The following is a 144179-nucleotide window of genomic DNA, read 5'->3' on the forward strand; positions in this document are numbered from 1 at the left end:
GTCGCTGGGGAGTTCTCTGTGCTTTCCAACCCTGCCCTCTGGCTCTATGCATCTAGAAAAATCTCTCTGCCCCACTTTTGACAACTGCCCTGTCCCCAGTCTTTATTGGGCAGCTGCAGTGCAGTAGGTGAACCCTGCCTGCAGCCTTCCTTGCATTCCCCGAAGACTCATTGCACCTACAAGGGATGTCTCTTGCTCTGCTCTGTGATTTTGGTGTGTACCTTTGTGCCCTCAGAGAAGGACTTTGAGGAAGTTTGGCAAATGGGTGCAGAATTATTCCATTACTGGGGCCCCTCAGGATTTTAATCTATAACCCTGGCTCATGTGTGCCCATTAAAAGTTTGTAGAAAGTTCATCTGGTTTCTCTTTATCTCCATCTATTGCCAACTCTCCCCCCCCGCACCCGCCACACACACACTCTCATTGCTCTAACAGGGGTGAAAGCAACTGTGGTGTCTTTTCTCTGAGGAAGGACTTTCCACTTTGTGAAATTTAGTTCATTTAGGTTTCTTGGAATCTTCAGCTCTTAGAATTTTTTAAAACACTATTTTGTATGTAGCTTATTTTGCCCCTTTTTGTTGCTTAGAGTGGGCATCATACTCTCTTGCAACTTTCTACACCCTAACAAGAAGCAGTAGTCTTTTCAATGAATTTTCTGTATGAGAATCACTACCATGAATTACCTGGGTATTCCCAAGCTCCCCAGCCTGTTTGGTTAACACAGCCCTTTTCCATTAAGTTAAATTATTCGGGATCCCAATAGCCCAGATGATGGGAGACTCACATTGCCTCCTAATAACCCAACATAATCTTGGGAAACACCAGTTTTCCACTCACCTCTTGCTCTCATTTCATGTTTCTGCTGAATTCTCTCTAGCCTTTGAATCTCACTTCTTGCTGCTGTTCCCTTTGCTTGCACTTAACATCAATCTCACATGAATGAAAGCAGGAAAATTCATAGGAGAGGAAGAGCTAAAAGGGTAGTTGGAACAGGATAAGGGAAAAGGAAATATGGGGTTGGGGAGGGGTCTGCACTGGCTGGTATAGCGAATGACCAAGAGGGGACATTCTGAAACACAGGTATGAGAGCCTGCGTTTCCTGTCTTTTTAATCATGTAAAAGAGATGAATTTCAGTTTCTACTGCTGTCTCTCTCTATTCATAGAATTACGTTTTATTATTGAGTAAAGAGCTGCTTGAACTCTCTGTGTGGTCATTCCTCGGGGGTAATGATCAAGATGGTAATTGATGAAAAGAATGGCGTGATCCACAGCCAACACCCCTACAAGTCCATCTTCCACCTACAGGTGGGTGAGTGGACCCACTTGGGGAGAATATCTGGTTGGAAAAACAGCATGGTTCATTCCCTCTCCTCCCCTCCTTGCATCCTGGATAAGTCTACCGCAAGAGTCTATTCCCCCAACTGCACCATCCATAACTGGTTCTTGTAACAAAAAACTTAGAGAAAATTTTGCAAGAGAATAACCTTCTGAAGTGATTCAGAAAAAAATCTTCATCTTAGGGAATAACTGTACTGTCATTGAAATACAAACTCACTGTGGGTTTGAAAACATTCAATATGACTAGAAGGTAAGATTTAATCCTGGGAGGTAAATTTCACGAGGGCATCTTCATGGGAGATGGGAGAAAATAAAAAGCCTAAACCACAATGATGCAGTAAAACAGGACAGAGGAAAAAGGAGACTACAAAGGTTTCTCAAGGACAACTTTTGTCTGCAGTTCCTTTAATGGACTTGAAGCTGAAGCTAAGAGAAAGGATCGTATGTGTGGCTGATGGCAGGTGGCTTTGTCACATCACATACTCACCTCCAGCCTCCAGTTTATTCATCCTTGTGGGTACAGATGTGATTTCTCCAGGAGTTCCTTTACTAACAGAAGGGGCAGCTGTAACACAAAGCTGGTGACTCAGAGGCCTCTTAGAACTGACTGAAGACAGGCATAGTCTTTTTCTTCATGGCTTTTTGCCAAGTATGCTGCTATTTGCACTTTGAAGCAACCCGTCTCCTCTGGGATACCACAGCCTCTTTGTTCAGGTACTTATCATCGTTTTTGGCACTTTGCATTGTATTATCGTTCTCCCTGCTTTGCCTCTCCCACTAAATCTGCACTTTTTAGAGGAAGGGACTCTGTCTTGTTTGTGAAACATCCCCAGAGCCTAGCACAGCTCTTGGCAGGCTACAGGTGCTCAATAAATATTTGCTGGCAGAATGAGTAAATAACTGTATGATGAACTAATTAATATACACATAACACGTTGAACCTAATTTTGGGAATTAAAAATGCAACAATCCCTGAACACCAAAACCAAAACAATACTTTGATTTCTAACAGTTTTGTAAGTTTGCATTAAAAATTCCTTAAGTAGTTCATCGATTGTGTTAGGAAGGAATTTTGTTTGATTGCTAGGAACTGAGAGCCGATTGTAGGAGCTTAAATGAATTGGGAGTTAGTTTTCTCCTGTAAAATAAAATCCAAAGTTAGGGAATTCATAAGCAGGTGGAGCAGTGTCATGAAGTTGTCAGGGACTGAAACTTTTTCTCTTTTTCTGTCCAATCCATCCTTAGTGTGTGGCTTCCATTGTCAAGGTTCCCAGGGGCTGCTGGAGATCCTGCTAGTATGTCTGCATCATATCCAAAATTCATATTGTCAGCTTTTTCTTCTGCTCAGTTTTACCTAGAGGAGTTTTCAATGTCTAGGCAGAGCAGAGTTTCAACTTGGGTTTCAAAAGTTGTACAGAATCAAGACCAGATCCTCAGGAAGACAAGTCTCATCTTCACAGAATTATAAGAGTGCTAGCTTTCATACTTGTGCCGTGTAGTGTGATTGCCTAGCATCCTTGCCTTGAGCCTGGACAAATTCTGTGGGATAATTTATACTCCAGAACAGCACTGAGGGTTCAGACTGAGGCTGGGACTTGACCTGAAATGGCATCTTTGCTTGGCTTCTCCCCTCCTAAGCCCTTATCCGTTTCTCCTGGAAGCACTTTCTTAATAAATTGCTTGCGTGTGAATCCTTGTGTTCGGGTTTGCTTCTGGGGAACCTGACCTAAGATAATGCCTGCTTAGGAAAAGCTGAGGCGAGGTTCAAGATCAAGCATGAGTAACCTGCATCCTAAGGCAGTTTCTATGCCTGGTGAAGACACAGGCATTTGCTGAGGGGAGAAGGGCAGGATTCTCTTTTCCTAAACCCTCTGTGGCCTGTACTGGGCAAGGCCCCCCTCCTGGATGGAGCCCCATGGCCTCTGCCTTTGCTGAGGCCCTTGACTCCCAGTCCTTTGATGAGACCCAGAAACCTTTGCTTTAGACTTTCTTGTTGAATCTGCCACATGGAAGAAGAAGCAGCTCTGAGCAAAGTGATCTGCACTGCCGCCAAGATGATTAATGCCTCTTTGTCTGGCCTCAGTGGTTAAAGCCTACTGCACATCTGTAAAAAACAATTGCACAGATCAAAGTAAACATTTAGGCACCAAAAAGACCATAACACCCTGTCTGCACACTCACATCCAAGGCCCCAAATTGGGTGCCCTTGTATATCAGAAGCTTCAACAAATCCATGAAGACTTTGTTGCCCCATATCTCATCCCTTATCTATTTCCCAGTGTTCCTGACTCATGCACCAGAAGTTAGCTGTCCCCTGAATTGAATGTATCCTCCCACCAAAGTATAGGACTTTCCTGCATGGGGTCCCGCTGCTGTCGGATATAGAGTAGGAAGGCATGGAGGAGATTGCATGCTTCTCAAATCACAAGGAGAGGTTGGGGGAAGGGATGTTGGAATCTCTTGGCCAGTTTATCCTCCTAAACTTGCCAGTCATATACATCTCATTCCCCTTCCCATCATTTTGAATTGAATGGATTTTGAGGTAGAGAGGACCCAGGAGATTTATACTGATGGAGCTCCCTACAACATGGAAGGAAACATGAGGAGTGGAAAGCAAATATTCCTTCTTGTATTTTCAAACAGCACTTTGAATTTTCAGTCTCTACTCTCCTCCATGACCAGGTGCTTCAGGAGATGCTATCTCAGCCCTAGCCCCAGCCCAGGGTGGAGAATCAGTTTGGTCTAAGCCCATCTCATTGGTGCTATTCTAGTTGGCTATGATTGGATTAGGAAGATGGAAATTGATAAAGATAATTCCCCCACCATCCACCTGCCGCCACCACGAGGACTGAATCCTGATCTGGATATATATTTCTATTTGTGTATACTGATTTTTCCATTTCTTTTGCTATTATAATATTTTGTTAGCTCAAGCTTGTATAAAATTAATAACCCTAGATAATTTTTACATGGACAGTTATTAAACCAGATTATTTCTTCCATACTAGTGTCTGTGATTTTTTTTGAACTTAATTCAAGTGCGATATAATCTTTCTTCAACTTCAAAATACACTAAAATGGAATGAAATCTACTTCTGTACACCTGTTTGGTAACCAGTGGAATTTTGGTTCCAGAAAAACAGAATTGTGTGGATTGTGAGTCACTTCTGCTCTGGATAATCAGAAAGAGGAAATTGGAAGTTGGGAATAGAAAGGGGAGGTAAAGCAGATGGCAGAGGGAGGATAGAGATTTTTGCAGTGAATCCTTGGGGAACACAAAGGAAAATGAAGCACAGCAAACTCAGAAGGATATTCAGGTGACATCTGTGAGGAAGAGTTGAGGAGTTGAGAGCTGAGATGCGAGAGAGAAGATCTGATCCAAGGAGGGAGTAGAAAGCATATTCTGAGTCACGCAGTCAGGAAGGCACTGATCATTTGAATGGAGAACTAGGCAAAGAAAAAAAATAAGTTTCAACTTCACTGAAATTTTAAGAAACTCAAAAATTTCAAGAAAGTTAAATGGAAATTATTATTATAGCACCCATTATTATTAAATTAATAATGTCTTTATTCTTTTATTTTCATGAATGCAAAATATATTTTAAAGGGCTTTTATAGGTTCAATTCTGATTTGTTTCTTGAATTCTGGTTTTTGATATTATCTTAATTTCCCAACCTCAAAATCTCTGACAACAAGGATTTTCTGAGCTTTAATTCAGTGTTTGATGAGATGACAATATTTACATTTATCTCCCCTAAATTTCATCTCATGAGTTCATAAAAGAAAGATTGATAGATTTGATCACTTACAATTACAAACTTCTGCATAGAAACATGCATCATGAACGGAGTAAAAAGTCAAACAGTGGACTGGGAGAGAATATTTGCAGCACATGTGAATGACAAGGATTAATATCTCTTATCTACAAAAACCTCTCTCAAGTTGATAAGGAAATGACATACAAGTCAACTGAAGACTAGGTAGAAGTCATGAATGAGCAACTCAGAAAAGCAATGCTATGTGGACAGTTTACAGGAAAAGCTGTCCAATTTCTCTAGTTATCAAGGAAATGCAAATGAAAAGAATGAGAGACCATATTGGTCAGCAGATTGGCAGACATTTAAAAAGTTGGTAACAATCAGTGCTGGTGAGGATTTGGGGAAATGGGACATCTTGTATATTGCTAGCGGGTTTATTAATTTTTATATACTGTTGAAAAAGTATTTATTTTAAAAATGAGTATATCCTTTGACCCAGAAATCTTTCCCAATCTCCTGGTAATTCACCCCACAAAAACAAAAGTAAACTAACTAAGGATATACATATATCCTTAGTAAATAAACAAAGATGTTTATTGCAACATTTCTGCAATGGAAAAACTTGGAAGCATCCTGAATACTCATCAGTTAGGGAGTGGTTGAATGAATTATGGGGCATCCATATTATGGAGGCTCAGTGAGTTATTAAAAATAACTATGTGTTTCCCTATGTTGTGTAATAGGAATTAGCATAGTGCTGTAGGTCAATTATACTTTACAAACGAACGAACAAAAACTCATTGAAAAAGAGAGAGAATTTGTGGTTACCAGAGGTGGAAGTGGGGGAGCAGGAATTGGATGAAGGCTGTCAAAAGGTACAAACTTCCAGTTATAAGATAAGTACTAGGGATGTAATGTACAATGTGATAAATATAATTAACACTGCTGTCTTTATATATGAAAATTGTTAAGAGAGTAAATTCTAGGAGTTCTCATCACAAGAAAAACGTTTTTTTTCTATTTCTTTAATTTTGTATCTATGTGAGATGATGGATGTTCACTAAACTTATTGTGATAATCATTTCATGACGTATGTAAGTCAGATCATTATGCTGTCCGTATATCTTAAACTTATACAGTGCTGTGCATCAATTATATCTTGATAAAACTGGAAGAAAAGAAAATATCTTAAAAGACAAAAAAACTCATGTGTTTCTCGAACATATTTTGCATGTTGTCCATAGAATAATCACATGGCTCACTCTCCCACTTCCTTCAGGTCTTTACTCAATTATTACCCTGTCAGAGTGGCCTTTCTTGATCGTTTCATCTAAAATCACTGTCTGTACCATTCTATCCCCTAGTCTTGCTGTAGTTTTCTTAATAAGACTTACAAGTATCTGACCTTGTGTTATGTGTCTGTGTTTGTTGGTTGATTGTCTTTCTCCCCTACTAGAATGAAATCTCCATGAGAGCAGGGACTTAGGAGACTGTGTTCACTTTTGCATCCTCGGTGGCTAGTCCCTGGCACATAATAGGTCTTCAGTGAATTTCTTCCCATGGGTGAATCTATAATATTGGCCTAGAAAGCGATGCTCCCTTCCCTTTCCTTGCCCCCATGTTGTTCCTGAGAGCAATTCCCAGTGAAATTCCTGCCTGCTCACCCTATCTCAGGGTTTGCTTTCCTGGGAACTTGCTCTGAAACAACGTGCACACACATATATGAAGAATCTTTTTAAAACATAAAAATGCCATAATTTTCTCCTCCTCTATCTGCTAATCTGAAGGACCGTCTCAGCCCCAAAGTTCCCCATGGGGTTGGCTGAGACCTTGGTTGAGACTTTATCATAAACCAACTTTTTCTTCTCTGCTGAATTCTCTTTCCTTTCTTCCCTTCCATAGATCCTGACTTCTCTGGAATGTATTCTTTTATTCCACATCCCTTCTACTCATTTGCTTTTGAGGAGTCAGGAGGCGGAGGCTTTCTTCCGTTATCAGCTTTCTGGTCTTTACCTACGGATATTAATCGTAAGTCACTATCAGCCCTATTCCCTCTTTCCAGCTTAATCCTTGAAAAATGTCCCCTTCTTTCACGGAATTAGGGTCAGGAGCCGTGGGAAAATTTAATCAAATCTGAGATAGGTGTAATAAAGCGGTCACATTGAATTTCTACTCCCCCTGATTTTTCTCTTCTTTCTCCACGATGTGGGATTCCTAGATCAAATTAAACTGCTGGCATGTAGAGAAAGTGAAATGTAGAGGGAGGATTGGGAAGGGGGGAGTGCTAAAGGAAGGCCAAGGCCGAAAGCAGCGTGGGTGGAAGTGGGCGGTGGTCATTCATTCCTACAGATGCCTCTATTTCATTTACCCAGTAAACAGGGATGAAGGAATGTATTATCTGCACTATCTATCACATCTATCTCAACTCTGGACAATGATGACGTTTCAGCTCTTAAGATCTGGTAGAGGAAGGTGAATAATTGCTCTTTAACATTTCCTAACTCTTTTATATTTTCCTGGCCACACTCTTTTTTTTTTTTTGATAATGACATCCTAAGAAGTTGAGCCACATATTCTTCTACTACAGTATAAGACTATCCAGCCAAGATGATGAGGCAGAAAGGTCAAAGGACAGAAAGTTTTTTAATAGATCAGCGTAGCGTCCATTAGCACGGCTGCCTAGTGAACAGTCATATTGTTGTTTGCAAATGGCGTTAAAGCTGTATTTACACTTACAAGGAGAACGCTGCTTCAGCATATTGTTAATTAGGACACTACCCGACGCTACTGAAGATTAATCTCCTCAAATATGCTCACTGTATGGAGTAGTCATGATTAAGTAGCACGTAAGATGGGTCCAAAATGAGAGGATTTGAGGGGAATCTTGCTTTGCCTCCTTGGATAAGCAGCAGCAAAGCTTGTAGCTGAGTGCCTTTAGCACAGAGTCCACTAGCTCATCCTAATAAGTACCATGGTGTTAGGTGATCAAGAGAAGATAGATAGACATTCAGTAATACCCTTTCAATTACCCTTGTAAAACTTCTATTTAGAGACCTCAGGGGTATTGGATCAAGACACCAGCAGGCTAATGGGCAAGGTGCCTTTGGAGAGAGCTTGGCGCTTTAGAGCTTGCTTTAAAGTCTGAGCACCACTTGGTGGCACTGACATTTCTCCCTTAATTTTTATTTTTATTTTATTTAATTAATTTATTTATTTTTTATAAATTTATTTATTTATTTATTTACTTTAGGTCGGGTCTTTGTTGCTGCTCACGGGCTTTCTCTAGTTGTGGCGAGCGGGGGCTACTCTTCGTTGCGGTGCGCAGGTTTCTCATTGCGGTGGCTTCTCTTGTTGCAGATCATGGGCTCTAGGTGCATGGGCTTCAGTAGTTGTGGCGCACGGGCTTAGTTGCTCCGCGGCACGTGGGATCTTCCTGGACCAGGGCTCGAAACTGTCCCCTGAATTGGCAGGTGGATTCTTAACCACTGTGCCACCAGGGAAGTCCTTCTCCCTTAATTTTTAGAGCACTTGCCTAGAGGTGACCCACTGTGTTTTTCCTGGGGATCAGTGGAATTATTATTGGTACTAGGCTAGTTTTCTATTTTAAAATATCTCTGCAGGTTGCCACGTGGCTGTCTTTGGCACTGCCCTATTGTAATAGTACGGACTGAACCTGCACTAGGCCCTGCTTTGTGGGCCTGTGCCTTCTTCAGCTTTGTTTTGCTGTGTCCTTCTCTGGATCATACATCCAGCTCAGGTGTCATTCTACAGCTAAACGTTGCAGCTCCTGCATGGACCGTGCGAGGTGTTCTTTGAAATATGACAATGAACAGGACTTAGTTGCAGCCACAGGCAACTTCAAGGGTGACTTTGGGGAAGGGGCCTTATTATCCCCCTAATTCTCACCATTGTCCCAAAGCCATCCAAACTAAACAATGTATTAGGGTTCTCTAGAGAAACAGAACTGGATAACTATCTACCTTCTTTCCTTCCTTCCTTCCTTCCTTCCTTCCTTCCTTCCTTCCTTCCTTCCTTCCTTCCTTCCTTCCTCCCTCCCTCCCTCCCTCCCTCTCTCCCTCTCTCTCTCTCCCTCTCTTTCTTTCTTTCTTTCTTTCTATTTATATTTTTGGCTGTGTAGGGTCTTAGTTGCGGCATGTGGGATCTTCGTTGAGGCATGCGGGATCTTTTTAGTTGCGGTGCGTGGGCCCTTCATTGCAGCACGTAGGCTTCTCTCTAGTTGTTGCACGCGGGTTTTCTCTCTCTAGTTGTGGTGCGTGGGCTCCAAGGGTGCATGGGCTCTGTAGTTTGCAGCAGGTGGGCTCTCTCGTTGAGGCATGCGAGCTCAGTAGTTGTGGCGTGCAGGCTTAGTTGCCCCGCATCATGTGGGATATTAGTTCCCTAACCAGGGATAGGAGGTGCATCCCCTGCATTGGAAGGCGGATTCTTACCACTGGACCACCAGGGAAGTCCCCTTTCTTTCTTTCTTTCTTTCTTTCTTTCTTTCCTCCTTTCTTCCTCCCTTCCTTCCTCTCTCTCTCTTCCTTCCTTCTTTTCCTTCTTCCTTCCTTTCTTTCTTTCTTCCTTCCTTCCTTCCTTCCTTCCTTTCTCTCTCTCTTTCTTTCTTTCCTTCTTCCTATCTATCTATCTACCTAATCTATCAAAAAAAAGATTATTATGAGAAATTGGTTCATGGGACTGTGGAGGCTGAGAAGTCCCATGATTTTCCATCTACAAGCTGGAAACCCAGGAAAGTAAGAGGTGTAATTCAGTCTGAGTCTGGAGGTCCGAGAACTCGGGGAGCCAACAGTTTAAACCCCAGTCTGAAGGCTGAGAAGATGAGATGAGAGCTCAAGCAGACAGGCAGGAAGCAAAAAAGGGCAAACTCCTCTGTCCTCTATGTTTTGTTGTGTTCAGGCCCTCAACAGAATGGATGATGCCTACCTGCATAGGGGAGGGCAATTTACTGAGTCCAGATTCCAATGCTATTCTCATCTGCAAACACCCTCACAGGCACATTCAGAAGTAATGTGTTATATATGGGTATCCCATGGCCAGCTAAGTTGACACATAAAAACAACCATCAGAGTGGTAGTAAAAACTGGGAGCTTGCCATGCAATCAGCTTCATACAACTCCATAGGAATATACAAAATGGAAGGAGAGCCAGTGCGCTTGCTGCGCAAATGGAGCTTCAAGGTAAATCCCTAGTCTCTCTCTTTTTTTTTTTTTTTTTTTTTGGTACGCGGGCCTCTCACTGTTGTGGCCTCTCCCGTTGCAGAGCACAGGCTCCGGACGCGCAGGCTCAGCGGCCATGGCTCACGGGCCCAGCCGCTCCACGGCATGTGGGATATTCCCAGACCGAGGCACGAACCCGTGTCCCCTGCATTGGCAGGCGGACTCTCAACCACTGCACCAGGGAAGCCCCCTAGCCTCTCTTTTTAATCAGATTATCAACCCTAGTCCCCACTGCCAGCTGAAATTCAAGAGCCTCACTGGACCCAGATAGGAATGATAGTCTGGCGGAGGAGGCAGGGAATTCCCAAACAGCCTCAGTCAAAAGCAGAGTGTGGAAGGGACTCTAAATTAGGCATAAGTGCTGTGAGAGAAGAGAGACTGGGCAAGGAGTTTTGGCTTCTGTAATAGACAATATTCAAGAGTGGGTGTGTCTATTGATCCAAAGTAGAGTTTCCTTCTGGAACAAGGAAAGGGATATATAACAGAGCACCATATTTTTCTGACTCAGTGAAAGAGCAGCACAGAAACTCAGAGAAGTTAAGCGTTAACTAAGCTGCAAGGAACCTGAACTGCATTTCATCTTAGAGCCCTGGGGGAGGGGCTCAGCCGTCTGAGTCCTGTTAAACCAGGGGTGAAGAACTTAAGCCTGAGGTTGAGGCTTCAGACTCATTAGTTGGGGACTAAAGGCTGAAAACTAAGCTGTCTGTGTTTGGTCTGAAGCCCTGGCTTGCGACAGTGAGCTAATAGGCTCTCCCCAGGACTCTGTCAAGAAGGGCCTTTCCTTTAGTGAAAATGGGGGATTATGTCCCTGGGAGGTTATAGAGCTTCTCTTAGGGCAGGAAGTAAATCAATACGGATGCTGGCAACAGAATCACATAATTCTTCCGACTTGCAGTGGTGTCTCAAATATTATCCTGAGAGCCATGGAGCCACCGCAGGTGAAGTGTAGTGTGTGTGTGTGTGTGTGTGTGTGTGTGTGTGTGTGTGTGGGCATGCCTGTGCACGCACAGAATCTAAAAGAGCTCGCCTTTCATCCTTCCTTGGACTTCCAGAGCACTTTGTATGTTTATTACCCCATCATGCCCTTTACTAGGGTTGTATGTGCACTCCCCATGCCCTCACTGGACTGGGAACATCACAGAAGCAAGAAAAAACTTCTCGATTTGTTTTATAACACGCACTGTGCCAAGCACGTGACTGTGCATGGACACACGGAGTTGCAGGATCCTCCTGTAACAGGGCACAAAGTAAGGGGGTCGGGGGAGCACACAGAGAACAACCCACAACCCTCAGGTTTTTTGTGCCCTGCCAGCAGTATGGGGCCACACTGACGTCCCGTTTGCAGCTATGGTCATTACACACTATTTGGAGCTCCATTTTCCAAACGGTGCTCCGTGGAGCACTGTTTAGCGAGATGTTAATAGCATTTCTGCAAATAAATGAAACAAGTAAGTAAAATTTTTAAATGATCTGTATTCAAGTAAATCTATGATATACTATAGTACTGCTGGTGACCTGTGACTTTATGGTTTTTCTTTGTGTTGCTCTTGTTTTTTTTTTAACCCAGCTAGATATAACTTTTATTATTTATTTATTGTATTGGAACGTAGTTCACGTACTATATTACGTTAGTTTCAGGCATACTACATCATAATTTGACATTTGCATACATTATGAAATGATCACCACAAGTCTAGTAACCACCTGTCCTCATTCAAAATTATTACAATATTATTGGCCATATTTCTTATGCTGTATATTACATGCTCATACTTTATTTATTATAGAACTGGAGGTTTTTACCTCTTAATCCCCTTTATCTATTTTGCCCACTCCCCACATCCCTTCCTTCTGGCAACCACCCAGTTTTTCTCTGTATCTATGAGTCTGTTTTCATTTTATTTTGTTTGTCTTGTTTTTTAGATTTCCATATATAAGTGAGACGTGTGGCATTTGCCTTTCTCTGTCCAACTTATTTCACTTAGCATAATACTCTCTTGATCCATCCATGTTGTTGCAAATGGCAAAGTATCTTTTTAAAGGCTGAGTAATATTCCACTGTGTGTGTGTGTGTGTGTGTGTGTGTGTGTGTGTGTGTGTGTGTCTGTCTGTCTTGATATTCTGAGCTGTGGTTCTCCTTATAAACTAGAAAGGTATATTCTATGAAGTGCAGGGAGTCAGGCTTTGGCATCAGTTGGGCCTCTGCCTTCCTTCTCGGCTGTATGCTCATAGACCTCAGTTTTCTCATCATCACACCAGTGATAATCATATCTATCACATAGGATTAGTGTATGCATTTGATGAATTCATTTAAACCATCAGCCACATATAAGGGATTCAGAGGTAAGATTCTATATCTTTTGTCTTACCTATAATGCTTAGCACTGTGCTTTGGAAATGACATATCCAACAGATACTGAATATTTGGTGAATGAATAAATGAGTTATTAGAATGTAATTTTCGGAAGGTTTTTCAAATAGGTGGACTTAAGTCTGTTTGTCCTTCCCTGACTAAACTTCCAATTTCATGAATTTAAAAGTAAACCTACTAAGCTATATTAATGTCAAGCACAGTATCTGGTACATAATTTCTGTTTTCATAAATATTTAGTAACTGAATTAACAAATAAGCCGCTGAGTCTGAAATCTACAACAGCTGGATCTGGTATGTAGGCTAGGTGGCATGATTAAGAAAAACATTTTAATTTCATAAAGATTTACTTTAAAAAAATACTGATTTATTGAGGTATAATCAATATATAAATAACTGCCTCTATTTAATATGTACAATTTGTTAAGTGTGGACGTATGAAATACCTGTGATATCATCACTGCAATCAAGGTAATAAACAGATCTAACAGCTCCCAAAGCTTTCTGTGTCCTCTTTTCCCTGAGTAAATATTTTTTTTCTGGTGGTAAGAATACTTAATATGAGATGTCCTCTGTTAACTACTTCTGGAGTGCACGATACTGTGTTGTTAACTACAGGCACTGCGTTGTAGAGCAGCTCTCCAGGACTTATTCATTTAGCATGACTGAAGCTTCATGTCCATTGAACAACAATTTTCCATTTTTGCCAAGCCTATATCCTCCATTTGTGAAAAGCCATTCTAGATCCCATAGTGCCTGCTAAGCTGTCTGATCTCATAAACCATCTCTGTTCACCTTCTGCCTGAAGTGTGCAGTTTGTCAGCTTGACTTCTACTCCTTGCGGGGTCTCTCTCTAAGTCCCATCATGGGTACAAGTGAGACTGGGTCATGCATGCATGAGAGTGTGTGTGTGTGTGTGTGTGTGTGTGTGTGTGTGTGGCAGAGCTGGGGGGAGAGCCGTGGGGGACAAAAGAAGTAAGAGGTGTGCTTGATAAAAAATACCTGCTTTCCTACTGTTCTACTTTTCTACGTTCCTATTTTAGCACCTCACCCTATCCTATTCAACATCCTAAACTTATTTTTAACCCATTCCCCAGCCTGCACCGTCCTATCTCCAGAGATACTACCCATATTCCCACTCATTCTGAATGCAATATAAAGCGTAATAACTCACACATATATGGTGCTTTCTTTTTTATGTGTTACTTTCATGTGTATTATTCTATTTAGTTATCTCATTATTCCCATTTTTCAGATGAAAATTATTCCCATTTTTCAGATGAAAAGCAAATATAGAGAGGTAAAGGTGATCAGCTGGGGGTCTCAGGCCAGGAGAGGGTGGTTGTATTTGGAATTAAATCTTTTGTTCAGAGAGTCAATTGCAATTGTCTGCAAGTTGCATCATTACATTAAAGGTGATGGGGTTGGTGGCCTCTCTCTCTCTTTCTCCTTATATCTTCTTTCTAGTTCTGACTCTTTGACCCAATCAGTCTTGGTTTTTATATTTGATATTTACATTTTTTCCTTTTTGATTTTTCTTTTAGAGCATCTTTCAATTTCTCTCCTAGAGCTGGCTAGTTTCCTGGAGGACTGCTTAGGTGACCAAACTTCCCTCTCCAGCCCACCTTCTTTTTGTCTCTGTAGTTTTGTTCTTCATCTTAGTTAGCTGGTATACCAGCCAGGTGGTGGTTCAAGCCAGAATTCTCAAAGATATATTTACATCCACAAGAAGAACTTGATTTGTTGTGTTGGAAGATGTCAAACAATTGCCAGAAAGGAAACCAATTGTGTTCTTTCCATGGGCTGGGCTCTGTATGAGGCATTTAAGTGATATGATCATGAGATTCTGTGGAACAGACTGCTGGTGTGGCTGGCTCCCATCCTGGAGGAGGTGGCATTTGAGATTAACCTGGAAGGAGGGGGATTTAAATAGGCGAAAGGACAAATTAGCAAACCAGGAAAAGTGCTAAGCAAGGAGCTAAGAGCCATGTAGCATTAATGGTTGCATTTCTTGTGTATTCACAGCACAGGTTTTGTGATTAATTCCTGTAATAGAGAGACTAAGCTGCTGCAGCAGAGACCCGACAATACAATGACCTAATGAGCAAAGAAGTTTATTTCTCTCTTATGAAACAGTCCTGATGTGAACAGTCCAGTTCGGTTGGTCTGCCATCCCCTGGGGCACTGCCATTTTCTGCATGGTTGAAGCTGGTTTGATGCCCCATTCAGGTTCCAGCCATTGGAAAGGGTTGCGGGGAACATGGATGAGGCACATCCCATGTCTCACAACCCAGGTCAAAGGGACAAAATGAGGCTGGGCCTGTAGTCTAGCTAGGCTGTCACGTGCTTACCTTCAATTCCATTCCATTCAACTTGGCAGGTTGAGAGAATGGATTTTTTGGGTGACCTGCAGTCTCGCTACCTTCCCAGTGATTTCCTCCACTCCTTTTAAAGCTTGTTGGGAGTGACTGTGGGCTTTCTGGGAGCAGGGAGGAGTGTGTGGCAGGCAAGAGGAGAAAAGATCCTTCACAGAATCTAATGCTGGGGTGTGACGCTCACACTGTATGTTCCCACTGACCACACTGGACAGAGCCATTCTACTTCTAGAATCAAATGATAAAAGGAGACTTTTTCTAATTTGTAGAAACAACAAAGTTAGCAGTTAGATTGGAATGTTTACAACTTAAAATTGTCTTCTGGTAATTTTTCATTAAAACTTTGGCACCTGTTAAGGCTTAAATGCAGATAATGTGAAGAGATGAGAAAGTAAATGAACACGTGACATATCAAGAGGATGTTGATGCGAAGAGCTTTCCCAGCAGGACACAACCCTCTCGGTTCACATTTTATTTTATTTCTACTTGGGATTTCACTCCGCATACACATCGTGCAATCATGTTTCCTGCCAGCGGAAGCGTTTCCCATCCTGTAAACTGAAATGAAGCTCATCATTATTTTGCATGTGTGGCAAAACCTTAGCGGTTCCCAGGCACTCCTCCACTTGAGTGTGTCTGAGAACTGTTTGTTTAGAAGACACGAACGACCTGCTGTTTCATTTGCTTAGAATAAACCCACCAACTGCCTCTGATGGCAGGTGATATGGGGTGCGAGGTGAGGGGCCTCCCTTTCAAGGATATATCCTGAGAAACGCTGCTAGAATCTGTTCTCAAGTGGAAGAGAAGACACACACACACACACACACACGTACATACACTTGCTTTAATACCTACAACACAATCCAAACTGGAGGCAGGGTGGGCTTGGGCACCAGATGTTTTGCTCCTACCTTCTTCCCTGAAGCACATGCCAGTTGGTGGCAGTTTAAAAGTTTGTACTTAAGAAGCTTAATTTTTGTTTTCTTTCCAAAGAGCAAGACTCTTCCGGGCTGTCATCTTCTTCAAATGCAGCCTGGTGGGAATGAATCCTGTAAAAATGAGAACCAGACCATCTCTTATCATGCTTGAGAGGGTCAGGGAAGGGGCACTTCGCTGCTCTGCCTTGCAACGTTTTCCCTCAGAGTCCCATCTGCCTCATCAAATTCTGCCTCAGACTGGCTGATACCAGCCCCCTGGGAGTTGTTCTCAAAATCCAAAATCAATAAGCAGAGCTGTCAATCACCCTAGGCCTCCTCACCTGTGAGGGGCTGCCTTTCTTGACTGGGGGTTTCCGGAGATGCTCAGAATCGCATCGTTACAGCAGCTCACTTGGTCCTCAATGAAGTTGGCTAATTCTCAGGATTAACTGCCTCATTAATGAGGGAGATTCACATAGTACAAATGCTTTTAGCCAGGTTGTCAGATACCTTTGAAAGGGTTTAATGTCAATAAAAGTTTCAATGTTGCCATTAGTTTAGTTAGGAAAGCATTTAACAACTCCACTTGGGGGATCATTGCTCTGGGAAAAGACCCAGGCAGGCTATCTGCTAAATTCAGGGCTCCACGGGGCCAAGAACTTGGTTCCAAATGTAGAGAGATTACTCTGTGAGGCCGGGGGAAGTGGAGGAGGTGATAGAAAAGTGAAAATGAATAAAAGCTAGATCGAGCTTGAACATTACTCGTGTATTACATAGCATGAAACTAAGCATGCCATTTGACTTACCAAATACTTGGCTCAAATTTGAAAACTTCAGCATTACAATTTACTGACATCCTTTTGTACCTTATTATATCCTTCCTGCCTCAGGACATTTGTATCAACTTTTCTCTCTACATTGAAGTTTTTCTTCAGGTGTTTGCAGTCACTCCTTCTTGAACTTCTTTTGATTCTTGATTTAAGTGTTCCCACCATGGGGAGGTTCTTTCATCACCCTCTTAAAAATATCTCTAACTGTCATCACTCTATCAACTTTTTCTTCAATACTGGCATGAGGGTAGGCGCTTATTTGTTTATCATCTGTTTTCCCTGTGGAGCAGAAGAAGGACTGGGTTTGTTCTGTTCACTGCTGTATCCCCAGAGCCAGGAACAATTCTTGGTATATTGTAAGTGCTCAATAAAAATATAAAAATCGAATAAATGAAATACTAATAATAGAAATCATATTAATAATAAGATAAACTTCCCAAATACTCTCATCCAGAAATAAACACCATTCACATGAGGAACCCATCTCATTTCAGATATTGTTCTACATATACTTCTATTAAAATAGGATACAACTATCAGTGCTATTTTAAGAGAATTTTAACTTTAATTTCATTTGAATTGAACAGAAGAAAAAAATGAAGATAAAAAGTGAAATTTTAAATGGATTTTTTTTACTGTAAGAGAGGTTATTTCCTAAAACATTCCATTAAAGAGATTATGCAAAATATTAACAAGTTGGAATCACTATCATTTTAAAAAAAATACAGTTGGAATTTGAGTTTCTACCATAAAAGATTAGTATTCTCGCATTCCCTCTTTCCCAATTTTTAAATTTATATTATTTTTTAAATAATGTTCACAGTTTACTTTTTCTTTTGTATATGTAATTCATGCAGTTGTCAAGTATTTGCTTTTAAATGGAGTCCCTAGCTACCATCAGTCCTTTCTAACGTGTTCTTCCATGCTTGAAATTTATATCTGATGAAACTCTGACTGGATTTTTTTGGCAAGTGGATTTTCCCAGCAGACCCATGGGGTGGCACTGTAGCATTGCTGTTAAGAGGGAAGTTTCCAGAGTCACCACCCGGGGATAACATCTCAGCTCCCCCATTTCCTAGCTGTGTGACCTTGGGAAAGTTGCTTACTTTCCCTGTATCTTAGTTTCTTTATTTGAAACATGGGGATAATAATAGAGCCTACTCCACAGGGCCGTGGTATGGATTAAATGAGATAATGCTCTTCACACAGTGCTTGGGACCCAGTAAGCCTGCGCCTGAATTCCCTTTGAGAGAGATCTCATTCCTTTCAGGGTTGTCTGCCCAATATATATTTCTTACCAGGCCTAACTGTGGAGACCAGCAGATCAAAATTTCTTTCCTCCCTAGACCTCACACCTAAATTACACAAATATTGTCATTTCCTATGCCCAGTTCCCTCCAGTGAGGACTTGCAAGTTCAAACATTAGGATCTCTAACACTTAGAGCCATGAAATTGACTGACAGGGAGTCAAGGCAGCCAGCAGAGGGAAGACCTAGGTGGACATGGGAGGCTGGCCCGGTACTGTTGAACCACTTTGGAATCATTCTCAGGAGCCAGGCAGCTCAGGAGAAGGTCTGTAGCCTGGACTGCAGCCGCAGCCTGCATCTGACAAGTTTATTTCCACAGTTGGATGTGATTTGCCTTAATTCTGGTATCCCTCCTGCCAAGGTACATGCTGTTTGCTCAGATGTTGGTCACATTTTGATAATCGTTTAATCTTTATTTATTCTGTGCACTCTGTGGTGTAGATAATCATCTCTGGCTGCCAGAGGAGGAGACCTGCTAGAGTCAATATGGAACCTCAGGACCCCTTCCTAACGGGATTCTTCTCAAGAGATGGATATGTTGATTTAAATGGAAAGTTCCTCACAAAACTGATTTGTGGACAAGACAGGCAAATTAGAAAAATGGGGAAATTTTCTTTATATTTTCACTTGAGGAGCTCTGATTAAGTCTTCTTCTTCTCCCTTTTTTTTTTGTGCTTACTATTATGCCTACATTTTGTCATTTCTCTATCACCTAACCCTTGACATAAATATACTTGAACTCATCTATTTCCTTAACTGGACTAGTGAGATGAGGGAATTGAGAAGAGTAAAACAGTTTAAAAGGATTTTCAAATTTCATCAGTGAATCCCTGCACCTAGTCATAAAAGAAATAGGCATTTTAAATTTAATTTGTGTTCATTTTTAATCTAAGAAATTCTTTTTTTAGGCTTTGTTATAAGGGTTATGGTGGTTTGACAAAAATAAATGGGGATGCTTTCTATATTCTTTTCTCTTTAAACAGTACTTAAATAGTATTAAAATTACATATTTCCATTTGATTCATGAGCTTTTAAAAAGTAATCTTTTTAATTCTCAAAAGAACTTTGTGTATTTTGTTCTTGGATGTACTAACTAATTTTTCACCATGGTACTTTCAAAACATATGGATTATTCTTTCTTATAAATTTAGTTTAAAAATACGGATTATTCTTAATCAAGAAAAATATTACTTGGAACTTCCCTGGTGGTCCTGCGGCTAGGACTTGGCACTTTCACTGCAGTGGTCCCGGGTTCAGTCCCTGGTCGAGGAACTAAGATCCTGCAAGCCATGGGGAGTGGCCCACAAAATAATAAAAAATAAAAAAAAAATAGGTACTTAAAAAAAAAAAGAAACTCGTTACTTGAACTTCAAACTCTTGCCTATGAATATTATCTCCTTTGGTCTGTGAATCAAAAATTCAGTCAAGGGAGGTAATGTAGACAGAGTAGACTGAAGGGCATTTGAGAGGTCCTTTCGTTCCAAATCATCAGAGAGGGTGGTGAGTGGACCTCCTAGCTTTGACTTTCTGCTTGACACTGAGTTGGACTTTGTGCCCTCAGCTTACATTGAGGGATGTCCTGAAGAAATCAAAGTTTTGTAGGGCAATTGCTGAAGACACTGTACTCTGTGTTACTCCTCTAGATAGACCTAGACAAGCTCTTTCATTTAGACCTATGCTGTCCACATGTGGCTCTTGAGCACCTAAAATATGGCTAATACAACTAAGGAAATAGATTTTTTTTTTATTTTTTATTTTTTTGCGGTACGCGGGCCTCTCACTGTTGTGGCCTCTCCCATTGCGGAGCACAGGCTCCGGACGCGCAGGCTCAGCGGCCATGGCTCACGGGCCCAGCCGCTCCGCGGCATGTGGGATCTTCCCGGACCGGGACACGAACCCGTGTCCCCTGCATCGGTAGGCGGACTCCCAACCACTGCGCCACCAGGGAAGCCCGAGCCTTGATTTTGAAGTCACAAAGACATAGGTTTGAATTCCAACTTTTCCCCTTCCCTGGTAAGTGACTTTTGTGAATTATATAAAACCTTCCTGGGCCTCATTTTCTCATCTTGGAAATGGAGATGAAGGTAGCTATCTGCTGTGAAGTCACGTGTGAATAGAATTTGGGGTGCGCCTGGGCATGAATAAGTGCTCGAAATCACATACTTCTCGTGGCTTCCCTCCTTGCTCCCCATTGTTTTCCAGGCCACCATTTGTTACACGTGAACACCTGAATTTCCTGACCGCTTCCACCTCTGCTGACTGCTACTTCCACCATCGTTTTCCTGGTAGCTAACATCTATTGAGTGTTTACTCTGCGCCAGATACTGTACTCTTATCTCCTCGAACAATCTGTTGGACAATCAGGACATCAGGGTTTAGAGAGGTTAAATAACTTGCCTAGGGAAATTGTTATTCCTACATGTAATTAGAAAGAAATAGAACAGAAATGCAGAAGTTCATCTGTCTGACTCCAAAGCATATGAACCTTTCATCAAACACATTAGTAGCAATAATCCATTGACTTCAGTTCTCTGAAACAGTGGTTACCAAAAAGGTTCTGAAATTGCAGGTCAATTTCTCTGAAGAATTTTGCCTGCATTTAGGGAGCAGCTGCCCCGTGATTGGCTGGGGCCAGTGTGTCTTGGGGCTCAGCTGAGCCCTTTCTGCTGAGAACTACAGAAAGAAGAAAGGGTATGTCATCTTATGAGATTAAATTTTTTTTTGAGAAAGTGACACATAAATTAACTGTTATGAACATAAAATACCTCAATTAGGATGAGAGTTCAAATTATACTATATTCAAGCCAAGCTTTAGTACTTAGTTTATATAGTAACTAGCATAAGCTCTTCTCTTTAAATATTACTGTAAAAAGTAAGGATAAAAGGCTGTGCTGGATTCTTCCCTGTTTAGTGAGTGTATGATTGTTGGTTTGCAAACTGGCTTCCTGACCTGGAACCAAGGAGAGACTGAAGAAAGAAGCAGCCTCTCCAGATTAGTAGGTGGCACATTTGATAGGCCAGGGAACTGACATACGAGGCTGGTCCTGTGCAAGACAAGTAAATCTCCACACCCATCCTCCAGAATCTTAAATGTTTATGTAGTGGCCTTAAATGGGACCAGTCCCTTATACCATACAGATGGTCTTAACAACACATGCTCTCTCAAGCCTGCATCCTTGAAAATGGCTCCCACTGTGGCAACAGTGGGCATTGTCAGGGAGGAAGAAATTTTCCTCTACCCTTCTAGGTTCTTCTGGCTGGTCTAAGAATTAAGTTGACATAAGACAGATTAACAGGAGAAAATCAAACAAATTTTTTATAACATGTGTACATGGGAGAGACCCAGGAAAACTGAGTAACTCACCAAAATGGCCAAAGCCCTCACCTTGAATACCATCTTCAGCTAAAGACAAGTGAGGATGTTGAGGGTAGTAGTTTGAGGCTTCAAAGGGGAGGAAGGTAATTCACATGGAGATGCAAAAGCAAATGTTTGGTAAATAAATGTTTGCTTAGCCAAGCACAGGCAATGGACATAGAGTGGTCTCGAATCTCCACCACCACCACATCCAGCCCATATACTATCTCTGGTGATGGCTCTATTCTGGGAACAGGCCTTTTATCTAAATTCTTTAGGTAACTTAGGAGGAGGTCTTGTAAAAAGAAAGACTTCCTGAGTCTTCTGATTCTTAAAAATAATCAGCCTAAATTACTCCTCATGGCAAAGAGACACATCTTGGGGTGACAAATTTTATTCCTCTACAACAGAAAGTACATTCTAAGGTCAGGGAAAGGGGCGAGGGACTTCTGATTGCCGGGGTCCAGCTTGCAGGTCACCTGGTGGTCACATCCTCCCAATGACCTCCTCCACCAATGATGCTATCATCTACTATTAAACAAGTGTGTTATGCAGTAAGCACTTCTTCCAGTGTATATCTTCCAGCTTTTAGTAGACGAAATTTAGATGGCCAAAGTTAAGCAAAGCACACCACGACAAACCAAAAACAGATGAGAGAAACATAATTTTGTTTGGCTCTAGATTTTCTTATCTCACATCCTCAGAATCCCTCCATCTTCGGGTATGACTCCTTTCTAAAGAGGAAAGAGCCTATTCTTGCTAGTTATTTTGAGAACATATGGACAGGATAAAGTTTATTTGTTTAATCAAATATACCCAGTAAAGTTCATTCAGTCATTTATTTACTCACTCATCAGAAAAATATGTATTGATCACTCTATCTTAATAAATAAGTTATAAACTTTTAGCTGTGAGCCATGCCCTGTTCTAGGTACTTGAGATAGAGTGAAGAATGTGTGGGTGTTAGAGTTTTTCTTGAACTCAAGCTTTGAGAGAGGAGACAGTAAGTGACCATGATGAGGTAAGGGATGGACATGGAGAGCCTGATGAGGGGATGGTGTCATAGAGAAAGGGCAGATGTTGCAAGGAAAGATGGAGACACGAAAATGCACTCTTTCCTTCAAACTGCCTCACATATAACACATTCAAAAATTATTTGTTGAATAAACAAACAAATTTTGTCAAGAATTGGTTCCTCTCCAAAAATGTTCCCCACAAGGCTTATATCATTGCACTGCTTCCCAATCCCATTGAAGGTATGCTGCACGGGTAATGGTGGCATAGAGAACTCTTATTAAAAATTCTCTCTCCTGAGAGGCTTTAAATATCACGGTCAAGGATAAATGAAAAGCGAGGTCAAGAAGATTCTCAAAATGCTTCTTTGTAAAAACTGCAAACATAAATACCAGTTTGACTTGCCTGTTGTCAATCTTGTTTTTTGTTTTAAAATATGGATTTTGAGATCTATATGTAAAATATGGATTTTGAGATCTATTTTAAAATATGGATTTTGAGATCTTACATCTATATATGTAAGTTCACTTATCAGAAGGAAGTCTTTCTGACTCAATGTTCTTTGTTTAAGGGGTGCTGCTTACCCAGTCTCGGGCAGCAGAATCAAAGTCACTGCTTCTTTCAACATGTTCAGCAAAATGCTTGCCAACATCTATGTATGCTCTGTTGTTTTCAGGGTTTAACTTTATAGCCATTACTTGTTCACTGCCATGTGGGATGTGTAAGGTAAAATGTTGGGTTCAAAAGTCTCATCATGGATGACAAGCCATTTTTAATCACTCACTATTTTCTTTTGAGGAAGTCAAGATTTTGTCATTTTGAGAAGACACGAGTCTAAATATATGCTTTTACTTATTACAGTTGCCACTTTATTACTTGGGGAAAGTTTATGTAAGATAAGAACGGCAGGGGCTTCCCTGGTGTAGCAGTGGTTGAGAGTCCACCTGCCGATGCAGGGGACACGGGTTCGTGCCCCGGTCCGGGAGGATCCCACATGCCGCGGAGCGACTGGGCCCGTGGCCACTGAGCCTGCGCGTCCGGAGCCTGTGCTCCGCAACGGGAGAGGCCACAATAGTGAGAGGCCGGCGTACGGCGAAAAAAAAAAAAAAGAACAGCAGACTGATCCCCAAGAGGAAAATAACATTTTGCTGTAAACCAGTTTCACTGCAAACCTTGGGGTGTTAGATTCTTGAATGAATTTAGACTATACTCATTATAACTTGGTATTTGTTATTTCATGAGATAATCTCATTCGAGCTAAGTTGTATGCCTTCTTCACGGAGAAAATTTACAAAAGGAAGTGATTTCTGGCTGAGTGCCATGATGCTGTGTTTTACATGGGGCAGGAGGAAGTGTAGTGCTGAAGAGGGTGTATGTAAGACCACAGGGATTCATGGAGGTCCCACATCACTATGGTGATATGCTTCCACTGGCTAGAGAAAGTTGACTCAAAGAGCTGTTAGAGTTGGAGAAGGAAACAGTTATTGATTAAAAAATTTTTCTTTTATTGTGCTAAAATGTAACATAAAATTTACCATTTTAACCATTTTTAAAATTAATTTTTATTGGAGTATAGTTGCTTTACAATGTTGTGTTAGCTTCTACTGCACAGCAAAATGAATCAGCCATACATATACATATATCCCCTCCCTTTTGGATTTCCCTCCCATTTAGGTCATCACAGTGCATTAAGTAGAGTTCCCTGTGCTATACAGTATGTTCCCCTCAGTCGTCTATTTTATACATAGTATCAATAGTGTGTATGTGTCAATACCAATCTCCCAATTCCTCCCACCCACCCCCTTCCCCCTTGGTATCCATACATTTGTTCTCTATGTCTGTGTCTCTGTTTCTGCTTTGCAAATAAGGTCATCTATACCATTTTTCTAGGTTTGACATATATGTGTTAATATACAATATTTGTTTTTCTCTTTTTGACTTACTTCACTCTCTGTGACACTCTCTAGGTCCATCCACTTCTCTACAAATGACCCAATTTCGTTCCTTTTTATGGCTGAGTAATATTCCATTGTATATATGTGCCACATCTTCTTTATCCATTCATCTGTCGATGGACATTTAGGTGGCTTCCACATCCTGGTTATTGTAAATAGTGCTGCAGTGAACATTGTGATACATGACTCTTTTTTTTTTTTTTTAACATCTTTATTGGGGTATAATTGCTTTACAATGGTGTGTTAGTTTCTGCTTTATAACAAAATGAATCATTTATACATATACATATGTTCCCATATCTCTTCCCTCTTGCGTCTCCCTCCCTCCCACCCTCCCTATCCCACCCCTCCAGGCGGTCACAAAGCACCGAGCCAATATCCCTGTGCCATGCGGCTGCTTCCCACTAGCTATCTACCTTACGTTTGTTAGTGTGTACATGTCCATGCCTCTCTCTCACTTTGTCACAGCTTACCCTTCCCCCTCCCCATATCCTCAAGTCCGTTCTCCAGTAGGTCTGTGTCTTTATTCCTGTCTTACCCATAGGTTCTTCATGACATTTTTTTTTCTTAAATTCCATATATATGTGTTAGCATACGGTATTTGTCTTTCTCTTTCTGACTTACTTCACTCTGTATGACAGACTCTAGGTCTATTCACCTCATTACAAATAGCTCAATTTTGTTTCCTTTTATGGCTGAGTAATATTCCATTGTATATATTGCCACATCTTCTTTATCCATTCATCGGATGATGGACACTTAGATTGTTTCCATCTCCAGGCTATTGTAAATAGTGCTGCAATGAACATTTTGGTACATGACTGTTTTTGAATTATGGTTTTCTCAGGGTATGTGCCCAGTAGTGGGATTGCTGGGTCATATGATAGTTCTATTTGTAGTTTTGTACGGAACGTCCATACTCTTTTCCATAGTGGCTGTATCAATTTACATTCCTACCAACAGTGTAAGAGGGTTCCCTTTTCTCCACACCCTCTACAGCATTTATTGTTTGTAGATTTTTTTGTGATGTGCACAACTTCATGACATTAATTATATTCACAATGTTGCACAGCCATCACTACTGTTTCCAAAACATTTTCATCAAATTCCGTCCCACACCTGCCACAGATACTCTGTTAAGCAGTAATCCCCCATTTTCCCCTCTTCCTAGACCCTGGTAACCTCTAATATTCTTCCTGTCTCTATGAATATGCCTGTTCTAGATGTTTGATGTAAGTATATTCATACAATATTTGTCCTTCTGTGACTGGCTTAGTTCACTTAGCATTATGTTTTCAAGGTTCATCCAGTTTTAAAATCTGTTAGAACTACATTCCGTTGGATGGCTGAATAATATCCCATTGTATCTATAGAGCGCATTTTATTTATCTGTTCATCTGTTGATGGATATTTGTGTTGTTTCTACCTTTTGGTTATTGAAAATAATGCTGCAGTGAATAACTATGATTGGGTTTTTCTTTTCAGTTCTTTTGGGTATATAACTAGGAGTGAGAATTGCTAAGTCATATAATTCTATGTTTAGCTTTTTGAGGAAATGCCAAACTATTTCCACAGAAGGTTCTACCAGCAATGTACAAGGATTCTGATCTCTCCACATCATTACCAGTGCTTGTTACTTTCTGGTTTTTTGTTTTTTCTTGGCTTATAGCCAAAGTAGATGTGAAGTGATATCTCACTGTGGTTTTGGGTTTTGATTTGCATTTCTCAAATGACTAATAGTGCTGAGCATCGTTCCATGTGCTTGTTGGCCATTTGTATATCTTTTTCTTTGGAGAAATGTCTGTTAAAATATTTTGCCCATTTTTAATTAGGTTATTTGTGGTTTTGTTCTTGAGTTGTAGGAGTTCTTTACATATTCTGGAATTAAACTTTCATGAAATATATTATTTGCAAACACTTTCCCCCACTCTGTATATTTTCTTTTCACTTCTTTGATAATGTCATTTGATGAACCGAAGTTTTTTATTTTTGTGAAGTCCAATTTATCTTCTTTTTCTTTTGTTGCTCTTACTTTTGTTTGTATATCTAAGAATTCATTTCCAAATCCAAAGTCAGTCAGATTTACCCTTATGTTGTCTTCTAAGAGTTTTATAGTTTTAGCTTCTATATTTACGTCTTTGATCCATTTTGAATTAATTTTTGTATATGATGTGAGGTAGGGGTTCAACTTAATTCTTTTGCATGTGGAAATCTAATTGTCCCTATCACTGATTCTTTACTCCTCTCACAAATGTTTTTTTCTTCTTGTCAATATCTTTAAAAGTTTAAGAATTCATCTTAACCATCACATAAAAATAAGACAAAATAAACTTCTCATTACCTCACATTTTAAGGGTTAACTCCATTTCTGACATTTTTTGTTTAGAGAGGAGCAGCATCCACAGACTGCTTTTTCTCAGTAGGACCTGAAAATTGCAACTTTATTTTCTGAGGGGACTAACGTGTGACAGACAGCTTGTTATGGAACTATAACCTTTTTTTTTGTTTGTTTTGGAACTATAAACTTTTATGAATAACTTGAAGTAGAGGTTTTCCAAGGTCCTTCAGGGTTAGATAGTCACCTGTACAGTTTCTTCAGATGTCAGAAATAAGGTTGACTGGGTTGTTTGGAAGCCACTGATATCATGGGGATATTTTAGCATCCAGAAAATAATCAATAAGTATATACTGATTGATGGGCTTGAGGAGAGATGCCTCTGGCAGAATCTCAGTCCCATTTTGATTTTGACAGCTCAGGGCCCATGACTGTGTCTGTTCATCTTTCAATAATTTTCTTGGCTCAAGGAAATTTGTGGCCTTTCTTTTTCGGTAACACTTTTTCCTTAAAGAAGGGTTACAGTTCCTATAGGGAAGCTGCAACCTTCCCAACTTATTTTATTTCAAGAAAATGTAATGAGCTTCTATTATGCGTTAAGAGTTATGCTAGGTATTGGGAATCCCAAGAAGAAAAAGAAACAATGCTTGCCCCAAGGTAACTCAATAATGCAGTGAGGGAAATAGATATGTATGTATTCAGGTGTACTAAATTACTGAAGACCAAAGATAGTACTTTCCAGAAGTACAACAGTTGTGATATTTTATAAGGGTGGGCTTTGGACCCCAAATGCATGGTTCAGATACTACCTCTACAACTTACTGTGTGTGTGTGAGCTGGTTACTTAACCTCTGTGACCCTTAGTTTCCCACTGTAAAATGGAGGTAACCAAATTTAACTCAGAGGATTTTTACAATACAGCAGAGATACAAAAATACAATAGGTGAATGTTTCTAGCTGGCACACAATAATTGCTTGAGAGCTAATGTTTATAGAGTGCCCATGCAGTTCCAATCTCTCTACATGATTATCTCAAGCAATCTATGGCACAGATACTATCCCCATTTTATTGATGAAACTGACTTATGGAGGTTAAGTTGTTTGCTCCAGCTCCATAGCTAGTGAGCAGGGGCATTGAAATTTGAAGCCAAGTGGTCTAGTCATAGAACTTATATTCTTCACCACTATTATATGTTGCCTTTCACTGGAACAAGTCATGTCCCGTGGTCCCGTACTTGAAGGAGTAATTATTTAGAGTTGGGATACTCATGGAAGGCTTCCTGGAGGAATTAGACCTTGAGCCTGGCCTTAAGGTATAACAGAAAAGCTTTAGTTGTTATTTCTCTTTAAACTCTAGTTTAAACATATGGTGTTGTGTTAATGTTATGAGGATAGTGAACAGTATATTTATTCAACTTGATGATGCTGTGTTTCTCTAACCATCACATTTCACTATTTAATACTGTGAACGACAGCATCTCCCATAAGAGCTGTGGTGCAAAGGGGTGGGTAAGGCTCCAGTTCAGAGGCTGTCACTCAGGGTTAGTGCTTTCATCACCTTCAGCAGGATGTGAAAATTATAGGTTAAAAGGGGGTAGAAGTTGAATTTGCTTCTTCAGGGCAACCCCTAGTTACCCAGTAAATATGCTTGATACTGGATAAATGTCAAAACCACCCCCCCAAACTTTGCAATCTGATAAAAATGACACCTTACACTGCTCAAGTGAGAACTCTGCGAAAGCTATAAGTTCATCCTTGTTGATAATAGGCACAGCTCATGATTATGGGCATTTGCTCAATTTGTCCCCACTAGGACTGTAGGAGCATATTCTTCTAAAGTGATTGACAGCGCACAATATATTGAGATCTTTTTATTCCTTGTATTAATATAATATGAACTGTGAGAAGATGAAAGCTCCATTTACATAACCTGAGATAAAAGGAGGTGAAATATTGTAATTATCCTTTCAAGCTAAATTTTCACTGCTATTTAAATTAACCTAGGTGAAGAGCAAGTTAAACCCAAGGAGAGCTCTTACCCCATGAAATCTACCTGTGAAATCAAGAGTGTTTATAAACTGGTCAATCGATTAGCTATTTGCTGTGGAGATGCAGACTTCAAGTTGAAAATAATGACAACAAACCCGGCAGTGCTGTGATGCTGTGGGGCATTTAAATTTTTCTCCAATGATGTTCCATTTTTATTTGGGTAAAATGGACAAGATTATTACAGCTGGCCATGCTTTCTTGGTTTTTCAAAGTAGTGAGAAGGAGAGAGCAATGATCCGGAGTCAGAGAATGTGGATTTTGGTTTGAGCTCTGCCACACGCTAATTCTGTGACCACGTGAAAGCCACTACCCCTCTCAGGTCAGTTTGCTTAAATTTCAACTGGTCTAGATGCTATCTATATACTCTACAATGCTGTGATTCTCAAAGAAAACTTATGAGTGCCTACCAGAGAGATAGTTAAACTGATATTTTAAAATCCACTATATCACATAATCCTTACAATCTAACATTAATTAAAAAAAAATCCCTGAAGTTTCTGCTCTAAAAACCAGAATGTTCAAATACTTATTTTCATTTTAGTATAAGAAGAAGTATCGGAGGACAAGGAAGCTATAGCTTGTCTGATGCTTTGAATCCCATTAAAAATTAAATAAAATATTAAAATCAAATTGGTTATTTTTTTATTATTCTGGAAGCTACTGTTAAATTCTTTGGAGCTTTACAAGAAGAGGAGTTCAGAAGATACTTGCTTTTTTATTTTTAATTTTTAAATTTTTATTAAAGTATAGTTGATTTACAATGTTGTGTTAGTTTCAGGTCTACAGCAAGGTGAATCAGTTATATGTACACATATATCCACTCTTTTTTAGATTATTTTCCCATATGGGCCATTACAGAGTATTGAGTAGAGTTCCCTGTTCTATACAGTAGGGGCTTATTAGTAAAAGATACTTGGTTTGATTATGTATTCCTGTGTAACAAATCAACCCAAAACTTAGTGGCTTCAAGTACAAACATTGATTATTTCACAGTCGGAGTGGATCAGGAATCTGGATGAGACTTCTCTGAGTGTCTCTGGTTCAAGGTTGTGTGGTTTCAGTCACGCTGCCTGCTGGAGCCACAGTCTCATGTGAAGGTTCAACCGTGGAAGGTTCACGTCCAGGACATCTTATGTGGTTGTAGGAAGATGTAGTATATTGTAGCCTGTTGAAATGAGGGCCTCAATTTCCTGCTGTTTAAAAGTCTCCTTTCTTGGAACCCTCTTGCACTGTTGGTGGGAATGTAAATTGATACAGCCACTATAGAGAACAGTATGGAGGTTCCTTAAAAAATTAAAAATAGAGCTACCATATGACCCAGCAATCCCACTACTGGGCATATACCCTGAGAAAACCATAATTCAAAAAAAGTCATGTAGCACAATGTTCATTGCAGCTCTGTCTCCAATAGCCAGGACATGGAAGCAACCTAAGTGTCCATCGACAGATGAATGGATAAAGAAGATGTGGCACATATATACAATGGAATATTACTCAGCCATAAAAAGAAACAAAATTGAGTTATTTGTAGTGAGGTGGGTGGACCTAGAGAGTGTCATAGAGAGTGAAGTAAGTCAGAAAGAGAAAAACAAATACCGTATGCTAACACAGATATATGGAATCTAAAAAAAAAAGTGGTTCTGAAGAACCTAGGGGCAGGACAGGAATAAAGACACAGACACAGAGAATGGACTTGAGGACACGGGTAGGGGGAAGGGTAAGCTGGGATGAAGTGAGAGAGTGACATGGACATATATACACTACCAAATGTAAAATAGATAGCTAGTGGGAAGCAGCCACATAGCACAGGGAGATCATCTCCATGCTTTGTGTCCACCTAAAGGGGTGGGATAGGGAGGGTGGGAGGGAGAAGCAAGAGGGAGGAGATATGGGGATATATGTATATGTATAGCTGATTCACTTTGTTATAAAGCAGAAACTAACACACAATTGTAAAGCAATTATATTGCAACAAAGATTTTTTTTAAAAAAAAGGAAGTCTCCTTTCTCAATTCTTTGCACTGTGAACTTCATAGGGCAGCTCAAAACATGGCAGCTGAATTCCTCAAGGTGAGTGAGGGAGTGAAAGAAAATGAACATCCAGGACAGCAGCTACAGTTTTTCTATAACCTGATCTCAATAGGGACATCCCATTACTTTTCTACATTAATTAGAAACATGTCAATAATTTCAATTTGCCCTTAATGGGAGAGGATTATGTAAGGCTGTTAAACCAGGAGATGGGGATCACTGGGGTCATTCTAGGGTCTACCACAACATTAAATATTCCTCCACCTTGTTTACTTCAGGACAATGGTTATGGATATAGAAAGTGATTATTCTCTGTCTCTCACTGGAGGAAAACAATAACCTTTACACAGTAGATGCCACTTATTTAGGGTAGGTAAATTCCAGCTCTACCTTGAAATATGTGAAATATTGGTAATTTCAGTGACTTTAGAGGACTGTAGATGTATGAAAATTAGTTACCAAATATTGAGGGTATAAAGGAGAAGCAAAGATGGGCCCCCTTAAGTCTTGTTTTTTGGCTACAGGTAGCTTGTGATCATAGGTTATCAATCTTCACTTTGTTCAGGAGTCACATGAAAACTCGTATCTTTCAGCTTGATTATTACAGTAGTTTCTTCATATACTAGGCATGGTGACAAAGGCTGTTATTTCGGGCCAAATAGCTAAGTGGACACCATTGTCTCTGTGCCCTCTTTCTCTTTCTGGTATTCTCGACATCTCTGCCAACTCCTGCTGGCAAGAAAAGATATGAAACCAGTAACTTGGAGGCACATCAACGTATTAGCTCATCCAGTGGTATTTGCATTTTAAGCTTGGCTTTGTGGAATGAAAAGCTTTGTGGACTGATGAAGGAATTTCAGTAAACAGGTGGGAATGGTGTTTTCTCTCCAGAGGGAGCCTGCAGAGGGGAAAAACCTCAGTTCACACGTAGTAGGAATTACCTGCCCTTCTTAAAGGTAAAGTCCTATTTCTCATTCCAAGCAAGTGTCATGGAGCAGTGTGCTGAGTTGAAGGTCATTACGTTTCTGCGGCACAGCAGATACAACCTCTGTTTCCTGGTGTTTAGCTCTTGCGCATTGTGAAGGAGAGAAGGAAGGGACAATAAATATTGAGTTGCTGGAGAAGAGCTCTATTCTTCCTTTTATTCGACTGACTGAAGATTCCTGAGAGACGGAAATTGTGGAAAATAGTGAATAAGGTGAGTTTGGCAATGGGGCCAGGACGGAAGGAAATTGGCATAAATTGTGTGCTGTGCTTTTCATAATTGTCTTTATTTTTTATTCTTGAAGAGTAAATATTATTGTTTCTAGTTTTTAAATGAGAAAACTTGTGCTTGGAAAAATTGGGTGATTTTCTGCATCCTTAAAATGAGGATAACGCTAGCCTTTCCCTCATAGGGTTGTTGTGAGGTTTAATTGGATGAACACCTAAAAGTGTTGGATAAATGCTTGTGCTGTTCTCATTACTATTATTGCTGTTTGACAAAGTCACATAGTTAGGAATTAGCAGGGTAAGAATATGATCCAAGATACCTTATTCAACCTTTTCTGCTTCCTCTAAAATAAATAGTTCAATAGTTCATGATGGGAGGTTGATTCAGGTGGGTGAGAGAGCAAGGAAGGAAGGGAAAGAATTGCAAGTAGTAGAGGAAAGAGGCCGTGAGATGGTTTATGTAACAAGAGCAACTGAAGGGTGTGGGAGTTGATGTAGACAGACATGAATTGCTGGAGGGTTTTAAAGTCAACTGTGATTTATTTGAATTTGATATATTGCATGCCAAGGGAGGATGTTGGGAGGGTGCATTATTTGGTCAAAGCAGGGGTGGGAAAAAAGGTTTAAGGGTGACATTCTCAGCTATTAATAAAGAAGGGAGGGCAGAGGACAAGAGGCTTCTTTTAAAAATAAACTGAGACCCGGAATAGGAGGGAAGAGCAGGCAGATGATACCTTAGAATGGGTCAGATAAACACTGGGCTGCAAAATGCCGCCTCAGTTCTTGGCCATTGTTACCCCTAGACTTAGAGTCCATGATGGGTTCCATTGAGATAATGTGGTTGGCACCTGCAGACGATACCTGAGCACTGTGGGAATGAGTGGTTTTGCATGGAGCCAGAAATCCAGTGAGACTTGACAACACATCTTCTAGGTTTTATATTTGCCATTAATGAGGACCAAATGAGGTGTGGGTTCCTGCAAAAGGCTGCACAGATGAGGTTTGCAGAATTACAAAAGTAGAATTAGCCACAGAGGCAGGGTGATTGCCAGCCTGAAAGTGTGGTGAAAATCTCTGGAATTCGTGGCTTCATGACTCGCACTGGGGCCAAGATGGATTAATGCAAATTAGAGGCAGTGGAAAGCGCTGTGTTGGTGAGGAAGATGCCTGTAGCGACAGAGGGTTCTAGTCTTGAAGGGACCTTCAAACTAAGCTACAGGTTTGGGTTTTGTTTAGTGGAAGAGAGAGGTGAATGTTATGCTTCTGTTCTCTTCTCTGTGTAGTGGAGAAATGCCCACTCCAGTGGGATGAAAAGAGATGTTGTCCCCTGTTTGCATGTACTAACTGTGTTCCTTTCAAGGGAGATACCACCTTCTTTCAGCAGGGTCACAAGTTTCAAGATGCTGGGCCATAGAAAGAAGTATTACGTTCACCTGAGGCTTCCTGAGAGTCTACCAGATTCAGTAGGTGATCCCCCTCCCCAACCCTCAGTCCCACTCAATTTCTGAGCTCATCAGACCTGGGTAGGAAATGTATCAGCAACCTCAGCTTCTCTACCTGGTGGGGTCTGGAACGCAACTTGCTGTTTTGGACACAGATCATAAGCATAAAGGATAAGCCCTCCCTCACTCCCTCTGACAGACCTGTTTGTTGTATTGCCAGCCTCTGACTGGGAGTCCTGTGAATCAACAGATCATCAGGAACCTGCTCTAACCACCAACATTATTTTTAGTGGAAGCATTTGTTTTGTTACTTGCTACCCTATTGGATCCTTTCAGATGTTGGCAACTGCTTGAGTCATCTTATTTCATGTATATTTTCTCTGTTCTTGACACTCCAATTTAGACTTTCTTGCCAGCTGCAGGGTTCAGATTGTAGAAGTCCCATACTCTGAAGGCAGCAGAGCCCCTGGAGGTAAGAAGAGAATGGCAAGGGATGGGAATCGCCTACCTCAGGCTTCCCAGTCTCTTCCACATCGTGATACTACTTGCACTGCTCAGGCACATGGGGATAAATGAACTAATCTTGCTGGAGGTTCTGGCCTCCCAGGCTCCACCCTTGAGGACCAAAGGGATTAAGATTCTTTTAGGTTTCACACTGGTTAAGAGGTTGTAAAACTAATATTATGTTATATGTTAATTATATCTTGATTAAAAAAAAGTTGTGGTCTATCTGATCATGGACAACATTATATTTATTTGAGGGACATAGCCTAAGGCAGGAGACAATTTTCTCTCAGTGAGCATTTATAGTTTGGGGACTGTGATGGTCTCTCTCTCTGTTCTGATCACCACTGCCTACTTTGTCTGAACCAATCTTGCTTAGTTCATTCTTCTTCCTCTTGCTTCTTTAATTCTCTGTTCTCTCCCTCAGCCAACTCCTCACCTGTACTCCAATTTTTAGTCCATTTCCACCAGTTTCCCTCACCTGGAATGTTCTCTGTAAGCACATCTTGATCTCCTAGGGGAGCAGCATGCGGTGTGGTGTGGCCCAGTTGAAAGAGCAAAGGATTTTGAGTTAGATTACCCAAAATTTGAATCTCAGTTCTACCACTTACTAGCTTAATGACCCTGGGCAAATTACCTGTATAATGAATAATACTATGTCTAAAAGAGATGCTATAGTTAAAATGGTAGACATAGCTCAATAAATACCTGCTATGGTTAATTATTTATCTTTCTGTCACTAGTTGGCACTGTGTTGGACTATAGTTATTATGCAACCTCTGACAGTGTTTCTTTACTTACATCAGGGATTTGGAGTGTATTTACATTTATGTACTTCTAACAACTGCAGTGACCTAGTATTATGTGCCAATCACAACACAATAGAAGCCATACATCAGGAGAGCAACAAACATGGGCCTAATGATACCAACAATAACCTGAAAGGAGGGAGGAATTAGAAAATCTCTAATAAAGCTATGTGAGAACTCATAACTGTGTGTTAGTCTGTTTGGGCTGCTATAGCACAACACCATAGTCTGGGTGGCTTAAACAACAGAAATTGGAGGCTTTGGAGGCTAAGAAGTCAAAGATCAAGGCAATGGTAGATATGGTGTCTGATGAGAGCCCTCTTCTTAGTTTGCAGAGAGCCATCTTCTCACTGTGTTCTCACATGGTGGAGGGAGAAGAGAGAGAGAGAGACATCATCTTTCTCATGTTTCTTCATAAAAGGGCACCAATCTCATTTATTTGGGCTCCACCCTTTTGACCTAATTATTTTCCAAAGATCCCATCTCCAAATATCATCACACTGGGAATTTAGGCTTCACTGTATGATTTTTTGTGGGCAGATCAAACATTCAGTCCATAGCAAACTGAAATGATAGTGTCAGCTGTAAAGCTTGCTGGGAACTCAGTAGCAGACAGACCAGAAAGAAGAAGTTGGGACCAGGTGGGTTTAGGGTTCATGAAAATTTGTCAGTATCTAAGCAGTGTGGAAACACAACTGATTTTTGTATATTAACTTCAAATCCTGTAACTTTACTGAAGTTTGTTTATTAGTTCTAATAGTTTTTTTCAGTGGAGTCTTTAGGGTTTTCTATATAGAATATCATGTCATCTGCAAATAGAGAGTTTTCTTTCTTTCTTTCTGGTTTGGATACATTTTTTTTTTTTTTTCTTTCCTAATTGCTCTGGCTAGGACTTCTGGTAATATGTTGAATAAAAGTGGTGAGAGTGAGCATCCTTTTCTTATTTGTGATCTTAGTGGACCATTGAGCATGGTATTAGTTGTGGGCTTGTCATATACAGCCTTTATTAAGTTAAAGTATGCTCCCTCTATACCCAGTTTGTTGAGAGTTTTTTTGTTTTTTTTTTTCTTTTTTTTCGGTATGCGGGCCTCTCACTGCTGTGACCTCTCCCACTGCAGAGCACAGGCTCCAGATGTGCAGGCTCAGCGGCCATGGCTCATGCGCCCAGCCGCTCCGTGGCATGTGGGATCTTCCCAGACCAGGGCACAAACCTGTGTCCTCTGCGTCGGCAGGTGGACTCTCAACCACTGTGCCACCAGGGAAGCCCCTTAATATATATTTGACATTGAGCTACATACTTATCATGAATTATCTCACTGAGTCCTCATAACACATTTTCAATGTAAGTAATATTGCTATTCATACTTCATAGATGAGGAAATTGAGCATCAGAGAGGTCAAATGGAGTGGGGATTTGAATCCAGGTGTATTTGGCTCAGTCTCTATGCTACAAAGTTATCTGTGTCCACGATGCATCTTGCCTGTTACTCTGTAAACCCCTTTCAGTGGAATTGCATCTAGTTGACCCTGATAACCCTGTGATGCCTACCACTGTGTCTTGCAGGTAGTAAGTTTGTTGGATGAATGAATGAATGAATAGAGCCTGTATCAACAATTACACTTTCCCTTAAGAACTAGTATCTTGTAATTTCTAAATTGGCATTTTATTTGTAACAAAACTCTTGGAAAAGGGCAATAATAAAGTGATAAACAACCGACTATCTAAAATATTAGTTTCTATATCATCTTATTTATTTTCAATATTGCTCTAAGAGTCCTCATTTAAAAAGGAAAAAGTCTCATTAAGCAAGAATCTTAAAACAAGCAGTGTGCAACGTATTTGTGTGTGTATATATATATATATATATATATATATATATTTCTTCCATGTGGTGATGCTTTGTGCCCTTAATTTTTATCTCTAACACAGAATTAAATTGTTTAGCAACCTGAAAATTGAAAATTTTCTCTGTATCCAGAAAAAAAGGATCATTTCTGGACTGAGTGTGAATAAATGTTCCCTGGTTAGCATTTTAGTTCTTTACCAGTCTAATGTCAGAGATCTGTAATTTCTGGATTAATTATTAGTCTAGGCAAAGACTATGTGCTGTCATGCTTCACAATCAATACTCAGACTGTTTTGAAAGAAAGATAATTTGGTGTTTTGAAACAGAGATAATTTTGTGTTTTCTGGCTCATTCTTCAGGGATAAAAATAAATTGGAGAATATGCACCTCTCATCTTTATTGCAGTGGAGACAGCAGTTGATTAAGTTGTCACCCAACTGTAAACAACCTATGTCAGTTATTTTACAACTTTAATAAAGTTTTTAGAAACTTACATCAAAATTTTAATCAACATTACATGTATTATTTATAATACCCAGGTAGTATCTGTGTGTTGTATTTATAAGCATTGAGCATGGTACAGAATTTCAAACTTGATTCTTTATTAAATTTTAATTCTCAAACTTAACTCCTCTAGGTGAGCACAGAGAGGAAATAACAAAGTTCTTGTCTTTGGACAAGACAAAGAAGTTCTTATTTTGGGAATGACAGTGCTCCCCAGACCTGTTAGGGCCTCTTGGAGCCCAGTAGTAATGCCTCAGGGGAGTCCCCCAAGTCCTCCATGACTTTGACACTTGCTTTCTATTTTTGCCTGTTGAATTACTGAGTTTACCGATATTCCTATATACTCAGTATTGTCCCAACTAACTAGGGGTAAAAGTACTTTATAAAACCCACCAAATACGTTGGAGGAAATAGATTATCCAAAGTCAAAGGATGGTGGGGGAGAAACGCAGAAAACAGCAGGAGGGGATTGAGGAGGTAGAGGAAGATATCTGACACATAAAAAATTCATGCTGAGCCTTCCTAAGCTGCTCAAATGAAGAGTGATCAAGGCAAAACTAATGTCTTCGTGTCATTTAGAGGAGGAAAGACATACTTTATAGAGCATACTTTTTATTCTGAGAATATATGTGAAGGGAGGGGAAAATGCAATTAAAATAACATTTTTGTTCAGCATGTGCTGTTTAGATTGGCACTCATATTAATTCAAAAAGGGGAAGATTATCATCAAATATTTAGTATCCTTTTGTGTAATATAACAACTTCAGTAAACAGTCTCTAACTTTTTGGAGTTATCTTTCTAAGGCAGAATTAAGATACCGTAGGCAGAAATCTGACCATTTAAAGACAGGGACAGTATTCTCTGTGGCTTGAGATAAGCATAATAAACAAATCTCTTCTTATGCAGGAGCTGGGTTTGCTAGTTTGAAAAGCAGAACTTTCAAAGCCTGAATGTATCACAGGCATGCTTCCCACAGGATAATTGTTCTATTCATTTTTAAATGGCTTTGGATGACTGAGGCCCCTTGGCAAAGGATTATGGATACCTTGGTAAATATTGAAGAGCCAGAAAAGTGTTTCTCAGATTTGCCAATGGGCAAATGGTTTTACTTTTGGATTAAATGGTGAATGTTTTTCTTAAAAGAGTGCAACATGAATAATGTTTTTGCTCTTCGTCTAATTTAACTGATTAGTAAGAACCAAGTGCTCTAAGGATATAACCATTCCTTCAAATTTCCCCTGAGGATGTTGACTGTACACTGGCAGCTAGTGGGCCACATGGCCCTGGAGATATATTTTGTTTGGCTTACAAAGGGCTCTTGTTGATATTTTTAAAAAAATAAACCAACATTTAAAAATTGGGAAATTGTAACTAAATACCTAGATTTATGCCTTGTCTTGAAAAATATGGCCATACCATATTTTCACATAGGCACAACTTAGTTGGAGTTAAGAAATGGCTGCCTTTTTTGTTACCCAAGTTCTTCAGTTTCCTGATATTTTAAAATATTTAAATCGTTTTGCTCTTCTAAGAAGACTTTGGAGACATTCTTTTTCTTCCTAATTGCTTCCCCATCTCCATAAAATTTTAAGACTATGGATATGCTATGTATCTGTTTAGGTACTGTGGCCCTTTGGAGGATCACAAACTGCTGTAATATCTAAGGATTTTGTGTTCTTAAGAACAAATTTTTGCCCCCTTGGGAATGATATCACCCCGTGGAACACACATGCTGCTCTAAACCCTATGGTTCTTCAGCACGGAGCCTCAATATGTTTAGTGGGACTGAAAATAAAATATATATGACAAAATTGGAACAGCATAATCCTATACCACCTCTTCTTTACTCCTTTATGTGCCTGGCCCATGTGGACATTTATGTTTGCAGTCTCTGATCTATTTGGAATAAAAATAATCCCTGAGACCTCTAAGGGCTTTGAAAGCAGGCCACTTGCCTGAGATACCTGAGCTAGATAGCTATGGGCTTCTATGTTGAGCTGTGGAGTGGCCATTTTCTTCAATTATTTCCTTAGGTGAATGCAGGATGGGTGCTTGTTAATTCAGAAAAGAAATAATTGAGGATGTGTCCTGGTCATGATCTAGTGAATTTCCTTACTTAACTGGTAGGTGTTTGTGCTCAACAAATATTGATTGAAACTTACTCTAATGCTAGGTCACGACACCAATGAAACACTGCATCGTAAACCAAGCACAGTGATGAATTTGATCTTGAGAATCTTCTTCTGGTCCTCCAGTCTAACCATTGGGTGTTTGGTAAAAGTTATTAATGAGTGGCTTAAAATAACCAACATTTAAATGCTGAAAATAGAAGTATTAGTAAAAGTAGGAGGCATCTACTAATTCACTGATCATTGGTGATGGTTAGTAGGCTGAAGCAGTTTGTCTGTGATATGTTCTTCCTTGCAAATGAAGCTTGTATGTTTGTTGGACAGAACAAGAAGATACAGAACAGTAAAATGCTAACGGTAGGAATTTAGATATTAGGAAGAATTATCTTTTGGCTTCATGAAAGCAAGGCTAGGGTTCAACTGTTGGGGTTTATTTGATAATTAGGAGATGGGCTAGATCAGAGGACATTTTGACGCTTAGTGTATGTAAAATGCGGTAAGCAATACTATTTTTTAAAATATTTATTTATTTATTTGGCTATGTTGGGGCTTAGTTGCAGCACGTGGGATCTTCGTTGCGGCATGTAGGATCTCTCACTGCAGTGCACAGGGCTTCTCTCTAGTTGTGGCGCCTGGGCTTAGTTGCCCTGCGGCATGTGGGATCTTAGTTCCCCGACCAGGGATTGAACCTGGGCCCCTGTGCATTGGAAGGCAGATTCTTAACCACTGGACCACCAGGTAAGTCCCACCAATACTATTTGGAGAGTTTTTTTCTATGTGTGTATTACATGTTACAGAAGTATAGGTGGTATGAAAAAAATCTCAGCTTTTTTTTTTAATATACAAGTATTGAAAGATCTTTTTATTTATTTATTTATTTATTTATTTATTTATTTGCGGTACACGGGCCTCTCACTGTTGTGGCCTCTCCCATTGCGGAGCACAGGCTCCGGGTGCGCAGGCTCAGTGGCCATGGCTCACGGGCCCAGCCGCTCCGCGGCATGTGGGATCTTCCCAGACCGGGGCACGAACCCCCGTCCCCTGCATCGGCAGGCGGACTCTCAACCACTGTGCCACCAGGGAAGCCCGAAAGATCTTTTAAAAAATATATTTATTATTTATTTAGGCTGCGCTGGGCCTTAGTTGTGGCACGTGGGATCTTCATTGCAGCATGAGGACTCTTAGTTGTGGCATGCATGCGGGATCTAGTTCCCTGACCAGGGATTGAACCTAGGCCCTCTGCATTGGGAACACAGAGTCTTACCCACTGGACCACCAGAGAAGTCCCAATTCTCAGCTTTGAATAGAATAAGTATAGGTCAACCACTGTTACAGTTAAATACTATGTAAGGACTTGTTTAGTTACTAGTGGCAAAATTAATTCCAATGACTTACTCAAAAAGGGGTGAAAATGTAAAATAGTTTGTTCACATTTTTGAAAAGGAGAGATTTGGATCCAGGTATCAAACATAGATTATTTTTCTAATTTTCAGTTCTGTTTTCCTTAGCAATGGCTTTCTTCTTAGGCTGGGTCCTCTAAAGGTGGAGAAAGATGGCCTCCAGCAGCTCTGGTTTGACAAACCTACTGACAGCAGCCCCAGGGCACAGAGAGTCTCCCCTTCTCTAGAAGGCCAACGAAAGGGCCAGAACAGGTTCTCAATGGCCTGCTTAGGTCATGTGATGGTTCCAGGGAAAATCACTGTAGCCAGGGATAATTTGACTTTGGCCTGGCAAGAGTCATACATCTGTTCTTGTGTTGGTGTTTGTGTCAGCTCAACCTGAAATGCATGCGCTTAGAACAGAGATAGTTCTTCAAGTGAAAATAGGGCACAGTTGCCAAAAGTAGGGGAAATTACTGCTGGGAAAACAAATCCTGTAGTTGTTCACCATAGATACCTTAAAATAGTAATAAATATCATCAACTGTGAATTTTCTGAGATAATAAAATCTACCTTTAATTCTAAGAGAATTTATTAATGTCTGGGTGGGTAAGGCTGGTTTTAAACTCCTTTTATTGTCATTAGTGAAAGATAATTTCAGAATCATGGGTTTACCTGAAGAAAACAAAATTTTCCTATTCTAAAACAATGATTGAACTTACCCTAGCAAACTGAGTTTGTGTCTGAAAATATTTTTATCATCTTCTGTTGCTGATTCCTGAGTTAGAATGAGAAGAGGATCTTTCTCCTCTTGCAAGATGAACAGTGTAAAACTTGAGAAGCCTGACACTTAAAGCAAATCAGGATCTGAGAGGTCAAGAAGGTCACATCTTAGAAGACACTGGATGAATCCAGGAAGGGATGAATTGGACACATAGTAAAAACTCTGGAATCTGAAGTAGATGGGAAGACTTTCTTTGTAATTGGATTAGAGGATTTCACCTACAACTTTTTATAACAAACTGTCTAGCATCTAATGTCTGGTATTTAAATATAAAAAATGTAAATGTAGGGCTTCCCTGGTGGCGCAGTGGTTGAGAGTCTGCCTGCTGATGCAGGGGACACAGGTTCGTGCCCCAGTCCGGGAAGATCCCACATGCCGTGGAGTGGCTGAGCCCGTGAGCCATAGCCGCTGACCCTGCATGTCCGGAGCCTGTGCTCCACAATGGGAGAGGCCACAACAGTGAGAGGCCTGTGTACCGCCAAAAAAAAAAAAAAAAGGTAAATGTAAAAAAAAAATCTAATATTACATATTCCTTATCAACACATATATAGTAAAAACATGAAAATAATATGCTTAGGAATGATAAATGTTAACTTGAGGCCAGTGGCTTCTTCTGGGGAGAGAGAGAAATGAATCAGGGAAATTTACACAAGGACTTTAATTGTATCTATACCATTTTATTTCTGTGAAAATAAAGATTTAAAGCAAAAATAAAAACCAAAACAAAATAACTCTGGAAAGATAAATAGTAAAATAAGAGATGGTCATCTATCTAAAGGGATAACAACAGGAAAAACAGTGAGAAAGTTTTTTTAATACCTTTTTATATTTTTGATGTTTCAGTCATTCTTAACTATTTAAAATTTATAAATAAAAATTTAAAAGTTATTGGTCTATGACAGAAAAATCCTTTAAGTCATCATGTTACCGAGTCCTTCATGTTATCAAGTCATCATATCACCTGCATAGCAGGCCAATAAGTCGAGAGACTAGTTGTTGGGGCAAGGAATACTGACTTTATTAAGAGAGCCAGCAACCTGAAAAGATGGTGGACTAGCGTCTCAAAGAACCATCTTGCCCTGGTTTGGTTTCTATAGTTTCTTTTATAGAACAAAGAGGGGGGAAGTAAGGAGGTAAAAAGGTGATAAGTTGCTGCAAATATATCCTGGTTCCAGCCAGACTCCTGAGAGGATGTATTAATTTCTTCTTTCCTACAGCCATTCACAGGTGGGCCTAGTCAGGATGTTTTCTGTGAGCTTAGCAAAGGTATTTTAGCTTAATGCTCAGACATGGGAAGAGGGTTCCCAGAGATGGGCCATTATGTATACTTTAAGCAATAGGCACTATCCCTTTAGTGATCAACTTGCAGCAAAAGCGATAGAAAACAAAGATTAAAGTAAAAGAAGTAGATCCAATATGGAGTCAGTTTTGTTCTTCCCTGTTACAACCATGTAAGCAAAACATGACCTAGTGTTTCTGCCATGTCAATTCTGATCATGTCTCTGTGTGCTTCATGGGCAAGCCATAGTTTCCCTGAAGCTTCAGACTGTGGCTCTTCTGCCTGGGATACACAAGAGACTTCCAAATCAGCCTTTCTAGGTGTAAATTTCCAACCCCTTAACGGTGATGCTTTTCTCAAGGACAGAAGCCTTGATGGCAGGCCAGTGAGACACTCTAAGCAGAGAAGAGAAAAATGACATTGCCTAGTGGGCAGATCAGAAAACCGTGGGCTCAGAAATTCTGTTAAAAATCTGAGGAATTTCTCCGTTTACAGCCATCTACGCTTTCACGTATGCAAGGAATTCTTTCTATTCTATATGAATTTCTCCTGAAGAATGTTAATTCAAGTAGACAAAAGCCCCAGATCATTGGTCTGTATATTCTATATGGGGAAATGATGTTTTAAAAAAGATTTTTGGAAAGTTTAGGCTGTTGGAGAGTCAGCACACCGAAAGGGCTAGCTTTCAGTTAGGGAGAAACTTGTCTAAACAAAAGAATTCATTTGGGAGGATTCTAGGAAACAGAGGCTTTGCTAGCAGGGGTGGTGATTCCTGTGGTTTCTTGGGCTTGCTCAGGTGTTTTCTGTATTTGAATCACGGGCATTTTAATGCTGTGGGGTCCCTTCCTGATTGCATGCTCTCCTTCCCTTTTCCCTGATATCCCATACTCAACACCAATAGTGCAAATTGACAAATAAAAATAAATCAGTTTGTTGGAAGAAGCAAGATAAATCTCCACCCAAATTAAATCCGCCTTTGAGAATGATGCTTTGAAGAGGAAGAACTTGCCAACTCTGAAATCTTCTTCGAGTTGTGCTGACAAAGGATTGTGTTCACCTTGCTTTACCTTTTCAATGGCCGAGAAGTCATATCTAATTTTATTTCCTATTCAGAGCTGTTACCTCCTTCTCCCTGTCTTTATTTTGAGGGCTCTATGTTGATCTGGCACAAATGTGCAGCTGTTTTTTTTTAAAATGATGATGTTATCTGTTTACTCTTCCAACACAATTTAAAATCATTTGGCTCAGCACATTTGAATCAAAAATCCTATTAAAGATGCAATATTCCCCTGCTACCTAAAAAGGTAGTGCATTCATATGGCATTCCCTGCTCAATCAGAATATAATACTGTATACCTGTTCAGAGTGAGGTGATTTCCAGCATTGAATCTGCAGTCCTTAAATGGGCTGTTCACCTTCCTCTCATGGAAATTTGTTATTCATGCATAATTTTCTCCCCTACATTTACAAAATACATTAGCAGCCACGTGGTCTTGCCCTGGCTCTGCTCTGTAGCCTTTTCATTTGAAATCTTCCAACGTATTATTTTTGCTCCTACCGTCTAATAGAAATCATGAAATTGCTGAGTTAAGATAAACACCGTCTGTTTCTTCCTCTTTTTTTTTCTCCTAAGCATGATTGGAGATGGTAGTAATAAAGGAAAAGAGGTAAAGAAAGAACAAATTGATCATTTACCTTAAAGCAAAAAGTTCTGACCACTGGATTGATGAGAAGCATGTGTAATTCTAAATGTTTTGCATCTGCTTAGCTGCTTAACTGCGTGGGTAAATGAGCTGTAAGAGAAAGAACGCAGCTGAAACCTAACATCCGTTTCAGCTAGTTCTAAAACACTGACGGTAACACGAGAGGCTGCGTTTCTCCTCTGGTAAATTTTAAACTTCTTCAGAGGTCACTGTTTATTAAACAAGGCAGACTTTCTGTTTGGGCAGACTTTTCCAATTACACAGGCTTGCCTGCAGTATCTGGAGATGGAATCAGAGACCATGCATGCTTTCTGGGCTGCACCAGGCAGCCCAAAGCCGGTAAGTCCAATGCCCAGCCTCTCTCAGTGTGCGGCAGTCTAGGGTTGTTTCCAAATTCATTTGACATGTTTTCTGTGTGGTGAATATGTGGGAGTAGGTTGCCTGCAATAATTGGCTGACTGGGATTGCCTGTGTAAAGCTCCTGGAACTCACCAACATCAGTTGCATCAATTGAAATCTTTATGTTGCTGTTGTTCACAAAGTCTGTGTGCGTGTGTATACACATGCGCATGCATGCATTTGTGCGCACATGTGTGCATGTGTGCTCGTATCCACATACATACATCTGTAGCTACTCAGGACACTTTTTTTAACATCTTTATTGGAGTATAATTGCTTTATAATGTTGTGTTAGTTTCTGTTATATAACAAAGTGAATCAGCTATACGTATACTTATATCCCCCTATCCCCTTCCTCTTGCGTCTCCCTCCCACACTCCCTATCCCGCCCCTCTAGGTGGTCACAGAGCACCGAGCTGATCTCCCTGTGCTATGAGGCTGCGTCCCACTAGCTAGATATTTTACATCTGGTAGTGCATATATGCCAATGCCACTCTCTCACTTCATCCCAGCTTACCCTTCCCCCTCCCTGTGTCCTCAAGTCCATTCTCTACAACTGCGTCTTTATTCCTGTCCTGCCCCTAGGTTCTTCAGAACCACTTTTTTTTTTTTTTAGATTCCATATATATGTGTTAGCATACAGTATTTGTTTTTCTCTTTCTGACTTACCTCATTCTGTATGACAGACTCTAGGTCCATCCACCTCACTACAAATAACTCAGTTTTGTTTCTTTTTAAGGACATTGGTTTTTTAAAGAGTTAGTAATTGTATAGAAATCTGGGACTAAATCATAGTGGTACATTCATCAGGGCCAGAAAATCCACCTTGGTTGCCTTGGAAGATCGCTAATGGGGGATAGACTGTTGGTGGGGGTAGTCAACATAGTTAGCTCGTAGCTGGGCAATCCCAGTGTGATAATTATGAGAAAAACAAACATAGTACTACCATATAATAATAATAACAATAATAATTACAACAGCTTAATGTAATATGTATAATCTGTGCCAAGCTTTACTGGGCTAAGTCTTTCATGAACTCAGTTTCATGCAATGGCAAGAGCATGGGTTCTAGAGCCAGACTCTGGATTTGAATCTTGACTCTATCACTTACTAGTTTTGTGATTTGGAACAAATCAATTAACCTCTTTGTGCCTCAGTTGCATCAACTGTAAAATGGGAATAACAATTATACCTAACTCTACCAGATTATCTGTCATTAGCTTGCTGCATCTGTACCACATTCTGAGTCTCCCATGCACTGTGAAGAAGCCAGGAACTGCCGTTCCCAGAATATCCTTTCACGTATGGCTTTGGGTATCATCTGCCTAGGAGAGGCACTGGTGTGAGATTTTCCTGGCAGAAGAGAAGTGGCCATTATGTCCCAAAGGCAGTAGCTACAGGCAGATGTGTGGGTAGGAAGATGTGAGGCTCAGAGTGACTTTCAGGTGGGGCTACTGAGAATCATCTGTCTCAGAGCTGCCAGCCAAGATAGACAGTGAGAGCTTCCCAGAGGTCCTTAGGACATGCAGTGGTCTCAGGATGGGTGTTGAGCTCATTTGCATAGATGTATCAGGTCTTAGTGGCTTCCCTAAGATCCATTGCCCAGCTTTTCTAAAAGACTGTATAAGCCCCTAAAATTCCCTGCATTGGAATTATTGATACTTGGAACATTCAAAGTAGCTTTTGTTTTCCCGACCAAATGCCAACCAGCTAACACACTATCTCATGGGATTGTTGTAAAAGTTTTACAGGTTAAAACAAGTGCTTGGACTAATGCTTTTCACTGTGGATCACAGTCCATAATAAGTGGATGCCTTTTTTCTTAAACTGGATCAGCTTACGTGGCCTGGCACCAAGGCAGGCCCAATTTGCAGACCACTCCAGAATTTTGATCATTCTAGTCCAATCTGGGGAAAAGGCAAGCACATTTTCTGTCTCCTTCATAATGAATCTGGACAAAGTGAATTACCACCAAGGCTGATATAAAAAGATGACTGGCCTGTGACCAATAAGATGTTACACCAGTCCAATGACTGAGTACAAACTTCAAAGAAGAATTTTTGACAGTAACCTAGAATATCATCAGGTGTCTTTCTAAAAGCAGGGATAGCGATTGACATTGTGGAACATTGAGAAGTGGAACATTTGGAATCAGACAGATACGGGTTAAAACGCTGGCTTAGTGACTGCACTGAGCCTGCAAACCTTTTGACACTTCAGGTTTCTCATCTATGAATATGTAGATAATTATATTTATCTTCCAGAACTGTGCTCAGCATTTGAAAGACAATGTCTGCAAAAAAGCTGAGCATATAGTATGTGTTGAATAAATTTGATTTCCCCTTCTATTTAAATAGTTTGTCCAGATATCCTCTTTGACAGTAATGAGGAACATAGGTTGGATTTAAGGATTAACATATGTGAGTATATATGCTTAGAACAGATTGTGGAACATCAGAAATGTTACATGGGTGTTAGCTAAAATAAGCATTTCAATTTCATCATTAAAAGAGATAGACATTTAACAATGAGGTGGGACAACTCATAATTATAAACTATAGAGGCTTAAGGATAAACCTTGCACCTTGACTTGTGTTACAATGTCAATAATGGTGGGAGTGTTTTTAAATTATATTTTTTCTAAAAATAGAGAACTGAATACATCCTCCTCAAAAATGGAAACTTTACAATTAAATTAGAAGGATTTTAGCAAGTGTCATACTCCTGCCCTAAGACTTCCTTTGAACCAGGTCAGTGGTTTGAAAGATTCATGGATAGCTGTGGAATTTACATCCTGGTATGACAATTCAAAATGGTGGCTGGGGCACAGATGATTCTGTGCAAACCTCTGAATTTTTGTCATTTGCAATGGTGACATTTTTCAAGTGACATTCCTGTAAATACTGAATAATAATATATCCCAGACAGAGCCCTCAGGGGACAGGAGAAGAGAATGAGGACAGAGCAGAATTAACACTGACAAGAGTGAGAGAAGACATGTAAGATAAATAGCAAGTGCGGCCCTGTCAGAGGAGCAAGGGCCGCAGAACCGCTCAGATGACTGCATGATTGATGGAATAGGCGGTGGAGGAAATGTCCAGTAATGTAGCAGCAGATCAGTATTGAGAGATGAATCATCCTGCAATTGTACGCTTCTATCTCAACCCTAATGGGGTTGAAAAACAGCGCAGTTTTGAGGGAGGTCCTGAGATAATTGTTCGATAATTGTTTTCTAACAACCTGTTCCCGTGTATTGGCAAAGAAGTTAAATCAAACTCAGGACAGCATTGCGATGCCACTGGTATAAGGACTGGGAGAGCAATGGACTTTCACCACTGAATGGGAATTTCAGCAGTTCTTGACTATTTGCCAATCTAAAGGCGAGAGAGACTCACGCGGGCCTCTCACTGTTGTGGCGTCTCCCGCGTTGTGGAGCACAGGCTCTGCGGCCATGGCTCACGGGCCCAGCCGCTCCGCGGCATGTGGGATCTTCCCGGACCGGGGACGAACCTGTGTCCTCTGCATCGGCAGGCGGACTCTCAACCACTGCGCCACGAGGGAAGCCCGAGAGAGCCTCATTTGGTTGCAAATAGAATGCATATTCCCCACACCAGGCTGCCGCCTCCCTTGCCTGTCTTGCTCGTGAATTTTCACAGGTAATTCCCAGAGGAACATCCTGGTCAACAGCCCAGAACATGTCTTCAGGGACATCGGGAAAATTGTTTTCTAAAGAATGCTAAACATGACCTAACTTGAGCTAGCAATTATTTAGGAAGGAGAAAGAGTAAGGGAGGAAGGACACTCGCTGTCATTTACTGAGTGCCTATTGTGTGTGTGCTAATAATTAAGAGAGGATTAGTTGTGCAACTTCAGGAGTCCCAAAGGATGCAATCAGGTGGATCGATAGGAGCTGAATCTGTGAAGATGCACTAACTAAAGGCACAAAGACTGTTTTCAGAGCATATGATTCTCAGCTTCTGACCATGCTCAAGCAGGGACTGGGTGAGCATTCGTCCAGCTTGGAGAAGGCATCCTCAGACAAGGGGACTCTTGAGACCTTTTCAAGCATGACGTTCTATGGATTATGGGATATTCTTACATTGCTTTTTGTTCACAACAATTTAAGGGTAAATGCTACTCAGAGACAGAGAGGTGATCTCATTGACAACTTACTTCCTACTTTAATCTGGGTGACTGTGTTGGGTTAGCCAAAAACGTGATCAGATAGGATTTGAAGGAGCTGAAACTCACTTTTCAACAACATATTCCTCTAGATTCGCCTAGCATTTATGACACTTGAAATGCTTTTTATATCTAAGAATGTGACAGGCACATAGCAGGTATATATATGTATTATATATATTATATATAATATATAGATACTTTATACATAAATATATACACTATATATAAAGTATAAGGGTCGATATATAAAATAAAATCCATTCATATATAAATCCATATATATAAAATATAAGGATGGATGAATGTAAGATTATATATATACACACACAATTTTAATAAAAGAGAACAAGTTTACCTTCACATGACCCTCAGAAGTATGTCATCTGCCCATTTTACAGATGAGGCTAGTAAAGTAAAGCAAGCTACTTCTACAAGGTAGTCTTAAAGTTGAGATCATGCTTCCCCCAACACTTATTTTTTTTTACTTATGATTCTTCCAAAGAAGTGATTTTTCATGTGTTGTGTGCACCTTTATTCCTCCTGCAATCTTAAGAAACCAAGGCACCTAATAGCAACAAAGGTCTGTTTCACCATAAATAATCTGAGGTCATGACTCTGTCTAATTTCTAAAGTAACCCAGCTAAATATAATTCTGAACTGTATCTCTCCAAAACAGACTCTAAGGCTTTCTGCCAGTTTCTGAATAGAACTTTCTCCGCTCTGGGCTAAGTTTACCCAGGCACTGAGGCAATGAACTCTGATGCTTAATTTAGAGGAGTGGCTTGAGTTTAGATTAGATCCTTGTAATTGTTGGGAATCTAACAGGATTTCAACTTGTTGTTATCTTTACTTGTGGACAGAGATTTGCAGGGAGCTCTCTATAGCTTTGTAGCACCCTGAGATCCATTTTAATCCTAAAAAGATGTTAAATTCACTCTTAGAATATTAAAGCTGGAAGGTAATCCTTAGAAATAATCTAGTCTTGCAACTTTATTTTACAGAAGTGGAAACTGAGGTCTAAATATTTTTTTAAAATCATCAAAGCTCATACAAAGATTGTCAAAGGTCGAATCTAGCCATTAATGGGAAGTTTGAAACTCAGTCTTAGGTCTCGGTCTGGGTTGCGTGCTAGAGTGGCGAATTTATTCCTGTTTGCCCAGGACTTTCCCTGGGCAAACAGTACATAATAGAAAGTCTTATGTACTAGAACCCCCTGTAGTTCTGGGCTAACGGTGATAGCTGGTCACCTACCTTCTGCTCTCTCCAAGGTGTCAGTTACTTATTTCACTGGCGTTAGTACAAAATGGACAGAGCTCGAAGGGAATCACACATTGCAGTTATTGGTGGTATTTAGACACTAGATAGACAGATCCCAAGAGTTCTATTTGAGCTATCTGGTATGGAGCAAACTCTCAACAGACAGTTGTCAAATCAGTGAATGAGTGGATGCAAGCTCCTTGAAGTAGGAGCATCACTAGTCTGTTGTTTTCATTGTTACTTTAATTCCCATCAAGAGCTATCAAGGATTTTCTGCTTTTTAACTTGCCCAGATTTCGATCTTGAGTTACTTGGTAAGAGGAAGCCGTGTGTAACCTACAGGGCTGCTGTTTTGCAGATGGTTCTTCCCTAGGTGTTTTTCACAATGATTTTGAATTATCTTGCCAATATTTCAGGAAAAGTGGCAAAAAGAAGGGAAAGAAAAGCTATCATAATGAGAAGTGACAGGAAGGCAACTCCCTAATAGGGGTTGTCAGGGAGAGAACTGTTGAATAATTCAAATAACAGATTTACTTATTTCTAAGCCATTTCCCATCCCAGCTTTGGAGACATCTGTAGAATAGCTCTGGACTAGGAATTATCCAAGACCTGATTTCATTGCTGCCTGGGGAGGGATCAGTTGAAGGGACAAGTTCCTTCAGGTGACTTGGGGAAATCGCCATGGTTTGAGGTCACTATCAGAATTTTTTGGGTTGGCAGGCCCTGGTTGCTTCTTCCTTGCCCCAGGAAAGTGTGGACACGGCCAGCACCTCATAGGTCTCAGGACAAAAGGTACTGAGCTCTTTCGGGTAGATCAGCAATTTTTATGGCAGCTGCTCCAGTATTTCCACTGGCTGTTCTTTGTTTTTTGCAGTTGGGTCTGGGCACTGATAGAAGTCGGAACTGGCAGTGAAACTCACATAGGTTATGAATCTAGGTTAAAGTAATTTGGCTCCTTTTAAGGAATTTCTGCAAAAGTTTAGAGGTTGTAAGTGGTGAAAGGTATATTTTTGGATAATCTGTGAAATCCGTTTATCCATATTATCTCTGGCCTTGTTATCACAGGTCACTGAGGGTTGGCTCTACTTGTTCCTTATCTGCCCAGGAGGACTCGGGAAGGATTTATTATCCCTTCCCACTAAATCCCTGGCCATATGTGAATCAATTTGCCAAGCAGCCTCACATCTGCTTCGGGACATCCCTGAGAGATGGTCCTGTCATAAGAGTGTGCTGTTAAGTTCTCACTATTACAAATACCACCTCACATTTGATAAGCTTTTACCTTTTTTTCAGGGTAATTTCACAGGTATTATATTTTTATCCACAAAGCTCTTCAAGGAAGGTAAAAATGGTATTAATATCCCCATCTTCGACAGGTAAGAAAATGGAGCAACAGAGAAATGAGGTGATTTTTCAGAACTTATTCAGGTCAGAGCTGGTCCTAGGACCCAGGTCTTGCATCACCCAGCCCTTGTTTACCAAGTGTTATATGAGGACCAGGAATTCAAACATTCACCTTTTCTGCTAGTGCTTGCAAGCTCCTCTAATATTACTAATTGAATTGTAACCGTTTGATGAGATGGGTCTGAAGAAAATTCTTGTTTGTTGGAAATTCTTATTCAAAAAGTCCATCAAACTTAAACAAATACTAGCTTATTATCAATCTGAAAAATGAAGGGCTACTCAAATTAAGCTGAAGAGGAGTTTGTGTTGATTAAGCATTTTTTCGATGCTAGTCACTGTGGCAGGTGCTTCCTGTACATTATCTGCGATAATGCTTGTGAGGTGTTTATGCTAGTGTCTGTTTTGTTTTGAGATAGATGGGGGCACTTAGGGGATGTTTAGGACAGCGTAAGGCTTCTAAATTACAAGGTTTTATAAGCTACTTGGTTTGGGTACAAATATACACAGATACGTATATACTCAAGTGATAAGCCAATTCAATTTAAATAAAATTCAATAAATATAAGCTGGGACTCACTAATTGTGCTGGGCATTAAATGAAACATAACCCCCTCTCAAGGAGTCTGTGGTCTAATGAAAGAAACAGGGCCCTAATTAAAATATCGGCCAAAAGACAATGGGCTGGCATACATGTGTTAGAAACAGCCCACAAGAATGTAGACTTCATGGACGGGAAGCATGATTATATTATTTATAGCCGTATCCCCAGAACTTAGTTGTCTCTTAGATTTGCTGAATGAAAAAAAAAATGAACTAATGAATAAATCATTGTTCTAGGGAAGCATGTTAGAAAGAACTCTTCTAAAAAGGTTAGGGAAGGTTTTGTAGGAAGTGATGGTTGAGCTTCATACTAAAAGATGAGTAAGATGTCAGTGTATAAAGTTGGGAGGTCCTGGAAGAGAAGAGAGCTAACAAGAGGAATGTTTGTGAAAGCGTGGAGCATTTGGGGATTTAGAGGCTCACAAATAATAGGCCTTGGAGTGAGCTCTAGAAGGCTGGAAGGGATGAGGGGAAGTCTGAGAGATGAACTAAAGAGGTAGGAAGTACCAGGCTAAGGCTTTAGATTATCTTGTGCTACAGGGAACCATAATGTTTTTTAAAGTAATAGAGCAGGCTCCAATTTGTGCTTTGGTAAAACCATCTCTTGGGTCTCTGTGGAGGAGAGTTTAGAAGTGGGGAAGGCCTGAGGTCAAGCCAACCACTTACCCATTTAAGAGGTAATTAAATCCTTAATTGCCTTCTCAGCAGTAATGGGGGCTGGAGGCAGGGGAGTAGATTTCAAAATCACTAGAGAGGTAAAGGGTAGAGTTTGTTGACTCACTAGATGTGGGTAGGGAGGAGAGGGCGAAGGTAAAGATGACTAAGGTTTCTAGATAGGCCCTTGGGTGAATATACTCAAATTGCACATTTACAGAGTCTGTGGGTTTCTGAAAAACCCAATGATTTTAAACCCTGCTAACTAGAGGGAAAACTCTTAAATTAGAAATGCAATTTCCATTCCAAATTCATGAGTGCTTTCTCTTACAGCTTTGCTATCTTTGGTTTCTATCAGTGTATATTAAAAAGGGTCAAGATGATGCCTCTTTTCATTTTGTGAAGAAATCAAGGATGATAATAATGTTTGTTTTGACATTTGCACAGTTTAGGCATGTCTCATAACCAGCTTTTTGGGCTTTGCTAACTAACGCAGTGACCAGAAGCTCCAAAATGGGATTTAGAAATCTCCAAATGATACCCAATTAAAGTGTTCCAGGCAAAAAAGCAGCAAGCCTTGCTTTGAAATGTACTCACAGTTCCATTTCCCTAAGATAGGGAGGGAGCTTGGCAACTCCAGTCTGATGCTAATGCTAAAAGCATTTGACTGCAGCCATAATTATGGACAATCAACTATGAACCAGAATTAGGATTATCGGCAATTACATCATATGACTCAGGGCATGATAGGTTCATGGGTTTCTGTCCACCATTTTGCTTGAGGCAAATATAGAGTTCCAAACTTATAAAATTCAGCACAGAATAGGCTAGGAAAGAAATTGCCTCCATGAGCTTCTTGAAAATATGAAATTAGTTACTTGATCATTTGTGGCTTTTATCATTAAGATTACACTGAGTAAATGAGAAACTCAGAATCCTAAGACTTTAAGTTAGGATGAACTTAATTATATAGTTTTTTAAATTGAAGTATATTTGATTTACAATGTCATGTTTGTTTCAGGTGTACAGAACAGTGATTCAGTTATATTTATATATACACACACACACACACACACACACACACACGCATATATATATATTCTTTTTCAGATTATTTTCTCTTATGGGTTATTGAGTATAGTTCCCTATGCTATAGAGTAGGACCTGGTCGGTTATCTATTTTATATATAGTAGTGTGTATATGTTAATCCCAGACTCCTAATTTATCCCCCCTTCCCCCTTTGGTACCCATAGACCCACAGACATAGGATGAACTTTAGAGTTCATTTATTTTAATCATTTTACTGAGGAAACTGAGGCTCAGAGAAGGTAAGAGACTTGCTCATGGTTATGAAAGTCATCGATAATAAAACTAGAAGAAAGGAATAGGCATTCCAGATAGATGGTGCAAGCTTCATCCAAAATGGTTTATCCAATTTTATAAAGATATTTCATGCATATGCATTCGTGACTGCTACTGGCATGTTTTGTCTTTTTTTTTTTTTACCTTGTTTTTGCTTATTTTTAATTGTGGTGAAAAACACATAGCATGAGATCTAGTCCCTTATCAAAATTTTAAGTGTATAGTATTATTAACTCTATGAATATTGTTGGACAGCAGATCTCTAGAACTTTTTCATCTTGCATGATTAAAACTATGCCCATTGAACACCAACTCCCCAGTCCCCGCTCCCTCTAATCCCTTGTGACCACCATTCTACTTTCTGCTTCTATGAGTTTGACTACTTTAGATACCTCATATAAATAGAATCATGAAGTATTTGTCCTTCTGTAGCTGACTTATTTCACTGAGCATAATGACTTCAAGGTTCATTCTTGTTGTAACAGGTGTCAGAATTTCCTTCCTTTTTCAGACTGAATAACATTCCATAGTATGTATGTACAGTTTCTTTATCCATTCAACTGTCAATGGACATTTAGGTTGTTGCTAAGCCTTAGCTATTGTAATTAATGGTGCACTGAACATGGGAGTACAAATACCTCTTCTAGATCCTGTTTTCAATGCTTTTGGATAAATACCCAGAAGTGGGATTGCTGGATCATATGGTTGTTCTATTTTTAATTTTTTAAGGACCATCCATATTGTTTTCCATAGCAATTGCACCATTTTACATTCCCACTAACAGTGCACAAGTGTTCCAGTTTCTTCACATCCTTGCCAACACTTGCCATATATATAATGGCCATCCTAACATATATGAGGTGATATCTCATTGTGGTTTTGTTTTGTATTGCCCTGATGATTAGTGATGTTGAGCATATTTACATATACCTATTGGCCATTTGTATTTCTTCTTTAGAGAAATGTCTATTCAAGACTTTTGCCTATTTCTTAATTGGGTTATTTCATTTTTTTTGGCTGTTGATTGTAATAGTTCCTTATAAATTTTGGAGATTAACCCCTTATCAGGTATATTGTTTGCAAATATTTTCACCTATTCCATAGGTTGCCTTTTTGCTCTGTTGATTGTGTCCATTGCTGCGCAGAAGTTTTTAGTTTGAGGTAGTCCCATTTATCTATATTTGCTTTTTCTGCCTGTGCTTTTGGTATTATACCCAAGAAATCATTGCCGAGGTCAATGTTATGAAGCTTTCTTCTGTGTTTTCTTTTAGGGATATTGTAGTTTCAGGTCTTATGTTTCAGTCTTTAATCATTTTGAGTTGATTTTGTATATGGTGTAAGATGAAGGTCTGATTTGTTTTCTTTTGCATGTGGATACCCAGTTTTGTCAACAGCAATTGTTGAACACTGTCCTTTCCCCATTGTATATTCTTGGCACCCTTGTCAAAGATCAGCTGACCATGTATGCGTGGGTTTATTTCTGGACTCTATTCTGTTTCATTGGCCTATACGTTTGTCTTTATGCCAGTACCATACATTTTTTTTTTTTCCCGTTCACATTTTATTTGAAGACAACCACACCAAATGTCTGTTTCAAAATAAGTTTTTAAATTGAAAATTGAGGACATTTTCTATTTTTAACATAATCAGTAGTTCATAAACTTTAAAGAGAGACAATAAATCCCTGCTTTGATTTTTTATCATAGCTTTTTTTTTTGTAATTAGAATAGGTTCTGTATCTGCACTTTCTGTAGAACAACTACAGTCATACTTTTTTCATTACTGTAGTTTTGTTGTCTTTGTATCTACTTTGCTAAATTTATTAGTTCTATGTAGACCCTTTAGATTTCTGCATATGAATTCATGGCATCTATGAATATGGACAATTTTACTTCTTCCTTTCTGATTAGGATGACTTTCATTTCCTTTTCTTGTTCTGTTTCTTTCTTTCTTTTTTTTTGCAGTATGCAGGCCTCTCACTGCTGCGGCCTCTCCCAGCGGCCATGGCCCACGGGCCCAGCTGCTCCACGGCACGCGGTATCCTCCCGGACCGGGGCACGAACCCATATCCCCTGCATCGGCAGGCGGACTCTCAACCACTGAACCACCAGGGAAGCCGTCTATTTCTTTATCTATGATTTCCAGTACTATATTGAATACAAGTTATGAGAGTGAGCATCCCTGCCCTGTTCCTGATCTTAGGGGAAAATCCTTCAACTTTTCACCATTGAGAATTGATATTAGCTGTGGGAGTCTCATATATGGCCTTTATTATGTTGAGGTACATTCCTTTTTACCCAGTTTGTTGAGTTTTTTTTTTTAATTATGAAAGTGTGTTGAATTTTCTCAATTGCTTTTTTTGCATTTATTGAGATGATCACATAATTTTTATCCTTTATTCTGTTAATGAGGTGTATCACATTGATTTTCATATGAAACATCTTTGCATCTCAGGGATAAATCCCACTTGGTCATGATGTATAACCCTTTTAATGTGTTGTTGAATTTAGTTTGCCAGTTTTTTGTTGAGGATTTTGGATCTAAATTCTTATAACTAGGTTTTTAAAAAATCCATTCATCCATTCTACTTATTTTGATAGGAGAGATTAATCCATTCACTTTTAAAGTAATTACTGATAGGGAAATACTTACTATTTTCATTTTGTTAATTATTTTCTGGTTTCTTATAGCTTTTTTGTTACTCTTTTCCTCTTCTGATGTCTTATTTGTGTTTTGTTGATTTTTTTTTTTATAGTGACATGCTTCTCTGATTCCTTTCTTATTTTCTTTCTTGTCTTCTATAGGTATTTTATTTGTGGTTACCATGGACTTTACATAAAACTTCTTATGGTTATAACAATCTATTTTAAGATGATAACTTTAATGGCTGACAAAAGGTTTATTCATGTACTCCCCTTCCCACCACCTTAAAAGATTATTTGCTGAATGACTTTTGCTCAAAGCCTCACCATTACCACTCTCATCTGATCCATTATCTTTCTTCTGGGGTATTGCCATATCCTCTTAGGGCCTCCCTGCTTTCTTCTATGCTCTTTTCTCCCTGACTGGCCTCCTCAACTTGCCCAGTTATTCTCTAAACAGCAATCAGAGGGGTCCATCTAATACTAAATCAGATTATGTCCTTCATTTGCTTATAACCTACCACTGGCTTTCTACTGCAAAGGAAAAATGCCAAAGTCTTTTCAATATTTATAGGTCTCTGCAATCAGCCCCTGACTCCACACCTCTGTGGTCACTCAATTCCAGCCATACCGGCTGTTTTGCTGTTCCATGACCACACCAAGTGTTCTCCCTCCTCAGAGGTTTGTACTTGCTCTTTCCTCTCTCTGGGAATGCTCTTTACTATAACCATGTGGTTTACTTTCTCACTTCCTTCTGGTCTCAGCTCAAATATTGGCTTTTCTGGCTACCCTGTATAAAATAGCAATTCTCTACCCCTCCTACACAGCTTTAGTTTTTTCCATAGCAATTATCATTGCTTAGTTTAACATATATTATTATCCTCTAGTCTAACATTTTACTATTATTGTTATTGTTATATTATTTGGTTGTTAACTTCCACAGCTAGAATGTAAGCTCCATGAGGGCTACAATTTTGTTGATTACATTCACTACTGTATCTCTAGTGCCTAGAACAGTGCCTAGCTGCCGATAAGCATGCAGTCACTCAATAAATATTGGCAGAATAAATGAATGAAAGTATTAACACATGGATGCTGTTGGATATAAACTGAGGTGTACTCAGGGGAAAGTAGCCAGATCAGAGAATTCCAAACCATAAGAAATTATTGTTGATTCTAATTGTAGTCAATTTTCCCCTTACAACTTATAACATATGTGAATGCTGAGTCTGCAGAAGACAAGACATAGTGAGTGGCTTCAGATATTTGAAGGACTACTTTGTGGAAGTAGGAGGTGAAGTTACTCATGGATTCCAAAGACTAGAACACCAACTCACAGGAAAGGAGCTATAGAGAGACATGCTTATTAAGCAAAAGGAAGAAGGTGCTCTCTGACCATTCGCACTTGCATAATATGAATGGGCCACCTTGCTTAGGTAGTGAGCTCACCATCATCAAAGGTGCTCAAGCAAAGACTGGATGAGTAGTTAGTGGAAGGCCCAGAAGACCTATGAGGTCTCTTTTAACCCTGAAATTTTAGAATTCTACAAACATGAGAGGAAGCAAGAGTGTCTCTAATAAAGTATCTTACTACAGTGTGATGACCATTTATTTTATATCATCTACTATAATATTTTTTCATAGCTGGAGAGTATTCCATTATGTGGGAGAATCCAACAAATTTTTATTAAATACCTAATGTTGGGTATTTTAATTTTCTACATTAAAAAACATTAGACCTGAGTTGGTCCCTTTCCTAGGGAGACATGCTAACAGCAGTGGACTGGTGGAACTTCAAGGACAGCTTCTCAGAGCAGTATACGTTCAGGCAAAACTGAGAGTGGGTATCTTCATTTTTTGGTCAAATCCTTTCTCTGTGTTGAATACTATAATCCAGTGGCTAAGTCAACAATCTATTGTGATGGAATAATGAGTGGGGGGAAGATATCTGGGGCCGTGAGTTTTTCCGATGTCTTCTAGGTCAGAGCTTCTCATATTCAATGTGTACACAATCACTGGGGTTTTTGTTAAAGATTCTGATATAATAGGTCCGGTATGGGGTCTGAGTTTCTGTATTTCTAACAAGTTCTTGAGGGAAGCTGACCATTTTATGAATAGCAAGGTCCTAGTTCATATTCCTCAAGGGGCTCTCTATGAAATTGCCTTTCTATGGAGTCAGAGGCAGCAAATCTCATCTCATTCCTAAAAACATTTGGAATCATTATGATGTTTACTTTGCATCAAGAAAAGCAATGACAAGTGCTTACTAATGAAAATAGGCTGTTGAAAGGAACTGCCAATTAGATAGAAACAATTTAGCTTGCATCTCACTCTCAAGGACAAAATTAGTCATGCATGGTATTTCCAGTGGGAAAAAAGTGCTTTAAGTAAATTATTTAGTATTTATATTTGGTAGTGGTGCATGCCTAATAAAATCAGTGGTGAAAACAAATAATTATAGTATGTTATTGGCATCACCTGGAGTCTAGACCTGCTGCCCTGTTGTGGGACTTGGTGGATGAAAAATCCTGACTCTCCTGTGGAAGGGACAGAGACTTTCATTACATTTGTTTGTGGCTTCCCAAAGTGTGGCCTGGCTATTTGTGATTAGTCGAGTCAGTCTTTTTGCTTGTTAAAAGTACCTGCTCTCAGGAAGTCATGTGCTCACCTCTATTGTAGCAGTTGAACACAGTAGGTAGCAATTGCCTCTTTATTTTTCTGTTTCTCCCACTCTGTCATGGGAATGACAGGGACAGCATGCTGTCCACTGTACAGGCTAATATTAGGGAACTAAACAAATATCTTTCAGACTGAAAGAATGAAACGTCATTTGGGAAGAAGAAGCTCTATATGATAGCCCTGATCATGCCGTCAGCTGCCCTGCAGACCTTGTCTAAAGCTTCGTGCACTGATAGTTCTTCTTGCACCAGCTCAGGAGTTGCCCCTAACATAAAAGCCCTATGTCTTTGTTTTCCCACCTCATATGAGCATCAAAAGAGGAGAATAAAAATCAAAGTACTCTGAAGAACTGAAAGATGAATTTGAGAAAGAAAAATAATGACTGTACTTAGGGTGTATGCATGTGTATGTATGCATTTTTAGATGTTAAGAAAATACTACAAAAGTCTCTGTAATTAAAATACTATCTAACTCATACAAGCCAAGAAACAGATCTAAATATATAGAGAGTATGGATAGTTTAATATATAGAGAGTATGGATAGTTTATCTCATAGATGTCTTGGAAAAAAAATGGCTATCTGTTAGAACAAGTAAGTTAAATCTATCTTTCACATTCTACACTAAAAACAAACAAAAAAGCCACACCAAAACCAAACCAAAACCCAGTTGGCTTATCTAAAGAAATGTTAACAAATGAAACAATAAAAGATCTAGAAGAAAATATAGGTAAATATATTTTTGATGGTGGGGTAAGAAAGGCATTTAGCACTTAATGAAAGAAATTTGCAACTGATTTTCATGTTTGAGACAATGATGGTGAATTTCTAGTTTGGTGAGCATGTAAGAAATAGATACTCTCATATATTGCTGGATGGATTGTGAAATGTACTTACATTGCTAAAGTGCAGTTTGGCAAAAATAGATCAAAAGGTTTCAAATTTTACATAGTATTTGGTGCAGCAGTTTAATTTCTAGAAACTGGTCTTAGAAAATTTTTATAGATGTAGGAAAATGTTGATTTTGTAGAAAATGACTTGAAGCAATTTATCAATAAGGGGTCAATCAAACAAATCTTTATGCAGCCATGTGATGGAATACTATTCAGCCATAAAAATGATGGAGAATATTTAATGGTAAGGAGAAGTGCTGACAGCACATTGTTAGGTAAAGTAGAAGGTCAGAAAGCTAAACAGAAAATGTTGTCCCTACTTTAAGGACAGGAAAGATATATGTGCAAAACTAATAATGGTTATCTATTAGTTTTATATCATTATGAATGACTTAGTTTTATATAATTATGCTTTTTATATTTTCATATTTTCTTCAATAAACATATTTTACTTTCAGAATTAGAAAGGAGTGTTAATAAGAGAATAAAACCCTCTTATAGATGAAAGTAGCATTGTTGTAATTATTAAAAATGAACAGGGCTTCCCTGGTGGCGCAGTTGTTGGGAGCCTGCCTGCCGAAGCAGGGGACACGGGTTTGTGCCCCAGTCCGGGAAGATCCCACATGCCGCGGAGCGGCTAGGCCAGTGAGCCACGGCCATTGAGCCTGTGCTCCGCAACGGGAGAGGCCACAGCAGTGAGAGGCCCGCGTGCCGCAAAAAAAAAAAAAAAAAAAAAAAAAGGAACAGATGCTAATATTAACAATTGTACAAATTAAGGTCAGGCTTACAGTACTGTTGTCAACTGTTTTTTTCTCTGTTAAATAAGGTTTAAAAATTTTTTTTGCAAAAGTAAACAAAGAAACACGTTGAACAATACTTGAGTAGTCCAGAAAAAAATCGCTCTTTTTATTGGTGGGATAGACCACGTTTGCTGTGGTAACATCTCCAAAACTCGGTGTCTTAAAATATAAAGGCTTATTTCTCATTCAGGACACATGTCTATTGTGGGTTTCTGGATGGGAGGGAAAGTGGGAGATCTGCCCATCTTGGTCTCTTAAGAGATTACTATCTTAAATGTTGTCAGAAACTGGCACAGTTAAACAGAATGCAGGAGAATCTCACATTGGCTCAGAAATGACATATGCTTTTCCTTACAACTCATGGGCCAGAACTAGTCATGTGACCCCACCAATCACAAGGAGCTGGGAAGACAGAAATAGTTAACGAACAGTACAGCATTCCTGATTTCTACCCCCTCTTCTTTCCTTCTCTGGGCAGGGGGCTCTAGAACTAAAATCTGAAGGCTGGCAGGGTCATGATCTGGCAATGACCATGCTCAAGGTTGAAAGGATTAACATGAGCAAAAGAAGAGAGCTGAGACAGAGAAAATATTGAGCACATTTCTAGGGAAGTTTGAAAAATGCTCTGCATTTCTCTTTCCCTGCTATGATTAACACGGAATTCTATAGGTGGTTCTTCATCTCTAAAGTAAGGGGTTTTGACTTTTAGTCCTCTACAGCCCTTCATAGCTTTTTTTTTTTTTTTTTGCGGTATGTGGGCCTCTCACTGCTGTGGCCTCTCCCGTTGCGGAGCACAGGCTCCGGACGTGCAGGCTCAGCAGCCATGGCTCACGGGCCCAGCCGCTCCGCGGCATGTGGGATCTTCCCGTACCGGGGCACGAACCTGTGTCCCCTGCATCGGCAGGCGGACTCTCAACCACTGCGCCACCAGGGAAGCCCCCTTCATAGCTTAAAATTCAGCATATGCTGAAAAGAACACTAATAAGAGCTAACTTGGATTTTGTGCCTTTTATGGGCTTCCTACTTTTCCAAGTTATTTCTTTGGATTATCCATTTGTTATGGGCCAATTTGTGTCCCCCTACCCCAAATTCATATGTTAAAGCCCTAACACCCAGTACCTCAGAATGTGACTATATATTTTGAGGAAAGGCCTTTAAAAAGGTAATTAGTTAAAATGGGTATGTTGGGGTGAATCTTAATCCAATATGACTAGTGTCCTTATAACAAGAGATTAGGATAGAGAGAAAGAGTGAGAGGAGAGATGCTAGACACATGTACACATACAGAAATGACCATGTGAGGACACAGTGAGAAGGCGGCCACCTGAAAGCCAAGAAGAGAGGCCTCAGGAAGAGACCAAACCTGCTGACACCTTAATCTTGGACCTCTATCCTCCAAAACTGTGAGAAAATATATTTATGTTGTCTAATAAGCCACTCAACCTGTGGTATATAGTTAATGACAGCCCTAGCAAACTAATGCATCATGTAATACATATGAAAATCCTATGAGTTTGGTACTATTTTCTTTTCCACATTTATAGGGGAGGATACTGATTATAGTGAGGTGAAGTGAGTTGCCAAATTGATACATTTAGCTCATGGTACTTTAATTGAAGCAATGAAAGTAGAAATGAAGTAAGAAAACAAGGCTTTCACCTAATAATAGGTAACAGTTGTAGGACATTTGGCAGGCACAATTATGTACACTTTATATGTGTGCATTTTTTTAACAGTAGTTGTCAGCTATTTCTGTGTAACAAATTATCGTGAAATATAGCTGCTTACTACAACAAAACATTAAATATCTCACAGTTTTTGTGGTCCAGGAATCCAGTCACATCATGGCTGGGGACCCTCTGACTCACTGTCTCTCACAAAGCTGCATTCAAGGTGTCAGCTGTAACTGTGGTCATCACAGGGCCTGACTGAGTCCAAGCTTGAGGCAGGAGACAGATGGGCCCCTGGGCTGGATGCTAGTGTTTATGAAGTGGAGTAAAATTGAAGCTTTGCTTTCCCCCAGACACTCCAAGGACAAAGCTAGTGGCAGAAGCCGAGCTCTGCTGGAGTAAAGAGATAAGATGACCACTTCTGAGTCAAGGAAAACTTCCCTGTCTGCACATGTATGGGAAGGCTCCTTGGAGGTCAAAAAGAAGGGGGCGCTACCCCATAATAGGTGATGCCAAGACCCCCATAGGTCTCTGTGGTGGAATCCATCTTAGCAAAATGTTGCGCATGAATGCTGGGGAGGGTCCTAGGACAGGTCAGATGTGGAAAAAGAAACAAGATAACTGGCCAAAGGTAAACCAACAAGCGGAAGGACTGTCTTATATAAGTGATTTAAATTACCTCTTTACTGCACTTCTCATTTGAAAGGACGCCCACACCCTTTCTTTCCTCATTGTATTTCTGCCTTGTTTTAGTCTTAAATAAACAAGCTGTTTCTCTGTGTGCTCCCACTTGTTGTGCTGTCTCTTATAATAAACTTTGTACCTGTTTTTACAGTTTTTGACTTCTTTAAACATCCTTGCTTTCAAACAGGGGCAAGAGCCAGGGCCACTTTGCTTCTAGCCTCTAGCCCCTGGTGGTCTAGTGGCTAGGATTCCTGGTTTTCACCCAGGCTACACAGATTCATTTCCTGGGAACTAAGATCTCTCTTCAGGACTGCTCACTGCTGTCTCTCTGAGATCAAGCTCACTCAAATGGTTGTTGGGAAGATTTAGCTTATTGTACTGAGGGTCCCAGGTCCTTGTTGGGTGTTGGCTAGAGGCCTCCCTCAGTTCCTTGCCATGTGCATCTCTCATGTGGCATCTCTCCACATGGCAGCTGGCTTTCATCCGAGCAAGCAAGAGAGAATAGAGGGGAGAGCAAGACAGAAGTCTATCTTTATAATCCAATTTCAGAGGTGATGTCCCATCACTTTGCATGTTCTGTTGATTAGATGCGAGTCACTAGGTCTGGCCCATACTTGACAGGAAGGGATTACAGAAGGGTATGAATACCAGAAGGTGAGAGCAGTGGCTGTCTACCACAGATGAGCAAACAGAAGCATGGAAAAGGTAGACAACTTTCCCAAAGCCACACAGCTAGTAAGTGGCAGAGTTGGGATTAGAACATGGCTAGTCAACTCCAGGGCCTGTGCTTTTAAGATTTATGCAACCGTGCTCACTATGCAGAGCAGATAAAATGTTATCAGCAACTATGTCTTAAAACCTCTTTGGACTAGAGACGATGGGCCAAATCCAGAGTCACACTGCCCTATCCAAAAGTCAGTTACGTGCTTTGGGGGCTGAGGGGTCTGCTGTCTATATTGGGGTCAGCAGAACACTTTCTGTAAGGAGCCATGGAGTACTTTAAATATTGTGGGCCACATGGTCTCTGTTGCAGCGATTCAACTCTGCTGCTGTAGCATAAAAGTAGCCATAGGTAAGAGTTCAATGAATGGGCATGGCTGTGTTCCAATACAATTTTATTTACAGAAACATGCAGTAGGCTGGATTCAGCCTATGTGATATTGTTTGCTAACTCCTGGCCTGAATCACTGTGGGCCCACAGATGTACCAAGGAATTCTTAATTTTATAAAAGTTAGAGTTACTTGCTTTTTTGGGATCTCATAAGTCACTGAACCAAAAGATGGAGCAAAAGCCATTTTGAAGCAATAGAAGCAGCAAAGGTTGATATATTTTTCCAGGGTCCTCATGCCCCGAAGATACCTCTTGAATGTGTTCAGCCATCGTCACTCCTTGTGCCTTGGACAACTTTTTTGTACTTGGTGGAAGGAATGCTTCCTTGCATTTCCCTTTGGACTTTCATCCTGTTGTATTCTGGCTTGAAGTTTCTTTTTTCTGCCTGAGTCCTTTCCTGTTCTTATCAACTTCCTTGCCCTAGGCCCAGCATTTTTCAGGTTGTTGACAACTTTGCATAATATCCATTACGTTCCCTTAGATGGAAGGGGCCCATGGTTCCTGGGAATTCCATAAAGTCGTAAGTTCCCCATTTCTGAACAGAATGCATGCAAACTCCAGGAAACCCCCTAGGCAAGGGATCATCATGAAACTTTCCTAAAATTAAGAGTGAGCCCTGGACCCTAGTGAGCTCTAGTTTTGGAAGATGTCTCTATTTTTTTTTTTTTTAACATCTTTATTGGGGTATAATTGCTTCACAATGGTGCGTTAGTTTCTGCTTTATAACAAAGTGAATCAGTTATACATATACATATGTTCCCATATCTCTTCCCTCTTGCATCTCCCTCCCTCCCACCCTCCCTATCCCACCCCTCCAGGTGGTCACAAAGCACCGAGCTGATCTCCCTGTGCTATGCAGCTGCTTCCCACTAGCTATCTACCTTACGTTTGGTAGTATATATATGTCCATGCCTCTCTCTCGCTTTGTCACAGCTTCCCCTTCCCCCTCCCCATATCCTCAAGTCCGTTCCCTAGTAGGTCTGTGTCTTTATTCCTGTCTTACAAAATATCTTTATTGATATAAACAGAATTTAGGGAGCAAGGCTAGTGGAGCGCTTTACCCCATTAGGGGAGCAGACCCAAGAATGTGAAGTTTCCTGAAGCCAAAAGCCACCTGGTGACAATGTAGAGTCTTACAAATGATCCCCACGAGAGTTAAATTATAGTTTAAAGAGTTAAGTACTTATTTCAGGATCTCAGCAAATAGCCAACCAGCAATTTTATTTTTAGTATGTTTTCTTTCTCACTGGAGAAAATGATCTACTAGAAAAAATAGTATTTGAAGCCTTTGCCTCAGCCTTTATAGTCTAGTGCTGGGAATAGCTTCAAGTAATATGATGAGCAGTTTCCTAGCTCTTTGCCTAGGGCTCTGTTAGTCTTTTATACATATTTATTTTATTTTATTTTGTGTCTTGGACCTTCTGACACTTAATAATATAATAATATAATTTACCTTGATTACACTGCAGATGGGACTCTCCCTGACTCAATTTTAAAAAATTAATGCATTTAATTTGAGTGGAAGTGTGCAATAAGACACCAGGTGACTCAGCTAAGTAAGAGAAGAGTTCCTAATTACGCTTCTAAATCAAATTGTACTCTGAGTGCCCTTCTGAGGTTAAATCCTGCAGAAGTTTGGGGCCATTGAGGATTACTGACTCAGTTTTCCCAAGCTGAGAATGGAGGGGAGGGGGTGATCTGTATTCAACATACCCTGAGTTTCTAAATATTTGAAACTAACATTCACTACTCTTCCTAAAGTGTAGTGTTTAGGGATGCTTAGCAACGAATGAATCTCTTTTTTTCTCCCCTTAGACAGTTTTCTGAATTCCATTTGTTATCACCTGCTGTTTTATTACACATTTTCTCATAACTGCTTTTGTGTAAGCAGGGTTTGTGGGATAAAGAAAAAAATGACTAATCATTATCTCAAGATGTGGAATCCAAAGTATACTTCAGCATTATTTTAGGATTATTTAAAAATGTATTTACTGCATGCTTTTCTTCTTTCTCGTAACAGTATTTCTCATTAGAATAGATTTATTTATCACTTTTCTCTAAATGTTGTAGTTTGTGACATGAGAATGAAGTATAGACCTTTTCAGAGGGACTTTTTAAAATGACTAGATGATGATTTCTCCCCTGTGCCATTTGTTAGTGTCACAGGGATGAAGAAAACTTTAAAATGATTTTTCTGGGTAAGAAACTAAGATATATTCTTGGAAAGGATGTGGATTATGCTTTCAATGGGCCAAGTCTAATTACCAAATTTCAAGGAGGAAATAGTTTGAAATAAAACCTCAAATTGGTATATTTTGATAGAGATGGTGATTTGGAGGTGGTTGACTTGGTTGATGAACGTGTTTCAAAAAGCTTCTGGTCACTTGTTTGGAACTGGTTTCATTGGAACTCGGTTGGAATCTTTTAATTCTGAAGTTCTAAGCAGGGAAATAGGAGTGAATGGATTCAGCGATGGGTGTGAATTGATCACAGAGTACTAAACTGAGTCAAAATGCGTTCACCTAAAAACCTCAAAACATACTGTTGACTTAAAAATGGGCCCCGGATAAGTGATTAACATTCTTTTGTAGGGACTTGAAAATGGAAAACAGAGATGATATGGAATTAGAGTGGTGGAAATAGGAATTTAAGAAAGGAAGACAATAATAGATTTCAAAACACTAGGGGTTCACTATGACCCAGAAGAAATGATGAAAGTTGAAAAGGTATTAAAAGAGGGTCTTGATATCTGAGAGTGATCCCTGGACCAGCACTGTTGGCATCACCTGGAAGCTTGTTAAAAATGCACAGTCTTGGGCGTCACCTGAGACCAACTGCGTTTTCACAAAATTCTGGGTGATTTGGTACAAATTCAGGTTTGAGAAACATCGCTTTAAAGTAAGATATTAAAAAGATTTTCCCTTTACCAACAATGCTTCGGTAGCATAGGGTTACATTTCCTTCTCTGTGCTTGGAACCACACTATATGGTTCTACGTTAAATAATACATAAGCATAGTAGTGAAAATGTTGTTTTATAATTTTTAGTTTGTGCATTAATGTATAGGTAAAAGCTGGTACACTTGATATTAGAATTATAGAACAGAATGTAAAGGTCATAAACGTAGACAATTTAAAATAACAACAATTAAAGAAGAGAAATAGAGAAGAAAAGAGAGGTTAAAAAAAAGAAGCAAAGAAAGTTATTTTCTCATATTTCATAGCAAGCAGTCAACAGATACTGGTTAAATTTGAAAATCCAGAAAACAGAGTTTATTTGTCATATTTCAAGTCATAAAAGAAACAAATATAACAACATAACCAACAAAATTTGAAGAGCAAGGCAGGGCGGGAAGGTGGAAGGCAGTGTAGATGAACTGAATTCTTCAACCCTCACAGCAAGGAGCTAACAGGTGCTATCCAGGGTTGATAAATCACAAAGGCAGTAGCATGTAGCAAATATGAGTCATATTCCAAAAATCCTACTATGTGAGAAATGTCCCATTTCTTTCTTCAAATCTAATGAAATCAAACTACAATATCTATGCTGCCAATTTGGTAAGAATTCAATGACAGTTAGGCTGAGAGATTTCCCTCTCACCCCTCCTCCCATGTAGTTAAAGTATTGGCCAAGTCTGCTTCCTCTTCCCCTGGGACACATAGAATTTCCCAGGCTCTCTGGCAAGTGGTTATGGCTGAGTCACTGAGTTTTGGCTTTTGGAAAATGAGTGGAGGTGATGTGTGCTGCTTCCAGGCCAGGGTCTCCCAATCCTCCTCCCTCTCTGCTGTTTGAATCAAGAGGCCACTGAGTCTGAGAGGAGAGTGCCGCCATAAGAGGGAAGGAGCTTGGGTTGGGGGAAGGCTGATTGGGACCATCCAGATAGACTTGAGCAAGCAATACATTTCTATTTTTTTTTGGTCTCAAATACCATAATTTTCTTTTATCATTAGATTAGCCTTTTTGAATAATACAGAGATCATGGGGGTTTCACACAAAGCTGATTTCCGAGGATTCCCCACTTGCCTCAGTCAACAAATCATTGTGGTCCCTTGATGTCAGGCATTTGCTCATTTTTATGTCATGCGAGGACATGGGCATTTTTGCTGAGGCTGAGAAAACCAAGGACTGAGGTCTAATTTACTAAAGGAAGAACTGAAAGCTCAAAGTGCCACTCTGGGGGCCCTGGATGAAAAATGGAGGGACAATGTAGCCTTCACTCTGTGTGCTGGTTATTGCTTGCATTTGTAAAAATCAAGTACCTGTGATATTTTATAAGGTTATCGTTAAAAGTACTTCTCCTCTCTAGTCATTGTAATACTTTGATGCTTAAAGAAATCCAGCAAGGACTTAGATAAATGACATATAAATGGAAATGATGTGTTAAGATTCTGATTTGGCTTAAAGTTTTCTCCTGAAAGAAGTTCAATGACAAGGGAGGAATAAGCAAACTGCAACTTGTATAAGATGTGTCTAAGAAGTGACCTTATATGAGAAGGTCCTTTTACTTCTTTGAGCCTTAGTTTCCTCACCAGTCTGATAGTCATGCTACCATTTGCTCGCCTTTCCCAAGTTGCTATAAGGATCAAGTTCAATTAAATGTATAGAAGATTTGCTTAGGACTTAACGATAAATTGATATAAAAATAGAGACACAGAAATAAACACTACCATGTTCCTCCTCACATGGAGCAAAAACTCTAGTGGGTGGGGGGGGGTAGGAAGACATGTACAAAAGCAAATGAATCTATGGATGTGGAAGAATTTCAGAAACTATGAAACATGACTCTAAGATGTTATGAATTTTCCCTAACTTCATGTAGCTGCAGACTTTCTAGTTGTTAAAGAGATAGAAATATATTCTTAATTATGGGTCCATGTAAATCTTTTAGTTCATAATCAGAACTGAAAAAATTGCTGCAACTCTGGCTGCTCCTAGAATGAATGAATAGTTCAGGAATGAATTTCTCTTGAGGAAAAAGGGAGAAATGTGTTGGTCACATTTTAAAAATCCATGTGTTCCTACTGGGCATATACCCTGAGAAAACCAAAATTCAAGAAGAGTCACGTACCAAAATGTTCATTGCAGCTCTATTTACAATAGCCCGGAGATGGAAACAACCTAAGTGTCCATCATCAGATGAATGGATAAAGAAGATGTGGCACATATATACAATGGAATATTACTCAGCATTAAAAAGAGACGAAATTGAGCTATTTGTAATGAGATGGATAGACCTAGAGTCTGTCATACAGAGTGAAGTAAGTCAGAAAGAAAAAGACAAATACCGTATGCTAACACATATATATGGAATTTAAGAAAAAAAAAATGTCATGAAGAACCTAGGGGTAAGACAGGAATAAAGACGCAGACCTACTGGAGAACGGACTTGAGGATACGGGGAGGGGGAAGGGTGAGCTTTGACAGGGCGAGAGAGAGTCATGGACATATACACACTAACAAACGTAGTAAGGTAGATAGCTAGGGGGAAGCAGCCGCAAGGCACAGGGATATTAGCTCGGTGCTTTGTGACAGCCTGGAGGGGTGGGATAGGGAGAGTGGGAGGGAGGGAGACGCAGAGGGAAGACATATGGGAACATATGTATATGTATAACTGATTCACTTTGTTATAAAGCAGAAACTAACACACCATTGTAAAGCAATTATACCCCAATAAAGATGTTAAAAGAAAAAAAAAAACTAGATGAGATCATATAGGATTATATTAGGAAAATTCATCCCAGTAAGTTTCTTGAGAGTTGTAGAGCTATGGTTGACCAGGATTTCAAAGGACACTTTCTGGGTTCACTGTTTCTCCACCATTGATTTGACATTATTTTGACATCCCCTTTTCCTCTATATCATTTTTCATCTTTATGTTTTGGCACTGAGGTGGAAGACACTAAAATTTGCCAAGAATCCTCACTTCTCAAGAAATGTATACATTATGATTAGAAACCAGTTGTAAAACCAGATGAGATTATGGGTATTGCTAGTCCCCGAGTATTGAGAGGTGAACAACAAAACAGATCGTGACTCCTGCCCTCATGATGACCTTGGACCCTAGTAGGGGGAAATAGACATTCAACATGCTTAAATTTTATATTATAAATTGTGCTTATGAAGGAAAAAAGGGGAGTGCTCTAAGAGAGTAATGGGGGTATTATTTAGATTTGGTGGTAGGAGGGTGGCTTGAATGGGAGTGGTTACAATAACTTCTTATTGACTTCTCACCATGGATATGGGACTATAAGGATCTTTGAGAACTAGCATCATTTTCCTTTTATAGAAAGAGTTAAAGTGATTTCTTATGAGAGGCATTATTTTTGTGTGGCTTAATAGAACTCTACCTCATTGAGTCACCTCAGAAATTGCATCTGCAGTTGTGTGTCAAATGAATTTTATGATGTTTTTCTGCCCTGGAAATTAATATGTGGAATTGTGTGAAAAATTTCAGTCTGATGCCTTGCTTCTGCAGTGAAAGAACAAAAATAATCTGTTCAGATGTTCAATGATTATTGGCTCCTAAAAAAAGGAACCAGTATTGATTCAACAGCTAATCCTATTGTGAAATTTCTTTTTAGTGGTTTTAGTTTGTGAAAATTCAGGTCTGTTTATGTTTTTTTAATGCAAAAATAAAACAACATGGCTGTTTCTCTTAAAAAAAAAAAATCCATGTGTTCAAAATGCCTGCAAACTTGGTCGCCCCTACACTACACAGTTCAGAATTATTTTTTTCTTCCCTTCCATTAAGGAGAAGGGATGCAATCTTGAAATTGTGTTCTCTTTTACTCACTGAAGGAGTCGGAAAAAAAAAAAAAAAGACATCATTCTTTCGTCCTTTTAGGGTCTTAGCTTCTTCAGATTAGTATCAATTAAACATTTTTTTTTTAATGTACCAGCTCTGTGCTGGGTCTCCGAGAGCATTAACTCATTCAATGTCACTCACAATGAGGCTGGGAATGCAGGATGATGTAAGGTGGGGCTGCACAGTGAAGGGCCCTGTGTGCTGTATTGAGTAACCAGCACTCTGTGTTCTAGGCATTGAAGAGCTGTGGACAGTTTTGGGGATGGGCAAGCATATTAGTCAGGGCAGATGCAAAGTTCCATCCCAAATAGGCCCTAAGAGTAGTGACTTAAAGTTTACAAGAGTTTATTTCTTCTCATTTTTCACATCTAGGAAGGCAGCTTGTTCTATGTGATCATCTCAGCTCTTGCTAAGTCATTTCTTTTTCATCCCCTGAGCATTGTCTTTTGCATCCTCAAAGGTGCATCGCTGTTGCCTTCTGGGTTCCAGGGAAGAGGAAAGAGAATGTAGAGAAAGTATGCCTGTTGACTGAAGTCCCAGGCATAGAAGTGGCACATGTCAGTGCTACTCACTTTCCTTTGACAATAACGTAGTCTTGTGGCCACAGCTAACTGCAGTTGGGCTGAATAGCCATGATCTGGCTGCAATTCTATTGTTAGGGTGACTTTTGTGGACACCTAGTCATGTCTACCGTAACAGGAAAATAATCAGATATATGTTTTAGAAAGAAAATTCTGATTTTTTTTTTTGGCATTCTCTGTAGCATCTAGCACAGAGCTGTCTATGTGGTAGGCATTCCGTCAATAATTATTGGCTCATTAATTGACTAATAGATTGATACATCCAGGATGAGGCTTGAGGGCTATCTCATTTACTTATGGTGACGTGTAAAGATCCACTGATGGCACCTGCCCGATGATGCCTTCCTCAACATGATATAGGAAAGACGCTGCTGAAGGTCTGTTCTACTCTGTTAGAGTCATATCTGGGGAATTTATAGCCCTCATGAGACAAAAGGGAATGATTCAAGACCCCAAATCAAGAGGTTGGGAAATGATCCAATGTGCCATTGTACCTGTTGCCGGGAAGGGGCTAACGACTGTTGTTATGTTACATTTAACCCACCAACCACAATTTATAGAGAGGGATTTTATGTGGTAGTCAAAATCAGGTTTTTTCAAAAGCACTCTTTTCCTTCCCTTCTTCCTTGTAGTGGTTAACCCAAAGGGTGAAGGTGGCAAGAGAGAGAAGCCTGCTTTAATGAGTAGGAGTATTTTATGCTGATATTGTTTAGAGCACCTGTCCCATGGTAATAATACAAAGCAGACTGACTTTTAGTCAGTTTAAAAAATTGTTTTAAAATTCTCTGTAGATAGTGAACCACCTTATTGCTTGTACCAAGGTGGGCTTCTCCTATGTCCCCTACTCCTTGGTATGCCACTCATTCTCTTCCTCCTTTCTTCTTTTCTCATTTTCCTTCCTTTACAGTATTGGTTTATTCTCACTGTCTTCTTCATCTCTCTTCCCATTCTCTCTGAAGGCTCCACCAGCCAGACTTCAACTCCAACCACTTCATCCAATTAGCTCACGTCGAGGTCACCTTGCAGCTGCTAGTTCTGACTGTTGATTGTCAGTTCTTGTTTTACTTGACCTTTCAGCAACGTTTATCACTCCTGCTCACCTCTTCCTCCTGGAAACTCTTGCTTCTCTTAGTTTCTGGGCACCATTCCAACTTGGGAGGCCCTCACTGGGCTCTCTTCAGCAAAATCTTTTCTTCTTGATTTCCAAATGTTGGAGCATGCCAGGACTCAGTTCTTCATCCTCTTCTCTTCTCCATCTACACCCACTTCCTTGATGGTCTTATCCAGTCTCAAGACTTTAAATAGCATGTATAAATGGTGACCCCTAAGTTTCTACCTCTAACCCAGACTTCTTCCTTGTGCTCCATATTCATGTATACAACTCCGCCACTTTGCATCACCATTGAAAAATCACCTCAAACATTACCTGTCTATACCTGACTCCTCTTCTTCCCTCCACAATTGATCCATTGCCAGTCTTCCCATCTGAGTTTATGATAACTGTGATTGCTTAGGCCAATAATATAAAGAATCCTCTGTGACTCCTTTTATGTTTTCATAGCCATATTCAGCTGGTTGGGAAACCCTGGAGGCTTTTTGTGGAAAATGCACCAAGAATATGACAATTATTACTATGTGTGCTGCCATCACCAAACCAACATCATCTTTCACCTTTCAGCAATAAGTTACAGTAGTCTTCTAGGTGGCCTCTAGATCCCATCCTTTTCTCCTACCTCATGTCTGGACAAAGAAGTAAGGGTGTGGAAATCAGACCAAACCAATCTTCTGCTCAAAAGCTTCCCTTGGTTTTCCTCTTTACTCAGTAGAATTGCCGCAGCCCTACGATCTGCCCCTTTATCTTAACATTTCCAATCTCATTTCCCGAATCTTTCTCCCTCTGTCACTCTTTCAAATATACTTGCCCGCTCTTTGTTCCTCCGTGCTCCAGGTGTTTTCACAGCAGTTCTCCTTGACATTAGTTATCTTCCTCCAATATCGCATGACTTGCTCCCTCAACTTTTCCAGACTCTGCTCAAATATCATTTCAGTAAAGCCTTTTGTTACCATACTTTATAACATTACAACATTTCTGATCTTCCTTGCTTGTCTTTGCTTCCATAGCAATGTACTATATTTACTATTTTTTATATTATTCACTATCTTTCACCCACTAGAATATAGGCTCCATGAGGGCAGAGATTTTTGACGCTGTGCCCTCAATGCTTAGACAGTGCCTGGCATATGGTAGGAGCCCAGTAAAAAAGTTTTAACTGCAGTATAGTTGGTCTATATTTGTTGAATGAATGAATGAATGGTGCTCCTGTTTCCTGTCCTCTTGACAGTTTACCCCCTCTCCAATTTCTTGCTTTCCTCCAATGCTTTCCCTCCACCTATGACGTTTGGTAATCTTTCTCTTACCAAAAGTTTAATAATTTCTCTTCACCATCCATTCATTTATCCAGCTCTACAACAAATATTTTCTGGACGTATCTTTGTGTACTGAACTGTGCTAAGAGTCTAAAGTGAGTAAGAAACAGTTTCCTTCTTCAAGCTCATTTCCTGTGGATGCCTTGGATTTAGCCTTGGCTGCTAATGAGTGTGCCTGTCAGATAATGAACCGAATCCACCATCTCCCTATAACTTTCTGGAAGTCATTGTCACTAGTGGGGTGTGCGATAGCTCTTGTCTGGACTGGGAGAGAGGGCTGAGAACCATTTGTCTTCAGTAGTGATGCTCCTTCAGAAAATGCATGACCTGCTGATTGGGATCCTTACATTCATCACCTGTTACCTTGGCCCGAGTGGGAAAGATGAGAGGGGAATCTCTCACCTTTTGTGGTCCGGCCAGGCAATCACATGTGTGCCCCTGCTGGATGTGGGGCTTTTGTGGGGAGCAACAGGAAGAGCCTCCTGTTTATTGCAAGAAGACATTGCTACTCCCTGAGCCTCCCTGCTGTGGAGTTGTTAAGTCCATGCTAAAAATAAGGATTCTTCTGCTAATGATCCAGGTTACTGGTCCTCCCTTCTTACCTGCCCAGCTCTGATGCATGCCTGGAGGCCAAGGAGCCTGCAATATGTTGGCTGGAATAGGGACCTTGATTCATTCAGGGTGAATTAGCCCCCTTCAGTTGAACCTCCCCATCCAAAGGCCAGTCTTCATTCCTAGGGGAAGGAACACAAACTTTAGGGTCAAAGTAAACCTTGAATTGTATCCTGGGCTTCGTCACTTTCTAGCTGTTTGGCCTTGAGCAAGTTAATTTGTCCTCTTTGAGCCTCAGTTTCTCCATCTATAAATTGGGGATAATAACAACTACTTTCCTGTATTGCTGAGAGGATTCAATGATTTAATGCTTGCAAAACACTTACTTCAGAGCCTGGCATATAATAATCATATAATCATGAACTATATGATGGTTATTATTATTATTTAAGAAGTTACTATTATTTTACTTGTATGGAAAGTTAGTTGTTTTTGTTGTGCTAGTTGTCAGTTATTTTTGTAGAGTGTCTCAGAGGCACAGGCTTGAAAATATTATCATTGGCACAAAACAAAACAAAACAACAGCAAACCATCCCAGCAGGCTCCCAGGCTGATACTTATTTTCAATCACTGTGGCTATGAAAAGGAGAGAGAGGGGCCAGCAGAACCCTTATTCTCTTGTGGATCCCGGTGCAATTGAAGTGCTTCAAATAGCCTCCTGTGACAGGGGGAGTCGCAGGTTGCTCCGCTCCCCACCCCTTAAGGGCAGAAAGCTTCTCTCATCTGACAAAGGAAAGGAGTAGGCTTTCCGGCCTCTGTTCTCCCCACACTACCTTTGTCCTCCCCAGATGCCTTCAGCCACTTTGCACACTCAGGGGATGGTTTCTGGACATCCTGCTCTATTTTTAATGCCAGCTCCAAAAATGGGCCCAGACATCTGCTTAGAGGCCAATCTCTGCAAAAAACAGCCTTTTTTTTTTTCATTGCAAAGCTGGATCTCTGGAGTAGAGTGAAGCATATCATGACTTTTGTAGCAGAGGAGCAAGTCTGCCCTCCCTGTGCTTTTTCCCAGACCAGGTGGGTGAATGCCCAGGGATCCTGTGCCCCGGCTCCAGAGAGCAAGGAGGAACAGGACCTTGGGAACAATCCCATCCCCTCACCTCACAAATTCCCCACACCTACCCTCCTCTCCAGTCCCCAGAACCTTCCATTCTAACTTGTAGCAACATTGGCTCTGAAATGAGGCAGTTATTTGCCAGAGACCAGAAGTTTTTGTGTTTTGTTTTACTCACCCTGAAAAAATTAGTAGCTGCAGTGTGATATGGTAGCATGCTTAGTATAGTAGCATGCTTTGGCATTGGCTCAAATCCCAGCTCTATTTCTTTCTAGCTGTGTTTCCTTGGGCAAGATACTCAACATCTCAGAGCTCCAGTGATAATATGTGCCTTCAGGATTGTTTAAGGATTAAATAACATGGTTTATGAAGGTTCTCAGAAATATTAGTTACTTTCTGCTATTTCTCTATGACCTGTACAACCAAGTACTTCAGAAAAGGAGGGAACACAGGAAGGCTAGAATAATGGCAGTGGGGAAGTGAGTACAGGCATACCTCCAAGAGATTGCCCGTTTGGCTCCAGACCACGGCAATAAAGTGAATATTGCAATACAGCAAATATTGCATTAAAGCAAGTCACATAATTCTTTTTGGTTTCCCAGTGCATATATAAGTTATTAAGTAGTCTATTAAGTGTGCAAGAGCTTATGTCTGAAAAACGATGCATGTACTTTAATTAAAAAATACCTTGTAGCTAAAAAATCCTAACCATCATCTGAAAACTCAGGGCTGCCACAAACCTTCAATTCGTAAAAAAGAGCAATATTTGCGAAGCACAATAAAATGAGGTATGCTTGTGCAGAATCAAGATAGGTGTTGTATTAATTTGCTAGGGCTGTTGTAACAAAGTACCACAAACTGGGTAAACTCAGACATTTAGTTTTTCACAGTTCTGGAGGTTAAAAGTCCAAGATCAAGGTGTCAGCATGGCTATGCTGTCTCTGAAGGCTCTAGGGGAGTATCTTCCCTTGCTTCTTCTAATTTTTGGTATTTGCTGACAATCTTCAGTGTTCCTTAGCTTGTAGATACATCACTCCAGTCACGTGGCTGTCTTCTTCCCATGTGTCTTTACATCATCTTCCCACTGTGCGTGTCTATCTCTGCGTCCAAATTTCCCTCTTTTATAAGGATACCAGTCATCTTGGATCAGGATCCACTCTAATGACCTTATCATAGCTTGACCATCTGCAAAGATTCTATGTTCAAATAAGATCATGTTTATAGGTACTGAGGGTTAGAACTTCATTATATCTTTTCAGGGGACACAACTCAACCCTTAACAGGCATTAATATATTATTATATTTTATTTCCTTAGTTTTGTTTTCAGAGTAATGTGACCTTCTTTTCTTTATGTCTACTTTCCTAACCTTGGCAGTGGTTCTTATTTAACTTCCCAGAAGAAGCAAATAAGAACCACTGCCAAGGTTAGGAAACCAGACTACTCTACTCCTGTTTTATAGTATCTGATGTCTGTCTGTCTCCCTTATCTTAAGTATCTACCTACCTACCTATCTATCTATCTATCTATCTATGTGTTTATGTATTATGTATCTATAATCTATCTAAACGTACATTTCTTTTTTCACTTGGAACTTTTCTTCACTGGTGACAGATATATGCATGAACTCTGGGAAAGATTAGCATGTATTAGATTCTCTACTCACTGGAGGGTAAAAAGACACTAGAAGTCATAATGATAGTTAATTCTGTTGAAGAAAAATGTGCTTTTTTTAAATAGTGAAAGATTCTTTTTACTTAAAATATTTATTTCCTAGTGAAAGGAACAGCTCTGTCAGTTGAAACAATGCATTTGTGAACACATGATTCATCAACATTTCCTGGGCCAGCCAATAACATTGGTATACACACAGCAAATCATTTCAATTTACCAACTGTTCTGAAATTATCTGACCAAGCAGAAAGCATTAATCTGAATCCTGTTACAAATGGACTTTGAAATAGTGTCATGAACCTTGGAGAAGATGAGGAAGAATCATCTCCTCTCTGATTTGGAATGGCCTCTTTTATCATTGTTCAGTGTTTTTCCTCTTTTTATTTGTAACTAATGACATACTGCAGTTCAGGTCTGCTGGTCTTAATCTACAACTAGGCTATTAGCAGCCCCAGTTGGCGTGATGACACGCCAATTAAAATTAGGAGATTAAAGAGTAATGTTCCTTGCCTGAGACCAGTCTGCCTACCAAAGACAATTTCTCCAGCTAGTGAATGAAGAAAGACTTAAATGGCAGTGAACTTGATATCATTAAATTTAGGTGACATTGAATAGTGGCGGGGAGGTGGGGCAGTCTGCTAGAAGACTGGGAATTAAAAGCCAGAGACAGAAGTTTTAATACTTGTTTTATTATTTAACATTTATCCATTTATTTTTATTTTCTACAAATATTAAAACGCCATCTAAATTATAAGGAGATCAGGCTGATGGAAAAGATAGTCAAATTCCATATTTCTCCATTCCAAAGAGAACTTCAGAGCTCCGTTTTTTCTCTCTAAAATAAGAACAAGGACACCTAGCCCTGTATTACAACAAAGGGTGGAGAGATGTTTCGATAAATGAGATAAGTTTGGCATTCAATCTTAAAATTTTTAAGAAGATATCTAAAGAAGGATTCAGAAACAAGAAATGGGACTTCACTCAATTTAGCTTAAAAAATGGAAAATTTAATATAGGCTCGCCCCATATAAATCCAGGGCCTCATGTCCTGTGTCTCAGTATCCAGACATGTCTGTGCCAGTATAGGCTAGCATCCAAAATATATTAAATAAGAATATTGTTTTCTTGGGTCATTTGAAGATGATTTAAAATAACCAAATTTGTAAAGTATAGCAACGCTTTCACAAATCGCTGTTCTATGTGCCTTGATTCCCAGACCTCTCCAGAATCTTTCACTTCAACAAACTACTTCTAGAACTCTTTCTGATATTTTGTGCTGCCAGAAATTTTTTTTTCATATTGATCCATGTTTTCTGACTTTTTTCCTTTCTGATTCAAGCGAGAATTCTTCTCACTTTTCTTCTCCCTTGCCAGAATTTTTCCTATGCTTTCAATTGAAAACAAACAACTAGTTAGCAAAGAGATAAACTTCCTTGAAGTACGAAGGAGGTAAGATGATTGGAAGTGTTAAACAAAATGTCAGAAATGGAGAACTGATTGAAATAAAAGGTGTTTATTTGGGGTTTGTTAGGCCTGCAGCCCAGGAGACACAGACTCAAGAAGCACTTGTATTGTGTTCCCCTGGACTTCAAAATGGGGGAGGCTGATAAAAAGCAAAAACAGCAAGTTTACTTGTTTATCATGAGTTGTTTATCAAGAATTACAGTTGGAGCTGGAAAGAAGTAAGGGTGCTTGTTAAGTAAGGATAAATTGGATCAGACATGGTTGCATATTTACAGAGGGAGCCCTTGAGACACAAAGTTGCAGCTAGCGGAGGTTGTTTTAAAAACTGCTGGTATCCTTGGCGAGGTACAGTTTACAGAAAGTTCATGTTCTCAGTGGTGCAGAGACGTGTCTGAGACCAGATCCTTAATGGCTGCCTACTCCATTTTTGTACACCTGAACTGGGATACTCCATTAAAATTTCAGTTTGTCATCAGAAGAGATGGGGGAGATGAAGGGGAGGGCTAGGAGCAACCACACATTAATACTACTTCCTGTCCCTGATGCCCTCGGGTCGCTGGGAAGCTCTCAGGAATTGGAAAAATGTCAGACAACTATTGCTTCATCTCTCTTGTTCTTGGGCAGTCTATCATTTGTGCTGTAGATCTGTTTGGCTTTTCTCTGATAGAAGTCCAGGTTCTCTGTCATTCATCTGCCTATATTTGATCCTTCACAAGGACCGCCCAAAAAGGGCAGCATCAACCCTTGAGTTTTTATGACCTTTTAGAATGAACTGCCTTAATTAAGTGATTCCCAAGAGAGAATCTAATAGCCCAGTTTGGTTCAGGCACTTACTTCTGGTCCCATACGCTATAGTCAGAGGGGGCAGGGGTCATGTGGCAGGTGCATTAGGACATAATATAGCTGGTAGGCTTGGCGAGGTGAAGGATGGGTGTGAGGGGACGTAAGTAGTGTGGTATACCCAGTCCAGAGGCCATATTTAAACTTCTGTAAAGTAAAATAATTATTTCAAACTCACTTTATTTTTTAATTAATTAATTAATTTTTGGCTGTGTTGTTTCTTTGTTGCTGCCTGTGGGCTTCCTCTGGTTGTGGTGAGCGGGGGCTACTCTTCATTGAGGTGCAAGGGCTTCTCATTGTGGTGGCTTCTCTTTGTTGTGGAGCACGGTCTCTAGGCATGCGGGCTTCAGTAGTTGTGGCACATGGGCTCAGTAGTTGTGGCTCATGGGCTCTAGAGCGCAGGCTCAGTTGTGGCACACAGTCTTAGTTGCTCCGCGGCACATGGGATCTTCCAGGACCAGGGCTCGAACCCGTGTCCCCTGCATTGGCAGGCATATTCTTAATCACTGAGCCACCAGGGAAGTCCCCTCAAACTCATTTTAGACACCAGTCCCTTGAGCTTGGTACTAGGTCCTGATTCTATACTGGCTACCTTTGGACACAGACACCAGGTTTACTTAGATTTGACTTAAAACCTGTTTGGAGGCTTCCTTATCTCAGAAACCAGTGACTTGATAACATCCTCCAAGATTATGAAAACTCCTTGCGATAGCTACAGGGAATTCATCCTTGGAGAAAACTCTTGGAGAGACAAGATGGGGTTAGTACAATTGGAGTAGTACCTAAAACCAGGGGAAGCTCCAAGCCCCCAGTGGTATGTACTCTGAAGAAACTGACAGTTTGCTTTCTCTTGGTCTGGAAAACATTTCCATTAAGACCAGCAGGAAGGCATAATTCTCAAACTATTATTATGGATCTATTGAGCTAACCTTAACTTAGTTATGATATAGGTACCTCAAATTCAACAGGCCACAAGTAGTACTATGAATTCCCTTCCACACCCAAACCAAAACAGGAAATATTTCCTATTCTGCATTTACCAATGTGATCAATGCTATCTAATTATTCAAGATAGAAAGTAATGAAAGCAATTAGAAGGTAATTGTACAAGCTGTACTGATGATGGTGGTGATGAAGATGATAATGAGTTTGTTTTTTTTTTTGCGGTAAGCAGGCCTCTCACTGTTGTGGCCTCTCCCGTTGCGGAGCACAGGCTCCGGACGCGCAGGCTCAGCGGCCATGGCTCACGGGCCCAGCCGCTCTGAGGCATGTGGGATCTTCCTGGACTGCGGCACGAACCCGTGTCTCCTGCATCGGCAGGTGGACTCTCAACCGCTGTGCCACCAGGGAAGCCCTGATAATGAGTTTTGCTTGGACTATTGCAATAGCCCCTTAACTCTTTTATCTACTGCAAGAGTAGATAGATTAGAGTGTTATCTCTTTCTAATCTATTTCTAATAGGAACCAGAATTATTTTTCTGATATTAAAAAAATAAAAATTCTATGACTCCTTATTTTCTAAAGGACAATGTCAAAACTGCTTTACAAAAGCCCATCATTGATTTTTTATCCTAACTGACCTTCAGAATCCCTTAAGTCTCATCACCTACCATGTCTTTTCTCCTTGTATTTATTATTCACTGCCATATCTCCAGCCCTTAGAACAATGCCTGGGACATAGTAGGCACTCAGTAAATTTTGTTTACTAAATTCCTTTTTACCATTGCCATTCTTATTCTCTTTCCTTCTGAGGTTGATCTTTCTTATTTTTCTTATATTGGTCTTTAAGTCCTTTTATCCTTTTCTTAATCTTAAATATGTTCGTGTTCATGCATGTTTTTCCAGTTTTTCAAATCCACATATGTGTTGCCTTTACCTCTTACATCACGCTACAACCCTGATAAGAAAGTATCTGATTGAATCCTCCTTTAGATTTGTGTTACTTTTGTCAAGGAAAATAAAGAGGGTCTGTTCACCTGTAAGTTCAGGAATATGGCATCAGTGATATCAGGAGGAATGACCACGAGGCTCAGACTAGGGCTAAGCTGCACCACTGATTGATGAGAGAGTAGACATTTTGCCTACTTATTCTGAGGGTCTCGTGATTTGACCTCTACTAAAGTTCACCTGCTGCAGTTACTCTGGCTAGTCTCCATTCACCTGTCTGGTTTTTATCTATTCCTGTTGTTTCTGTGCCTGCTAAAGTTGTTCTCAACATGGTGGTCATCTTGATAGTTCAAGGGGAATAATTTTTTTCTCATCAATGTTAACCTTATTCTCTCAATTTCTTGTAGGTCTCAAAATGTGACAATCATTTTAATTAATTACCAAGAGATTGGGCTTACTCTTTCATTTCCTTAGAACCCCCACTATAAGAATCCAGATCTGTACCTTTTGGGTTGGAGTAGAGGTGACAAAGAGTCTCTCCTTGACCAAACTTTAGACTGATTCCTCTGAACCCTCTTCTTAACTAGGCCTTGACCTTTGGACTTCCATGTCCATCTTTGCATCACCCAATTTTAGCAAAAATCCTGCTAAATCAGTTTAGAGAGAATTCTCCACCCTCAATCTTTGATCTTCTGACCAAATTCCTCATCTTACCTGTTCCCTCAGGTGATACCTCATCACCTTGGTTTGCCTTCAGCAAGAATCTTATTAAATATGTTTAGCTAGAATCCTCCTTGTCCCTGATGTTTCCTCTTAGTATTTCTTCATCCACTGACACCCCACTCTCCTCCTTGGCTATAAATCTCTACTTTTCCTTGTTATATTCAGAATTAAGGCCGATTCTACGCTTAGGTTTCTTCTCCCTTATTACTATAGTTCCTGAATAAAATCTGTTCTTACCACTTTAAATACTGTCTAGTTGTTTTTTCTTTAACAGAAGATATTTTATGGTTGTATCCAAAGGATCCTCTACATTTAGTCAACTAGAACAGAGAATAAACTTCTTGATTACTTCCCAGTAATTTTCCAATTCTTGGGAGACACTTCTTGACTGTTCATCTTTCTTTCTCCTCTAGATTTTGATTGGTACACTGAATCTTATTGATCTGGGCCCAATGACTCTTTCAGTTGCAGGCAACAGAAACCACTGTGACTACTTTTAGGAGAATGAGGTTTAATATAAGTCTCTAGTGCTTACAAAATCTTTGGGAGGGTTATAGGTTTCAGACGTGGGTTAGCCCCTGCGAAAGACCTCCAGAACAAGCCTATTAGACCTGCTGTCACAGAAGCTGCTCCCTTTGCCAGGAATGTGGGGGTCAGGAGGCTGTCACTGGAACTGTCCTCAGGAACACATCCCCTTGCCTGTGATTCAAGGCCGGCTTCCTGACTTTCTCTATCACACTCACGTGAAGCTAAGCGTTGGACATTAAATGCTGTTACATACGGCAAACCCCAATATTTACATGACCGCATTTGCACTGACAAAAAACAAAGCAGAAGGAAGACCTCCGCCTCATGATCACCTTCTAAAATCTCATGACAGTACTTCTAATTTAGTGGAAACTGGTTTATATCCAAAATCTCTCTTCAAGGAAGTCTAGGAAATATAGGTCTTAGCTGTCCACAGTTTAAGAAGGAATTTGGAAGAGATGGTGAATGAGCTGATGTGCCAGAACCCATCACAAGCCCACGTCAAACATCAGGATTGTACTGCTGGTTCTCACTTGGATTTCAGAATCCCAGAGGTGTGACTGCAGAGTAGACTATTTTCTTTGCAAGTGGAAGTATTACGTCCCATGGGGCCTCATCTCCCATCGCTGGCTTATTGGGTCAGGGAAGAATCCCTAACCCAAGGCAGTGAATCCATTGTTTAACCAGTAGCTAATTGGAATCTTTCATTCTGGAATTTGAACTAAGACACATAGAAGGTGGTTTGACTAAGAAGACCCAATCTGAAAGATCAGAGGCTGACCTCTGCCTTATGGGCAAAGTGTAGGATGAGTAAACAGAGAAACTCAAGAAGAAGAATAAAGGGAACGGAGCACATAAACGGAGATGGAGTTAGGCCCCTGAGAAACAGAAAGAGAAGACTCAGTTTCTGAATTTACAGTTTCCAGGAAGGCCCAGCTTTATTTAATTTCCTGCCTTTGGATGCCCAATTGCCTATTGTATAATTGTAGGGACACCCTCCCTCCCCTTCCCCCACCCTAGTTTTCTTGAGCTAGTTTGAGTTTCTGTTTCTCACAATAGAAAGTTGACTATAGTAAAAAAATTCACAACCTTAGGATAACATTTATTTAAGTATTAGCATTGTGTTAAAGAAAAACTGTTCACATGTATTATTACCCTCAATTTTCCAGCTTCTTCTCTCTCTGCTCCCAACAAGAAGGAAGATTATTGTTGGCTGAGAGAGGCATTAGGTCAATCTACATTAGCGATATATGTAGAAGCCACAGAGGCTATGTGAGGGAGAGAGTTTTGGGCCATTTGAAAAAAAATCACTGTTGGTTGCAGATGCAGGTGAGAGAAAATTGTAGAGAAAGGGAGAGATTGTGATGGATTACAAATGGGTTTGAAGTCCTTTTTAACTACTTTGGTAGTTGTGGTATTTTTCTTTGAATAGAGTGTTCTGATTGAACCACGTAAAGGCTGTAGATTTACAAGGGCTACATCTACAAAGATCACATGTTTGTGATTTTTTTGGCTGTGTTGGTCTTCATTGTGGTGCATGGGCTTCTCATTGCGGTGGCTTCTCTTTTTGCAGACGGAGCATGGGATCTAGGTGCACAGGCTTCAGTAGTTGCAGCACACGGGTTCAGTAGTTGTGGCACGTGGGCCCTAGAGCGCACAGGCTTCAGTAGTAGTGGTGCATGGGCTCAGTAGTTGTGGTGCGCAGGCTCTAGAGCACAGTCTCAGTAGCTGTGGTACACGGGCTTAGTTGCTCCATGGCATGTGGGATCTTTGCGCACCAGGGCTCAAGCCCATGTCCCCTGCATTGTCAGGCAGATTCTTAACCACGGTGCCACCAGGGAAGTCCCAAGATCACGTTTTTGTAGAAAACCTTCTGGTATATTTTGGCTACAGGTTGAAATATATATATATATTCCAACAGTATTGTGATGTTATATAGTATTCATACCCACAGGTGCACACACATGTCTCAGAGAATAAAAATATTTGGGAAGACCCCCTACCCTTCCCCTTCATTCATAGAACATTGAGTTCACATAGCTCTGGGGACAGATTGTGGGGAGCATTCATCTAGAAGGTGTTTTGTGGTCTGTCCATGATGATGTGGACCGCTCTGCAAGAAATGCCCGGTTCAAATGACTAAACTGGTTTTGTCCATATTTATGATTAAGTTCCATAATAATCCAAATTATTTCATAATAATGAAACCAAAATTTTCAATAGGGTTTAATTGTGGCTTGGATAGGTCTAAGTGTTAATGAGTGGAACAGATGAGCATATCCTTTTAAGATAAATGCTTGTATGAACAATGAACAAGTACATCTAAAAGCCAATTCATGGGGATTTTTTTTCTTTTCAATGACTCATTGCCTGGTTTTAACTGCATGCAGAAAAATACTTTAACCCTGCACCTTACAGATGGTTATTGGTAATGGTTCATTGTCCTTTGCTTGGCAGAGAAACAATGTGCTTTAAAGTAGAAAAATCTGATCCCTGTCTCTTCTGTATGGAGCACACTGTATTTCAAAAGATGCAAACCCTTCTTTGTTTTCAGGGCAAATAACATACTTAAGCCCAACCCTGGTGTTAACTGCAAAAAAAAAAAAAAAAAAAATGTCTGCTGGGAGGAGGGTGTTCAGGGTTTCTGGAAGGCTAAAGGTTTATAATGGCCAAATCTACAAAGACTGTGATGCTTCCATTGTTTCTTTTCTTTCTTTCTTTCTTCCTTTTTTTTCCTTCCTTCCTTTCTAAGTTCTTGTCAGAGAACAAAAGAGGTCTCAATTGGTACTTTAAAGATGATTTAATGACAGGTTATTTATAGACATGTGGGCAGGGTTAAGGGTCCCAACAAGAAGGACTGAAGTTTCTCAGAACCAACGAGGAGAAGCTGCTGTGCCCTGGGCCTCGAAGTCCAGGCTGGAGTTCCCAAAGCCTGGACCGGCTGAAGAGCAAGTCCTGGGCTGGCCCACATGCTGTCGAGCCTGGAGCCCAAGAAGACCTAAAGGGAAGTGTTTCCTGGAGAAGGGTCCAAACCAACAAGATAGTCTGAAGGGAATTAGAAGAGAGTGGAAAACAAGGTAAGCCATGGAGGGATGGAATGTGGACAGTTTACTTCAGTTGTACGTTGAGAAGAATGCTGGGGAGATTTTCTTAGTCTTTGCAGAATAGGGCAGTCAATGTGGGTGAGATAACTGCTGCCTGTCCTGTCGTCACTGAAAAATCAAGCAGGTTTAGACCTGAACTAACCCTTATTGTCAACAATTCAGTGGAGTACTACGTCTCACGTCTTGCTTTGCAGTGTCCTGACTATATCACATATCCCTATAATAGTTTCTTCTGGATCCATTTTTATGGCTTGCCTCATTTAAATTAAAAATAATTTAGTTTTTATCTCTCATTTTGAAAGAATATAGATTAAGAAAGTTACTCACTTTGTGCTCTCAGTCTTCGGCTACCTCACATAAGGGCCTGGGTATCGGGAGGTAGAATAAGGCAGCAGGTACTAATGTTACTTCTGGGTCAAGAAACCCTTGAATTGTAGGGGTTGAACACTATTTACATTTATTTCTTTCTTCACCTACACTCTAGTGTAGGGTGGCTCTTTTCAATCTTTTAGCTATACCTTCTGGAATAGGTGGCTACCGAAGTAATCACAGAGAGATAGGGGGTATCGTGTGAGATGTTTTTAAGCACCAGGATTATAGCACTCCCATTCCACTGACTGGAACTCAGTCACATAGCCTCAACCCAACTGCAAAGGAGGTTGGAAAGTGTAATTTTTCTGGATGTTCTGGAAGTGAAAACAATGGGTGACTGCCATAATCACGGAAAAAGAAAACTCAGGAATCTGGGAAAAACTCAGGAAGAAGACATTCCTCTTGGACAGCTAGTGTGTGGCTTTGACATCTTTCTATAAGTCCTAATCTATTGATCGGGATCCTTCTGAAGTCAGTGGTTAGACATCAGAAAGTAGTAGTAGAAATAATTTGAGTTTAATATAATAATAGCTAGGACTATGATGCTGGCTAAGTACTGAGAAAGAAGAAATGGATTAAGAACAACTACATTGCTGAGAGTCTACAGTATTTGGAAACTGATCTGTAAACAAAAGAGATGGGTAAGTGAAACATTTTTTTCAAGAATGCCAACCTGGACAGACATAAAGATGGTGATTTCTATGTCAATGGTAGGAAACTTGAGAAGAGCTGTATTTCTGGGAATCCAAGATGATGAGATTGGTTTTTGATATATTGGCTTGAACTCCAAGCAGAACAGTCCTGGGGATGCTTGGAGAAGTGTCTGGAAGCCATATCAGTGGTAATTTAAGCCATGGAAGCAGGTGAATACCATAGAAGCAGATGAAGGCAGAACTATAGAGGGAGAAAGAAAGAATTTTAGAACCAAGTTTTGAAGAATATTCTTGGGCAATGCAAAAGCACATATGGCATGTCATAGGTTCTGCGTATAGGAAAATCAGAAATAAGATGAGAATGATTTCAATAAATTAAGATTTTAAAATTTATTTATTTATTTTGCCATTTTAATCCTTCCTTTTTATTGATATCTTTTAAAAAAATTTCAACATTAGGGCTACATGATACATGGCACCTGTTCATTTCTCAGGGCAAAGCAGTTGGCATTTAATTTGATATAGTCAATAAAGTAAAACAGTGATTTCCTTATTCTTTTACCCCTAGAGTATGTGGTTATTTTATAGATCCTTGATCTATAACCTATGCCTTCGTCTACATATCTATATAAAACAATAGATACCTAATACTACTAGGGAAATCACATTTTGTATACTTATTTAACAGATTATGAAAGGAACCATTTTTAATTTTCCCAAAGTTACATGGTTCTTTCTAGCCAGTTTTTAAAATAATCATCATTTTATTGAAAATAATTGGATGAGCTATGACAATGAATCAGGCCTGTGAAATATATTTCCTGCCTTGAGTTGTTCATTTGCTTGCATGACTCTAACCTGTCTTGAAGGCAGGTTAACAACAGTTACCAACCCCCGAGGAAAAGTCAAATAATTAATAATGAATTTTAACAGATGGCACTGTAGCTAAGATGTGTGCAGTAGGAAGCAGAAGGGACTGGTACTCGGAGGAGATAATTCTGAGGCAGTTTATTTTTCTTGGTGTGTTGCATAATTGAAAGACTCTTTCATGATGGACTTTGAAGAAATCCTCTTAGTTTAAAGCCTCTGATAGAATGCACAAGTGGGCTTCTTTAACCACAGACACTGAACTCTATCTCTTGGTTTTTCTATAGGAAAATATCAGTAAGGGTTTAAAAAGAAGATGATTAGAAAAATTTATTTTCTGACACAAGTTGTTTTAAGAAAGTGTGGAGAAACGGTTCCGACTGAGGAACACCAATCTCTTATCACTCTCACAAACTTGAAAAGTTTCCTGAGGTACCCGGAGCCTGAGCAGAATAACTGTAGTTTTGCTTATCAGTCATTGTTCAGTAATGAAAGTAGATGTGTTTTAATGTGTCATGATAATTATTAGCTGGAAATTTTTCCTGGAAGATTGTCTGGTGTGTGTGTGTAAAGAGATGAAAAGACTCTGGGATTTAGGCACCATTATTGAATTAAAAATTATCAGAAAGATAAGAGACTTTGCTTACAGGTAAAGACAATATAGTCTCTTCTTTTGATTCTTTGTATAGCCAAAATATAACAGAGAGAAATGGGGGAGGCTCAGGGAATGTGGCTGGAAACACAGAATGCAATATGCACAGAATATTATTTTATGATTTACTTTTTAACTCAACAAATATTTAACAAGTCTTGAGTGTGACTTCAACTCTCATTCTGAGAGTCCAAAACTTGCACAAGAGTTCTTGTTTATTGACACTGAAAGCAAGAAATTGAAAACATTTTGTATAAACTGATTTTAAGAGTGTGCTTTGTAATGTCTTCCAATGATGAGTTAAAAGGGGACAAAGTACCTTGGCCTTCAGGTTTAAACAGTTTAGATTTCTTACTTCTTTTTCCATTTCTTTCTTTCTGTCCCTAGAAACATCTGGGGAATTAACAGAGAAATCCTTCAGTCTTCTCTGAATGTGACAGAGTTTGTGTCTCAGTTGATTAGAAAATCGAGCTGTGCTAATAATAGTGGGGACAACCTTGGTGGAGGTGATTTGTACAAAGGTCTCTGGAGGTTAGTACAAGTCTCGGGGTGGGGACCCAGTCACCTCTGTGGAAGCTGCTTCTAAGACATCTCTGAGGAAAGGAGAATGAAGGATTCAGGCAGAGCTAGTATGTGGATCAAGAGAGCGCATGCAGAGGGGGAACTGGGGCTTTGGATCTCATGCCTGTTGCTGGGGGAACTGGCATCTGGTTTCAGAAGTACCTAAAGGATCAGAGATAAAAAACTAGGAAAACCTGCTTGTGCCTTGATATTGTATATTACACTTAGAAAACTTAGGAAGGCTTTGGAGAACATCTCAGAACATCTGTATTACTTTACAGGTCAGGAAACTGAGGATAAATTTAGAGTTTGGCCTAGAACCTAGATCTACTGGAAGATTTCACTTTGCAATGCAGAATTAGGATTAAAGGAGTGGAACATTCAATAAAGTGTTTCTGCAAATATTGTACCCGGTTAAGATTGGCAATTATTGTTCTAACTAAAACCAGTGGAAGAAAAATAAACTCAAACAATTTCAGCATGTGAAAACCTTACATGTGGGGAGTTCAAATGATAACAAGATCTCTAGAGAACAAGAGGCCATAGAAAAACAAGGAGTAAGCAGTTGTCTGAACTTCTTATATCGCTCAAATTCAGGCTGATGCTTGATTGCTGGACCCAAGCAGGGATTCTGGGAGTTCTGGCTGAGTGTGGGTGTGGAGCCAGGCTTAACACAAGTCTGTACAATGAAGAGCTGAGAGAGGTCAGGAATTTAATATCCTTGGGCGATGCTGCGTTTGAGAGCCCATGCGGACAGAATGCACTAAAGCAGCTAACTGACGATACTGGTCTGAGCAGCCGAAATTGAATATGAGGCAACTGACTGAAAACTTGGTACAGCAGAACAAGAAGCCTAGGTTAGCTGGAAGATTATGAGTTGATTATGGGTTGACATTCTAGGGACTTTCAAAGACAAGCCTAATGCCACACCTGAAGGTGGGGAGGGAAATCTTAAGGGTGCTAAACCAGTTTGGACCCCTTTGTCTGTGACTGTTTAGAGGAAGCTGAGCCATGAGATGGAAAATATGGAAAGAATAGGCGTCCTGGCGTTTGCTTTGATACTTGACTTAGGAAAATGCCCTCTGGCCCCCTGTGCAGGTTCAGGTCAGGGCGGTTAGAGTGCAAGATGCTGACTGGGAAGAACTGTTGACTGTACCTTTTTTATTTAGACAATATTTATCAAGCACCAATTTGGTACCAGCCACTGGAGATGCAACTGTGAGCATGGCAGACAGACTCCCTGTCTTCATAATGCTTATTATGTTTAGAAAAAGGCAATAAGCAGGTAGATATAGGAATAAAAGTAAGTAAGTCCAAATGTGCTATGAAAGAAATAAACGATAGGGTAACACATAACGGAAGAGATTCTTTAAAGTAGGTAGTTTGAGAAGACCTATCTGATGAGGGGATGTTTAAACTGATGAGAAATATTTACCTATTCAGAGACTGATGAAAAGCATTCTAGGTAGAGGAAAGAGTGAAAAAAAAAAAAAAGAAACTGAGGAAGGAAGTGTTTCAAGGAACTGTCTAGGAACTGTCAAAAGACCATGTTACTACAGCAGAGTTTGCATGGGGCAGAATGGCATGAGGTGAATGTGGAGGCATAGGCAGAGAGGGGACCATGTAGGGCATTATGGGTCTTGGTAACTGTGGAAGCCAAGATGGTGCTCAGTGATACTCCTCTCACACATTGTACTAGGGTTGGTCTGTGTGACTAATAGAATATGGTGACATCTGAGATTAGGTTATGAATAATACCATGAGTTGCATTTTGGGTGCGTGTTCTCCCTCTGTTTCTCTTTTTCTTATTCTCTCCTCATTGGATCATCTGCTCTGGGGGAAACCAGTTGCCATCTTGTGAACAATCTTGTGAAGAGGCTCACATGTAGCCTCTTGTCTAGGCTCACATGTAGCCTCTTGTCTACAGCCACATCAGTAAGCGTGGAAGTGGATCCTCCAGTCCCAGTCAAGCCGTCAGATCACTGCAGCTCCAGCCAACAACTTGACTGCAATCTCATAAGCTTACACTGTGCTGGAACCACTGAGCAAACCACTTCCAGATTTCTGACCCTTAGAAATTGTGTGAGATAATAAATTGCTGTTTCTAAATGCTAAATTTGAGGTCATTTGTTATGTATCAATAGGATCGGAATTTGATTTTATCTAAATACAATGCCTTTTTGAGCCAAGGGAAAGAGGGGGTGCTGGCGACTATCACTGGCTTGGAGGTTGACCAGTTAACCTCTTGAGAATGCTGTTCAGTGACTGTTTGCTGGACTGCTTCCCTGTAGACAATGATATATTCAGTCTTCTTGTGTTTAGGACTCAAGTACCAACAGAATGAAGAAGTCATCCTATTTGCAGTTGCCTTGAAAACCAAGATAGAACTACATTTAGAGCTTTAATAAAATAGTGTTCCTCTCTTCAGTTACAGACTGAGAAAGGACATTTAGAGTATTGACGTCTACTCGATTTCAATCCAATGAACATTTGTAGAGTAACTTTGAAGAACAGTTCCGTGTTCAGCGTTGTGTGGCAAGTACTATGACTGGAGTAACAGCTCCCGTACTCTAGTTGCTCACCATCTAGGGCGGAGGTAGATTATTTTAGGCTCTGTGCAAATTGGCGGCATCTCTCTTCTCTTAACCAGATGGCCATTGATTCCTACGAATGACAAGGAGGTTCAAATTGCAGAACACCAAAAGACAGACTAGTCTAAGGGTTTTCCCTTTCTTTGTTTCCTAGCAAACGCAAGTACTATTTGTATTGTTTCCTGACCTATATAGAAACTAGAACTTTTTTCCGTCTGAAGAGTGTTGGGCCCAGGAGTTGATAAGGCTTTCCTGTTGTTAAGGTGGGTGCTGAGGGGGTTAATCTGAAGCTTTTAACCAAGTCCACATACAGGTAACTGGTGACTTATCTAAGACCACGGATGTTCTTACCCCCTTTGCTGCTTCATTCAAAGCATAGAAACTTTGAGTTTATCCTGACTCCCAATCACTGTCTTATATTCTCATATTTAGGACATCGAGAGAGACAATCTTTTCCCTAATTTTATGTATCTATAAAGAGCAAGCAATCATAGTTTTTTAAAAAAGGAGGCTTGACCATCTACATGTATCTCTGCTGCAGAAACTCTCTCTCTTAACAGTATACAGAGGCCTTTGCATTTCTTCCTTCAGAAAAATGGACAATTGACATTGTCCTTTAATTCCTGTGATCTCCAGGAGGAGCAAAACCCTTTGCCTGGCATTGACAGGGAGGCATCAGGCTGATCGTAGGAATTTTTTCCCAAGGGCTTCCTAAAACACAAACACACCCAGAACGAACACTACTATAAGATAAACTTGACAGGTGTGCCATTGGAGGCTCATATTTCAAGGTGACTTTGAGATTTGGGGACCTCGTTTTGGAGTTCTGAGCAGTCTTAATAAGCAGGTTCATCATCTCAGTGAAGAAGGAGGTCAGCTGGGTGCACCAAGGTGGAACTGATTGGCTAAATTTCTGATGGCCACAGAATGATCCAGCAACAGCCTGACGCCGGGAGGACAGAAACAGCTGTATCCAAGCTGCACTGAAATCTGTCTCTAATTACATCCACCCAATAAAACTTGGTTATTTACCACTGGCGAAGTGTTCATAGTGGCACTTACTGTTTCATCCTTCTAAATAATTTTGCCAGTTTTTTTTCTTCCCCTAGGTTTTAGGTGTCAAATGTTTAGAGAACACATTTCCAGAAAGTCCTATTTCTTGCCTGGCAACAATGTAAAATCATCTGGTAATTGTGAATGCTAAGGGGATGTTTACTACTTGAAAAGAGAGCCAGCCTGTTCACCAGGGCACTACTGTTATCTGTGTTGTCCTAGGAAGACAGGGCAGCCAAAGTTCTTCATTTATCTGATGGCAGGCAGCCCAGGTTAACTGTATGTTTCTGAGTTAGTCCTAGTGATTGCCATTGGATACAGGTTTCCATAGATCCATCGTGGATAATGTATTACTCCATTAGCACTGGGAGTGACATTAACAGGTCAATAAAGGTCTCATACAGTGCTTTATATGCCAACGTCAGCCCGCACATAGCATGATACTGGTAGCCATTAAGCAGGTTGTGTCTGCTGAATTGTGCTCATTTTTAGTCTTGTCAGTGTTACGTTCATAAACAGAAGTGTTGCCACGACACTTGGGGATTGTACTGTTTTCTGAAGTCTCAGTCTTAGTCCAACTAACTGCCTGGCTGTGATTTGAAAAATGACATTTAGCAGTTTCTGTATAACAGAGTGGTTACTCTGATTAGCTTTGGGACCAGACAGACTTTGTTTTTTATATGATGTGAGCATGAGTGCCTTAATCTTACTGAGCCTAGGTTTCTGTCATGTACCTAGTGGGAGTAATAATACAAATAAAGTAAAAGGGGAATGCCTTTTCACCATTCCTGGTTCCAAGGGAGATATGCTTCTGGCTTTGATAATATATGCAAAATGCTTAGAATGTCTAGTATACATTAGATATTCAATAAGTGGTTGTTATCATTATTGGAAGAAATTCTGAGCCCCTGTTAACTAGTAGGGAAATTGAAGGGTGGCTGATATCTCTGCTTACTCTATGAATTCATTGTGAGGGCAGGGATAAATTTTCTAGTTCTTGACTTCCTGTCTGATGTGGTTTTCATAACCCTTATTTGTCTTAGATGGTTTACACTGAGAAGATCTGTGTAGGAGGCATTTTTTGCAGATTTTATGTTAACAAAATAAATAGACCAAATTTCTTCTTTTTCTCTCAAAATAAGCACTTTGCATAGCCCAACCCACTCACTCCATCCTTTCTCAAGCCACACAGGCCTGCCCTTCATTGTTACTCCTCTTGAGACTGAAGACTTGTCAGCTGGCATCTGGTGATCTCAAATGCTCTAGTTTTCCTCCATTAGGAAAGAATGCCAAGAAATATAATTACAAAGAACAAAGGAACAAAACACAGAATATAGTTCTTTCTTTTTCAGTTTGCTGCTTGATTCCTTTTAAATTCATTAAATGTATTGGTAAATCTGAGAAATAGGCGACTGGGTTCCATTTCCCTTCCCAGTCTGGATCAACTGGCAATGACTTTCTGGAGCACTGTCTTCTGAAGTCTTGTTTCTCATGGTGTGTTTAGGTTCAACAGTGAAAATTTAAAATGGTCAACTTCAAGTGAGTCCTATGAGTGCTTAAAATGAAGGGATATTTGCTATCCCTGTCTTAAGATTTCAGGTTAATGGCAATGGTAGAAAATCTTTTAGAACGGGAGTCATTGTTGACGCATCTTGATTCATCCTGTACATTTGGTGTTTTGCATTTTGTTTCTCAAACTTATTTATTTATTCAGCAAATGTTTGTTGAATGCCTACAACATTCCAGGAATCTGACTATTCAACCAGAAAAGTGGGTTCCACTGACAATGTACAGGGGTACCAAGTTCTGTAGCTTACCATCCGCTTGTTCTATCTCTTCCTCTTCCTTTCATTTGTTATTGTCTCAGTTCAGGCCCTCATTATCATGACCTGAGCTGTATCATCATGGTTTTCTAGGGAAAGAGGAAACCACTCCATTCTACCTACTGCACAGCTGACCAAGGTCTTGAAACACTTACGAATTCTCCCAAGGGAGGGATGAAGCAATGGTGAGAGAAAAGAGAGAGAGAGAGAGAGAGAGAGAGAGAGAGCGAGCGCTCAAGGAGAGACATAAGGTAGAAGCAAGTGGATAAGTACTGTCACACAGAAATTACTGGGAGAAAAAAAGATACTTATTTGAAGATAGTTTTCAATTAAGCACAGACATCAAGAAGGGCAAATTTTCTCTCTCTTGAATTTTGTCATATAGACACATACTTTTGTTTGGTCTTCCTTTGTAAGTTGTAACAGCTAACAGCTAAGTCTCCTAAATGATATCCTAGCCACCATATTGCTCCATTCATTCCATCCATCCCATGTTTCTAGAAACATTTTTCTAAAATGTACATCTCCAGCTCTCTTATTCCTCTGCTTAAAATCCTTTGATGGCTCCCAATACCCACAGTAGAAGTTCTTTGTAAGGACTTATCAGTGCATTAGGATAGTTTGTGAAGTGTGAACTGAATGTCTGCTACTAATACTTTAATTTTTAACGTGAATTTTGCAGTTTTGAACTCCAATATCTTTCCTCAATGGAATAGAAAGAAATGAGTTTGTGTGTAATCTTTTTCTATGTCATGGGATACATCATGTGGCAACTGTCAGCAATGATTGTGATGATGTCATTGTTATTTCACTCAAATTCTGGGACTGTCCAGGGATATGTGTCCTGAATTTATCATCAATTATCATAGATTTTACAGTAGAAAAGACTCTAACCCACCAAATAATGTCCAAATTCCATAAAGATTATATAATAGTTTATTTATCTCTTTAGACAAATCTTCAAGAGTACCACACCCCCATCTACTTGTTCAATGTACTCTCTCTCTCTGAAATATTTTTCACCCTCCCCCTCAATCAATTTGGTAAGTGCCTCAAATATTTTAAGATCACAGTTCATTCAAGCATTACTTCCTCTATGAAGTCTACCTTGATACTCCCTCCCAGCCTCTAGTAGAATTGAGTGTTTATACAATTGCACAAAAACTAGAAGTATGAGGTCTTTTCCTTGTGCATCCCTCTCTTTTCATTTCTCCTTCATTTCATCAGGTCCCAGTAGAAAGTATCTATTGCATGAGTCAGGATACCTCAGGGCCTACTATGGGAACAAACAACCCCAGAGTGTCAGTGGGCTGCAACAACAAAGGTCTATTTACTGCTTATGCTCTGTGTCTATCATGGATTGCCTGGGGTCTCTTTCTACACCATCATCCAGAGACTTAGGATGAGTGAGCAGCCACCTTCTTAAAAATAACTGGTATTGTGCCAGACAGAAAAGAGAAGATTACACATAAGTCATCGAATCCCAATGTTACTTGTATTCCTGATCTATTAATTATAAGTATTAAAATGATTCCATCCAAACATAAAAAAGCCAGGAAGTACAAGACTACCTTGTGCATGTGTGGCAGAGAGACAGAAATATTAGGTGAATAGCACGATTTATGACCATATATGCCCCAAATAAAACCACTCATGGTTATCCCCTGGAGTTCTGAAAGGGGCCTGTTTTCCTGGGCATGTTCATATGACATATCTGGATGCAACTGACATGTCCTTAACAATGAGAAGGGAAGAGTGGTGGTTGGGTAGATAACCAACAGTGTCTCTCATACGTTATTCCTTCAACTCCTGCATCTAACCTCTGGAGTTGGAAGGGTCTAGGAGCTCCACAGAGCACACCATATTTTCAGTTCCATGGAGAGCCATGTTGCCCTGGAACAAATAGACTTCCATATATTTCTCTAGCAAAGATGGGTTTATTCGTGATTATCACAGAATTGCAATTCAGGGTCTGCAACAATGGTGAACCATGTGTGAATCCCTCCATCACCAGGAAAAGAGAATGCTTTTATAGAGGAGAAAAGGAAGTTAGGAGGGCTCTAGTAAACAGAGTCCATGGCTTTTCATTGCTATGGCTGAGTTCTTGCCAGGAAAGGAGTCTTCTTCCTGTTAAACACTGCTACCGTTGCAGGGCATGAGAGCTCCCCCTTCTGGTCTCCCAACTCTATTTAACTGAGATTTCTGTTTATAAAATTTTTACAGTCATGATAAGCTTTGCATAGCTGAAACCTCTTTGTGAACCATTGCTTTGGGAACTTCCTATATAAAATCTACCTACAGTCCAACAACCCTATGAGCTAGGCATTATTTTCCAGATGGGGAAACTGAAGACCAGAGAGGATAAATATCTTGTTCAAGGTCACAGAGCTAAAATGTGGTGGAACCAAATTTAATACCAGCCTGCCTTGTGACTCTGGAACTCTTGCTCTTTTCTTTATTTCCACAGCATCTTACATGAAACCCCTGGAATTATATGAAGCTCTTTTAAAGTTAAACATATTTTTAATCTGTACCCACTATCGTCTGAGGGTACTCTAATTTTGTCTCCTGCTATGTAAACCGCATTTCTTTTTGCTTTAAACATATGTCTATCTACAGTTTTAAGAGAGGGTGTCAAGGGTTTATCTTCTTACACAGTCCTATTCTGACAACATAAGGGCGTTTTGCAGTGACAGTGTGCTTTAATTCAGAGAAATGGATGGCACAGTGATTCTTCTGCAGTAGGAGATTTATACTTATTTCCTCCTCTCTGTTAACAGGATTTATTCATAGGCCCTCAACGACACATGCCAAAGGCTGCATTTTTTCCTCTCCCCATCCTCCAAAAGAGTCATTAATATTTAATAAATAATCATTGTTATGACTTGAAATGCTTGCTATAACCAGATCAAACAAGGCAATCAGCTTTTATTTCTTAAAGCAATGAAAGTTAGTTTATTGTGTCTCTTTCAGAGAGTTTGGGTGGGGTTTCAGCCACAAGGATATCCCTTTTTATGAATATTAGTTGAATAGACTGAAATTAACATTTGATGACTTCTTCGTTGATATCTGACATATTTTTCATAGGCAGACTCTAATAAAGCAGTCAGTTAGAGCTATTAGACATATTTTAGGAGGATTTTTTGATGCATATCTTCACTTAGATTATGAAATTTAAATCATTGCTGCTATCAGTGTGAATACTAATGTTATAGCCTGCCAGATGGAAACCTTTCATAAATTTTCACTTTTCTCTTACAGTCAGCTGTAAATCTTAAGTAAATGACTTCTAGGGTAAACTATGTTGATGTCAGCTTTAGTGCCTTATGTCCACACTGATTTCAATGTCATAAGTACCTGGAAGGCAGGCAACTCTTAATTAAATGTCATTTTCTTTTTCCATTATTGAAGTAGAGCAGAGTGCAGACTCTGGCATTGTCTATGGCTTACTGGTGAATAGCTCAGCTCTTGCTTTGTCACAAATGGGTTCTTTGGAGCTATTTTAAATGCTTTGGTGTCTGTCATGCAGTTTCTCCTCTCTTAACTAAAACTGTCTCCCTCAATGTGTCTTTCAGATAGTAAAACACTGTTTCCCTAGTCCTTTGTTCTCCATTTTGACAAAATACAATCCGTAGGGTTTTGCGTCATATTAACAATTTTTTTCCTTTGGAAATTGATATTTTAGTTCTCTTCAGAGTGCTAACCTCCATATGAGAACTACACTGCATAAAACTTCCTTTTTCCCTATGGGGATATATCAATATTCAGACCAAATCTTCCAAAGGACTTGTCTTACCAATTGTAAGAAGCTTCTGGTAACTCGTGGTCACTTATCACTTACATTTCTTGTGGAGTTTTTTCCTTTAATTTGCTTTTTCAAACAGAGCCAAACTTTGAGAGGTATTATCCCTTATTTTTTTTAAAACAAAACAGGGGACAAAACAAAATAAAATTAAAGATTTCTCAAATGTTCTCATCTTTGGAAACCCAAAGGAGAAAGATGATAAAAAAAAACCTCAACAAAAATATTTAGGTGAGTCAATAAATATTCCTGGTAGAAATCTTAGAAGTCCTACAGGTAAGACAACTTTTTATAGTTATTGAATTATTGTCTCACCAGTTGTTTATTTATTTATTTGTTTTACCATTAAACCTATGAACCCAGTGATAAATGTGCTTCCTTTGTTGTTACAATGTAATATATTGAGTTTTCCTTGAAGCTTCATTAAAATTATATCTAAAGCTCCGACTATAAGAAAATGATTAATAATACAATAACATGGAGTAACTTCTCTGTGGAGCTGTTTGGAGTTGTGGGCTTTTTTACCAGCCCCATCATCTGTTTTGTTTTCTGCTTCCATCCACCCAGGGAAATAAATGCCCATCATCATTTTTTTCAACAAGCAACAAGAACTATCTTTCTGTAGAAACAAAGGCACTGAAAAAACATTCTACACCATTAAAATAATTTTCCAACATAGTTTCAATAATTAGTGTATTTCAGTTTCAACAGCTGTAATTAAACCTGACCTTTAAGCTAATTATGTCTTTTGACATTTATGATTTTAAACTGGCTTTCCCTGTGGTGATGGTGTGTTATATTAAGGTTCTAATGAATAGTTTTGTAGTATTTACCTGTTGTTAGAGGGTCTCTGTTGGGGCTTGGGGGGGACCACTTCACTCAGCATCTTGTCACTGGAGACATAATGATGCCACTCTGAAAGAGAATTATCTGCCACAATATCAGGCTGTTACTGAATTTCTGTAAGAGTGTTTTGATATAATTACAGGTACAACAAAATCCTTGCCGGAAATTTTCAAAATAAGTCAAAAATTACCTCAGAGTTTGAGTCAGTGTTGATAAAGTGGGCTTTCTTGGGGTCTAGTAATTGGTGGCAGGTGAGTAGGATGAAGCTTCCTAGCTGCCATGAGAGAAAAGTTGTGTCAAAGAATCTGGAAGGGAGGAGAAACCAAGATGGCAGGCTTGTCTTCTTGGCTCTCATTACATTGAGCAGTAGTGGAGTTTTTCCCTGTTTTTTTATCCTATCCTAGGGTACTTCCAGCTCATTTTTTTCCCCTTCTTGATAATAATAACATAGCTAACATTTATCAAGCACTTACTATGTGTCAGGTACTGTGTTAAATACTCTACATACATTATCTTAGAATTTTAACAGGCCTATGAGGAAGGGGATACTCTAGTATCTAGCACTGTCAACTCAAAGTCCTTTTTTCAAGTGTTTTTTTGTTGTTGTTTTGAGCTATAGAGGTTGACTCAGTGTTCAATGTCTTTTATTTTTTTAATTTTCATTGTGCTACTTTATATTGTACAGCAAAGTGAATCATCCGTACGTATACGTATATCCCTTCTTTTTTGGATTTCCTTCTCATTTAAGTCACCACAGAGCACTGAGTAGACTTCCCTGTGCTATATAGTAGGTTCTCATTATTAATCTATTTTATACATAGTATCACAGTTTATATATGTCAATCCCAATCTCCCAATTCATCCCACCACCATAGAGAACATTTGTTCTCTCTGTCTGTATCTATATTTCTGCTTTGTAAATAAGATCATCTATACCAATTTTTTCAGATTCCATATATATGCATTAATATATATTTGTTTTTCTCTTTCTGACTTACTTCACTCTGTATGGCAGTCTCTCGGTCCACCCACGTCTCTACAAATGATCCAATTTCATTCCTTCTTACGGCTGAGTAATATTCCATGTATAGATGTACCACATTTTCTTTATCCATTCCTCTGTTTTTTTTAATTTATTTTTATTTTATTTTATTTTTAATTTTTTTTAACATCTTTATTGGAGTATAATTGCTTTACAATGGTGTGTTAGTTTCTGCTTTATAACAAAGTGAATCAGCTATACATATACATATATCCCCATATCTCCTCCCTCTTGCACCTCCCTCCCACCCTCCCTATCCCACCCCTCTAGGTGGTCACAAAGCACCGAGCTGATCTCCCTGTGCTATGCAGCTTCTTCCCACTAGCTATCTATTTTACATTTGGTAGTGTATATAAGTCCATGCCACTCTCTCACTTTGTCCCAGCTTACCCTTCCCCCTCCCTGTGTCCTCAAGTCCATTCTCTACATCTGTATCTTTATTCCTGTCCTGCCCCTAGGTTCTTCAGAAACATTTTTTTTAATATATTTTTTTAGATTCCATATATATGTTTGTGTTAGCATACAGTATTTGTTTTTCTCTTTCTAACTTACTTCACTCTGTATGACAGATTCTAGGTCCATCCACCTCACTACAAATAACTCAATTTCATTTCTTTTTATGGCTGAGTAATATTCCATTGTATATATGTGCCTCATCTTCTTTATCCATTCATCTGTCGATGGACATTTAGGCTGCTTCCATGTCCTGGCTATTGTAAATAGAGCTGCAATGAACATTGTGGTACGTCTCTTTTTTTTTTTTTTTTTTACATCTTTACTGGAGTATAATTGCTTTACAATGGTGTGTTAGTTTCTACTTTATAACAAAGTGAATCAGTTATACATATATATATGTTCCCATACCTCTTCCCTCTTGCATCTCCCTCCCTCCCACCCTCCCTATCCCACCCCTCCAGGCGGTCACAAAGCACCGAGCCAATATCCCTGTGCCATGCGGCTGCTTCCCACTAGCTATCTACCTTACGTTTGTTAGTGTGTATATGTCCATGACTCTCTCTCGCCCTGTCACAGCTCACCCTTCCCCCTCCCCATATCCTCAAGTCCGTTCTCCAGTAGGTCTGTGTCTTTATTCCTGTCTTACCCATAGGTTCTTCATGACATTTTTTTTTTCTTAAATTCCATATATATGTGTTAGCATACGGTATTTGTCTTTTTCTTTCTGACTTACTTCACTCTGTATGACAGACTCTATGTCTATCCACCTCATTACAAATAGCTCAATTTCGTTTCTTTTTATGGCAGAGTAATATTCCATTGTATATATGTGCCACATCTTCTTTATCCATTCATCCGATGATGGGCACTTAGGTTGTTTCCATCTCTGGGCTATTGTAAATAGAGCTGCAATGAACATTTTGGTACATGACTCTTTTTGAATTATAGTTTTCTCAGGGTATATGCCCAGTAGAGGGATTGTTGGGTCCTATGGTAATTCTATTTTTAGTTTTTTAAGGAACATCCATACTGTTCTCCATAGTGGCTGTATCAATTTACATTCCCACTGACAGTGCAAAAGGGTCCCCTTTTCTCTACACCCTCTCCAGCATTTATTATTTGTAGATTTTTTGATGATGGCCATTCTAACTGGTGTGAGGTGATACCTCATTGTAGTTTTGATGTGCATTTCTCTAATGATTAGTGATGTTGAGCATCCTTTCATGTGTTTGTTGGCAATCTGTATATCTTCTTTGAAGAAATGTCTATTTAGGTCTTCCGTCCATTTTTGGATTGGGTGGTTTGTTTTTTGATATTGAGCTGCATGAGCTGCTTGTATATTTTAGAGATTAATCCCTTGTCAGTTGCTTCATTTGCAAATATTTTCTCCCATTCTGAGGGTTGTCTTTTGGTCTTGTTTATGGTTTCCTTTGCTGTGCAAAAGCTTTTAAGTTTCATTAGGCCCCATTTGTTCATTTTTATTTCCATTTCTCTAGGAGGTGGGCCAGAAAGGATCTTGCAGTGACTTATGTCATAGAGTGTTCTGCCTGTGTTTTTCTCTAAGAGTTTTAAAGTCTCTGACCTTACATTTAGGTCTTTAATCTGTTTTGAGTTTATTTTTGTGTATGGTGTTAGGGAGTGTTCTAATTTCATTCTTTTACATGTAGCTGTCCAGTTTTAACAGCACCACTTATTGAAGAGAACATCTTTTCTCCATTGTGTATCCTTACCTCCTTTGTCACATATTAGATGATCATATGTGCGTGGGTTTATCTCTGGGCTTTCTATCCTGTTCTATTGATCTATATTTCTGTTTTTGTGCCAGTACCATACTGCCTTGATTACTGTAGCTTTGTAGTATACTCTGAAGTCCAGGAGCCTGATTCCTCCAGCTCTGTTTTTCTTTCTCAAGATTGCTTTGGCTATTCGGGGCCTTTTGTGTTTCCATACAAATTGTGAATTTTTTTGTTCTAGTTCTGTGAAAAATGTCATTGGTAGTTTGATAGGGATTGCATTGAATCTGTAGATTGCTTTAGGTAGTATAGTCATTTTCACAATGTTGATTCTTCCAGTCCAAGAATATGGTATATCTCTCCATCTGTTTGTGTCATCTTTAATTTCTAATTTCTTTAATTTTTAACCCAGCCATCAGTTTTCTGCATACAGATCTTTTGTGTTCTTAGGTAGGTTTATTCCTGGGTATTTTATTCTTTTTGTTGCAGTGGTAAATGGGAGTGTTTCCTTAATTTCTCTTTCAGATTTTTCATCATTAGTGTATTAGGAATGCAAGAGATTTCTGTGCATTCATTTTGTATCCTGCTACTTTACCAAATTCATTGGTTGGCTATAGTAGTTTCCTGGTAGTATCTTTAGGATTCTCTGTGTATGGTATCATGTCATCTGCAAACAGTGACAGCTTTACTTCTCTTCCAATTTGGGTTCCTTTTATTTCTTTTTCTTTTCTGATTGCTGTGGCTAAAACTTCCAAAACTATGTTGAATAATAGTGGTGAGAGTGGACAACCTTGTCTTGTTTCTGATCTTAGAGGAAATGGTTTCAGTTTTTCACCATTGAGAACGATGGATGTGGGTTTGTCATATACGGCCATTATTATGTTGAGGTAAGTTCCCTCTATGCCTACTTTCTGGAGAGTTTTTATCATAAATGGATGTTGAATTTTGCCGAAAGCTTTTCCTGGATCTACTGAGATTATCATATTCAATTTGTTAATATGGTGTATCACATTGATTGATTTGCATATATTGAAGAATCCTTGTATTCCTGGGATAAACCTCACTTGATCATGGTGTATGATCCTTTAAATGTACTGCCGGATTCTGTTTGCTAGTATTCTGTTGAGGATTTTTGCATGTATGTTCATCAATGATATTGGCCTGTAGTTTTCTTTCTTTGTGACATCTTTTTCTGGTTTGGTATCAGGGTGATGGTGGCCCCGTAGAATGAGTTTGGGAGTGTTCCTCCGTCTGCTATATTTTGGAAGATCCATTCCTCTGCTGATGGACATGTAGGTTTTTTGTTTTTTCGCCGTGTTGCGTGACTTGCAGGATCTTCCCTGACCAGGGATCGAACCCGTGCCCCCTGCAGTGGAAGCGCAGAGTCATAACCACTGGGCCACCAGGGAATTCCCTCTTCAAGTGTTAAATGCCAATACTTGGTGAAGCCAGATAATATTTTGAAGTATTAATGTCTGTGTATCTTTTATTCCTACTTTCTTTATATGATCACCTCACCCTGTAATGAGAGGCATACACATTGCTTTTAGGAACCACAAGAAACAGTCAAGTCTGATTTTCTGACCTCCAAAGTGGGTCCTAAGGAAGCAGGGCTATAAACAGAAAACTGGAGAGAGGATAGCATAAGAACTAGAAAGTCAGGCTGTTCCTCTCCTCACCTCACTAAAGGCAGGTCTCTGCATGAAGGAGAAGAGCAGGGAGGATGGGTGATCTTAGTGGGGGGGAAGTAGGAGGGAGATGAGTGAATGGGGGAAGGTGGTGTAAACCAGGTAGAGAGATGGTATGGGGCAAAGAATAAGAATAGCCAAGCAGATCACAAGAGAGTACCCTGGAACCCAGCCATCATAGGCAGACCACTTGTTGTCAGTGGAGAGCATGTTTGGCCTTCCATATCCATGGACTCTGCACGTGCAGAGTCAACAAACCTCGGATCAAAAATATTCAGAAAAAAGTTTCCAGAAAGTTCCCCAAAACAAAACTTGGATTTACTGCATGCCGGCAACAATTTACATAGAATTTCCATTGTATTTACAACTATTTACGTAACATTTATACTGTTTTAGGTAGTATAAGGAATCTAGAGATGATTTAAAGTATATGGGAAGATGTGAATGAGGTTATATGCAAATACTATGCCATTTTATATCAGGGACTTGAGCATCTGCAGATTTTGGTATCCATAGGGTGTCCTAGAACTGATCCCTGGCAGTTGCTGTTAAGGTTCATCTACAGGTGGGCAGAGAAACCATGCTAGTAAGGCTATTAGTCTCATTGCCCTTGTGAGATGTGTACTTTTCATGGAGAGTTCCCTGTAGGTAGCTCATGGATTGTCTAGAAGGAAGACACCTGTTATGAGACTTTACTGAGGCCATCTAACTGCTCTGGGGGGACATCCACCTTTTTCCATGGCCTGAGACATACATAAGAGTTCCAAAATACAGAATAGAGGTCATTATACCCAGGGAGGCAGAGATGCTGTGGAAATAAAAGTCAAGCTTCATGCTTGGATGGGACAAGATGGAGAGGGAACCCTCTCCTACTACATGGATTGCAATTGAAGTTCCCACTAGATATTTATTTTTAACTGAATAATTTTGATAAACAACTACACAAAAGCTATTTTTCTTCAAGATTCAACCAATGGATCTCTAATGGTGGGATTAGAGGCAGAGGGATACTTGTGTTCAAAAGGCATTCTAAACTTCCCTTAGATTAGACTCTATGTGTTTCTTCCTGTTTGCATAATATGAAGATGAATCTGATTTCTAGGCAGGACCATGAAAACACCAGAAAGTAAGACGTGTGGTTCACCACATTTGATGCAAAGGAATAGGTTAGACCTGGTGTGTCCACTGACTGAGCAGGGGGTGTGGGCTTGGGAAGTAGGATCAATAGGCAAAAGGGGAGCAGGCAGATAGGAAGTGGTTGAAAAAATAGGATGTAACTTTTGCCAAAGCTACTCTAATTTCAGAATTGTTTGGCAGTCTTATTTAGTACTATGTTCCTGAAGATCTGGAGCCCCTGTTGCGGACTGTAATAAACCAAGTGTGCTCTAAGTCACTAACCAAGTTAGTTACTAAGCAAGTTAGTAACTAAGTTGCTAGAACATTGGGTGAAGAGGTCTCGGCCTTTGCCTCACTTTGGGTAGGTTTCAGTCAATGTCATTTAGCTTCATCGTACTCAGTTCATCTGCACTGGAGGGAACTGATGGAGGGTTGGTGACTCTAAACTACCAGCAGTGAGAAACGAAGAGAACAGTGATTAGAAGAACATTAAAGAGTTCAAATCAACGGCTGTTGGAATTTCAGATCAGCCCCAGGGCTTGTCTTAGCCCAGTGGTTGGTGGTGCTGTCAGGCATCACTTATGGCTTGCCTACCTCACTAGAGGGTGAGTGCTGTGAATTCAAAGGCAACTGTTAGTTTTGTTTGGGTTTGTTTTGTTTTTTCATTTGCAATGCCTGAAACCAGTCATGAATGCTTCTGGTTGAGTAAGTCTAGCTTTTGGAAAATATTTGCCCTTTTATGAAAGGGCCGTCCATGGATGGCCACTTGCTCCATTGTCCTAATCACCATCTCTCTGTTCCAGTCCCTGAGAGGAGTCAGCTTAATGAGTATGGAGGTTGTAAAGACTCCAAGAGAGTCAACTCCTTGGTGTTTGGGAATCTCCTGCTCCCATCAGCACGTGGACAAGGTGGTGTCAGCTGGCTGATGACTCCTGGGGCACCTACTGTGACAAAGGACCCCAGACCACTCCTGCTGTTGGCTTACAGAGGAACTAGGTGTATGGACTGGTGGTTAATTTGTTCTGCCTGTGGGGCAGCCTCTGTAGAAATGGGTCTTCTATACAACAGCATCTCACAGGACACAAATAGACAAATCCTGTCAGCACGAATGTGTTTTATGGGTCAGATGTCTAACATGATCTCTGTAGCTCTGACCCCTGGTGGATTTATTATCTGGGTCTTATAGTCCTTTGGTGTCTTGAAGACTATAGTCTGTAAAATGTGTTGGGTAAGACAGCTAGCGAGATTGCCATTCCTGATGTGCTATAGGCCTGTAACTCTGCCAAGAAGGTTCAGAAAGCTGTAAATTTGATGTGAATTTATAGCGGCAGACTGAAGTGTAGCCAATTTCAAGATGTAGCCATCACTTACTAACGGGATCGCTGACCATACCCAAACCCACAGAGCTGGTCTATTACGAGTTAAAAGTAACATTTTTAGTTTAAACTGCTCTTAACCCAGACCAGCCCTAAATATTCACCATGTATTTATTTACCTCTGTAGCTTAGAGCTTTTCCTGACCCACATCTTTACCTTTCTGTGCCAGCAGTTCATTCTTTATCAGTAATGATCTTTCCGGAGCTGTTTGATCTGTCTGTGCAGTGACATATGACATTTGAATAAACTGCTATTTATTTCTTCTCTGGCTTTTCACATGGAGCTTAGTGACATGTTTCACAGGAGATCACCTGTGATGAGGACAAAGGTCAGTGGAAAGCTGTTCAAACAGAGAGGTTTGGCCTCGAGGAGTCCGTCTGAACCTTAACTCTTGACCTGCCCATTGACTGTGTTTGCTAATTGGGTCTTCAGTGCAAAGCAAAGAACAGTGCTCAGCATTGGTAACTATTTGTTTAGCCAGAACATGAAAATCAATCTACCAATGACCAAAAGGGCTTAGCAAACAACATCCCAGTGGAGTTGGGTGTTTTTTGCCTGGAATTCAACAGATGTGGTCTGAGAGCTCCTGCAATCTGCATGCAGATGCGGTTCACATAATTAATGCGATGCTTGCTTCCTGCATGAAGATTTTCTTCACGATATATAGGGCTGATGAGAGATGGATAGAGAAAACAAGGGAGGCTGAGATTAGTAGAAATAAGTGACCTTGAAGGTTGTCTGGGTCCAGTTGAAATGATGGTGTACATTCTGATGTCTTGCGATGTATTCTTTTCTTTAATCAGTGAGATGTGAAGGGTTTTACAGCTTGTGATGGAAGATAACGCAAATACGAAACAAAAAACCTTTTTCTGAATAAATTCCTCCATTAGACTCTAAGGAAGTAGCTTGTCTGGCTGGCAGGGAACAAGGTCAGAGGAACCTAGTGGCTTCTGTGTCTCTACATTTCTCTTGCTATACTCTTGCTGATAGCCTTTGAGAGAAATTAAACAATTGATCTCATCTGAAAAATCACATGGAAAGGAGGAACGTTTTTATCACACAGAAAATGAAAAAATAAGCTCTTGACTTTTCTCAACTTAATGCTGTCAGATCCAAAGGAAATTAAAAGAAGCATATATTTGGTTTTAGGAATCCAATTAAGGAAATACCTTGGAAATTAGCCCCTAGCACTGGACCTTATTAGGTAGAATTTATTAGAAGGATCCTGAGTGGCAGGCATCTCTTATTTTCTTTTTCCCATTTAAGGTGGGAAGCTCTTTGCCCCTTTCTCAGATGCTTGTTGGTAAAGCAAGTAGAAAACAGGAAAGCATATTTTAATTAGGGGGATATTTGCAAGGCTTGCAACAGTAAGTTATATAGGATCGCTCCAGGAAGACGTTTTTCTTAATAACAGCACCTCTTTTTCCTGCTGTAACCTTTGAAATTTATCCCTAACCAATTCAACTTTACATAATTTCTTTTTAACAAAGGGAGGAAAGAAGAGAGAAAGTAAAGAAGGAATAAATCGAATGTAATGCGGCAGATGCTTTTCTTGCTGCTTATAACTCTGGAAAGAAACAATATTAAGCAGTAAAACTCTGCAGATTTTATTTGGTTTATTATCTCTGACTGCATCTCAAGCTGTCTCACTGCTCCAGTTTTAGACAACACATGACATCATAATTGCTTCTGGCATTTTACAGTAATAGACACTGGTGAGAGTTGCATGAGCACCCTCCCCGCTCCCCTTTTTGATTACTTCTTTGGAAAATAGCAGCCTCTCATTTGAAGAGCATGCACATTTTGACTAAGGTAGTTTTCCACCATGTTGCCTGCAAAGATAGTCTGCCCTATTTAAGTTCGAAAGCAGCTTTCTCCAATCCAACAAATAAATTCTCAGAGTGTCACATTGCACCTACCAGCGTATTCAGTGCAGTATACCTGTCCAAGGTCCTGAGCAATTAGCAAAAACTAGCCAAGACCAGGGCAGCAATTAAACTATCCTCAGAAAATCCAGATCCCCAAGGTGATACGTTGGACGACTTTGTAGTAGTTCTGAAATAGTACTTAGATTCTGAAAATATATGGAGAGATTTACTTTCACTCTGCATGGATGACCTCTGTTATATGCTGAAGACCCAGCTAAGGAACCAGTGGCAGGCAGATGGCTAAATGAAGTCACCAATGCAAATTTGAGTTTATGACTGATTCAAGCCCTGGATGATAAGGACATCTTCAAGAACATGTGAGGCTGATGCAGACTTTGACTGCCACGCAGCAGATTAGCACTGTTAAACTGTGTCACAGTCCAAACAGTGCCTGGCTTGAATATTTATTGTGTTCTTTAATCCTGCTGAGTAAACAGATCTAGATTTATGAGCCAAGGAAAGGAGCTTCCTTTTCAAGGACCAGTGTGTCCAGAAAGGCTTCATAAAGACATTCATTGTGAGAGCTGGCAGGATTGGAAGAGATCATTTAAACTCCTCCTTTACACGTGGGGAAGGAGAACCAGAGATGGTAAGTTACATCAAAGGTCACATAGCTGGCTTCCCTGGTGGCGCAGTGGTTGTGGGTCCGCCTGCCGATGCAGGGGACGCGGGTTCGTGCCCTGGTCCGGGAGAATCCCACGTGCCGCGGAGCGGCTGGGCCCGTGAGCCATGGCTGCTGAGCCTGCGCGTCCAGAGCCTGTGCTCCGCGGTGCGATAGGCCACAGCAGTGACAGGCCCGCATACAGCAAAAAAAAAAAAAAAGGTCACGTAGCTATTATGTAGTGGTGTTCAGACTGGTTTTCTAGTCTTCTGATTTCTAGAGAATTTTTCTTCTCATTGCGAGCACCCTTGCAACTGGGGAACAGCCTATGAACCTACAAACATTTTTCTGCTATCCTGCAAAATCACATATAGTGGTCCTGAGCTGCTTTATATGTTTTCCCTTGGACACCCCTTCACACTGGCCTCTGGGAAGAATAGTATGAATTTCTCCAGCCCTCCTGCTACCTGAACCACAGCTGGAATGTTTTGACCTGGCCTTCTCTCTGCCTCATCAAATTGTATTTATGACTTATTCCTTCAAGACCCTCCTCTCACTTATGGCTGTAAATAGTGTGGGCATAAATAGTCATATATTACAATGTGAGGCTAGAGCCAATTGGAAGTAAACACCCTTCTGGGTATGCAGAATCCTATAAATCTCTTGCACGGTTCTTAACACTTTCTACTTTGAATTATCATCTTATATCTCATATAATTCTGCTCTTTACTATATTGCAAGTGGCCAAAACTGGTATTATTACCTCAATTTAATAGGTGAGTAAGAATTTAAGAGACTTATCCAAAATAAATGAAAACTAACTGACTGGCTGCCTGACCAGTGTTGAAACCAAGATGTCTAGTTCCTAGTCTAGGCTTATTTCCAGCCCCACATTATGCCATCTCCCTACAATGCCTGGCACACAGACAATAATTAATACTTTTGTTTCAAATAAATGAAGCAAAAGTTGACTTCCATATACCTCCATTTTGATATTCAGAGATCTCAGGGTCCTGGAATGAATTTATCATTTTCCCTTACAAATCTGCTTTCCAACTTTTGTTCCTTATTTTATAAGAAGACACCCTGCTTATCTATCTGCCCAAAGCAAAAACCTGCAAGTCACTGACAATCCAGGGAATCCTCCCCAAATCTGGCTAATTCTTTCCTCTGTATCTTGGTTCCCATTCTCTCTCTGCTGCCGCTATCCTAGATCAGGTCCTCATTATCTCTGGACTGCACTCATGCAGTAATCTTCTTAGAGGACTCTCTCCTTATGGGCTCACCTCTCTTCTGCTTGTTCCTTACAGAACTGCCAGTTCTAATTTACAAATCTGATTATGGCACTCTCCTCCATCATGGAGCCCCTTTTTCAAGGATCGGACTCTTAAGCATGTCATACCTTTTATGAAATGGCCACTGCTTGTTTTCATAGAGTTATCTCTTGCCAGTCTGGACTTCTCACTCTGAACTCTAGCATTATTGAATGGTTGTCATTTGTTCCACAGGTTCTTTCATACTTCTAAGTCTTAGCAAGTGCTCTTCCCTAGAATGCCCTCTTGTTTGACAGAGTTGTACCTATAAAAATGATAGTTTGAAGACATGTAACCAGTTCTTCTATCATTAATGTCCATGTTCTTTTCACAATGTCAAAGTGGCATTTTAAAAGCTTCTGGAATTTTTGCTTTGGGCAAGTGAGATACCATATATGCTTACTAAAATGGTTAAAATTAAAAAGACTGACTATATGAAGTGTTTGGGAGGGTATAAAGGAAATGGAACTGTCATACATTGCTGGTGGGAAGGCAAAGTGGTACATTTCCTTTGACACTTTCTTTAAAAGTTAAGCACATTCCTACCTTATGACTGAGCCCTTACAGTCTTTGTTATCTACCCAAGAGAAAAAAAAAAAATGTCCATACCAAGGCTTGTACACCAGTGTTCATAATGGTTTTTACTTATTATTATTTTTTTTTGCGGTACGCGGGCCTCTCACTGTTGTGGCATCTCCCGTTGCGGAGTACAGGCTCTGGACGCGGAGGCTCAGCGGCCATGGCTCACGGGCCCAGCCGCTCCATGGCATGTGGGATCTCCCCAGACCGGGGCACAAACCCGTGTCCCCTGCATCGGCAGGCGGACTCCCAACCACTGCGCCACCAGGGAAGCCCCATAATGGTTTTATTTGTTATAGCTCCAAACTGAGAACAACACAGATGTCCATCAACAGGTGATAGATAAACACACCATGGTATATCTGTATAATAGAGGACAACTCTGTAATAAAAAGGAATAGACTATAGATATACTCTACCATATAAAAAATATCAAAATACTGACAGTGAATGATACAGGCCAGGAAGAAACCCAGTAAATATTGTGTGGTTCCATTTACATAAAAGTCTAGGAGGTACAACCTAATGCATAGTGACAGAAAGTTGATCACTTCTTACCTGGGGAAGGGGATACAATGAGGAGAATTTGGGGAAGAAAAGGAGGAATGGATTTAAAAAGGCCATAAGGAAACTGTTGGATGACGTTTATTATCTTCATTGTGGTAATGCTCTACATGTGGAAAAACATTACATCTATACATTTTAGATATGTGTAGTTTATTGTATATCCATTAACCTCAATAAAACTGTTTTAAAAATCAGGTTATAAAATCTAAAAATAATGAAATTTTCAGTTGTGAGAATTTCAGGCGTTTTGGTGAGTGACACGATCCTGGTCAGAGACTCCTTCTTTGCTCTTGTCTATCTGTACCACCTAGGAGTAAGACTTGTCCCAACTATAGCTGTTGACTATTTCAAGTAGAGTATTTTCTATGAGTAAATTTCATGTCTGGAAATGAAGAAAGAAGTGGAACATCTTGCTGAAAAGGATTAAGAAATACCAGATAATTTTAGCTGGGATTTTCTTCCTGTATTAGTTAGGGTAGGTTAAATGTTTTAACAAAAGGACCCAAAACACCAGTGGCTCAGGACTGTAGAAACTTGTTTCCCATTCTTTGCAGGTCCTTGGCTGTCAGTACTTCACATGGTGATTTAGAAACCTTTATCGTTCCATCTGATGGTTCCACCATCACTCAAGACCCAGTGTCTTCTCTTGTATCTTGTCAGCAGGCAAAGGATGCGCAGGTAGATGGTGGCACTGGAGGTGCTATGTGGCCTTGGGCTGGAAGTGGTGAACCTCACTTTTGCCCATACACTCATACATCCCATTGGCCAGAACCCACCCTCAAGACCACACTCATCATCAACAGGTCCAGCTGTGTATCCAGGAGAAAAGGGAAATGCCTACCAGTCTCTCTCGCTCCTCGATACTAACCTCACCTCTACATTTCTTAAGAACCCATCACCACCATTTGACAAATACACTCATGCATTATCTAATAAATATTTTTGGTGCACTCCCCATGAGAGAATACACCATAGACCTGGTCCCTATCCTCATTATATATACAGTATCACAAGGGGATATGGTGCACACAAGGAGAACTGAATATTAAAAAGACACATTTATAAGTGATTCATTATAATCGAGGTATTACAAGACGAAAGATCGGAACACCCATGATCTCTGTATGAACAAGATGAACATTTCACTCATACAGCTCTTTCTTATTGAACACTTAAGTGTGGGGAGTTGAGCTGTCCTGGTACAAACCATCCAGTCCCATAAGTTCCAGTGCTCCCAGTGGGTAAGGTTGGTTCAGTGGGTTGTGTAGGCTTCCCGGTGGAGGGGACTGGTGCCTGTGTTCTGGTGGATGAGGCTGGATCTTGTCTTTCTAGTGGGCAGGACCACATCCGGCCGTGTGTTTTGTGGTGTCTGTGAACTTAGTATGATTTTAGCAGCCTCTCTGCTAATGGGTGGGGTTGTGTTCCTGTCTTGTTAGTGTTTTGGCATGGGGAGTCCAGCAGTGGAGTTTGCTGGTCGTTGAGTGGAGCTGGGTCTTAGTGTTGAGATGGAGATCTCTGGGAGAGCTCTCGGTGATTGATATTCCATGGGTCCAGGAGGTCTCTGGTGGTCCAGTATCCTGAACTTGGCTCTACCACCTCAGAGGCTCAGGCCTGTCATCCGGCCGGAGCACCAAGACCCTGTCAGCCACATAGCTCAGAAGAAAAGGGAGGAAAAAAAGAAAGGAAGAAATAAAATAAAATAAGTTATTAAAATTAAAAAAATATTATTAAAATTAAAAATAAGAGAGCAACCAAACCAATAAACAAATCCACCAATGATAACAAGCGCTAAAAACTAAACTAAGATAACCATATAAATCAGAAACTAGTCAGTCGCAGACAGCAAACCCCAAGTCTACAGTTGCTCCCAAAGTCCACCACCTCAATTTTGGGATGATTTGTTGTCTATTCAGGTATTCCACAGATGCAGGGTACATCAAGTTGATTGTGGAGACTTAATCCACTGCTCCTGAGGATGCCCGTAGAAATTTCCCTTTCTCTTCTATGTTCGCATTGCTCCTGGGGTTCAGCTTTGGATTTAGCCCCACCTCTGCATGTAGGTTGTCCTCTGGCAGCTGTTCTTCACCCAGACAGGAGGGGTTTAAAGTGGCAGCTGATTCGGGGACTCTGGCTCACTCAGGCCGGGGGGAGAGAGGGGTACGGATGCCGGGCGAGCCTGCAGCAGCAGAGACGGGCATGATGTTGAACTAGCCTGAGGTGCTCTGTGTGTTCTCCCGGGGAAGTTGTCCCTGGATCATGGGACCCTGGCAGTGGTGGGCTGCACAGGCTCCCAGGAGGGGAGGTGTGGAGAGTGACCTGTGCTCGCACACAGGCTTCTTGGTGGCGGCAGCAACAGCCTTAGTGTCCCATGCCCGTCTCTGGGGTCCGTGCTGATAGCCGCGGCTTGCCTGCATCTCTGGAGCTTGTTTAGGCGGCGCTCTTAATCCCCTCTCCTCGCGCACCCTGAAACAATGGTCTCTTGCCTCTTTGGCAGCTCCAGACCTTTTCCCGGACTCCCTCCCGGCTAGCTGTGGCGCAGTAGCCCCTTCAGGCTGTGTTCACGCAGCCAACCCCAGTCCTCTCCCTGGGATCCGACCTCCGAAGCCTGAGCCTCAGCTCCCAGCCCCCGCCCGCCCCCGGCGGGTGAGCAGACAAGCCTCTTGGGCTGGTGAGTGCCGGTCGGCCCCGATCCTCTGTGCGGGAATCTCTCTGCTTTGCCCCCCGCACCCCTGTGGCTGCGCTCTCCTCTGTGGCTCCGAAGCTTCACCGCCCCCCCACCCCCACCCAACCCCTGTCTCTGCCAGTGAAGGGTCTTCCTAGTGTGTGGAAACTTTTCCTCCTTCACAGCCCCCTCCCACTGGTGCAGGTCCCGTCCCTATTCTTTTGTCTCTGTTTTTTCTTTTGTCCTACCCAGGTACGTGGGGAGTTTCTTGCCTTTTGGGAAGTCTGAGGTCTTCTGCCAGTGTTCAGTAGGAGTTCTGTAAGAGTTGTTCCATGTGTAGATGTATTTTTGATGTATTTGTGGGGAGGAAGGTGATCTCTACGTCTTATTCCTCTGCTGTCTTGAAGGTCCTCCTCCAAGAGATTAGCATTTTAATAGGTAGACTGAGGAAAGACATGACCCTCACCAATGCAAGTGAGCATCATCCAGTTCACTGACAACTTGAGTGGAACAGAAAAGCAGAGGAAGGGTGAATTTTCTCTTTTTGCTTGAGTGGAAGCATCCATCTTCTCCTGCTCTAGAGCATCGACTCCCTGGTTCTCAGGACTTTGAACTTGAACTGAATTGTACCACTGGCTTACCTCGTTCTCCAATTTACAGATGGCAGATTATGGGACTTCTCAGCCTGCATAATTGAAATGAGACAATTCCTGTAATGAATTCCCCCCTTTTCTCTCTCTCATTGATTCTGTTTCTCTAGAGAACCCTGACTAGTACACCATCTTTCCATGCAGCTGGGTGTGGCCATGCCACAATATTTATCAGTAAAATGTGATCAGAAATGATATGTTCAAATTTTATCTCTCCCGCTTAAAAGAACATCATTGCCCCTGGATTGCTGCTATTTCTCCTTCCTCTGAGCTCTTTTATGGATGTACCCGTGACCCAACTTCAACTATACGGATAAGGACAATGACCAAAAAGATGGGGCAGAACCAAGGACGGAAGGAGTCTGGGTCTCCAAATGATGGGGACACACCTGGACTGCTCATTTCAGGAATCTTATGTCGGAAACCCATACACTTTCATCTTATTCAAACCACATTGTTTCTGGGTTGTTTCATTACCAGAGCTCAGTCTTTACTCCTAAGTGATTCTGAGAAATATAAGAAAATAGAGTGACTTTCAGAGGAGAGAGAGCCTTTCCTGCTGCAGTGATCAGAGGATGCTTCATGGTGAAGGCGACATTTAGGTTCAATATTTTTTAATGGGTCAAGGAAGGCGACTTCAACAGAGGGATGAGCCTAAGTAAAGTTATGGGACTAGGAAAACATCAATTAACCACAAACTCACATCATCACACACAGTGGAGACAAATTCATCCTCTTCTCCCTCCCACCATGCAGGATGTAAAGTTCTCTAATTTTAGAAGAGCCTTTTTTTTGCTTGTTCTAGTGTAAAGATGTTTAATAACCTGTAGGGTTGGCAACATACTTGAAATTACTTTTAGGCCTTTCGGTGAAATTTGCCATTATAATTAATCTCCTTGTACAGTACTACTCATAGCCCCCAAACCATCACTGCAGTGAAATGAGGATAATTGAGAAAATTGGCTCTATGACCCAGCTTCAAGTTTCCTGATGGCCTGGAAGCCTGGGTTGTTTACAGTTTGGGGCATTAATCCTCATTTCTCTATCATCTACTTGTACCCCTTTCTGTGGGTCAATGAGTACAGCTTACACTTGCCTTTAAAGAGATGTTCTTTGTTCCAGGCTGAATTGTGTCCTCCACACAAATTCATATGTTGACGCCCTAACCCCAGTACCTCAGAATGTGACTGTATTTGAAGATGGGTTGTTTAAAAAGGTGATTAAGTTTAAATGAGGCCTTAGAGTGGTCCCTAAACCAATGTGACTCATATCCTGATAAAAAGAGGAAATTTGGATGCAAGAAGAGACACCAGGGATGCATATGCACAGGAGAAAAACAATGTGAGGGCCCAGTGAGACAGAGGCCATCTGGAAGCCAAGGAGGGAGGCCTCAGATGAAACCAAACCTCTGACAATTTGATCTCGGACTTGCCAAGCTCTGGAACTGTGAAAAAACAAACTTCTGATGTTTAAGCCACCCAGTCTGTGGTATTTTGTTATGGCAGCCCTAATAAACCTGTATATCATCCTCTTACCCTCTTCTCTAAATGTAAACCTTGAGATTCTCTTATCTTTGAGCTCGTTGTCATGACAGTTTGCTTTATAGTTTAGAAAGTGTTTGTTATATACAACATCTCATTCTACTTTAGATAGCTGTGAAGTAGACTTCATACTATCATTATCCCCATAGATAAGGAAAACTGAAGTCCAGGAAAGGTGTTGGCTTGTTTGCTTGATGTTTTGCCAATAGATCATTATGGAACCAGCAATCAAGCCCAGGTCCCCTCAGTCTACCACTGGTGATTTAAAAGATCAGACCTCCTCTCCTGATGGTAAATTTGTTTCTACAAGACTTTGCTGGCAGTGTCCCCAATTGCAATATAGAGAGGCGTGTGTTGGTTCTGGAGCCATTTTGCATGGGGCTAAATCCTGGTGTGTCATACCCTAGCTGTGTGACCATAGGTGAGTTAATCATTTTGTGCCATAGTTTCCTTTTTTACAAAACAGGGATAAGAATAATGCCAACCTTACAATATTTTGGGAAGATTAACTGATATAAATAGCATGCTTACTATGTGTCAGTTCCAATCATTATTATTATTTTCTGCTTTATTTTGATAATCTAAAAGTTGTGAAAGTTCAAGGCTAAATCTGCTCGAATTCCAAATGAGGACCCTCTAGGGAATTCCAGATTCTCTAAATTCCAATGCTGCCTCATGAAAGGGGAACTTCTAATAGAGAGAAATCAATACTTGTAAAGACTTTAATTAGTCGGAACCCAATGACACAAAGCCCTAAATTGACTAAAATTCCTTTCTTTAACTTTGTTTTTTGGGGAAAGAAACAAACCAGGAGAGATACTTGATATTTATTCATACTGTTATTAATGGTAATAACCATTAATAATTAATTCATATGGTAACATACTGTTTAATGAGCACCAAAGTTGTGTAACATGTTCTGCTGGGTGCTGTGAGGGACAGAAAGATAAAACAAATTCTTAGTCTGTCCTCAAGCTGTTCACAGTTTAATAGCTAAGAGAGGACATAAGTTTAATGTAAGGCACAGGTAATAAGAGCAAAGAAAGGGATATAAGTATTTTTTCAAATTGCAAGAAATCTGGAATTTAGGGGAAAATTTTTTTTCAATCAAGGCAGATCACAAGCTCAGTGGATTTTGGGTTCTGTCTCCTACTGTCTGTACAATGAAACTAATGTTAAGATGGTGATCCCTGAGGGCCTGCAAGAACCTCATTTATTACAGCAAGATTCACTTATGGTTTACTGGACTGATGTAGAAAATGTTTGCGAGCAAAGAAATGAAACAAGATATTTTTATTCTTGCATCACCCAGAATCACATCACCAGGATTCTGCTCCCATTAGCTATGAGACTCCCTGACCTCGCCTGGAGGATAACAAAACACTTTTTAGTGGCTTCAAAAGTTCTGTGTTTTGGGAATTTTGAGAGGGTTGTTGCAAAAGCTCTTATTGTTTGACTAGACAGATTGGCAAAAACAGAGAAAAAGAGAAGTGATAAATAACAAGGATAGTTATCTCTTGATCTTATAATAATTATAATAGGTGGAGACAATATTATCACTTCATCTTATACATTAAGAACCTGAGGAACAGAAAAATCAAGTACCATGCCCTATATCACACAGCTAATAAGTATTGGGGTCAAAAGTCTAGGTAATTCCAGCAGTATGCAGAGAAAGTACACTTAACCCTGCATTATACTCCTAACAATAGTGCAAAAATGAGCAAAGCAAATGAAGAGGCAATTCACAGGTGAGAAAATGTAATGGACAATAAACATACGAAAGGATATTTAGCCTTTCTAGTAATCAGAGAAATATTTTAAAAAATACCAATGTTAGCCTTGAGTATCATACAACTCTGTTGTTAAAGCAGGAAAGCAGCCATAGAAACTATACAAAAAATGAATGCAGCTGAGTGCCAATAAAACTTTATTTACAGAAACAGGCGGTAAGCCAGATTTGGCCAGTGGGCTATAGTTTGCTGAACTCTGCATTGTGATATTCTGTGGAACATGATATAAATACAAAAAGGAACAGATAACGGACAAGAAGGAATATCCCAGATATAATATTAAGGAAGAAAAATGCAAGTTTCAAGGTAGTATGTCCGGTAGAATGCAATTGTTGTAAAGAATTGTAGAGCAAACTGCACATGACAGTTGCATGTTGAAACATGTCTTTCAACATGTATATTGAAATATGGGTATATGCCCAGATTAATATATGGGCATAGTGCACTGGAGCAAAATGTGGGCTGTGCAGACAGATTAGGTTTTGACCCTGTTTCTACTAACTGTGTGACCTTGGGCAAGTTAATTGCCCTTGCTGAGATAAGTCTCCTTACATATAAAACAGAGATAATAATATACTTCTTCTTGTTGTTATAAGAAAATATGTGAGCCTGCACAGGGTCAGCACCCTATGTACATGTGGTCAGCATCACAAAGAGCAGTTTTACTATAGTTGATCTACATGCCCTCTGTTCCCATTGGTTCTTTGGTTGTTCCTGTGCTCTTTGTGGCTGTTAACATTCTCCTGCTTCTGTTCCCACTGATAACAGGCTTCTCTTTTCCCTGGGGTTGTCTGCCACCCTCTTCTTTTCCTGCCTCTGCACCTTCTTGGCTCTCAGCTTTGGCTGCTCTTGTCCCACCTGAGTCTCTCACTAGTTACTACATCTCTTATAGAGAATGGACACCTTTGGTGCATACTTCCTGCTGCCCAGGTATTTAGAACAAGCATCACCACCCTCAAAAAGTGTCTCTCACTGATGACCCTGAAATCCCGTGACTCTAGACAGACTCTGGGTACCTGGATGCTCCTCTCCTTAGGGTGACATCTGCCATTCATCATCTCTAAGTCCCATATCCCTTCATATACTTTTTGACCTCATTTTTGTTCTTCACAGGAGTGTTCATCTTGATGTCCGAAGATCTAACCATCTTCCCTCAGTTCTCTTCCCATTTCTCCCTAGAGTTTTACAAAGGGAACTCTTAGTAAACTGTCCTAATATGCTAGAATTTGGGAAAGCATATATACCATAAGCATTTCCGCACTTCATCTGAAGTACTCAGACCTTTGCTATATGCTGCACTTAGAATTTTCTTGGAAATTGTGGGGTCGGAGTGAGGAAGCAACCCTTGAAAATGAATGTATTTTTCTTCAAGTTTTAGCATTTTGGGCTGGTGGCAACAGACTTTGCTATCAGTTAGAAATGACTGGGGTCTGAGGTTCAGGAAAACTTCTCCAGGTAACATTCATAAGATATCAATTCCTTCTGCTATCTCAGCTGCCTCAGGTGGCCTTCCCTTCATGGGAGATTAGTTGCAAAATTCATGTGTGCCTGGCTTCCTGAACGTTTACCATCCGCTACCCATTTCATCAGAAAACAGAAGGTTAAAGCTTGTACTTACACTTTCTAACCTCTCTGAAGAAGTTTGGCTTTTCTTTTGTTGAACAGGAGGCTTTCCCCAAAGGGGAATAATGAGACCTGACCTCCACAGGGTCCAGAGATCACAGAACAGACTGCACAAGAGCATGACATTGAAAATTTACTCTGTGCCCAAGGGAGAAGCAAGCTTAAGGACCAAAATCCTAAATGGATTTTGTTCCCTACTCATCCAACTAAACAGCTCTTTGTTTTTTCTCAACATTTTACCCTCATTCTTCCCATTGGGAGTGTTTGGTCTTGGAATTCAGACCGTTTGTTTGACTTATTTTTTATGTGACTTGGGAAAATTACCTAACCTTTCTGAGCTTTAGTTTACTTTGTTTTTGCAAAATGGAATAACCGTAACTGCATCCAAAGGAAGTTATAGACAATTGACATTGATTGAGTTCTGACATGTAGCATGTATTTTATATGGTAGTGGACTTCCTTCATCTTGTGTGACATGTGACATGCATTCTTCTTCCCTCTGGTAGCGTTTGATTTCCTGTGGGAGATTTACCCCTTCCCCAGGTATGTGTACTCTTGGTGGGAACGTAGATCCAGGGGTCTCCTTTCTCAACCTTGGAGTTGATGGGGTCCTTTTTGCCAGATCTTTCTTTACTTCACCCAATATACCTAAAGGAAAATCATATAATCAGATGTGGTTAATCAGACCTTCTGGTTTTGGGATCTTAAATACTGAGCAAAGTAACTGGAAGATATAGCTAGAATTCTTTCCCTACTGTAGCCTCCACTGTGGTACAGTAGCGTGCTTCCCGCCATGAACACTTTCTGGGAGTCTTTAGCTGGTGAGAGCCCTGTCCTTTAACTTTCTCATTAATCTTTTTACTTCCTCCATTATTTTCTCCAAACTTTTCTTTCTTCAAGTCTTTTTTCACTTGTTTGCAACAACAAAAAAAATCCTTATTTACATACATGATCACTATTTTATTTGATTCTGACAATAATCCTATGACGTAGGTACAATAGCTATTCCCATTGTCCCTGTGAGGAGACTGGGGCTCCAAAATGTCAAGTAACTTACCCACATCATGTAGTAAGAGGAGAAAATTTAAAAAAGGAATGAAAGATTAAAGAAGATAGAAGTATTTGAAAGCGACTTGAACAAAGTAGGCACTTATGAACATGAATTAGTTAATTCTAAAGTTAATTCTGACTCTTTGAACTCAGTGAAAAGTGACTACCTACTATGAGGGGAAAAAAAGTAACATAGCCTGTATGAGAAAGTATAAAATAAAGTGGTTTATAATTTTACACAAATATTGCTCATTTCTCGAAACTTGGGCTTTTTGATGGCATGTCCTTTGCTCTGGAATTTCATTGCATTTCTAAAGAACATTAGAAAATTTGGGTACTCAGGTTGTAATGAACAAGGTCTATTAGAAACAAGCCACAGAGTTTGGGTTCAAATCCTGTTCTTGTGGCTTGGTATGGTCCTTACCTTGACATGGCCATTGCCACAGCTTAAAGATCCTGCTGACACCTTTGTTTTGCAATAAGCAAGAACAGTCACCGAGCCCTCCCAGTCATCCCTGGAAGAGCATATACGACAGCAGTCAGGGGAATGTTTCCAAGCTAATTATTTAACAGAAATTTCACAATATAGCAGCAACTACTTACCAGGTGTTTGAGACTGGTAAAGGTCTAACGGCATGGCAACCATTTCAATAAACCCTGTTATTAAGTTTATCTGGACTTCTGTGTATCTCAAGAGGCCAGTTTGATTTATTTTCAGGCATATTTTCATTTAAGCAACTTTGGGTTTTGATTCATTTATTGCATATACTTGATGCTCTACTGATATACAATAAAACCCCAGACCCTTGAGTGTTGATTATGCATGGAAACATTTTTTAATGGAATAAATTCCAAGGGGAAAGTTGAACAGTGTCTGTTCTTTTCCTTTCCTTCTTTAGGTGTTTTCTACTTTTCTTTCTCTTTCTTTTGTTCTTTACTTTCTTTAAAATGTTTTTTAATCCAAGGCTAACATAGAATGGACTCCAGGCTCCCTGTGGACGACTGTGTCAGATTAAATCTGACGTTTTCCAAATGGTCATTTTAGTCATTTGGAAATGATGAAGGATTAACACTGGGTTAGTAAAATCAGCATTGTGCTCTCCAGCTAGCTTGCAAGACTATTTTCCATCTCAATAAAGTGGTGTGGACTTCGAGGACTCAGGGATGGCTTGACTTCCTGACCGTTCTGCTTGGTCAATATGTCAATAATAGGGGGTAGGGGGAGGCTTTTCTGTCTAACTTAACCCCTGGCCTTCGCACACACTCACTCTTCAGCTGAGTCCCTGATTATGCTGGGGCTGCCTTTCACATGCACCTCTTGTTAAGGTTGTGACTGTGTTTTAAAATAATGAGGCCAGCCTGAACGAAATTGCTCTGGGGAAGGAGCAGGCTTCTTCCATGCTCAATAATACTTGGGTTTGGGCTCTCGTATTCTCATAAAGTTCTGCTTTCAGAATTTCCCTGCAGCCTGGCCTGCCATAAGTGCCGAGTGTCTCCTCTGATGGGGGAAACTTTTCTTTATTGGATAGGTATCCTCAAATGTGGTTTCCAGTGTCCTTCTGGAGGGTCTGCTGGCGGAATCAGAACATACATTTGTCCTCTGCTTAAAGGACACTCTTTTGGGGATGATTTATTCTACAGAATAATTTGCCCAGAGGAACTTGGGAAAGGGATTTGAGGCAGTTGTGTTTATTCTCCATATAAAGAATAAGTAACATTCCCTGATAATGATCAGTGTACTGAAAACATGTCTTACACCAAAATAACATTACTGTCACAGAGCTCTAAAGAAATGTTTACAGTCTTTCTTTATGTGGTGAATTGCAAATATAGATTTTGTTAGTTTTCTCGAATGTTAACCCATTACTCTGAATTTAAGGTGCAGCTATAAGGGTTAAAGGGGATGATCGTTATACTTACGACATAAGGAATATAGAATGCATTTAAGGCATTTAGCATAGTGGTTTCAAAAACCATGTTGTAAGTTCTTTGACTTTCCTCCCATCAGGAAGTGGAGCCTAGTTCCTTTCTGCTTGAATATGGAAAAGCTGTAGTGGCTTGCCTCTACTAAACATTTAGGAATGCAGGGATGTGAAAATGCACGACTTCCCAGGTCATAAAAGGCAACACATCTCGCTCTCTCTATCCCTTGCAACACTCCCTCTTGGATTCTAGCTGTGATGCCTCAAGGAAGTGCAGGCTACGCATAGGTATTTGGGCAATGTTGCCTGTTGAAGTCCCAGCTGATTGCCAGTGTCAAGAGCCAGACACATGAATGAGGACAGCTTTGAGATGTCTCTGACTCTAGCTCCAGGCGCCTTTGGACTCCAACTGCATGAGAAACCCTAAATAGGACCCACCTCCAAGCCCTGAAACTTCCAAAACTGTGAGAGGAAATACTAATAACTGATTACTGCTGTGTATGGCATTAAGTGTGATGTGGTTTTTTATTGCACAATAGCTAACCAAGATAATCAAAGTACCGTAATTAGAACTCAGTTCCTTTGACTTTTGTCCATTGTTTTGATTGCTTTCTTAAAATAATTTCTTGGCTTTCATTTGGTTTAAATTAAAATTTACAAAACACTTTTATTTCAGGTATACTGAGGGTCTTAGATTATTTTTAGAAAATGAGATACCTGGGAAGGCTATCAGAGCTTATTTATTTGAAGCTCTTTATTATACAGATGAATAAATTAAGCCTCAGAGAATTCATTGTTTAAGACCATTGTAAGTGGTGAGATGCAATGATTATTTAGAACTTCTTAAGTGTCTAAATGCTGCATTGTAAATGGCAATGATAACAGTCATAAGCAATGGCACTCAACCAAGTTGTTGCCACACTCAATTGACCGACAATGCCTAGTAGGTTACTATCAGGTTCACTTGATCAAATAATTTGGGCTTCTGCTTGATTTTGGCAGGCCTGAATTGTGCCTGAGGAATGAATTTATTTTCTGGTATCCACTTCATTTTGTGCTTTGTCGACAGAATCAAAATACTCACTTAAATGCATACAGAAGTGCACACGCATAGGATTATTCATTTGTACGCTTTTACATTAGAGTTTGAAAGCATTCTTCCCTTTTCTCTTGGAAGCTATTGGAAAAAATGGATTAGAAAATTAAAAAATATAAGAGACAGAATCAAGGTGTGTGAAAAACAGGGTGTTTGCTGAAGAAAGCAGTCTTCTGTGGTTGGGTGAGGGAATACATCTTGCTATTGTCGACAGCACAGCGGTCTCTCAGAATCCTGGGGGAAGATTGCAAGAAGGTGATGGGGAATTTCTATTTTTTGCTTTTGCCCTCTCTGCATATATCTGCCTGAGGGATAGAAAGTTAATCTCAACTTACCCAGGTTTTTTTTTGTCTTTTTTCTGCTGTTGCCAGTGCTTTTTGGTGGCTTCTGCTCCTCTGGTTCCCTGAGGCTGAGCGAAGGAGGACGCCTTGAGAGGCCCAGGTGCCACCACGTAGAGCACTTGATACATTAAACATTGAGCCAGTTCTTCTCCGCTGAGTGCTCACCAGCTGGGTGCAATTTTACTAGTGCTCAAATACCCCTTTCTTAATGACACATGCTTACATTTCTAAACCTTTTACACCCTTAAAGTTAGGTGAATTATTATGGGTTTTTAAATATCTTTTGCTGTGATTTTGGTCAGCAGGTTGATGGATTGATTTGTGATCTCCATAGATTGTATGTGCTTTTCCACCAACTGTTAGGGAAGAAGAGAGGACACTATAACTTTTGGATTCGTCTGAGGTCTTAGCATAGCTAGACGTGGCCAAGGAGAGGGGGCCTGGCGATGTTTTATTCTTTATTTTCTTGGTCAGTGGCCCAGGATATAGTAGAAGTATCTCTGATTACAAAAAGGGAGTAAAATTAGCTACCTTTCTCCTGGTCCTATGATTCAGAGATTTAAGTCATGAGAAAAAATCCACTTTGGTGTGAAGAGACCTACCTAGGTTCAATCCCAGCTCCATCATTTATGAGACCCTAGTATGTTACCTAACCTCCTGGAACCTTAGGTTCCTCATCTCTAAAATGAGAATAATACTAATAACTTTATCAATTAAATGAGATGCAATTCAGCAGCTATCATTCAAACACTTGGGATTTTTTTTTTCTTTTTTGGCTTTGCATTGCTTCTTGATAAAATAATCTAGAGCAAAATTTGAATTGAATATACTGATAATCAAACTGAGAAAGAGAAAATAGGATAATTCCATTTTTATTTTATATTTAAAATAAAACTTCAAATTTAAGAAATTTTCACTCTAATGAAAACAGAAATTTTATCTGTCAGAATCTCCTCTGTGTTAAAAGCTAGTTTCAAAAGTCTCTTTAAGTGTGTCTCCTCCCCTCTCCTCACTCACACACAGTTTCTAGGGAGAAGCAGTACTTTAACCCATTCTGTATAAATTAGTTTCAGATAAACTTAAAGAAAATCCTCCTGACAGTGGTATTACTTTCACAGCAGAAGATGAAAGCGTATTACTACAGTTATGCTACACATTTTTCAAAGAAATGACTCCTGCTGAGTTTCATTATTGCAAACACTACATTTGGTCACAGGAATGTGGCCAAAGCCCAGTGGCTGAAGGGGTAGTGTACTTGTACAGGATGAAGCATGCTAATTATTAGGATGGGTGAAGCAATGATAAATATCCCTGCTCTCCTTTTTCTTACACAAGATTGCAGTTCTATAAATCATCAAAATGCAGTCCAATTAAATGTATGGGTGTGAACTTACAAGGCCTGGTCCCTTGCATTATAGAAGGAGGACTGAAGTTTCTTTCTTCTAGGTTACATTAATGATCCAGGGAGAAAGTGCAGGCGTATACATTCTAAGTATACAGAACAGCTGCGTTGCATCTAAGGTGAACATCTCCTGTTGTTAAGATTACCCTTGAAAATCCTTAGGAAGGCAACTCACTGGAGGCAGTCATTTGTGTCATGAAATCTACCACAGCCTGTTTTTCCTCTGGTGTTGGAGCAGATGGATCTTGCTTTGGTCGGGCACCAGGGGAAGATGTTGGCTTGTCTTTGGGAAAGGTTGTACGAACAGCAGCTCCCCTTTAGCCCTACATTCACACAGTGATGAGGTGAGAGCTTACACTGGAGAGGCACACGAGTCTACTGAGAGGTGGCCAAGTCACAGCCCGGTCACTCTCATTCCCAGGCACAGGAGCAGGGAACAGGATTTTCGTTGGGATTAATTACATTCCTTGCATGGTTATTTCTGTATCTTCCTGTCTCTCTGACTTTCTCTCTTTTTTTTTTTTTACCTAAGAGCATATCTTTAAAGTTTAAAAAATTAAATTTGCATATAATAGAACTTCCCTGAATAGGCACTGAACCCTGTCATTATTTCTAAATTCCTCTGTTTTCAGATTCAGGATTTATTAGCATTTCTGATTGACGTCCTCTTTTATCCCTAGAGCTCAGAGTCCGTCAGAGAGGCTGATGCAGGATGATGCAAGTTTGCTGAATGGCTGATGTACAGCCTAGCTCTCCAGGACATTGATCCTTACCAGTGTCTGCTCAACTCAGCAGGGGACCACGGAGCTTTGTTAGGTGGTCTGGGGCTGTCTCTTTCGTTCAAAAGTGTTCAGCCTTTTCCTCTGTCATGGTGAATAATTTATTTAATACAGTCAGCTACAGTCAGGCACACAGAAGAAATTCATTTTTGTTTCATCAAAGCAGAGACAAACCGTCTATTCTTTCTGGTAAAGATTTTTTTTTAAACAGTGCCAACTAAGAGGAGTTATGTCTTTTGGTCTGTGAACTGGATATTTGGTACACTGAAGTTGAACCTGGAAACGCTAAAGGTTTGAAGTAGCATGGAGAAGTGAAAAGAGCAGAGGACTTGTAGCCAATTGAATGTGACTTATATGCCAAGATTTAGGTAATGAGAGCTGATACTTATTATAAGCCAGATCCTGTTATATGAGCTTTTCATATATTAGCTATTCCTTAATCTTCCCCCAAATCCTATGATGTTAGGCTATTATCTTTATCTCCATTTTAAAGTAGTGGAAGCAGAGGCAGAGAAGTTAAACAACTTGCCCCAGGCCACTCAGCTAGGAAGTGGCAGAACTGGGATTTGAACCTAGGCAATCTGGCTCAGTTCCTATGTATTTAACTGCTGCCTCTCTGTTTCCCCTTCGCTCTATCTCATCTAATCCTCATGACAACTCTGCAATGAAACTACTAATATCTACAGTTCAAATAGGAAATTACAAAATGAGCTCAAATTCACTTGCTTCTAACAGACAGATTCAAGGCTTGGGTCCAGGTTTCTCCAAAAAGTAATAATTGTCAAAATACTGTTTCAAAGAGGGCCCTAAGTTGAAGCTGTGGCTATGCCTCATACAAGCTCCGTGACCTTGTGTCCATCACTTATTCTTCTGGAGCCTCGGTTTCCTTATCTGTAAAGTGGTGTTGATGATACAGCTCTGCCCACCTCATGGGTGTGAGGATACAAGCAGGTGAAATGATGTAACAGTGAAAACCTGTTTCTTTCCCATGTCCTTAGCAATGAGTAAAGGAACCTGTTTGGGTCATTCCCCTCTTTCATTTTCCCAGAGATGATACAGTGAACTGCAACCTGGAAGAGCCCTTTCCTAAGCATAGAAGTTACTTCCCAGGAGGGACTTAGGTGCTGAAGTACTTGGATCTGCCTCATTAATCTATGTGGTAAAGAAGTTTCTAATTTTCCTGACTTTGCTTGGGAGCCCAGGCTCAGGTACCACCTGGAGGCTGAAAGGAAGCTACTTAAAATAACACCAGCTATTTTTGTAAAAATGATAAAATATTTTGAGGCAGAGAAGTGGCTCCTAAAACAAGCTACTATGCTATGACAGTTCCTCTTGATGAAGATGGTTTATTCTCATGACACGTAACTTTATAATCTGGGCTACTAGAAAACAGAAGACCCGAGGACGTGTTTATGACATCGTATAAGGGCTGATGTTATTATAAAATCTCATAAAACTATTGACAAATATTCTTCAAAATCTAAAAGTATGATTTTGGGAGTCTTAGGGTGGAGGTAAGTGAGGGCCAGAGTTGGACTATGATTCTGAGGAATGGAATTTGCGAGTGATAATCTGGTATCAGTGGAGGCAATGGTACCAGCGGTAGGCTGATTTGTAGGGTAGATGGGGAGGCAGGCTGGGTCCAGATACTAGAAAAGGGCAATTAAAATGGAACTTAACTTCATTTGCTCTCAGTAGCTCCTGGGACCATGTTCATACTAAATTCCTACATCAGTTATCTACTGCTGTGAAATTATTCTGTTGGTTGGTTATGTGGTCTTCTGTTGGTTTTACCTGTGCGGATTCACGTGACTGCATTGAGCTGGAGGGATGGCTGGAGGTTGGGCTCAACTGAAGAGCTGGGATGGCTGGGCCTCTTTCTCTACGTGGTCCTTCAGTCTCAAGGAGGCTAGACTGAGCCACGGTGGGAGCAGCATTACAAGAGGACATGCCCCAAATGTATAAGCTCCTCTCAAGTCTCTATTTCTGTCACGTTTTCTGATGTCTTGTGGGCCAAAGGAATTCATGTAGCCAAGTTCAGAGTCAATGCAAGGAGACTTCACACTGGTGTGAACACTGGGAGGTATTCATTGAGGAGATTAATTTAACCATATATGATAGTCTGCTCTCTGTTCTCTCCCATATGCAAATACACTCATACCTTTTAAGACCTGAGTCTCACCTAATTATGACATCATGGGAGAAACTTATGAATTCATGATTTGAATCCGGTCTAGATGTGGATAAGGCCTTTTGGGTGTCGTTCCTCTTAATCTGGAGATGTGCGAACTACAAAGAGATGTGACCTGACTGCTTTACCCAATATACAATGGTAAGACAGAGGACAGAGTTAAGATAACCACTGTAGAAAATCTCATTTGGAGGGAGATGATATATGTATACATAGAGCTGATTCACTTCATTGTACAGCAGAAACTAACACAACATTGTAAAGCAGTTATAATCCAATAAAAAAAAAGTCTCATTCAAAAAGGACAGAAAGGTAGAATGTGAGGGTGATATGGCTGTGACATCTGTCACGCCAAGGATCGCCAGGGTTGATTCTGCTGATCTGGCTGGCTAGGCCGGTGGCCCCTTCCTCTGTAACTGCTCCGTGTGCATTCATCCCAAAACTGTGTGCCCAGTGGAAGAGGATGACCTTCCCTGAGACAGGAGGATCATTCTTTGGTCAAGAGCATATGAGTAGCTGAGCTCCCCTGCTAGACCCTCCAAACAAGCTCTCAAGGTCCATTTGTAGGGTGATGAAGCTTCTGAAACTCCAGATACATCCAAACGAGGCGCTGCCTGTGGCAGTCTGCCATTCTTTAGTATACAAAGCAAGATAAAATGAAGCAAAATACAAAAAGGAGAGGGGTAGGAGCAGCTCAGAGCAGTCATGGGTCCGGAGCATCTTTGAACTCCAGCCAGGCACAAATTGTCAGGGCTCCTTATTCCAAAGAAGGGAATGTTGCTTGCTGAGGGCCCAGTTCTGCCCCTGGGAGTGTCTTCCTAATCCATTGTTCTCTGTGGCTTCTGCCTCTACCCTCTGGCCTATGTTTGCAGCTAAGCAGCTCTCTCAACCTACTTCCTGCTTGTAGAGCCTGTATTCATTTTGAACTGTCTCTACCCCTGTTAGTCCAAGCTGATACAAAGCTTTCATATTTGGCCACTCAGTGGGAATTCTATGAATCTGACTGGGTTCACCTCATGCCCCTAAAGTCACATACATAATTCTTTTTGAGACAGACCTCTCTCTATTTTGGGCTGAGTGTCAGGGTGCTGTGGGACACTGCCTTTAAGATTTTTAGAAATTCTTTATTCTAGTTGAGAGGATCTAACTAGGCACTCTGCTAAATCCTTCTGAGGTCTTAACAAAAGGTCTTATAAATAAACTTATGATTTGATCTCAACCCTGTGGTCATTTCTCACTTTTTGAATCTTTTACTGACTAAAGGTGGTGAAAATGTGAAACAGTTTTGTTTTTCAACCCATTACATCCTGGTTCTTCTGTATTTCCTTGAAATTCTGCTCACAAACTGAACAGTTCGCTCTGTAACTAATCTCTCTCTTCCTTACACAAGAGACCCAGTTGGCGCTTTTTTTTTTTTTTTTTTTTTTTTTCTGTATGCGGGCCTTTCACTGTTGTGGCCTCTCCCGTTGCGGAGCACAGGCTCCGGACGCACAGGCTCAGTGGCCATGGGTCACGGGCCCCCAGCCGCTCCGTGGCATGTGGGATCTTCCCGGACCGGGGCACGAACCCGTGTCCCCTGCATCGGCAGGCGGACTCTCAACCCCTGCGCCACCAGGGAAGCCCCCAGTTGGCGCTTTTAACATTCTGTCTGGATGTCTCCTTAGTGAGATGCACAAGTCTATGTTCTATCTTCCAAATTAATACAGGCAAGAGTGTTGCCAGTTGACTTTACTACAAACCATGAGCCACTATCTTCCCAGCCTCCAGAGGCAGCTTTTACACTGTGATAAACAGAATAGTGACTCCTTTAAGAGATTCATGTCCTAATCCTCAAAAACTGTGAATATATTACATTACCTGACAAAAGGGACTTTGCAGTCGTGATTAAGTATCTTGAGATAGGGGCAACTGTCCCGGGCTATCTGGCTGGGCCAGATGTAATCATAAGCATCCTTATAAGGGAAAAGGAAGAGGGAGGCAGGATAGGCAGAGGGAAGGAGAGAGAGAGAGGAAGAGAGATAGATACTGATTTAAAGATGATACCCTGATGGATTTGGAAATGGTTGAAGGGCCACAAGCCAAGAAATGCAGGCAGTCTCTAGAAGCTGGCAAAAGTTAAAAAAGGAATGCAGCTCTGCCCACATCTTGATTTAAGCTCTGTAAGACCCATTTTGGACTTACGACATGAGGAACTGTAAGACCATAAAGTTGTGTTGTTTTAAGCCACTAAGTATGTGGTAATTTGTTACAATGGGTGGTTGGATCCATCCCATTGAGGAGTTCAAATAGTTAGAAGTTTGAGTTCAGAGATTCCCAAAAGCATCTGGACTCAGAGAAACAAAGGTGGCATTGGCATTGCCTTTTCTTTCTTTCTTTCTTCTTCTTTTATTTTTTGAGTCCAAGCAGCCAGTTGGAGTTTCCAAGTTTTTACTAGAATGCATGGTCAGCACAGAGAGTAGTTTAGTATTCCACTAAAGCATCTATGAGCTATTGGTCGCTAATGGGACATTTTAAGCATTTTCTACATATCTTGGTCCCTATTCAATCCTTCTTGTCCACTAAAAAAATTTAAAAATTCGAAAAGGATATTGTTTGGTAATGCAGTCTGGCAGAGAAAGAATTAAGATCCATGTACATTAGCATAGCTAAAATTTGTATTATCTTAACCATGAAATTTTAATAAATCAGTCAACAAATGAAATTGGTGTGATAGAGTCATAACCTGAAAGTTTTTTGTCTGTCAGTTTCATGCTCAGATAATTATTAATGATGGCTATTAATGCATTCATGTGAAAAGATGCTAATTCATAACAGAGAGGCAGCAGCTCTCACTTATGATCCAATTCTGGGGCTTGTGGAATATGAACCAATCAATGCACTTGAATACTAAATGTTTACCGGGGCAGGCTTCAGGGACACGCTTGCCTGTACAATTTGCTCACCGACCAGAACAACCCAGGAAAGAGTCACAGCCATTCTGAAAGCTTTAATGGTTTGACAAATGGACATATGAGCAATTTATAATAAGCTGCTCAAGAGTTCCTAATTTAATTTCTTATTTTAACTACTGTGAGAGTTCAGGGTGTCAATGTGTCTTGGGAATATTAAAGTGAAAATGAGAATTGTAAGTAGAATTTCAGTCTTTTCTGAGGGTAGAAGAAAATGCCCATTATTCATGAGTCTAAGATTAGTCTTTTATTAATTAATAAAGAAATACTTCTTGAATGTTCCAAAGAGTATGTGTGTGGTCAGCCAGAGGCTCACCTCTGCACTGGCAATGCTTGGTCAGAGAAAGAGGATTATTGGGCTGTGGGCAAGGGCAGGAAGCAGTGAAGTGCTAGTAAATGTTTAACAACCGGCTCTCAGGGTAAAAAAAAGCTCTGATTAGCAGCATTTGCCAATTTCCATGGTAAAAACTCCCACTATGACCAATTTCAAGCTACCCAGTGAATGTCATTTCATACAGATTTGGGAAGGGATGTGTCCCGTTGGCTTTCATCAGCTGGTACAACATGGCACATCCCTGCAAAGAGTTTTCAGGGACAGAAGACACACAGAAGTTGTTTCCATTTGGGGCTCTTCTAAACACCTGCATTTGGACTTTAAAACATTGTAGATACAGGGAAGGTGAGCTGTTTGAGGATTTCTCTTCCTTTCTTTCGTTTTTTGATTTTTTTTTTCCAAATGAAAAATAAATTAAGACTCCACTGATAACATGAAGGACAATACCATTTATATCCTCCCAGATATGTTTTACACTAAAGACCACTGAGACCAAGTCCTGGGCTGCTTCAAATATGGGATGCTTCACGAAGCCAGCACATCAAATGACAAATCCATCTAGGTGAGTGGAACCCTTGCTGGATATTTTTTTTTACTGAACTGTGATTCCAGTTTTAATTTTTTAGAGATGTGTTATATGAGAGATTAAAGGCCTTTTGTCAGTGATTCATTTAAGTCAATTATGAATAAGTTGACATTCCTGGGAAGCCTTTGAATATTTTATGATGTGTACTGACAGCACTGCTAATTGGAGACAGATATACTTACCTGCTCCAATTCACTGTTTCCCCAGTGCAGCCTCCCAACTCCATCCATCTTAGAGTTGCTATGTTTAAAAATTATTCTAAAACCATTCAAAACAGAGTGAGAATGAAAGGACTATACGATACGATCCTATTGTTGTAAGTCCCTTAACACCTTAAGGGACTGAAAAGTGTCATTTCTGACCTAGATTCTTTGTAGGTTCGGGTGGAGTTTATCTTATCAGGTGGCCCCCCACGCTGTGCTTAGTAGGGCTGAATTAGCTGATCTGTCTGAGAGATATGTGCTCTGTGTGTTCCCCACAAAGCAACTGTTCAATCATAATTTGAGGATGACGGTGGTGTCAGAACCTCTGAGGAGGCCTAAAATGACCCAGCTCCTGTCAGTTCTTTGGATGGAGTGTGCGGTGCTGTGCTTTCCTTTACCCCAGGCAACATCATCTATCGTAATCCAGGGCCTACATCATCTATCGTAATCCAGGCACTGAAACTAGGGAGGGTGGGATGGATGATTAAGCCACATGCCCACCAGGAGGTTTAGAACGATGTGCAGTAATGTGTGTTCAAGAATGCTTTTCTTGGTTGCTTATAATAGCTAAAAATTTGAAAACAATATAAATGGCCCCAGTCAGGAAACTAAAAAATTAAATCATGGTTCACTAATACAATGAAATTCTATGCAACCACTAAAAATATTAACATAAATGTATGTTTATGTATTAGGGTTCTCCAGATTATATATATATATATATATATATATATATATATATATTCTGCAAGCTGGGAGCTCAGGAAGCCACTGGTATAATTCCAGTCCCAGTTTGAAGACCTGAGAACCAGGGGAGCTGATGGTATAGGAGAAGACCAATGTTCCAGCTTAAATAGTTAAGCAGAGAGAGTGAATTTGGGGATTGGATGATGCCTACCCACATTGGGAAGGGCAATCTGCTTTACTCCATCTACTAATTCAAATGCTAATCTCATCTGGAAATGCCCTCCAAGACACACCAGAAGTAGCATTTAGCCAAATATCTCAGAACCTGGTAGTTGGTCAAATTGACATATAAAATTAATCATCATAATATATTAGCCCCAAATGAATGAATGATGTATAATTAAGTAAACATTTATAGTATATCTCATTTATGTAAAGGATGTATATATACATATATATGCTTATAAATGACTGGAAGGATTAAGGAGTTTGGAGTTATGAATATTCTTTTTTCTATTTTGTCTATCTACATTTGTACATTGAATAGACACCATGTAATGATGAAATAATGGCAAAAGCTTAAAAATAAAAAAAGAAAGTTGTTATAAATACTCAGTTCAAGAGAGATCTTCATGAGGCTCTGGTCACTCCCCTGTCTTCCTAGACTTAGCCCATCCTACCCCCATCCCTTATGTCTCCCCTTCCTCCCACCCTTGATCCTCCCTTAAGGGGAATGCAACAGGAACCCCATGTGGTAGATTGAATAGTTTTGCTGCCTACACCTAAGGATTCTCCCCAGGACCATATTGTGAAGATGAAGACCAGGATACCAGAGTTTTCTCATGAAAGTCAGGGAAACTGGAACTATTTAAAAATCCCAGCAGGGAAGAAGGTCACTGCTGGAATCCAGTGGCTGGGGTGCAGGTAATGGACCACCCTGGTCAGCATCATCACTGACTCAGACACCCAGACCTTGCTCTAGTTTTCCCTTAACTTCTCCCCCTTCCTCAGGTATGCTTCTGCCACAGGAGTGCAGAGCCTGGAGAAATACTCAAGTAGCTAATCAAGATTCAGCTGCCGGTTGGCTCAATCCTACTTAATGTCTGTGTCAGCACATCCCACACCTCCTCTAAGTCTCAGTCCGAGAACTGTGTTTTTAGCTTTCTGAAATGGAAGCAAGTCTCAAGAGGAGGATTAGCCAATTGGCGAAAGAACAAAGAATCAATTTAGTTTAAAATAGTTCCTTTAATGGTGGTATTTTGCATCCACAGTTACTTTCCAAGGCACTGTGTGCTTTTGTCTGGAATCCTCGGGGAGCCAAGAGTGGGCTTGCTTTTCGCCTTGAGACAGGGAGGGGTTGCAGTGGACCCCCTGCTTTCTGTTGGATGAGAAGCTGAGCCAGAAAAGGATAAAACTTTTAAACTATCTGAAATGCGATGTCAACTGCTTAGGGTGTTTCTTGGGTGTTTTATCTTCAATAAAAAGAAGAAAGAAGATTATCAAAACCTATAGGGAGAGGATAGTTAAAGAATTTATAGCCTTGCCTATATGCAGACTAATTGATTACGAGAAGTGGTCTAACAAGGTCCCCTGGCACTGAAATATATCCCTAGCAACACAGGGATTCAAAACTGATGCTTTAAAGTAAAAAGTCTCTTATTGCATGGTTAGCCAAATAATTAGGACATGTACCTCATTTGAAGTAGGAAACTGGATTTGGGCAACACTGTCTAATAGCTGAACTCAGGAATAATTCTAAACTTTGAGTTACACAAAGAAAGCTCTGATTACTTCTTTAACGTCGCCACAAGAAATTTCCTCACCCTCTCAAGATTAAATGACACATGATTCTAGCTTTTTTGTTGATTTGTTTTGCTCTCCAAGAGTTTAAAGGTAAAGCAATACACAAGTTGAAAAGTATGAAAAAATACATATACTTTAATTTTCTGAACAGCTACTAAATGCCAAACACCAGGTATCAGTTACTTCTTTCCTGTATGATAATTGTGAAATGTAGACATGAGGCAGGAGATAGGTGGGCCCCAGGCTGGAGTCTGTCCCCTGTGGACAGATGCTCGAAGATAAAGGTTATAGCAGGGCAGAGAGAGCTGAGCCCTGCCCAGATAAAAGATAAAGAGACCACATATTCCTCATTCTTGAAGTCAAAGAGAACTTCCTCACTATATGTGCTCAGAAAGGCTCCTTGGAGGTCAAAAGGGGAGGGGGCACCACCCCATAGTAGGTGATATCAACCTACCCATAAGCCTCTGTGCTGTAATCCATCTTGGCTAGGAGATGCACGCAGAACATGGGAGGACCCTGAGATAAACCAAATATGGACTCAGAACCAGACAAAGCAAGATGATTGGCCAAAGGAAACCCAGAAGAAATGCCTTAAGTGATTCAAGCTACCACGAGGGTGTGACACTTTCTCTGAGCCCTCCCGTGTGTCTGGCCCCATGTACCCTTTTTCTTCCTAATAAACACTTTACTTGTTTCACTACTTTCCATCATTTTTTGGAAATTCATTTCTACAAAGCCAATGGGCCAGGGCCTTGTCACTGGCCACTGGCCCTGTGGTCTAGTGGCTAAGATTCAATGCTCTCACTGCCGTGGCCGGACTCCAGTCGCTGGCTGAGGAACTGAAATCTTGCTTCAAGCTGCTGCAGGCCGAGGCCATCCGAGATCAGACATTATTATTACTCCCACTTATCAGATCCAAAAACCAAGGCCAATGAGTTTCATCTTCCCTAAGACATTGCAGCCAGGAAGTGGTTGAGCCAAATTTTGAACTTTGGCTTTAAAGGTGCCTGGCTTCCAAGAAGCCACACGACCTTCTAGATACATAATAGCCTCCACTTATAAAGAGAGAGTTGTATTTTAGAAAACCTAGAGATGAGAGTGAAATTATCTATAAAGGATTTGTTTAGCAGGCAAATGTGAGATGAATCAACTATGTAGGCTGGAGAAAGGAAACGTTAGGGTAATGGAGTATATCCTGAACCCTTCCAAATGCTAAAGCATCCTACAATCCACGGAGAAAGGAGGAAGGCAAGATTAGATGATGGACAGAAATGTCAGGGTGAAAACCAACACAAGGGAGTCAGTCATGAGTTCTTGGGAGACTGGGTCCTGCCAGAGCCCAGCACAGATGCTTGGTATTCCATAAATATTTTCCAAATGAAGAAGTAGAGTACTTCAGGACATGAATGTTGAGGACCTAGACTGAGGCTGAAATTACCAGCACATAGAGTCCAGGTTTTCATGTCTTAAGTAGTTCCCATACAACCTGGTACCTGGCTCTATTTAACCTAAAAATCAATCCAACCTAGGGCATTTTAGTGCAGAAGTTCTGCAGCAGAATTTCATGGATAGGCTTGTTTGGGGAAGGAAGTTCTATATGGCTGGGTGCGGGGACCGTCAGTTGTAGCGTTTATGCACAATACAATTTGTAGAGAGCATGTAAAAATTTTTTTTTTCCTTTTAAGAATGCTGACTTTTTATTTATTTTGAGGATGGCATAATTTTTTTATTCCTAGTTTTATTGTGGTTAGATATACATAACATAAAATTTACCATTTTAAGCATTTTTTTCACAAAATATTGGCTTTGTTCCTCATGTTGTACAATACAGTCCTATGGCCTATCTTACACCCAACTGTTTGTACTTCCCACTCCCCGCCCCTATATTGTCCCTCCCCCCTCCCCACTAGTAACCACTAGCTTGTTCTCTATATGTGTGAATCTGCTTCTTTTTTGTTATATTCACTAGTTTGTTGTATTCTTAGATTCCACATATAAGTGATATCAGAGTATATGTACATTTTAATGAGGAAAGAGAAGCCATAGGCTTTATCAGATTCTGAAGGAGGGCTCTGAATTATTAAAAAATGTAATGATAATACTAAGGTGAAGTAATGGGAAAACAAAGAAGATTCAGAGACTGGCTTTTCCATTCTACTCATTTTCTTCTCTCTATCTCAAAAACACCAAAGTTATTTTTGACTGACTATCTTTTTTATGCTGTCCTCCTTCCTTAAATGCTTTTTCAGCTATCTCCTCTACATCCTTTGGACCCCAGAACTTTCATCAAGTCTTTCCTGACTACTTTAGGTCACATGGATTTAATTTCTTCCTGCTCTGAATTCCTATAGAACACATGCTGTATCCTACACAATTTACCATTGAATTATATATTGTCTGTCATTATTGTTTCACAAAGTGGATTTTTTCATGCTAATAGATTAACAGACCTTTGGGCAGAGGGACCACATTGCAGATTAGTGGCTCAGAGTGCACATGTGGCTGACTCTTTTCCCCTTACCACGTACCCCTGGGCAAGCTATTAAACCTCCTCGCCTATTGGTTTTCTCTTCTGTAGAATGATGATAATAACAGAACCTTCACCGTTCAGTTCATGGAAGGATAAATGAGGTAATGCATAAAGGGTGCTTAGCACCAAACAACAGAAACAAATACATTGATTTTTATTGATTGTAAAGCAATCATTGTAAAACAATACATTGATTTTAACTATTACAGCATATTTATTATTACCTTCTGTTTCTATCTTCTACTACAGGGGCTTCTCTGCTCTCACTCTTGAATTCTGAGACACTGGGAAAGCCACTTAAGCCTGTTTAGTCTCCGTTTCCTCATCTTTGAAACAAGGTGATAATATTTGTAAATAGTTTTCTTGTAGGGTTCAAATGAGATAATGAACGTAGTATTGTTTTGGAACCCTAACCTCACAACAACCCCAGCCAGGAGGTCAGAGTCCTTCCCTAGATTTTCAAACTGAAGCCTTAATCTCCATCGTGATGTATAAGAGCTTCCAGGAGCAAAGTCATCAACCTTTCTTACCGAAGTTAAGAGAAAACACAGCTGATACGCAGAAAGAAGCTGATCTGGGAGAGGGAGCGAGGGTTGGATGCAGTGAGTCCCTCGGTCTCCTTAACCCAGGCTCTTTCCCTGCCTTCATGCTTTACCTGAATCAGTGACCCCAGCACCCTCCACTGGCCTCCGTGGCCTGCTCTTTCAAAGAAGCCACTTAGAGCCAGGTACCTGTCTGTGCTTCTGGAGTAGCCTTTGACGAATACAGGGAGGCAAGAACAAAGCTAGCAATTCAGCAAAAGAAAGGATGGCAGGGCACAAGTGAATTTTTCTCTCTTCATGTTTTGTTTCCAATCAAAAGAGAAATGGAAGAAATCTTGGAAACTTTAGAGAGAAGTCAGGCAGCATCCCTGCCACTGTCCAGACACAGCAGAGGAGGGATCAACACTCTTCTCTCCATTGAATTTGAGGTACACATTTTCCTCTTGACTTGTGGAGCCCCCAGACGTTTGGGAGAAGCACTCCAATGTAGTGCAGGGTTTCGGCGAAAGCTTGCTCCAGTGCACTTGAATCCTTTTAGATGGTGGCAGCAACCCTGACCCTTCCAGTGTGGTAAAAAACTAAAGTTTTGGGGGTTGAGGAAAACTGGAGTTTCATATGTAGTTTTTCTTTTTTTTTTTTGCGGTACGCGGGCCTCTCACTGTTGTGGCCTCTCCCGTTGCGGAGCACAGGCTCCGGAAGCGCAGGCTCAGCGGCCATGGCTCACGGGCCCAGCCGCTCCGCGGCATGTGGGATCTTCCCGGACCGGAGCACGAACCGGTGTCCCCTGCATCGGCAGGCAGACTCTCAACCACTGCGCCACCAGGGAAGCCCAAGACACGTGTAGTTTTGTGGCTAAAAAACTTAACAGAAGGAAGGTTACACACATCTCTAGAATCTAGGGCTTAAATTGCCTCTCCAGCCAGAAAATAAATGTTACCTAAATGCCTAACCTGAAACCCTGAAGCTGTAGTCAGAGGTTTTACACGTGTGTGTGTACACGCACATACGTATATGAGGTACATGACGTATGTATACGGTATCTGTATCCTGGTAGCTTCAGAGATGTGTAAGACTTGGTCCAACACAGATTTTCCCCTCTCTGTGAAGATGATCATTTCAATAAAGCTAAGGTTGTAGGGATCATGGCGAAGCTGGCATTTTATCTATTTTCAGAATAGAAATTTACCCTCTTAGAGGCAGTGTCTTAGGGGCTTCTAAGGAGTCTTCATTTTTTTATACAACTGATTTTCAAGTAAGTGATTATGAAAGTAATAAATGTTTGTGTCAGAGAACCTGAAAAAAGTGTATAAAAGGTCAAGGAGATAATGAAAATCACCCCCCAGGAGACCTTTTTGAGAGGAAAGGGATCCTTTGACTATTTCAATATAAACTCCTTTGCATTCAATTCAGCTGGAAAAAACGTTCACTGTGCCCGGAAGATCTCTGAGTAGGGTGTTGCTGGGAATGCATATTACAGTCCAACTCAGCCCTCTTCAAGGACCTGGTGATGGAGGAAAGGCTCTAATGGTTGTCCTGATATGAAATTCGGCACTACCTCGAGGATGACTGTTAGAATAAGGGTCCAGCCTAATCACACTTGTCACATTTGCCAAGCCACTGAGGGCTTTGGTGTAGAACAGAAGCCTTTCAGACTCCAATAGCAGCCTAGATAAAATGTGAAAACAGCCCTTTATCCTTTTTTCCTAACGTCAGGCTCCAAATGACGAAGTTCACCTAAGACAAGACAGCAGTGCAGCAAACAGCTGATGGCAAAGGTGTACTCACTTGCCTTTTCCTTTAGATGACTTGGAGAGGAGGCTGTCGTCAGAAAGATCTGATGCAGATTGGGGCAGACCATTAACCAGCTGGGTGTCTCCCATGGGTGGGTTGACATCACCCTTACCAATTGCTTGAGACAGGTTGTACAAAAGCTATCAGCTGCTACTAGCTTTTGACTCACCACCGGTTTCTTCTAGTCATTTCTTATTATTGTCTTCAAGCGTAAATGCTTCTGTAAGGCGACTGCATTTACCCTTTGGGTAACATGTGCTTGGGAGGAACTTATATTTTCAGGGGAGGATTTGGGGTAGAAGAGGAGGCAGTGGAGCTTGGTGGGGGCAATGGAGGCTACGGATGAGTTTTTGCAATTATGGGTACGCACAAGGCAACCTTGTTTCCAAATGATTCCAGGACGCCCTGGAGCCTCTGTGCCTCCCGCAGGTGGTTTTACTGCCTCTGTAGTAGAATCTCTGCTTGTAGGTGACAGTGCTGTAGGTGAGACAGAGGCAGTGCAAATGTCTCCATGTGTACCCACCGCACCCACCTGCATACCTTACAGCAAGCTTGAGCAGGGCAATCAGAGACGGGGAAAAAACATGACATAACAAAACAAAACAAAACAAAAATTCACGCAGTGATGAAGGAAATACACAAGCTAGAGAGGATTAGTAAGCAACTGTAATGATGGGTTTGGGGTTAGCTCTGCGTTTTAAATTAAAATCTGAAAATAAATTCCCGTCGGTTAGGAAGAACAAAGCATCTCCTTGTGAACTGTCTGTCCACAGCTGCTCAGATGCTGATTATCTTTCTTTTCTGCAGGCATTTTGGGGAAATAAGCAAGAGAGGAAATAAACCCCCACTGTTTGAAATGCTTCCTTTCATACACACCATCGTGTCCTCTGGCCATGGTCACCTCAGGCAGCTTGGTGGTTTACCGTAGTCATTCTGTTGTGTGAAGGTGGAAGGCCAGGGACTTCAGAAGACTTAAGGGCATCTTTCTCCTCTAAGGATGCAGGAGGCTCCATCGCTGCCCATATTCCTTTGGGCCACTGGAGTATGATCCAGTCGGGGTGTTGTGTCGCCTTGGTTCTAAGGGGGCCACCCCTGGAGCTAGCATCTCATCCCTGCATCCATTCCAGAATTAAATGCTCCTGACTTCTTAAGGATTTCATCTCTCCCAGCTTCATTCGGGGTCATTGACTTTGGACTGTGTTGAGTTTGTGATACATTTTTCACAGCCCCTCGCTTCTTTGTCCCTCCCCCAGCCCACATATTTCTAAGTTGGCTCCTTTGATATATTCCCTTCTACTTGGGTGCATCCTGGTTTTTGATAGTGCATGATGAGAAGTCAGCAATTAGGAATGAGTGATGCTCCACGAATCAGAACAGAAGAATTGGGCTCTTGTCACAAGTAGGCCACAACTTTATGACCTTGGGCAATCTCTTTTAATTGAGAGCCTTATTTATTTATTTTTTAAAACTTATCTGTAAAATGGGGCTTATTATCTCTATCACAGGGGTGTCGTGAGGATCAAATACAATAATGGATCATTAAAAAAACCTATGAAGGTTGGAGTCCTCTGTGGAATTGAAGTAATACATCTCTATGGTCTCTGTTTTGACTCAGTTTGGTTTTAGAAAGAATGTGGGTTTCTATTCGAGACAGATCTGCACTGCTAGGATTTTGGCTTCTGGATTCAGGTTTGAGCACAATTACAATGGAGGCTGCCGTTAACCACAAGATTCCATACAACTGTCTTGGATGTGTATTCCTGTGGTACCCCCCACTATTTTTCCCCATTATTTGAGTCTGGTAAAAAGAAAGCCATGGACTGAGGATAATTTTTTTATAGAGTGTACTTCAGACAACTCAAAATCAATAGTTGTCTTTGTTGAAGTCACCCAGGAAAGTAGAACATAAGGAATCATAGAGGTTTACTATTGCTTTCTGAGGCCAATGGTAAAGCTTTATGGTATTCTCATAAAATGCGTGGTTGAGTACAAGTGAAATTATATTTCATTATGGTTTATCATTGCCTGATGATGGATAATACTGTCTTTTGTAAAACTTGATATTTAATATATATGTGGTCAAAGAACTGAACTCTTTGCTTCTCTCCTCCTAGTGGCTTAGGATTTAAAAGGCAGCTAGAGAAACTGAGGGTGGAATTAATGGTGGGGATGGCAGACTATGAAGGCAGCTGCGGCTTTTCAGAGACCCAAGGGATCCAGAAAAAATTTTTTTAATGATAACTTCTTGCTTAGAATGACCTTGGCATAAAAGTGGGTATTTTTAATACCAGTAATAATAGTAATAGGAATAATAATAGTTATGATTATGATTATAATGCACATAGACTATCCCAGCCTTTGAGCTTATCATTTTACATGCATTATCTCATCTAAGCCTCATCTCACAACCTCCCTGTGAGTTAAGCACCATTATTATCCTGATTTTACTGGTAAGAAAACTGGGTCTGAGAGAGACTAACTATCTTGCCCAAGCTGGCCCACCTAGTAGGAGAAAATTTTGTTTCAGTGGAGTGGCAGAAGGTGACTAGTCACTCATCAAACCTGATTTTGCTTCTTCTTTGGCAAACAGCTATGCTGCATCTCCCAGCTTCCATGCAGGTAGGTGTGGCCATGGACCAAGTTCTAGCCAATGGGATGAGAGGGAAGTGATGTGCAGAAAGCTCACCAAGACTGGCCTATATAGCCTCCCATAATCTATCTTCCAGGCTCTTTTCCTGTCCACTGTCTAGGCTTAAAGGACTCTAAACTCAAAGGAATGGCAGAGATACTAGCCCGAAAGAGCCTGAGACCCTGAGTGACCACATGGAGGAGAGCAGCCTGACAATGATAAACACTTGCTTTCTATTTTTTTTTAAGTGATGCTTACAGGATAAACTTTATTTATTTATTTATTTTTAATTTTTATTGGAGTATAGTTGCTTTACAATATTGTGTTAGTTTCTACTGTACAGCAAAGTGAATCAGCTATATATATACATATATCCCTTCTTTTTTGGATTTCCTTCCCATTTAGATCACCCCAGAGCATTGAATAGAGTACCCTGTGCTATACAGTAGGTTCTCATTAGTTATCTATTTTATGCATAGCATCAATAGTGTATATTTGTGAACCCCAATCTCCCAATTCATCCCACCCCCTCGCTTCTCCCTTGGTATCCGTACTTTTGTTCTCTACGTCTGTGTCTCTATTTCTGCTTTGTAAATAAGATTGTCTATACCAATTTTTTTTTCAGATTCCACATATATGCGTTAATATACGATATTTGTTTTTCTCTTTCTGACTTACTTCTCTCTGAATGACAGTCTCTAGGTCTATCCACTTCTCTATAAATGACCCAATTTCATTCCTTTTTATGGCTGAGTAATACTCCATTGTATCTAAACTCAACTCTATCTAAGTGAGAAATCAACTTCTATTATGTCCCACTATTGAAATGTTGTTGCTTATTTGTTATAGCAGCTTTTTAGCATTTATCCATAGTCCCCAATCAGTATATTCCTGGAAAAGATATACTATTGAATAGTACATTGCTCTCTGCTTCCATGTGTTGTTATAAAAAGA

This window comes from Delphinapterus leucas, chromosome 5 (assembly GCF_059928025.1).
Source record: "Delphinapterus leucas isolate spDelLeu-1000000601 "Yukka" chromosome 5, BTC_Dleu_Yukka2, whole genome shotgun sequence".
Taxonomy (NCBI): Eukaryota; Metazoa; Chordata; class Mammalia; order Artiodactyla; family Monodontidae; genus Delphinapterus; species Delphinapterus leucas.